This window comes from Anser cygnoides, chromosome 1 (assembly GCF_040182565.1).
Source record: "Anser cygnoides isolate HZ-2024a breed goose chromosome 1, Taihu_goose_T2T_genome, whole genome shotgun sequence".
Taxonomy (NCBI): domain Eukaryota; kingdom Metazoa; phylum Chordata; class Aves; order Anseriformes; family Anatidae; genus Anser; species Anser cygnoides.
Genome location: NC_089873.1, coordinates 149,153,805 through 149,285,000, shown reverse-complemented (window position 1 = coordinate 149,285,000; position 131,196 = coordinate 149,153,805). Strand labels below are relative to the sequence as shown.

At 41.3% G+C, this 131,196-nt stretch overlaps 1 protein-coding gene and 1 long non-coding RNA gene across 9 annotated transcripts; one reads left to right on the top strand and one right to left on the bottom strand.

Annotated features, from left to right (window-relative positions):
* Positions 1-19,174: 19,174 nt before the first annotated feature.
* On the bottom strand, positions 19,175-49,510 carry LOC106044456 (uncharacterized). Of its 7 annotated transcripts, none has more exons than XR_010827029.1 (6): positions 48,607-49,510; positions 42,333-42,794; positions 41,918-42,076; positions 27,355-27,476; positions 21,472-21,576; positions 19,175-20,420 (listed from the first exon to the last, which is right to left on the bottom strand). It is a non-coding gene; the product is annotated as an uncharacterized lncRNA (long non-coding RNA). The 7 variants fall into 7 exon arrangements; XR_010827032.1 differs by having other exon boundaries at positions 41,918-42,794; positions 48,607-48,757; positions 49,113-49,510; XR_007168658.2 differs by having other exon boundaries at positions 41,918-42,794.
* A 328-nt stretch (positions 49,511-49,838) lies between these two features.
* IRS2 (insulin receptor substrate 2) lies at positions 49,839-80,445 on the top strand. 2 transcript variants are annotated; one of them, XR_010827027.1, is made up of 3 exons: positions 49,839-53,688; positions 55,053-61,614; positions 78,035-80,445. XR_010827027.1 is itself a non-coding variant. In XM_013194489.3 (2 exons), the coding sequence occupies exons 1-2, from the start codon at positions 50,169-50,171 to the stop codon at positions 78,037-78,039; spliced, it is 3,525 nt and encodes a 1,174-aa protein (XP_013049943.3). In that variant the 5' UTR covers positions 49,839-50,168; the 3' UTR covers positions 78,040-80,445. The 2 variants fall into 2 exon arrangements, 1 of the variants encoding a protein (XP_013049943.3); XM_013194489.3 differs by lacking the exon at positions 55,053-61,614.
* The last annotated feature ends 50,751 nt before the right edge of the window (positions 80,446-131,196 follow it).

Sequence of the window (131,196 nt, the reverse complement as noted above, 5' to 3'; positions counted from 1 at the left end):
CAAGCCTGAGCCTTTTTGTTGTAAATTTATTCCACCAAAGCTGGAGGTGTTCATGTATCTATCTAGAAGCTCTATTCAAGGAGATCATGAGTTCTCAGACAAGCAAGTAAACAAGTCCCAATAAGACTGACAGTATATTTCAAAGGCCTAATTATTACAATCTTTGCATAAAAGATGCAGATGTCAAAAAATCAAAATTAAGAAAAATAAAATAAAATTAGGGCAGTGAAAGCTTTGACAACAGTTGATCTTTCCAGTGACTCAGGCATTTCTCCTAGTCCTCTTATTCTTTTCATGGGGAGTCCTGTTAAGGCTGTAAGATAGCAGCTTTGGGCTATGCCCTTTCAAATCACACCTACCACTCATTCCTTCCTTACTTATTCACTGCCTCATCACTCATCTGCTCCCATCTATCCGTTTGCTAACGTCATTCACTACCTCCTCCAAAACTACCTCCCCATCCACTTTCTGAACGAGGGATTCAGATAGCTCACAGAGTTTTGTTATTTGTTTTATTTTCCTACACTCCAGAGGGTTTCCTCTCAGAGGGGCAGCTGCAGAAACCTGTGGAGCTCTGGAGGAATTTGCTGCCAGCACACTCTTCAATTTCCAGAAATACTCTAGGGTACAGAGCTGTTGACCCTCTCTGTTTCCTCCCTGTGGCCATTGGATATCGGAACTCCATAGCAGCAGGATGAGCTTTCCTGCTCCCATGAGATTTTTCACTCACCACACTTACAAAGCATGTGCTTGGCTCTGAAATACTCCAGACTGAATTACTAAGGTTAGTTGCATAAAGAAATTGTAACATTTTTAAACAGTCGTAATGTTTGAGCTCAAACATTTTCTGCAGTATGCTCCCTTTCAGAATTATTTTATAGAGAAAATGCCAAACCTTAAAAATTAAACCTTTTGAGCTTAAAACTCCAACATCAGCATTTTTTGTGCCAAAGTGTCAAAATTATCTCTTAGCACAAAGCATTTTCAAGTATTGAACTTAGTCCACAATTCCAAAATTTTAGATAATACTTAGGATTACAAAGCTTCCCAACATTGTGCTCTTATTTAAACACTGTTTCCCTTAGCTATAGAATATTCTCAGTTTTTTATAGTTTTATAGCCATCATTATTATATAGACTTTAAAAAAAGCTTAAAAACAGATATAAATACAATGAACTCCAAATCTATCACATATAAAATGTGATGTTTAAGCCAATTTCATATATTTTGGCTTGACTTGTGATTCTTGAATGCTGTGATTGGCAACAGTAAATAAAAACTCATTAATATTCACCTTTTTCCTACTACTCTGAATTATTTTCCTTTTTGTATTTCAAACTACAAGAATCCTTTCAGGGTTGTGAAAATCTCAGCTGTAGCCCACCCCTCTCCGTCTTATTTCTTAGCCGGTTTTAAAATGATTTTTCATTTCCGGCTTCCAAAGGACGTACCTGAATAAAATAAAAAAAGATAGTAAAAATATCACCTGGCAGCATTTTTGAACTTTAGAGAAAATTTCCTGAACACTGAAGAAAAAGAGAGCAAATATCAAATTTGAATGAAACAAAAGAGAGGGTGCTAATTATGGACTTGCTGCCACCATTTCATCTTCCACTTGCAAAATGCAAATATAATTCCCACTGAGTTGTTTAAAAGATCACACGTCTGAATTACAAAACGGCATGTGCCATAGCCTTCTGAATAATCATGTTTGCTTAGGATCAATGTATTGAGTGACTGAAGGAGATACGTCCGTCAGTGTGAATGTTATGATACACTGTGCATCTGTTGACAGAAAGCACTCATGTTTACAGAGCTGAGCCCTGGTTGCTTTGTATCTCCGAGTATAATGTATAGCTATGTTTGCAGTTGCTTCAGGTCAGGAATATGCTAATGAATCACGTTCTGTGACCACAGGTAATGTTTAAGATGACTTACAGGTAGATAAAAACGCAGTTTTTCCAAAATGCCCTGAGAAAGGAAAAAGTAGATTTCATGTATTCCTTTCTGTTAGTGTGGTGGCTGGAACTGGGCTCTGGTCAGCAGGCCCTTGCGTGCTGTGGAAGTTTCCTAGCTGGTACTACCTCATACACATCATATAGCCGCCTTGGGTGGCCTAAGGGCAGAGAACAAGCTAGTCTTTACCAGCTTCAACTCCCAGGCTCAATGGAAGGCCTCTTCTCCTCCATTTATTTTCCCCGATTCCCCTCTGACCTCACGGCAACTGTGGTACAACGCTGTGTGCTCCCCCTCCGCAGCCCGCTGCCCACATGTGGGTGAGCACAGCCAAGCCCGTGTCCAGCAGCTCCCTCTCCCTTGTGAAGAAATGAAGTTATGCCTGTATCCAGTAGCTCCCTCACTGAAGAAACGAAGCCCCAGCAAGCTGACCAGATGAATCGACCCACAACACGGGGCTGAGCCTCCTCCTTGTGCCACCACTGCCTCTCTACATCTGCTGCTGCTTTGCAGGGGGGAGGGTCACAATTTACCCTAGGACAACAGCTGTTCTGCATAGAGAAACCAAAATCTGATGGATTTTTAAGATTTTGGTAGGTGGTTTTTTTGGTTTGTTTTTTTTTTTTTTGGTTTTGTTTTCCTGGTACAATAGCAGGAGGAGACGCGTTCCTGATAACTTTATTTTGCTTTACCTATCAGGTCTGCAGTAGTACGCCGAAAGCTTGTAAATCATAGGCCGGAACTGTGAGGTAGTGTAAACTTCTGAGTGAAACCTGTGAGACTTTGCCAACGAGCCCCCAGCCGACCATGCGTACTCCAGCAGCCAGAGGAAGCACTTGGTGGGACGTGCGGGCGGCGGCGTCCATCTGAACTACGCGGCGCTCGGCCCCCGCCTGGGCCCAGCCAGCAGGTAGGGAGGACATTTTTAGCTCACCGAGGGGAGCTGCCGCTTCTGGCTTCTGGGGAGAGCCCGAGCGGGAGCCTTGGCTGCGCTCCCTGGCTGGACTCGCACACAATGAGCCCATAAGGGCTCTGCCAGCTCCCCACTGCTGGCTGGCTGCTGGCTGGCAGATGTAAACGGCTCCTTAGCTGGAGGGTGACCCTGGTATTCAAAGCCAACACACAGACACACACAATGAATATTTTTATTCCCTCGTATAAATTGTTAGACGTTTGCTGGCAATTATTTGCTAGAAGTTAAGGCCTGGAAGCCTTCTGCAATATTTTTCTAGATCCTTTTTTTTTTTTTTTTTTTTTTTTTTTTTTCTCCCCCAAAATGCAGCATTAATCTTGTTTTGGCTGTGAGTGTTTTGCATTTTATTGTTTTTGTTTAAGGTGATATCTGGCTGCTGCTACTTTGTTTATACGGCAGGAAGAAAATTTGTTTTCCCAGGCAAATGTTTTACCTCTTACATATATGTTGTCCTGTTAGCAAAAGAGGACCTGATCCCCCCAGGAGCTCAGGTGCTCAGGCCTACTGCTATGGGGGCCCCAGAATGAGAGTGGTTGACATTTTGGCATGACCAGGACCCCGGTCTGTGTTGAGTACTACAGGAATAGGCAAATGTTTGACCAAAAAATGCAGACAGCAATCCTGTCCTTCTTTGGCACCTCTTTTGAGTCTTAAGGGCATGAAGTGTTATATGAAAAATAAAGTTTTGTCTAATATTCTGCTGCCTGTAAAATCAGCCATTGGTGTGGATAGACATTTGACTCTCTGTTTCCACTTCTTAAAGAAAACAGGGAAGAAGAGAATAAATCTTTAATTTAAGGAGATAATTCTCACTATTGCAGGCATCATGACTGTTGTCCTCTTTGCTTTGCTAAAAGAATCTCTCAAACCCAGTACTCCAAGTACCTTTCCCTTTCTCTCTAAAACCTAAGTTATAGTGTTTTGAGAGAGTTTTTATGTATTTCAGAAATTCATTGGCTTCATGTTGTTCCTTTTCTTCTCGGCTGTCTTGTATGATGACAATTACAGAGTCCTCTTAAGTTTTATTTTCCTCACTAACATTGCTGTCAACATACAGGATGAGGACAGCAAGCTTTACAAAGTATACTTAGTCTTTTAATACACAAAGTATGTATTTTTGAATCCCCAAGTAACTTGTAATTTCATACAAACAGTATCTTCAGGGTCTGCAGAATTTATTTCAGCTCACATTTATTGCTTTATTTTTTCTTTCTGCTGAGATAGAAGGTGGCCTTCTAAATTTATAACGCTACTACCACTGCGAATTTACTACCAGCCAAGTACTTACAATTAAAACAATACACAAAACATGTACACAAAGCTCACTGCAGGGAAAGTATTTGATTCCAAGTCTGTGCAGACAAGGAGAAAAGAAGGGACTGAAACTGCCGAGTAACTCAGTGTTGTGGAATACCGCTGTAGAGAGGCGCACTCCCTAAATGCAGCCTTCTGACGAAGGGTTCTGCAGTCAGCAGTCCAAGGGTATATTTTCTCGAAGCAACATCATACTCGGTTTGCATTAAGGACTTTGGACAATTTTATTTAACCTTTGTCACCTCATAGAGTCCTTATACATAATACTTATTGCCAAAATGATCCTACATATATCCATACCCGTAGCTCCCAACAATTCCTGATTTCTAAGCAATGTCACTCATTTTAAACATGATGAAACACATAGTATGCAAGCTCAGTGTCTGCTGAATTTTGCTGCTGAAAGCTGTTCACTACAGAAACAAGGAACTCCATGAATTCACTGTGGAAAGGGTGGGGGACACTTTGTTAATAAAGGGAATTAATCCCCTTAATAGTTTAAGCTTGTATATCAGCGTGCTGTGCCTTTTATACTGCTTGGGCTTTTGCTGCCAACCACATCTCCACTCTAAGCTTTGAAACATCAAAAGGGATGTCAGTAACTTCAGTTGCTACTCTCAGTTTCTGCTGGTATGAGAGGAATGCTGGCCCTGCACTAGAAACCACATCTCTCCTTTTTAACCCCTACTGATAAAGCAGTTCATGAAAGTCATGGATAGATCTCTTACTTAAACACATTTGGTTTGTTTGAACTGGAAACTATCACAGCTCACTGACCTTTTAATAGTTTACCAACAAAAATGTAAATAGTGGCATTTGTGAGCAGATGCACATCAGAAATAGCACATCTTGGTACAAAATGCATCCTAGAAACTTGTCTTTGCATTCTCTTGTGTGTTTAAAGGAAATAAATAACTTAACTTCTGTTTCATCTTTTCACCAGCTGGCTTTCAAAGCACCTCCATATTTAAATGTGAACTCTAGATCTTTAACTGAAATATAAAATTCTGGGCTACAATAGCAAGAAATAAAAGGAAATATACTCCAGATTGCTGATAAATGCTATGTAAATTCATACACATTCTGCGTATACTGGGTTACTATTTGGTTGTGACTAATTACTTACAAGGATTCATACATAAAACTCAGCTTCCAGTGATTTCAGTAAGGCTTCCCTTATTTAGGAAGGCATTGACCAGGTATTTGGTCATTGATCAGGTATTGACAAGATTTGTTCACATAATACCTTTGGTATTTGCTTATTTTCTGCATACATATATGCATGAGGTCGTAGAATAAAGCTTTTCTTGGAATAAACACGGAGAGACCCTGCTTACAAATGTAAAGCAGCAATGTGTGACAAATAAGTGTGTCACAAATGCATTACACAAATGAAGTTCACATGTAAAATACTTTTTTTAATGTTTATAGAGTTCTTTTTACTATTTGTGGTACATCCCTATTAACGGCTGGCACAACGCAGAGGGGAAGCAGTGGGGTTTGACTTGCTGAGATGTATTACAGTTCTAGCACCATATGTTTACGTTGCATCTTTACCAACAGCGATGTTCATGCCAATGGTTGGGCCTTGGCACACACAGTGTGTGCATGGCAGGTGACTGCTGGAGGACTTTGAGCCCATGCTGCAGGTGAGGTGTTTAGGGTGGTGTTCCTCTGCGTTACTCCAACCTTGGTTCCCTCAGGAGCAAAACTGCTCTGAACACCAATGATGTGCTTGGTTGTATCTCTAGGTATAAAAGGAAGGCAAATGCATACCAAACCCAACCTCCTCCAGCACACTGAGTCACTAATATAGATGTACAGAGTGCTTTTTTGTGTTCCATTATCAGCCTTACAAGTGTGTCTATACATGTGATATAGTCCAGTAATTTTCCAGGGTATATCAATGATGATATTACAATATAAGCCTTAAAAAGATATAATATCATACAGAACCAACATATATGCACTTAGCTATTTGTGCATAGTAAAGTGCTTGGCATGACCAAATCTTCTACAATTAGTACTGAGAAGTAGTGTTTCTAAAGTCGTATTTTTACTGTGTCCAGTGGGACTAGTGGTAAGTAACATTGAAAAGCAGCCCACTGACATCTTTCTATTTATGATAGGAATATAGGATAGGCATTGTTTTGTAAATTATGGAATTTATTGCTCTTCAGTGATTGTCCAAAATCAAGATGTAGAATATATTATACCTAAGTATTGGTAAGATCTATGATTTCAAAAAATAAATAGCCCTGTTTGTTGGAGATTAAGAAGCAGATTGCATGATTTAAAAATGGCAATATTCAATAATTTATGACTTCGTAAGGTGATTTTGTTTCAGAGTTCAGACTCTCTTATTGTATGCCAAAAGTCTTTCAAGATCATGATATGTTCAGAAGACTCTTAAATATCTGTATATTTCCAGGGGGCAGATGTGTCGATTTCCAGAAGAAGAAATAATAAATTATTATCGTTATTATTATTACTATGCCACAGTTTAATACAAACCATATAAGGCAACTAAGAGTCAACAGATTTGCATGTACTCTGGTTAATGAAAGTATTATATTAAAAAAAAATAGCTATTCTAACAAGAGTAGGAAAAAATCTATAGGCAAGGAACGATCTGTAATGTAGTAAGTAATTGACTTGCTATCAAATGATTCATGTCTCAGCTATATGTGAAGAACAGATAGTAGATATTCCAGAGCACAGCACACACTGTTCCCTGGACTGTAAAATAGCAAAAGTCCTTAGGCCAGAAAGAGCTTATGAGATAGACACAAATGCTTTAAGTGCTGTTATGAACGGGGGAGGACAACCATTCCGGATTTAAGCTTGCTGTAACCGTAGCCCCCATGCTCCATGGAAACTGATGCCTCTCATGTGACAAAGGGTAACCTTCAAGACGCTGACACATGCCAGGCAACTAGATGCAGAATGTAAAGTGTCCCCTACCAGATTCTCTGTGTGGTGTGACGCTGGTACCCTTTAATTGAATTTCAGTGACTTATGTTGTTTTGTCATTTCTAAAATCCATGCATTTTTCTCTTCGAAAATCCACCTCAGAGTGACTAAATGAAGGATACATAATTAGTTTTTCTACCAAACGTGATGAGAAATATTGATATCACAAAATGGAAATGCTCATCAGAACTCACTCTCTCTCTAAATAATAATTTTGTCAGATTTAAGCAAAGAAGCAAAAACTGATAAAGCTTTCCCTGATGGACTCATCTGACAGACACCTATAACACATTTTAAAGAACAGTTGAGTGAAGCACCATTTAAAATTATTACAAATGAAAAGGCAATAGTGTTAAAATAGTTGCTCAGCTCCAAAAATGGCAAATGAATTTCCTGGTATGTTACCTACAAACTCATTAGTGTCTGGGGGAAGGGAGATTAGAAAGGCCTTTCTAGGCTTCCTTGTAGTGACAGTCCTTCTCAAGTAAAACATTACTCGAGGCTTTGACCTTAAGCCATCACTGCAATTTTATTTCAGGACAATTGAAAGTAGTCCAATAAGCTCTCAATAAAACAAAACATATTTAGACAATAATCAGCAGAAGTTGAAAATTTTGCTATCCCCAAGTTGAGTAATGAATGGCCGAGGTGACTTGTCCACATCTGGCCCTCAGAAACATTTAAACTGCTCGCCATGTACCTTAATTACAAGAAGGCATGGGGAGGTCTGCAAATAAAATTAAAGGGTTAGCAGCTGATATCTCTGATCATTAAAAGTTTGGGACCACTGTTCTCTGATTCTTTTCCTTACCGATTTCTTTATTTCCCCAGATGCTAGTTTGCAAGCACAAAATGGGAGCACTTGCCTGTGTCTCTCAGCTGAAGTTGCTGACTTCACTACCCCTGCTCCTGAGGCCCTTCTGAGGTGCTCCTCTCAAGCAAGATTGCTGGAAACATCTGTATTTTCAAATACATTAATTCCTTGGCAGTTCAGCCTATCCTTCTCATTACTCTGTATGACAAGCTATTTCAGACATGAAGCTGGTCTTATTTTTACCAGCCTCCATATTCCTACAGGATGTACCGGAGAGGAATTAGTTGTTGGTGACATACATAGGCACCATCTCCTTTCAGATATATTTGCAAAAGGATGGAAAAACTATTTGCAGTAGTGCTTGCCACGGTGTTTATCCAGAATTATGGCTTTGTCAGTCTGGTACCTTTCAGAAGACAGTTCATTGTCCATGGGGAAGCAAGCACGGTTGTTTGGTTTCTGAGGGCTCCTACGTGTTCTGCAGCAAGGACATTCATGCTGTCAGGGGATCCTAGCCAAAGCGCTCCCTTTCAGAAAGAAACTGCCAAGCTCCTACTGCAAGACTGGAAAAATATTCTCAATAGTTAAGTCCTCAAGTGCAGCAAAACATGGGAACTAAAATTCCTTTCGCAAAGTTCCAGGTCGCTGATTTTAGATAATTTATGGCCTTGTTTTCCCCACTCCTGCTCACATTGGGTTGGTTCAGAACATGCAGGTTGTTGTGAGTGAGAAGGGATGGGATGAACAGAAATCTGTAGGTAGACCCTCAGGGGAAAAATAAATTCACTAAGCTGTTGTCCACACCTGTAGACTTACAGCCTTCACTCTATCTGAAGGTACAGGTTAATACACATTCTTTGAAATCTGGGATCTGTTCTGTTTTACACCAGTCAAGAATCTTGTCCTTGAGAAATCCATTTTCTTTGTTCTACAGGATCATTGTTAGTATCTGGCTTTTAATAAATTTCAGTGATAAGCAGTCATCTATGTATTAAATGTATCATCATAACTTTTAGCAAAACAAGCCCTAATTTTTCAGTTACAGGCAACCCTTAATACTTACTGAAGCTGTTGGGAGCAAACAGCATAGCATTTCATAAAATGGTCCTAAGTTTTAGTAACTAAAATGACCCATTGTATGCCATTCCATACTTATTGAAAACCGTCTTACATAACTGCCTACTCAGCATCATGACTCAGCGCTGGGGAAACTGAGAATACTATTCCTAAACATTAATAGAACAGTGTCGAGCTTTTCACTGATACCTGAACAGGAGCTATGGTGATCCCTGTTCAGTTTGCTGAAGTTTTTAAACTTAGCTTTTAATCCGAATCTAAACGAGTAGCGTTACTTTACAGCTAAATTTTGAAGCAGAATATATTTATTTGGACAGTCTTGCTGATTTTTTTTTTCTAGTTATAAATTTGGAAACACAGGACATCTTATGTTTTTATAAATCATTAGTTTTGAGGTTGCTGGAAAACTGGCTTAAATCCATGGCTTCTAGGTATTTTAGAAATAGTTCTCATTCTGTTTTTCCATGGGTAAGGGAATATATTTTCTGCCAGCTATCTCCACAAAACAATTAATTTATTTCATGGTAACTTCATTTGCTGTCTGCAATGACTCTAAAAACTATCTGGTCATGCTTGCCAGTAATGTTTTGTAGGTTTTAATTAATTATTTCTCTTTTATTTATGGAACATACTGCTTTCTTACAGAGTTTCATAATGTATACAAGAGGAAACTGATCTTTGTACATCAGAAAAGTTGCCTGAGACAGACTAAAATCCATAAAGACCAATCTTTGCTGTCTTACCTTACCTTTAGGAATTACATAAACAACACCTAGAGCTAAATATACTCTTTTTTTTTTTTGAGGACTAATGAATTTTGATGTGTCAGTCTTTAACAGTTTATTCCCAACTGGTATTCCATGGTCCTTGTTTTTTGGAAGAACTTGTGATTTCTGGTCTTTTGATTTGTCTAATATATCCGAAAATTAGTAGGTTCAAGATGTAGTTTCATGGTATACAGATCTCAGCGTGAACACTGGCTTTAGATATTCTACTCCTTTTCTCCTCCTGCTGCATGTGGCATGTGGCTGAGGGCAGACCCTCAGCTCTGCTGAGAAGTTATTTGTGGCACCACACCTTGAAGTTGAACATGACACTGAAAATCTTGTAGATAGACTCTTTGTAGTGTGAAACCATAGCTCAGAAATCACCTGTCACTCTAGACACTGCCGGTCTTCCTGTTCAAGAATTTCAAAAATCATCCTCCTCTGTTTTTCCATTTTTAATGATTTTTCTTAACAGGATAAAGACAGCCATGATCAGAAGGAGGATCCACATAGTCGCATTGCTCTGTAATACAGGAGGCAAAAGCTTACGCATCATGGCATTCTGTTCTTCCATGGTAAATTCAAGCCTGATTGAATATTTCTAGGGGGTCACTCAGTGTCAAATGTTCCATATGGGAGCCACAGCACATGGTGAATTACATAGCAGTCTTGGCTAAAGATAACACACAGGGCACTAATTGGTCTATGACAGTGACAATCATAACCTTGTCAAAAAATAACCTTTGCTTAAGCAGAATTAAATAAGAATATTTGAATATTTCTGCCCACAAACTCTACCCACTGCCCTATCAACAGTGTTCACAGTCATGTCATTCAGAAAAATCATAAATATTTACTTCTTTTTCTCCATCAGAATGACTTTGATATGTTAACTTAGCTATTGCATTTGGTTGTATTCTAGCATTGCATCTTAGCACAGAACAGGATAGATTAAGAATCACAACCATTTGTGGGGCTACAGCCTGTAAAAGAATAATTACTAGAAAATTAGAAAACACTAATTTGTTGGTGCTGATTTGCTTCCCAAGAGGACATAAGATCATATCTTTTTCTATTAACCTGAGTCACTGTGCTTCTAGCCATAATCCCAAGGGTGTTTTGATAACAAAAGTCTATGTTCTCACTGATACATGTTAGCAAATTACTTAGGCTTTTTATTTATGTGGATTGATAGGGCTTCTGGGAAATAATTGCTCATTAGGAGAAAGCTGACATAAATGTATGAAATAATATTTTAAGGTATGACAAAAGCATTATGCAAGCTCTTGACATTAACAATGACTCTAGCAGCTATTTGATTAATCTATGGCAAATGAGCTAGCGTATTTAATTACAATTTTATGTGCTGTTGATACTTTTGCTATAAATAAGGGAATTACATGTGGGTCACTCCGGTGTTTAGTTATGGAATTGTTTACTTGACATACTGATGTCATTAAATGATTATTCCAGATCACTGGGTAATCATGGTGACTTTTTACAAGAAGGAATCAACTTTTTATTGAGTCAGATTCTAATTCAGTCCCTGAATTCCTTTAGTTCCAGATCTATTTTAAGTAAAATATACAGAGGGGGTGCAAGTGTATTTGTGTCGCTTGCATCTCTTTGTGCAAAATTCAAGTATGAACACTTTGTTTTGGCATTGCAGCTTCTGGATCCTGACCTGAAGCCTGCTGAAAGCTAAGGGAGGGCACTCAGGTCTCTTTCTATTGCTTAACAAAAGTAGGATAGGAATCAGCACCTGGCTTGAAGCCCCACATGTCACTGCTGACCCGTGCGCACACTGTTTCAGATTTGTCCTCGTTAGATAAGAATTGCCTGAAGAGAGCAAGATGTGACACTCTGGTGCAGAGGCTTGGAGTGAACCAACAACTCAGCTGTGGGAATGGTTAAGACCAGGACTAGAGCCCACTCTGTGGCTCTTGGTTATGTAGCATGGTGTACCTTCGCTGACCTCTATGAGGTTTGGTTTAGACATTTACAGCAGTGTTTTGCTGCTGACTCACCTGGTATAATATGAACATTACATGGATCGGATGCAGTCTTGACTGACATTTCATTAGCTCGTCATGGAATTTATCCCCTTGTTTGCATTAAATGTAAGGGAATGAGAGCTTGATGTGTTTAATTTGACTAATACTAGGTGAAAAGCGTGGCTGTTCTAGCTGAAAGGTGAGTAAATTCACTCTTACAATAGCTCCTCTTCAGTGGTAAGACCAGTTTAATGAACTCCCATCCTTTCTCCTCCCCTCATCTCTGTCAGCCCTCTTCTGCCCCCCATTGCTCATTCCCACACCCTGGCCCCTCCAAAGCAAATGTTATTTTTAATCCAAATCAGTTCAGTGATCCAGTTTAGATTGCAGTTCCACAAGCAGTTGTGTTGACACAACTGTGGAGGTGGTACAATATGGGGAGGCAGAAATAAGTGGTTAGGGACAGCATATTGTGAAATGACAGCTTGGAAGTGACACCTGGAAATGAAAGGCTTTTTATATTAGACCTATGGAATATAGCACAGCTACGGAATTATAGCATAATTATACACCAACAAATTGGAACATAAAGCTCAGTAGAGAAACTTCAACAAAATAAATCACCTTAACTCCATATAAACTCTAAAGTTGGGGAGTTCTGGTAATCTGCCTTTTCTTGGCTTTAGTTCTGTCAAACTAAAGCACTAGCTGAAATGCTCAAGACTGTCCTGAATTATAAAATGGGTTGCATATGTTGTTGTTTTCCTCCCCTCCTCTCCACTCCCAAATGAGTTTATCTTTCATTTTGAATGTTTATGTCGAACTCTCTGTCATTCTACTGCCCATCTAATTCCTCATTCAGTTTTATAGTCAAGCAATAATTAGAAACTATCACTAGGGAAAAAGCATATTTTAGTTATTTGATGTGATACAGCCTCATATAAAATATAAGTTCTCCAAAAGTAGCAGTAAGAGAATTGCAGAGGACCCATCATTACCTCAGTTTCAAAATAAAATGCTAAACCCTGTAGCTTGACAAGTGCTTCTTCTCATAACCATCTCCAAACAAAGTACAGCAGCATTCAAAATGGAGAAAGGGAAGATTATGTTTCTTTTCTTAAAGAATTTGAGTGAAAGAAACTCAACAGAAAGCACAATAAAGTGGGCAGCTGTATAACGAGTATGACAGATCCTTCCTAGATCTCAGTGCTTCTACAGACCAAGCCCTGCAGTTTAGTTGTTTGTTGATGGACACATTCGTCATGGACAAGTTGACGTAACAGTGCAAATAGGTTTCTCCGGTTCCTCAGTCTCCTTCACCACAGAGACACCAAAACACGGGTGGGATGAGTAGGGAAGGGGTTGGGGTGTGTGTGTGGGGGGGGAGGCATTCCTGCCTGAATGTCCAGCCACTGCCTTTGTGAAGCCCACCGCCTGTCTCTATGCTGCGAGTGATGGAAATAGTTTTCCATCCTTCAGAAAATCTTCCAGTAAAAATGAGATCCTATTTTTTAAAGGTGGAATAAAACCAAGCTGATTAGCTCCCTATTTATTTATTTGTTCTTTCATTTGTGTTTTTTTTTCTTGTTTATTTTTTTTAAACAGCTTTACCTATTCATAAAATAAAGCAGAAGGAAGCAAATGATTTATTTTCCCCTTGGGTGCTAATAGCCCACAGAGACCCACAAGATAAGAGAGAAAGGCAAGCAGTGAGAGTTACACATCAAACCCTGTTCTTTTTTTAACCAGGAATGTAGTGGGAGCAGGAAGGAGGCAGGATCACTAAGCTTGAACAGAAACATATTTGCAAGACCTTTTGTCTCTAGAATCTTTTCTGTGACCTTTTTTTAACAATAGCTCAGATTCCCCTCCTCTTACATGCACGGTAAGACTAGACCTTAAAATTTGACTTCGCATTTCTGTTTCCATTGTGGTATGTTTATTGGTTGCAGTAACATTGTGATTGCTTTTCATTGACTTAGAGGAGCAGAATATGTTTTATTGCTACATCGATATTGTAACAAATGGTGTTCAGCAAACTGTTAAATCTTCTAGGTTTTTTTCACTGTAGTTCTTCACCTAACCCATGGCAAAATGAGTTCTGGCAGAGTTATTTTACATTATCCTCCCTCACCTCGTCACTCCTTGATGTGATTCTCAGCCTGTCATGGCGCTGAGGGCGCTGAGGGCCTCCTTGTCCCTGCCCACCCCTGGGGCTTCCTCATACTGCCTAAACCTAGGACCCAATGTCAGCCCTGCGGCTCTCAGCCCCAGCCCCAGCAAGGCCCCAGCAGGGCCGGGCTCCAGCTCCACACAACCCTGTCCTGCCCGGCCATGGGACACAAAGGGCTGGGCCCAGCCATGGGCCCGCGTTGGCCTTGGCCTGTCCCTGCCCATGGCCCTGCTCTGCTGTTCCCTCAAGGGGCCTGATCCTGAACACCACTTGCAGGCCAGCATCCTGGCTTTGCATGTCCTTGGCCTTGCTTTCCGCTTTATTCTTTCTCACGTAATGCTTTACCTAAAAAAGTCTATTTTTTACCGTTTCCTTAAATGATTTTACAGAACCTCTGCTCTTCCTCGGGGACTGTGGGCTATACATTCACCAGTTTATCTTGAATTACCCAGATATTTCTTTGTAAAGGAGCCACTACCAAAGCTGTCCACGTTTAAATGTGAGCCAAAAAATGTTACCACTCAAAGTAGGAAAGTACGCACTACATGCCCATTCTCCGTACCTAAAGGCCAGGTGTTTCCAGGATTTTCATTGCTTATTGGGGTCCCAGCCATAGACCAAACAATCTGTTTTTGACTGTTACTGTGTAATGTGTACATAAATACCATTTCACAAATTTCGTGAATTGTATATTCAAGCTTTTGTCTGTTCTGTGTCAATTATCTCACACTCCCAGACGGACAAGAAGCTAGGCAACAAAAGGTTGTTCACAATGGTGAGCAAAACCTTCTTCTGAAGCAAAAGAATAGTTTTTTCAAGTGAAAAGTTCAAAGTCAGCTCTTACAAAGCTGCAAATTCAGTAGGCATGGAGAAAACTGAATATGCAGTAGAATTAGGAACCAAATAACAAATTTTCTTGACGAATAAAAATACCCAAGTATTCAGTGGATTTTTAGAGCACTCTAATATGTGTGGGCTTCATAGTTATTGCTAAATTTGTTCTCAAGGTTTCTTTGCACTTCTGGGTTTCTGCATCATAGAAAAGTAGAGCTCCAGTTCTCCAGAGGAGGAACTAAAACATACAGCATCTAAGGATGAAGGTCCATGAACAAGCTTCCTTCTGACAAAGTTTTCCTCTCTAGCTGCTTGCTTCTATTCCTGTGTTCATCTTTATCACTTCAGTTCTGCCAGTGCAGTCATTGATAAGATTTTACTCAATAGGATCAGCAAAATGTTCTAAGTTAAAAAAATCCTCCAGAAAAAAAAAAAAAGTCTTTTCAACCTAGATTATTTTACTAATCTAATTTAGAGCATGGCACTGAACAAGTATTGTCCCTGAATGCAGGCACTGCTCAGGAGGTGATAAATTGTGCTACAAGGGAGGGGATGAGCAACTGGGGTGAGAAAGGATGAAAATCTATTAAATTAGTTTTGCCACCAGAGAAAATGAAGTCTGGAACTATGCTATGGCCCTTCTCTGAGTAGGGCTGGACAACATGAAGATTGAAAAAGCACTTATAGCTGCTAAGGGCTCATCTATATGAACATCCTGCTGCTGCAGGAGCTGTGAAACAGCCCAGAATTTAAATAAAGAAACCAAGTGCCATGAAGACAAGGCTCCAAGGGTTAAGCATTTTTGGTTATGAAATTAAAATCAGTTTGCTCCACAACAGCAAATCATCTGTTTGTTTTTCTAATGAGAAACCAAAACAGGTGTTTTTAGAGAAGATTTTCAGGTGTGTGAATCATATTAGTGCATCTAGGCTGGCCTTGCAAGAAACTTGTGAGAAAATCACAAAGGGATAAGAATTGAGACAGAGTTTGGAACTTAATGGGGAAAATGTTGGCTTACGGAGCTAGAGGAGGAAGAATTTTGGTATGTGTAGGTGGGTGCTTTAAAGTATTAGCCGACTCCTGTAAGCCCACGGTGTTGTCAGTGTAGGTGCTGATTAAGAGCTTAAACTTATGATTACTTTATCAACAGTCACGGCAGTTTAAGATGTTTACACCTGACACGGGGTTAGCTGGTGGAACCATCCTCTGACACAGGTGTTTTAGGGATCTTGGACTGATCTGGTTACTGTCTACGTGGGGGCCTGTGGCAAGGCAGGGGGAAACACGCTCCTGGGCTATCCCTGATGTCAGCTGAGCTCCAGGGAGAAGAATTTTCCACTGAGGATTAGTAACAAAGCGCAGAGCGGCTAATTTTAAGCCACAGTTAGATCCAGAAATGACCACCTCTGGCACCTTACAAACCAAATAAGCTGTGCTGCCTCCTGGTCTCTTCCTGCCTCAGTTGCACTGAAGTGAAACACAGAAGGGTCTGACTCTCATCAGGGTTTAGGAAATTAGCCTACTGAATGCTAGGCTTGAACTCAGAAACTTCCAATTGTGTCTGCAATGATAATATGTAAACCAGAAAAAAATCCGTGAAATAATAGTAATGCTATTATTGGCTTTGCCACTGGTAAAGTGTATTCATTTATCAGTGCTTACACTGAGCAGCCACAGCCTCTAACAGACTGCAAAATTGTCGACTGCTAGTTGAAAAGGAGCTTAAAATGCATACTGATTTGCAGTAATTTATTATTGGTCTCATTCTAGGAAATAGCATGGAATCAGCTGAATACTTCTGTCATTAATAAAGTTATAGCAAAATGGGATTCCATGGGATTCTGCTATCGTTCAAATAATATTAAACATGCTCTTAATAACCTTGCAGTGCTAATAACCTTTTACTGTTAATCTCTGTATAATGTGAAACTATGAATTAAGAAGTCTTTTCATGTACAGGGGCAGAACTTCATTTAAAGACATTGATGGTGCAAGAAGCAGACTGAAATAAATCCATATTGCAAACAGTCAGCTAATGGATGCAGAGATAAAGAAGGACTTGTGAAGATAGAAGCAGAGCAATGTCAAATCTATTTTTTGCACAATTTCCTATGCAAAATATTCCCATTAAAAGCAGGAATGTAGCAGCAAATGAGTGGTTTGTTCAAGGTAAAAAATGTAAATGGTAAAAAATGATCGATGAGGCTGATAAAATAAAATTTCTTTATATTTAGTCAGACAGAGAATGAAGATTAATAGATTCTGATTAATCCCATATTTAACTTTGGAAATCCACTCACTTGGCAATATTGAATATCCTATTCACTTTTTATTTTAATATCAAATTACAAGGCAAACCTTACACTAATTTTATAAACGCTGTTTGTGCTTATCTTAATTTACCGTTTATGCTTATCTTAATTCAATGTTGATTACGTTAAAACCAAACCATGGTATTGATGACTTTTATTCTAAATTTTCCTATAACTTTTTTCTTTTTTTTTCCTTAAGTGCAGCAGTCTGTTTTATTTTAATAGAGTAATTGAAATTCACTGAAATAAAAAGGCTTATTCAGCTAACCTATCCAGTTAGTGTACCCCTGCCACACAGCCTGGACAGATCTCAGCATTGGCAAAAACATTTTTCTGGCAGCAATCCTTTCAGAAAAAAAAAAAAAAGCTTTCTTTTGTTATTTTTTGGGTGGGTGGGGTTGTTTAACACAGAAAAAATAGTCTTATTTTTTAGAATACGTGCTTGTGGGGCGAGGTGGTTTATGGGGCAAGGTGATTTTAAAACTATTTGTTATTATTTTACGCTTAACAAAAAAAATTTTCTCCCTACAGACCCTACTGCTCACGTGTTCTTAGCCCATCCCAGCTACAACATTACTACCACTGTTTTCATAACAAAGTAGTGGAAGAGCACGTACTGTTCAACGCGTTTGTTTCACGCCTGACGCTAGGCAGGCAGATCTGCGGAAAGAGGAGGGTCACACCCTTCAGACAAATATTGGCAGGTCATCCTGTCCCGCATGGGGACCTGCTCTGACCACACAGCCCAGGAGGAGTGCTTCTGCTGAAGAAGAGGACCGAGGACCAACTCCTGCTGCTGGAACCAAGGGGCATCCTTCAGCAGGATAGGTACCCACGCCGTGAAATGTTGCCCTGTGAAGGCCGCTGAGGTCTGAGGACATAATTACCCTGTTCAAGTGGGAATTTCTTTTGGTTTTAAAAGTATAAAGTAGTGCAAAAGTTGTGTTGCCATCCACTAGACTGAAGCAGCCTCCTCCATTTTGCATTTTAAGAGTGTTGCCATCACCTGGACAGTGCCCCAGGCATTACTTATGCAGAGATCCAGCTGGAGCTGGCCAGGGAAGGGCGAGCCAGCAGTGTCAGGGATGAGATGTCTGGAGCTCAGGTTTGGCTTATGGGCCTCTTTTATTTAGCCTGGAGGTGGGCCCGTGCTGAGTAGAGAAGTATAAATGTACCACTCAGTCTAGGCACGGTCTATCAGAGCTTGTTCATGTTGGCAGGGTACCTGGGGAATGGCTCAGGTTGTACCTGTTGGTGTTTGAGATACATGAAGCATCTAGCAGCAAGCAGCCCCAGAAGCCAAGGCTCTTCAAGCCAGGAAAGGAGGCACAGGAATTGCATTCATGCAGGGAATGAGTCAAAGCTGGATAGTGAAAACAGCCCATATCAGTTTGGCGGCAAATGTTGTGAAGTGTGTCATGAATATGGCAGAGAACATCAAATAGAGGCCTTTGGGTCCTTATGTTTTCTTCATTTTCTGGGTATCCACCTTAAAAGACCCGAGAGCCTACTCAGCTGAATGCTAAGCAACAATAATCACAGCAGAAGTGAACAGGAACAGTACTTTGACCTTATGAAGGCCTAAACATTGCTAAGTACTCTGAAAAAGCCAGCTGGAAAGCATGTTATGTGAGGGAAACAAAATTAGAGGACAGTTTTCACTTTCCAGTGTCTCCACTCACAACACATAAGAGGAGGATAATAATACCACCAGGGTGTTGGGAAGATAAATTCATTAATATCTGTGGAGAAATAGAGTACTACAATGAGAGCATCATTGAAAAGCCCATGAGAAAATGAGTGATTTTCTATTCAGTGCAGCATTCAGATGGTGTGCAGTAAATAATGGATGGGGCGCACATTGAAAGATGAGTCTAAAAAGAAATATTGAACAACTACCCACACTGAGCTCTCTTCATCCTTTCCCCATTCTACTATCTGCACCTCCTATGAAGTATGTAAAAGGAAAATGAATGCTGTCTGACTTTGGAGCAGCTGGATAGCCTTAATCTCACCTAATTTTAGCCTATAAAATAAGATGTCTAGTCTGTGCTTCCTCTGCAGTCAGTGAAAAGCGATGGGTACCTTAGGAAGCCGTTCATCACACCACTTCTGACATTCGTGTTAGGATGGGGTGATCACTGTCTCGTGGTGTCCATCTCTTTTCCTGGACACACACTGAGGGAGTGCGGAGAAACAATTTGGCTTCGGCCTCTAGTGTTGAGATAACTTCAGTGTTTAGATTAATCCTGCCCTAAATCTCAGTCTGGATGGTAGAGTGTGCCATCCCAAAGCAAGTAGATCATTTTAACTGCCTTGTTTTCCTTCTAGTTTTCTGTGAATCATGATCTGTTTTGCACTGCTAAGTAAAGGTGCTGAAATTTGCATTAGACTGTCACTGACAAGATGCTTCAAAGATGCCATGTGTGTGGCAGCTGGAGAGTGATGGAGTGATGCCTGATTAGATGTGGAACAGCTGCTTGTGGTGACTGGTATTGACTGATCGGAGAAGGATCCTTCCCTCTCCCTATCTCGCTGTGTGTACAAGGTTCCTTTTTTAACATAGCACTTGCAATCGTTTGAGAAAAGTACATGATTTAGAAAGATCCTATTTTGCATTAGGAGACAAGTACCCTTTTTTATCCTGGGCAAATTATTTGAATCATTCTTATTACAAATCTGACCTTTGTATTATGTTAGGATGAGAAATCAGACGTATTGCACAAGTCTGTCAGCAAATAATGCAGAACTCATGAAGAAATTTTATTTTGTGATTAATCTTATATTTTATTTTAAATCCAAGATGAAGCAGAGAAATAAAAGCTCATAGGAAACAAAGTTGGTTGCATTTAGATAGGAGAAAAAAAGATTCTTTCAGGGATGGATTTCTTTTTAATATATTTTTTGTTTGTTTGTTTTGTTTTGTTTTTGTTTTTAATTAAAATAGAGCTGTGAGAGCTTACTTCTCTATTATGAGGACCAATTCCTTATCAGCTTCTGAGGACTGGGCTTCTAGCTTTGAAATGGCAAGTAACTAGCCTGGACCTTTTTTTTTTTTTTTTTTTTTCCAGTGAAACCATTTCGGAGTTCAAATCCAGTTCTATTATATTTGCCATTCATTCTTTTCTTTTTCCTGTGTTTTTATTACCAGAGTATCCTTGTGAATGAAGCTCGTGTTCATATTTTTTGATGGTTAAGCTGGAAAACTTGCTTTCAAAGGACAGTTCAGATTCTGTAGGAAAATGTAGAATAAAGAGGTTAATTAACAGAATGCTCAACAATCAATCATCTTCAATTAAAATTTAGTTATACTTAATGCAGTCACAAGTCTATGTCAGTCTCTGTGCTCTAGGGACAAGTCAAATACATAATGCAAATCCACCCTACTTCTCTTCATAACATTAATATTCATTCTATAAAATTTTCATGGTAGGTGAAATTCTGCATTCTATTTTCTAACAGCAGCTCAAGATAGCAGTTTTATGCAGTTCCTTGCAATTGTTTTCTTCATTCACTGAACGCTTAGGTTTCTCGTGTCCCTGATCCGGCAAATACTTTGCCACCCGCTTATACTATGTAGGTCTGTTGAATCCTTTAACAGTGTTGGGAACTAATAAATGAGACAGCTGACCAAAAGAGATGTTATCAAAGATAAATCCTTGGTGCTCAGCATTCACCGTGGCTTTAGAGGCCCCCTTAATAAAAGGCAAGGTGGGTTCCAATTGTCACATCTGGTGTCCCTCAGAGCAGAGGTGGAACTGGCAAGGGTGTACATTAAGTTCCATACTTTTAGCTATAGCTAAAACTTTGCTGATCTTACACTTCTGCAGTGACCTGCAGGAAGTGATCATTTATAGACAGGATAACCAGTAGTGAATTTCAATGGACTGATTTTAAAAAGTTGTCAACTTTAAGTTGTCAAAAAGCTTCTTTTGGAGGTTAGTGTTCGGAGATACTAGAACTGATCACATGAATACACCTCATCTGCTCCAGTGAAAAACTGGTTTAAGCTAGCTTGAATGTCTTTATGCTGGAGTGGATGAAAAATAGACAGTTTGCTCTGCCATAGACGTGATACCTCATAGAGACGTGATGTTAAGCAGCTAGAAAGTGAAAAAAAATGTTAAGTCCATGTGTTCTGCAGTGAATGCCTGTCCATGTTCAAGTGCCTCCAAACACATCAAACGATGTGCTAAAGAAACACTTTCTAAGTGCTGGAATTGGTTTTATATCTTTCTGTGTGTCTCTGAGGTGATGTCCTGTGCAATGTCCAAAATACGTACCAGCAGCCCCTATGTTCCATACATGATCTGAGGAAGGATCACCTTGTGCCAGAACAGCTGCCTGAACAGCTATCTGTGGCTGCAGAACAGTTTAACGCAGAAAGGCTGCAAGAAAATAAGGCATTATCATAAATGTTGGTAACTGACAATATTAATTTGGATTCAAGAAGCTATCAATACCTGATAGCTTCCAGAACAGTTAATGGTCAATCACCTCACTCGCCATCAGTAAGCAAGTAGCTGGATAGCTACTTGTGAACATGAGGCAAAGCTTAGAGTTTTATAATGTGGGTTTGTTGTTGTTGATTTTTAACTTGCCTTTCTTAAATGTGTTTTTGGTCATCTCATTTTTTATTTCAGCTTTTGAAAGTGGAACAATTAACCAACTGGTTAACTCATAGACTTAGGAAATAGATTATACAGATAAATTTTAATACATTATGATTACTCATCAGTCCTAAGTTACCTAATACTCCCTTTCTGAAAACTTGTTTTGAAAATCAGATATTTTCATTTACTGGCAAGGTCTGGACTGGGGAAAAATGTTGTCTTATGCGGTGAACTGTAACTGAAATTATCGATGCAGTGGCTATAAATCAAAACTCAGTAAACAATTTTGTTTAGTGTGTAGACATTTTTCGCCATGCTTCAGGGCCTTAATACTGATTTCTTTTATGTTGACCTTTGCTCCTGTCAATTGACTCTTCTGTTACTATCTGCCAGTTTTCCATAACTGTTTATGCCCCATACGCTGTCCTTGCTGCTTTATTTTCCAGCTACTCCACAAAGTGTCCTTCTTTCTCCTCAACTCTCCTCCTTGAATGCCTTGAGGAGACATCTGAATAAGACCCCAGCTAAGGATAAGTGAACTCCACCCTTTCTTTTTTCTTTTCTTTTCTTTTCCTTTTCTTTTCTTTTCTTTTCTTTTCTTTTCTTTTCTTTTCTTTTCTTTTCTTTTCTTTTCTTTTCTCTTTCTTTTCTTTTCTTTTCTTTTCTTTTCTTTCTTTCTTTTCTTTTCTTTTCTTTTCTTTTCTTTTCTTTTCTTTTCTTTTCTTTTCTTTTCTTTTTCTTTTCTTTTCTTTTCTTTTCTTTTCTTTCTTTTCTTTTCTTTTCTTTTCTTTTTTTTTCTTTTCTTTTCTTTTCTTTTCTTTTCTTTTCTTTTCTTTTCTTTTCTTTTCTTTTCTTTTCTTTTCTTTTCTTTTCTTTTCTTTTCTTTTCTTTTCTTTTCTTTTCTTTTCTTTTCTTTTCCTTTCTTTTCCTTTCTTTTCCTTTCTTTTCCTTTCTTTTCCTTTCTTTTCCTTTCTTTTCCTTTTTTCTTCTTTTCTTTTTTCTTTTTTCTTTTCTTTTCTTTTCTTTTCTTTTCTTTTCTTTTCTTTTCTTTTCTTTTCTTTTCTTTTCTTTTCTTTTCTTTTCTTTTCTTTTTCTTTTCTTTTCTTTTCTTTTCTTTTCTTTTCTTTTCTTTTCTTTTCTTTCTTTTCTTTTCTTTTCTTTTCTTTTCTTTTCTTTTCTTTTCTTTTCTTTTCTTTTCTTTTCTTTTCTTTTCTTTTCTTTTCTTTTCTTTTCTTTTCTTTTCTTTTCTTTTCTTTTCTTTTCTTTTCTTTTCTTTTCTTTTCTTTTCTTTTCTTTTCTTTTCTTTTCTTTTCTTTTCTTTTCTTTTCTTTTCTTTTCTTTTTCTGAAAAGACTTAGAGATCTTATAGAGTGTTCATTCAACTTGCTTCTTTCTCTTTTCTGCTCTTTCTTTCCCTCTTCTTTTTTCTGCATTACTTTTTTTTTTTTTTCTCAGTGAGTTAAACCTTGGGGAGGATATGTTGAGGAATTTAGGAAATCTGGACTGAATTTTGTGCCTAGATGAATTATGGTTTTTGAGTGAAAACAGGGTGAAAGACAGCAGCCTTATTTAATTAGATATGGATTTATCCTGAAACAATAAGAAAATGTTCCTGTTTTTGCCATGCTTCCAAACAGAATTATGTGAAATACACTTTCTTTTCCTGTTTTGAATCAAAGTACATTCTGAGTTGCCAAACAGGAGAATCAGCATACAACTAATGTTATTCCAAAGTAGATTTCTGAGTGACATTTTGAATTATGTATTCCCACTATTGTGTCTAACCCCCTTCCAGTCTCTAATTGTGGGTCCCTTTTCATGCATGTTAAGTAGTTTTTCATCTTGACTGAATTCTAATTTTATCTGAACCTTTGCAAGTATGTATGCTAATTGCAGAAAAAAATATTTTGCATTCATTTTGAAACTAGAACATATTTTCAACAAAATATTTCCGTTTCATAAACGTGAAAATGCAACTACTCCCAGCTTTGTCACTCAAAAAGATTTTAAATATTATACTTTCAAATATATTTGAGATACACGTTAAATTTATCATTTATTTTCTGTAGTTTATAGCAGTGACAAGAAACACTTAAAGACAAGAAACACTTAAAACATACATATGTTTATATTTCTAACACAAGATACAGAATAAAGTACAAGACAGGTGAATATAAGGGTTTGGTTTTTTTTTTTTTAAAGGCAATATTCTGGAGTGACTTTAAGGAATCGTGCAAAAATAGTCAGAATTCCTTTTATTAATTTATTGGAGCTATCAAATATAATTCAATTTAATTTTATATATTTAAAATGATCCCACTCTACTTCTGATTACACACATAATAATAGGTATTATTTTAAAATGAAAAGAGCCGCAAAGAAGATAGCCTTCTAATTATTTCCTACCTGGTACTGAAAAGGAAGGACAATGAAATACAAATGATCACTTGAAGATTTAAGTGCTTAGATATTAAATGATTGGAAGTATAAAGGAAGTAACTAATTTTAAAGTTGATTTGAAATGTAATTGCCCATTATGCCATCAGTGATCTAGGCATACTATGATTTACCAATGAAAAATTCAGCCTTGTATTAAGAAAGAGAAGGAATGTCATTAGTTGCTACACCTTATTTGCATAGGTTTTCAGCAGAGATAAAATGACGCAAGCTGGATGCAGTGCATTGTTTTGAACAATTCACAAGTTGTTTAGCGTTATTACAGAGCTTTAACAGTAAAAAAATAAATAAATCTGTTGCCATATGCGTTATCTTTTGACTTAAGCAAATTTAGGTCCTGCTATTACCACGGTTCTTTCATAACTAAACTTCACCTGAAATTCTCTGGTGACTAGAAGTCATAGTGTTCATAAATATGAAAATACAGATACTCTAATGTCTTCCCAGTGAAATGTTTCACCATTTCATGAAATCAAACGCTTAACAGGAAAAATAAGGCTCTGGAACAATATTTTAATATATATAAGAGGGATTCATAACTTAAACTCTTTTATAAGTAAGAATGCCAATGTAACACTGGTGACGGTGTTACCTGAGTATTGTGATGAGGTTTTAGTGGTGGCAGAGGATCCTGACAAGAAGATGGAGGCAGGTTGTCTGTTTCCATATGTCTATACTGCCAGTTTCTATAGTTGGGAAAATTAACTCAAACATATATACTCAAGTAGACTGCATGTTATAAAAGTTTCCAAGCCACAGTATTGAGTACACAGTGATTAATAGATGAGAATGTGAATGCTATTCAGACAGTTAAATAGTAATTATAACCTATTTAAACTTCTTCCTTGTGAACTAACAGGTACCTTTGAGCAAATTTTTTTAGTTTTATTTTTATTTTTTTTTAGATTTAACATATTTTTGACCAACCCTATTCAGGGCCAAAAGGACAAGCCTAACTCCTTAACTGGCTATTCCTATCATGAAATTCTGATCTATCAGTTTTAAAGATTTACTTTTCTGGGACCAGATATGTGAGACAGTATTTTGAATTGTACAATTAACATAAAGTCAGCATAAAATCATAAAAGTCAGCCTGAACACCTTTTTTTTTCTTTTCTGAGTTATTCAAGAGTTACGATCCTGGACCCATGACTGATTCAACTAACATTGCTTTCACTGGGTGATATAATAACAAGAAGCTATATGATTTATGATTGTGCAACCTCATAAATATTCCAAGATTTAGAATATTTAGAATTCCAGAAATTTTTGGAAAAAATCTGAATTTCTAGAACTGTTGTACTAGAAACTGTGGGGCTTATAAACAGCAACTTGGATACATACAGTCTTTTAAAAAAGAATGTTCAAAGGAACTTTTAAGCATAGGCAGACCAGATTTCTTGAATACCAAGTCACTGATCAATCGTTATGTTGGGGTGGTGATCTGAGACTGCACTGTTCACAAAAGTGGTGATTTTGTCCTGACAATGCATTCACTTCTCCTCTGATCCAGCTGAAAAACAACCTTTTATTTTTGGTAAGATCAGTATTTACTGAGATCAACAAACTGATCACCTGTGTGCCAGCATGGGAGGGATGGCAGGCACATGTGGCCAAGGGTGAGAAGGAAGAACTTGACCCATCAGTGGCAGTGACTTTTCAAATTGGCTTAAACTGACTATGATACTGTGACTCTGATGTGGTGGCAGCACCTTTCCCTGATTGTGTGAGATTCAAACTGAGCTTTGATGCATCAGTGAGCCCTTCTCCTGAAAGTAATAGGACTTCTGCCAGCAGGGTCTGTTATTCTCCTTCATAGACTGCCAATCCACTGCACTGAATTGAAAGAAATTAATTGATTAATACTAAGCTGATAGGTTTAAGAAGTTTTTTTCTTTGTTTCTTTATTATTATTTTTTTTGTCTGCCTGCTTTTTAAGGAATGTTGCCAGTGATTTCTCTGAAGCAACACTTGGTAAAGACCCCTACCTAAAAAATTCCCCCTCTCTTAAGTGTGGAGAGAAGTAACATGTGATGTTCCTGTCCAGGGAACTAAGGGGCAACATTATGTCTGAATAGTAAAAAAGAGAGAAACCACCTGAAACTCAAATGTTAAATAGTTCAGCTCAGAAGTGGCCCCTGTCTAGACAACAGAGTAACCATGGAGGTCTACACAAATGTTTGTTTTTTTTTGTTTGTTTGTTTGTTTTCACAGCAGTGCTCATTTCCCTAGTGTTTCCCAGTCAAAACATGTTGTGTAATGGAAAGAAGGCACACTGTACTTAACATTGTATTGACTGATTTCTTGGGAGGAAGGTATTAATGTGAGCTGTTAGTGAAGACATAGCCTGTGTCTGTGTTTCAGACTGCACAGCTCCACATCGCTATATTTACGATGATGGTAGAGTACCAGACCCACCTTCTGGCCTCGTATGGCCACGCAAAGCACCATGTTGGTAGCTGTGTTTGCATAGTACTGCTTGGAAAAGGTAAGTGACATCAACCAACAGCGCAAAATGCCAGCAAATAAAAGAATGCTTTAAAACGAACACAGTTAGGGCAACTTAGAAAAGTATATTGCTCCTGTTGGCTGCTCTGCTTCTCGGAAAGAAATTTTCACTCCTTTGTCACCTGACAGAACAGGAACTATGCCTGCCCTTCAGCTGCCACAGTCTCACACTTGGTGTACTGCCGTAAATGTCCATCAGTTCCAGTTAAATGTAATGTGCTGGGCCGTGGGCTGGTGCGGCTGAGCAGCAAGCACCCTGGTTGTGCTGTAGGCATGGTAACCTCCCCAGAGAGCTGCAGCAGAGGGCTGGGGGCACTACTTTCTGAAATCACGCCAGCATGAATCACCACGTTTCCTGGTGGTACCCTACTTCAAGGCATGCTTAGGAAGTTGGCTTGCTGTTGCTCACAAGTAAAACAACCTTTTGCTCAACTCTCTTCCAGAGATTTAAGTTAGCATTAAAGAGCCTGTGGCTTGGTCTCCAGCATTTCATGTGGCAAACAAATGGTATGTGTGGTGACCTGGACAATCAAATTGCCTTCACATGGTAGGCGACTCATGCCTCCAGAGATCACATGTATTTTCTTACCCACTCTGTCTTTCTTTTTCTGGGCCTTACTAGGAAAATAGCTCTAATGAATCCTTCTTCTGAGAAGGTTGGCAGGTTCTCATAAGACCAGTGTTGTAAAAGGTCTATTTCTTGGTAAATTGCTGAAAAATAAGAGGCAGAACAAAATTAAAACTGACATTTTCTGAAGGCTTTCATCTAGTTCCTCTTCATTGGCAATTTAATCCATCCTGTTCATATATTACCTTTCCCATTAGGATGTTCTCCCTGAGTTGCCAATTTACACATAATTTTAGACTACGAATCCATTTTGGCTTGTCTAAAGTTACAGTTAGAGCCAAATAGTATACCTGTTAAGCTTGGCAAAATATTCCCTCTTTGTTTCAGTGGGTGTCAACACTTAGGCCAAGATTATTCAAACTGGTTTATCTGCACCAGTGTAGGTACAACCTGAAACCCTAAAGCAAAGGTGGAGAGTGGATCTTGCACACCAGCTGTGTAATGGGATTTAGGACCTCTGCACAGTCATGTCATGTCCATTTGGTCCTGTTCTTGCCACTAAATATTTAGAGGGATGACAAGTGAACTGTAATATTAAAAAAAGTTATCACCTGTAGCTATTTGGTCCTTCACCTTTCATTTTCTCTCTGACCAAGATGATAACCTGCTCAGGAGAATGGCAGTACAGAACACCCAGACGCTTTGCAGCAGAGTCAAGTATCTTAGTGTCAGTTTTTGATACAGGTGAGCTTAAAATAAACTGTCAGGTTTGGGACTTGACATGGTAACATGTGGAGTTGTATTTGATCCACTTAACTCTTGTCTAGGAGGTGGTTTTCTGTCTGAGCAGTTGTAGCACAGGTCATGACACTGCTTTTAATGGACTTTGTTTTGCAAACAGCAGCACACTGATAATGTTTTAATCTCCTAGATCCTCAGTATCCTTTCAGGAGAGGCACCTCTCTGTTTTCACCCATTCTCCTTTAATCTTTCTTAGGTAAAACTGGCTTGGTTAACATATCCTGCCAATGCATGGCTATGGATGATATTTCTGACACCACAGACAGACTTGGAAGAGGAGACGTTCACAAACTAAGGTCTTTAACTGGGGAGCAAGGGTGACCAACCTTGGGCAAGATGGAACAATTCCCAGCTACAGTTCTCCTTTCCCACCTTTACTGCGGGGATTGCTAAATTCTGAATGATGTTGCTAATGGCTATGAATTAAAGACCAGGTATCAGTGCTGGGTTATTTTGACAGGTCAAAAACCTTTGTTTGCATGGCTGCTTCCCAAAAGGTCTAGCCCTTTTTGCAGTGGAGATAGTAAACTTGAAAGAGAGGAGAAAGCTAGACCAAAATAGATGACTGTGAGCAGGAAGCATTACAGCCATGCCAGCTTAAGCCATTCCTGCTCCTGAGTCAGAGTCCTGTGTGAGCATGAGTCAAATCCCTTAATTGTTGCAGCACAACCACAGAAGATTTCTAGCTATAGCACCTTACTAAGGCTGCTAAGCAAAGCCTAATACAGGGGGAAAAATATCTGTATTTAAAAATTAAACAGTTGACAGCATTGAACTTTTTTAAACTGGAGTCAAACCACTTTAACATCTTGAAAAACTGCAAACTTCGTTCAGCTACTTACTGAGGAAAAATATCTGAAGATATATGTTTAAAAACAGTCACCTTCCTATATGTAACTTTTTTTTTAAAACTTTCCCATGCTTCATGCTGCTGGAACATTCTTAAAGTTCTTTAAAAAAATGCATCCAAATATGCCTGGATGCTGGCTTGTCACTATGATAGCATTCATTTCAGACATACACACACAGAGAGAAAGAGAATTGCATGTATAAAATCCGCTTGAACTAGTAGGATGAGTAGAAAACCGAAAACGAGTGGTGTGAAAAAAAAAAAAACGGACAGAAGGAATGTAGTGATTTTAGTAGGCATGCACTGACTGTCTATTTTCTGTAAAGTATGAAGGGGTAATCAGGCATTTTTTGGTGACTTGAGGTCACCTAAACTTGAGTGAGTTTTTCATATTCTCATGATTCTGTTTTCCATATGCAAAACCGAGAGTTCTTGAAATGTGTGTAAACAAGTGTTATGTACAAAGACGGTCCAGCCATAGATGTAATGAATCCAAATAGATTTAGCCTTAGCTCAGTTCAGTGTTATTTTCCAAGCTCCTCTCTTCACATGCAAGAGTCATGCATTTAGAGCAGGCTGCCTGAGGTCATAGACAGGATTTAACGAGTGCAAGCCTGCTTAAGGAGGCCGATTTGAACTGAGTGGATACAGAGCCTTATTTATGACACAAACATAATCTGAATGAAATTGGTTTATGTCTTGTTCATGTTTAAGAGTACTGTGCTACCCTTATGCAATATTTGCATTGGAAAATAAGAGATTTGCATGGGAGTGAATCACTAAAATTATTCACAAGGCATTACAGGGCTTTACAGTGGATCTTTCATAAGTGAATCAGGGATAGATACTGTGGCACTGATTTCAAAATAAAATTTGTGTGCTCTCTGTGAACTTTTGTTAATTTCTTTTAGTAAAAAGACTATCACATTGAACTGAAAATACAAATTCTCTTATCTTTTGCATAATAACTTTTGCACCAGAAAGCTTGCAACCTATCTGCCTACATCACAGTGTCAGTGCAAGCTCTGAACATGAAGAAATGATTTAAGCAGAATGAGAAAGCAACGTTTGGAGCACATAAGGTCATCCCTTGAATAGTAGGATTTTCTGCTAGCAGCTGGCACTGCTGAATCTGACCAGTGACTAGAAGGCATTGTGCCAGGAGCTAGGACTTAAAAAGATCTTCAGTCTGGGGAGCACAAAATTGAAATGGAGAGGAGCTGATCAGCTTTCTTCTAGTTTTAAGGATAGGTCAGGGAGGTGAGTGAGGCAATGCTTGATGGGGTTGGTACTTCTGGGTTTGTCTGTGGGGGAAAGCTGCTCTGAGGTAAATTTAATTAGCTTTGAAGCCACTGTAGTCACTGTAGTCACTGTCTGTGTTTTGTACCTTCCTGCTATAGGAGGGTGTTTATCATTTTTAACCTGTCAGTAATATATTCAAGATAAATCAGAAAAATCATTCTTACAGTGTCATAGGAGCATATACATGAAAGTTTCCACTGGTTAAAAATCAGAGCCAAATCCACACCAGGAAGGATTTGCCAGAATAGCCTTCCCAGTGAGCTCTCTTAAGACAGGGATAGTCTGTATAAGCAAGTAAAATGCTTTCCCTATGTAACATACACGGGCAAAAGTACAAAATAGTCTGTCCCACTTTCGTGCCGTAATAAGTGGGTTTCCCCTTAGGCTTCCATTGGTATAAGAAGGATGCAAGAGAAAGCACCTCACTGGTCATCTGTATGACTGCCAAGGTTACTTGTTACGCCAGCCTCTGTCTGTTTAAAATATTACAGCTCATTTTATACTGTCACTATCAAGACTAGTCCTACATACAGCTACCACCAGCCACACGACTGTAATGTTGTGTCCATAGGGTGGCTACTGATCATATTCTAGTGCACAGTTAGCACACAGAAGAAAATAGGTAACCCATGGTTTTGCAGAGATACCCTAATGGAGAGGGGCCTATTGATTTGGACTTTTCTCCACCACTAAAAAGATTAACTCATTTATTTTTTTCAACCTCAGAGAAACCAACGTGCGTCAGCTCTCCTGTGGTAAAACCACAGTCAAGATAAGGTGCTTTAATTTTGTACCGAGGTCAATTTTCCAAGGTCAATCCCAGGCAAGAGGACAGGGCTGACCTTGCTGAATGAACCTTGTGGCAAAATTAAAGTATCCAGCATTTGGCTGTATTTCCAGTTTAGCATATCTATCAGTGATTTAAATGCAAAAATATCATATCTTTTTATTAGCAAAGACTTAGTCTTTAAAATCTGCTTTTCCATTCCCTCAGAAGCAATTCTGTAGCTCATCCTCCGCATAATGCAGAGCACAAGGTTTATCAAAAGGACCTAAATTCTACATGCAATTGAAATTCTCTGTGGACATCTGTATCTACGATAAGTCCTCTGAAACAGGGAGCAGTGTGTCCAGAGGGTTTCGTTATCCTCGGTGATGCAATTTGCGTTTGGAATAGTCATGTCTACACAGTGCTCTGGAATAGCTGTGTCTCCACTGCTGTTACAACACTGCTGCTTTGCATTCTTGGAAGATTCCACAGTTTATTGCTTTGCCCTTCTGTTTTTTTCCATGCTGCTCATTGTGAAAGATCCCACCAGAAGGCAATGGAGTATTTCCCACGATTTCTCTCATTTCATCGCAATGCTAGAAGTGAGCTGCATTTGCATTTTGCTTGCATTTGTTGGGCACTGGGCAAGAAGCGCTGAAGACCACTAGGATGTTCCTGGTGCTATTTGTATATCTTTAGGGACAGGGACACGTGCATAGCTGAAACTGAGCAGAGACATCTGACTAAACTAATGCATGAAATGGTGAGGCTCAATAGTGATGCAGAGCAGGGACAGCCAGCTATTTCAACAGGGTTTGAGGATATTAACTTTCAAGAGCCTTAAATGGAGAAATTGCCCTACAACTCTAAGAGTGGAACATGTCATAAGAATTTCTCTTGGCACAGTGAAATATAATCATCCATTTTCATCTGAAGTCTCACCATTCTCATTTGGTAATCATTTCTGTGGAGATAAATCCACAAGAAAAAAAATGGTCAGGATTACTGTGAAGGAGTTATGTGCAACAACTAAGAAATTATCTGGCTTATATGAGTTGGCAATGCACAGGCATTTATTGATGAATGTCAACATTTGGAATTAGCTAATTATGTTTAGGACATTAATATGACCACTATGGCTATTCTCACTTCAGATCATACCTAACAGAAGGCAGGATTTTTCTATAATGTCGCTAAGACAGATGATCACCGCAGGAGACTTGCTAATATTAGAACGATGTGATGGATATGTCCAAGAAACCTACATTTTTAGAAGCACTGGGCTACTTAATGCCTTTTTTTTTTCTTTTTTTTTTTTTTTTTTTCCCCTTTAAGGGCAAATATAGAAATTGGAAGTGCTGTGATTATTCTTGTCTATCTGATAGACTTAGCATACCCATAGTCCCATCTTTCCCCCGTTTATGAAGCCTTTCACTGGATGCTGAACTAAAGAAAGGCTCAATTATTTGAAACCTACTGTAGACTGTGCATTAACAACACTGAAAAACTTGATCTGGGATTGGCCATGTTTGCTTCACATGAGAACTATTTCCTTTATGTTATGCAGATTTTTTTTTAGAGCAAAGTGAACAGGAAAACACCGAGACATTCTGAATAGTAGAAAAAGTAGTGACAGTGCACTTCTCCATCTGGTCAGGAAGGCAACAGCCAGAGATGCCCTACAATTCAAATATGAAATGAAAGCAGAGTTTTGAATAAAATGCATACCCTCTTGGGGCAGAAGTCAGGACATTTGTATATAGAAAGGGTTTTAATATATCACATAGGGATTTTATTGAGTTCTGCAAAGCTTTTTATGTCGTAGAGCTGTGGTATGAAAATCATTTCAGAAGTTGTAAGGTAGTTAGGGCAAGAGAAAAGGGAGAAATATTCCATGGAACTATAGAAAGAACCTATCTCTGTGAGTAGATAAGTGATCTTATGGTATCTCACACTATGCACAATTTATTTGTTGCTTTGCAATGTGGAATGTGAAAGGACAAACTTGTACCTGCAAACTGGTGTAAAAAGCTGCCATCTCAGATATCTACAGGTTGCCCAGGACCGTGCCCAGGCAGCTTTCGAAGATCTTCAAGGAGGGAGACCCCACAGCCTCTCTGGGCAACCTGTTCCAGTGCTCCATCAGAAGTGCTGCCTGGTGTTCAGAGGGAGCCTCCAGTGTACCAGGTTGCGCCCCTTGCCTCTTGTCCTGGCACTGCGCACCTTTTGAAAAAGCCTGGCTCTGTCTCCTCTGTACCCTTCCTTCAGGTATTTACAGATATTGATGGGATTCTACCTGAGCCTCTTCTTCTCCAGGCCGAACAGTCCTACCTATCTTGGCCTTTCCTCACAGGAGAGGTGCTCTAGTGCCTTTATCATATTGTTGGACCTTCACTGGACTCTTTCCAGTATGTCCATGCATTGCTTTTACTGGGGAGCCCAGAACTGGACCTAGTACTGCAGGTGCGGCCTCGCCAACACTGAGTAGAGGGGGAGGATCACCTCTTTTGACTTGAAGGCAACACTTTGGCTATTGCAGCCCGGGAAGCTGTTGACTTTTTTTTGCGATGAGGGCACATAGCTAGCTGATGTTATCCAAAAGGATCCCAAGTTGATCCTTTTCAGCAGAGCTGCTTTCCAGCTGGGTGGCCTCTAGCATGTCCTGGTGCCTGGGGTTGTTCCTCCCCAGGTGCAGGACTCTGCCCTTCCCCTTGTTGAACTTTGTGAGGTTCCTTCAGCTCACTGCAGTAGATGCATTGTTAGAGAAAGGCTGACCGACACAGAAAGTGGTGGTTAGCCTTTGAAAAAAAAGTGCATTTAGACAGTGCTCTGTCTCTTGCAAAGACTGTTTCTGAAGTCCACAGCCACTTTTCTTCTCCTCTCTCCTCTTAACCATGCTAAATTTAACTTTCTTCCACTTCTCCATCTTTTTATCACTGTTGAGTTGTATACATAAAATCAGTGAACATGCCATCCCTTGATTTCCTTTCCTTCTTGCATAGATTGGACAGGTGTTCATCCAGTGCGGGCATCTGTGGCCACAGTTGCTGCAATGCATGGGTGGGAAAGATGAAAAGGAACAGGTTGTCATTGCCCAAGAAATATCCTCTGTGCCAAGAATAATAAAATATTGCTTGTTCCTTAATTGCTCAATATCCATTCCAAAATAGAGTATTATCTTCGCCGGAAGATTTCTTTTCTAATACCTGTAGGTCAGTATAGTCATCTGCTAAATAAACAGGATTCTGTATTCACCAAAGGTAAAAATTACTTAAAATCTCTGTATGTATTAAAATGTTTGTGTAGTCAAGAGTTGGGTGGTTTACTTTATGATAACTCAGTCCAAAGCTGAAGCATAATGAAAACGAGACAGGAAATTTATTCCGTCATTTTTTTCTGTCATGTACCTGCTGTTAGAATAAACTTACATTCTACTCATTAGGCCATGCAAGAGTTGCCACATTGGGTATGTATGAATCTGAAGTAAACAGTGGAATGGGATATAAAACAACAATGATGAAGAGCTGTTCGGCAGATTTCATCTGAGGGTTGTTTTACATTTACAAGAAGTGGGACCAAGGGAATGCTCACCTCCCTGGTCCTGCTGGCTACACTATTTCTGATGCAAGCCAGGATGCCGTTGGCCTTCTTGGCCACATGGGCACACTGCCAGCTCGTGTTCAATAGTGATGTTAGAAACTGGCCATTCAAGGAGGATGACATTACTATGGAGGCTGTATACACTACAAAGTCAGAGATGGATGGGCGTCTAGCCGTCCATCAGGAGACACAAATAAAAGTGCTGCTTTTACTTTGTGGTGAAAGCTACCCACAGTCAATTTAGTTAGGAATATGTCATTTGGGTCAAAAAAACAGAAACGACCAGACACCATAGCTGCACATAGCAGCTGTTTGAATGATCCTACCTACAAAAGGTAGGACATCAAGCAAGCCGTTCTCAGCAAAAGAGGCAGCGTGACCATAACCAGGTGAGCACATGAAGGCTGCAACATAAGTACAGCCGATACTGAGAATCAGGAATCAGCTGCTAGCTACATAAATGGAAGAATTCTGTACTTTATAATTGCATCAACAAACTCTATTAGTCTTGAGATCTACACCACTTTGATAGGTGAGGAGCCCTTGGCATTATGCTATGTGCTTCAGAGGAATTCAAGCATTTGACATGGTTGCATAATTTGTAGTAAACGATATGTGTCTCATGGCTTGTTTCCTTCAAGTCCTTGGTTATCAGAGAGACACTCACATCAAGAACCTCTGATGTGCACGATGAAGTCTTTGGGGCATATGCCTGAAGGCCTGCATGCCAGGATTTCCTATCCACAGTGATATGTAGTGAAGAAAAAAGTTTGGGCTGGTTGACAGGTTTTGTTGGTGTAGCTTGCATAAATAGAGAGGAACTGGTCAACATTGCAAATGCCTCACACATAAACTATTTTGTTTGAATGGTTTCTCAGTCCCTTAGAGAATACAAGTACTTAACATCAACAACAGGAAAGATATTTTCTAACATTGGATTTTCACTTACATAGAGTTTATTTGTAATGTATTTGTATTTCTAGAGGTCTCCTACCTGATGACCCAATAACTTTGTTCAAATTACAGGGTTAATAACTATATTGATGATTATCAAAAGTATCTTGGAGAACCCAAGAGTGAATTTAAAAAACTTGAGATACAAAAGCCAGTTTCTTTCAAGGATTTCCTGTCTCTTTCATCACTAGAGCAGAATTGTCAAATGCAAAAGAAATTCTTCGCCCACTAGCCAAAGCCTTTTGAAGTGATCTGTGTGCCCAACTCACTATTGCACACTCTCAGAATGCTGAAATCTTTTGCCAAATGGATTGATAGGCTAGACAAGAGTTGTTTGAAATCAGCTTCGATACCTCCCATCCCTTCAGATAGCTCTCTTACAGATTATTCACGTCACTATGGTTTCTTTGTAGAAGAAAAGAAATCCACTTTTTACTTTAAATTTTAAACACATTTTAGAACCTAAAAAACTGTAAAAAATCAAAGCGTAGTAAAAGTAATATTTAAGTAAAGCAAATAAAAATTGAATGAATTTAATTGTTATTTGAAATAGAGAATGCTTTCTTAATTTGTTCAGTATTTTTTTTTAAATACAGTAACTTTAAAGATCAGTAGTATGTATTTATAATCATTACTTAAGTGCAAAGCTGTTTAGTTAAGAACTTTAAGTTCTTTCATAAAATTTAACTAAAATAATAAAAAACTCACAATCCTAGTCCACTTTGTAATTTTTGTAAAGAAAAACAATGGTTTTAAGTAATTTTTGGTAGCTTGAATATGCACAGGTGCAGTTGCTTGTTCCAATTTTCCTCGTGATTATATAACAATTTTTTTTTTTCAGTGAGGAAAAAAAAAACAAAACTGCAGTACGGATGATCAAATGTATATGTGTGCAGTTCAAAGAACGAAATCAGAACTAATCATCCTGGTCCCCCTTTATTTTTTTTATTTTTTTGGGGGGGGGGGCAGGGGGAGAAGGCACTTTAAGGCATGATTCATTCCATTCTAATGTAAGCATCCAAAATAGGTCAGATTAATTGAGCTCTAAAATGTCTGTTTTTCTCTATGGACAGAGACGTGGTCACCCTAGGGAATGACTAGTTTAGGTGTGGTTATTTAGTTATCAAGTAAGGTGAGATGATTTCCACCCCATGTAACTGTTGTAATCAAGAACAAATATCTATAAAGAAAGAAATGTTGCCTCTACAAAAAGGTTTCTAATATAATAATATGTGCTAAAGCTCTTGTTCCACATTCCCTACAGTGCCCTAGATATTGTAAAACTTGTAACTTGAAATTTTTGTCACAAAGAAAAACATGTTGTAATACTGCATTATCCTTCATTCTGACTTACAAAAGCAATTGGACACTAAACTTGAAACTAGCACTTGCCAAGAAGTACATGGCAGTGATCTGATTAAAGATGTGCACACAGAATTCAGTGTTGATTCATATGTGTACGATAATTACTGCACAGAACAGCACAGTAGTGTGTGTATATATATATGCATGTACATGTATGTATTTACAATAGAATGGTTGAAAGGCAATTATAGGTAACAACTGTAGTTAAGGAAGCAACTGAAAGCCAGCAGACCCATAAATTAATAAATGTCATACATTAATAAATGCAGTATAGCATTATGTGAACTATATCTACGCAAATGTAGGGATAAAGATAAGAACGTCTGTGCTTCATGTAGGACTATTCAGGACAAAAGAAATCCTAGTGATGACACAGTTCCATTGCTAGCTGTGAAAAAGAAAGACACATTCAGTGAATATTTCTGATTTGTACTTAGAAATGAAAATAGAATCTGTATGGCTGAAATGACATCTATTCTGACATTCCTTTAAGTGGATGGTAAAGAGCATCTATTAACTTTTTGAATTGGCAGGCCTGGATAACTTGATTTAAAGCTTTTAAAAGGAATCTTGTATTGGTGCTTTCTGGCAAAAAGTCTTGGCATACTGGAGAAGTCCAAGGGGCCTAGAATATCTAATGCTATGCAGATATTTCAAAAGTGTAAACAGGGTAAATGTAGATGAGTTAACTTGACCTTGGTTCCGTGTGGAAGAATGGAACAGCTGATATGGGACTCTATCCATAAGGAAACAAGACATGGTAACATAATCACTGCCAGTCAGCATGACTTTATGCAAAACAGGTTAAGTTAAACAAATGGAATAGTATTTTTATGAGGTCAGAATTTTGATTATTTGATTTGTTTAATAAAGGTAAATATGTTGACAAAATAATGGCTTTCAGACTCATGTGAAGCATTGATATTGAATAACATCCTGATTAAAATATTAACATCTGAGCAAAATCAAGAAGATATTTATTAAATGAGATTAAACTGTATAACTTGGACATTCAACATGTAATTTTTAACTAAAACCTACCAAGTATCACCAGTGCAGGGACCAAAAGAGAAATGATGAGGAGAGATTACAAGCAGGAAGTAATATGAGATGACTTTCCAGCTAAGCAGAAACAATACGGATACTAATATTGCCAATTAAAGGCCATATATTTTGGGAGGAGGACATACAGATTGCACTTGCAGGTCTGAGGAGTGTAATGTCTTTGAAAAAAATGGGAGGGCAATGGTTGATAGTCAACTTTTTAGTGTAAAATGACATGGAGTTGGCTAATGTGATTACTCCGGAAGGGGTCAGAGATGTTCTTCTAATGGGATGATGGTCAGACCAAATTAAGCTCTCCGTAGAGAAAGGCAGAAACAATGAAAGCTACCACTCAACAGCCACATTTTACTCTGCTTTGAAATATGTGAACGGAGCAGTTTATTTGGGATACACTGCAAACACAGTGGAAGAAGAAATGGTTAACAGGGCTTATGTACATCTGCATTAGCAAGTCACCAAACAGGAGGGAGTATTTCTTTGCTGTGTTTGGGGAAAGGAGACTTTGGCTACATTATTTGTAAATAACATTGCACAGCTTTGCTGCCTTTTATGGTGACTTTTTTTTTTTTGCTTGCTTGCTTGTCTGTTTTAAAGCTTTTTGATATTTAGTAAGCATAAAGCAAGTCTCAGAGGGAATCAATAAGCTCTAGACAGTGCTGAAAGTTTTGAGATATTTAATGGGAGACATGACAATTTCCTGTTCATTTTCCTGTCTCCTGGTCCCCAGAGTTTTGCTGCATGGAGGTGGAACAGTCCCCTGGTCCCTTCCGGGGCAGTCATTGTTGTCATGAGAAGACAGAGCCACCTGTCCACCCTGTCTCCCTTTTCCAGGAGCATCAGAGAAATGATTTCTCTGCTTTCGGCCTTCGTGGAACACTTTTGAAAGGGAAAGACGTTAAAGAATCGCTCTAAGTCTCACCCACTTTTTAGTTTGGAAAGGAGAAAGCACATAAAAAAGCAGTTTGATGCTAACTTGTGAAGATATGTCACGCATTTGCCAGAATGCATGCAGCTGGTCGAGGACCCTCATCTCTCAATATTGTCCAGTCTCTACAGGGTTTCAGATGGAAACCAGAGAGCAGGAAAAGTGGCCGCTCAATATTTAGGTCTCATTTCTATGTGGAGCCAAACCTGAAGTCGCAGCTTGGGATGCTGAAGGTCCCTGGGATTTGCCAATCTGGTAGTATTAGGTAGGCTACTGTAGGGAAGCAGAAGTGAAGCTGAGGAGAAATAAGTGGGGAGATGCATATCTGTTGGTATTCCTCAGTGCCAGTGGATAAAATAGTAGCGATGTCTGGTAATGTGATGGGGAATCAGAATGGTGCATTGGGTGATGTTAAGAGCCCTCATGCTGCTCTGCAACAGGAACATATACCCCATATGCCTGAGGGTGAAAAGTCACTCACTGCATTATGTTTCTGCAGCCTTTCCTCTCTGACCTGACACGTGATCCTGTATCTGATCAGTAAAATAAGGGGGTTTTCAATCAGTTGCGTCTAGCACATCAATTCATGGAGCAGAGGAGTGTGCAGCAAATCTGTGTGAGATGTGGGCCAAATGGAGACAGGGGTCAGGCAAGAGCAAATGTAGAAATCCCATGGTTAATGCGTGAGACAGACTGGGAACAGAGAGGCAAGTATGGGACAGGACTAATATCAGGGCTGGGAGGCAACAGGAGTCAAAAATCACCTGTAATAATCACCAACATTCCTATGATTCCATAGGAATGAAGATCAGTATAGACAAAAATGGACACAAATGGACAGGTTACGTCTGAATAAAGCACCAATGAACCTATGGCTGGAATACCATGCCTGCCCCTCAGCATCTTACCACTGTACTAAAGACAATTCTGGCTTCTGTTTTTAATCCCCTCCTCTAAACAGCCTGTAATTCTGCCCTTTCTAAAACAATGACCCAACAGTTGGTGCCTTCCTTCTTTCTCTATCATCAACAAACAGTTTGTGAGAAGGGAGAGGGAAAAAACGAAATGTCTTCATTTTGCTCCTCTCTGGCTTCCCTTGCTGGCTAAGCATCTGTCCCACAGCTGTTGCACAGCACTCAGAGAGCAATGAACAACTTTAAAGTACAGATGTCTTCCAGTTTTCTGATTTTCAGCAAAATTGTTAGGGTTTGGCCTCGTAATGCCTAAAATGTTTCCTGAAGTTTTCAGTTTTGTTTCTGATAAATTCCGAACCGGTCACCTTGTATCCATCCATGCAGGCAAGCAAACAAATGTACGTATTTCTCTTAGCCATCTAAAGGGTAGGGGGCACGTGTAAGTTAGTTCTCCAGAGTCCCTTTACAGCCAGCAGAGAGAGACATTTATTTTCTGATGGAAATATGTCATGCCCATTTCAGGCTGTCAGTTTGTGATCATTAATACCAGAGCCGTACACAAATGGACACAAGCAATATAAAGCATATCTTGAACGTTTCTTTTAACATACGTTGAATGCGTTTGTTAAATGAGCAGAGCAGAGTATTGAGTCCACAATGGCATGAGGGTGTCAAGCTACTTATAGAATCACTGAAGATGCCCAGCCTGGCATAGAGATGAGTGCTGAGAGTGGATGGTATCTGATTAGGCATAAACTTCCTGGTACAAAGTCAGTGTCATAACTCTTTGCAAAATAAGATAAATTAGTAGTTGCAATTGTACAACCAATACCTACATTACATAGCTACATATTATATCCTCCAATATTAACAGGAATATAAATCCAGACTCGCTATACTGTGAATATACTCACTGTAAGGCTTCAGATCTACCAGTAGAATGGATGAATGACTCTCCATCACTTTTTGAGGAAGTCTAGAGGTTAAAATGCATTAGCTATCCAACTTTTAGATAGCTGAGATGAATTTGACCTCACCAGACATTCAGGAGGATTCAGTCCAGCTGAGCTTATAGCATCTCTTCACTTATGGATATAACATAATGGCCACTTAAGGTCTGCATAGGAAGACTTAAATATTATGCTGTAGTTCAATGACAAGTTGTTTGTGCCATGGAGGACATCAGATCACCGAACCCCCAACAGTTTGCTTTAAAACCCATGTTGCTATAACAGATACAACTTGAATTATGAATATCTATTTATAACTGACTCGTGAGACCTAAGGAGAAAGTATAAAATTTGTTCAAGAAAACCAATGTGCTTGTTGAAAGAAAAGAGGTCGTGTGGACTGTGATGGTTTTCAACAGCTGTAACATCACTTGTGGACATGCAGAGCAGAGCTGCTTCATTTATGTAAAGTACCCCCAGACTGTACAGCACTAAAAAGTGTGAGCTCCTGAGCCTATTCATAAAAAGGGACAGAAATTAATTTACTGGAGCTAATTAACTTGAGACAAAATATTGTCAGTCCTGTTGGCTTGTTTTCAAAAAGAAGGGAACCTCATCAATTGTGTGTTCCTGAGTCCTACTGAAACAATTAAAAGGGAATGCTTTAAGATTTTTTAAAATTACTGAGTCCAACTGGAGGCAAGATATTTCTTTAAAGTAATATGTAAATTTGATGTGTGTGTGCAGCGTAGTTACAAAGTTGAACCTGCACATGGAAAGAGCAAATCAAAATTAATTATTATTATTATTAAAGACAGCGTTCAGAAGTGAGAAACTCGACAATCTGCTTTTTCCTAACTGAAAGTAAAAAAGTAACTAAAATCAACATGTCATTAAATTGGGTTGCAAAATTATTTCAGTATTATCCGTCTAAAGGATTAGTAATGTAAGGATGTCTGAGTGTGAATGTTTTGGGGATTGCGATTTTCAACTTGCTGGTATTTCTTTAAATGTAGCCAAGGCAGGAGAGTGGCAGACAACTGTTGTTTTTAAACTTGATAATCCTGCAAGAGTATCTAGATCACTTACCCACAGGCATTTTTCAGCAAATGTTCAATTAACAACTTGACAGCCATCCACTGACTTTAAAACTATCTGATCTTTTCACAATCGATACCTCGCGTCTGTGTAATTTATACCACTGCGATGCAGTTAGATGTTTAGCACATTTGCTGTTCTGACGCGTTTCTAAACAAAGAAAAAAGGTCCCGTCGTTACCAAGAGGGACACCACCCCAGGGCAGCGTTACAGAGGAAACTAGGGGGCAGATACATCAGCTGGGAAAGGTAAAACAAAGGCCAAGCTGCAGCACCATCCAAGGACCTTCCGTCAGGTCCGAGTCAGTTGGGACAAAAGAAGTTTTTGTTAGCAAACAAACCCAGAACGCTTTGTACCAGAAATGAAAGGCCCTTTCAGCTCGCTGGAAGGGGTGAGAAAAAGATACCTGGGAGGCTGCGTTTCCGAGGCTTCTGCCAGGTCCTTATACAGCTCCAGCTGTAGGAAGAGTTTTCTTTGCTGGGGTCGCTAGGAGGTGGTGCACCGGGTCTTGGCTGAATGATCCACATCCATGACAGCTGCTTTTTAGAGACTGCAACATCTGGCTTTGGAGTTATTCACCTTTAAAAAATCTACTTCCGTAGCCTTGAAAGATTTCACAAAGTCAGCAATTCCTTAGCCAAAAAATGATTACAGTTCCCATCGTGTCACAGAAATAAGTGAATTTCTAAACTCAGATGTATCTTGAACTTCCTATATGCAGCTTACCTCTCCTCATTAGATGATCTGAATAGACGGAAGAGTAATCAAATGGACATTTCCCATTCCCTGTGGGTTTGGGGGAAAATATTCCAAACCTCCTTTACTGATGTAAGACACTTGGAAGAAAATAACACAGCGAGGAATAGAACTGAAAGACAAAAACAGAAAAAAACGGAAGCATGTAGGAATGCAGTGGGGCACCCAGAAATATTCTCTTATTGTATGATTAAATACAAGAGATGAAATTAAAAACATGTTCATTTGCTGTGATTACCTCATACTCTCCTGTTATTAATGCTGTCTAACGTTCCTTTGCAAAATCAGCAGTTTAACTGAAAGCACATTCTTTACTTGTATTTGATTTTGCGGTCTCCCACTTCACTAATGAAAATATAATGTTCACATGAATATTTTATTATCATAAAGTGACCATTTTGTTCTGTGTCCATGAGCACTCAACAGACCACGCATGACATCTTTTTTTTTTTTTTTTGGAAATTACTTGACACCAATTACTGTAGCAACTTATTATTATTTAGACATATAAATTGCGCCCAAGCATGGCAGTGCTTGCTGCTACAAGGATCTTGGAGATACCCACTTCTCTTTGTCCTGCCCCACCATCCAGCCATCCATGACAGAGTCTGTAACAGCGGCTGGGGTATTCAAGCCATCAAGCCCACTGACTGGGAGAAGGTTTTATTCAACCTCTAGTGTAGGCACAGGAAACTGCATACATTTCTAGTGTCAATAGTTTCGTACTTGTTTTGTTCGGGTGCTTAATCTTTCTGAAATTAATATCTGCCTCTCAACTGCATAGCTGAGAAAATATGGGAAAAAAGTGATTGAAAAAGATATTCCACCTCTTCCTTCAGCACACGTGCTGCCTTTTGTGCTTTCTTCATGCATCTGAGCACACCAAAATTTGTAAGGTTGGCGCTTTTCAGTTCTTCTTTAAACCCTGAGCATGCCTGCAGCGTCCATCAGTTAGGCAACTGGCAGGCTGAAGCTTCTCCTTGTCAGCCATACCGTTTATGGGGCTGCAGAATCGCCTTTCCCATTTGACTCCCCACGTCGGCAATCTTCCTCAATTCATTGTATACATACAATATATACATTAAACAAAACAGAAGGAGGCCCACCATTAATTACTCATCTACACAATGTCTAACACAATGGGAGCCTGGGGCTCCAGTGAGTTTCCCAGAGCTGTCTAAATAATGCAGATAGATGATAACACTCCTTGAAAGCAGCCAGTCCATTCCGAGGGCAAGCCTTCCTCATTTTATTCACATAAAACTTCCACTGAAGGGGTACACTGAAAGAAGCAGGCAAGATTTTGTAGTGACAAAATGTCTCTGCAAATGTCTCTTTATCTCCCTGGCGCTCGTGTGTGCACAAATTAAGCCAGCAAATGCTCTGCATGAGTAAGAATTGCATCGATAGCATATTCCAAACAGTAAGGGTAAGGGGACAATTCATAATCACAATAACTCATAGTTTTATGCTCTTTATTTTGCACCATCAAATAAGTAGGCAGAAAAAAAAAAAACATACAAAAAAGAGAGAAGGCTGTTTTTTCCCTTTTAGCAGTAATAAACCTGGGGCTATTTATAAGGTGTATATATCATAGAAATCCAATAAAACAGGACTGGGAGTAAACATGAGATCATCTAGACTATCACACTGCCCTGAGTCAGGACAACTGTACTTGTGTCACTCCCGATAAATATTTGCGTAGCTTAAAATGCTCCAGTGATGGGGACTCTATAAAAATCCCTTGACAATCTACCCCAGGACTGCATTACCCCTGCTGCTAGGAAAATTATCCTCGTGTTAAGATAAATGACTGAGGAAGTTAGGCTCCCTTCTGAAGTTAAAAGCAAATCAACAAAAAAAAAAAAAAAGAGGAAAAAAGAGTTACTACCTAAAGCAGATGCAAAGGCCATCTGAAACAAAGACAAATAGCCAACTGAATTGTAGGGCAGAGGGGAAAGCTGAATGCCTGGGATTGTTTTGCTGGGGAACAGCCTCCCGAAGCTGTAGGAAACAAACAGACAGAGGCCAGAGTAACCTGCCTTGGGAAGGAAGCAAATGAACGGACTTTCAAACAGAAGCTACCTAGAAAGAAAGAGTTTGAAAAAGCAGACCAGAAACCAAACCAAACCGAACCAAACAAAAACTATTCTGCTGGAGTCCCATTGTGTTTGAGTGAATTTTCTGTAAATAGTGCATGAAGGAAATATTGAATTCTATGATCAGGCTCTTCTCGAACAGAAATACCTTGAAAGACCCTAGATCCTAGCTATCCCTGCAGCTCAGGAGAGTACACAGAAAATCTCTTGGGAAAAAAAAAAAAAGAAAAAGAAAAAAAAAAGGGCACTGTTTCCAATGAATTTTAGATATGTGTACGTTCTTCTCCTGTGCAAGAGTGGTATAGGCTTCAACTACTGTTTGCAAATATTTGCTTCTATTGCTTCACATATGCTCTTCCTAAAACATGATTGGTGATATTCTATCAAGCTTTTTTCTTAAATAATAATAATAATAATAACAAAACAGCATTGTTTAGACTCCAGGTAGCTCCAGAAGGCAGGCAGGCAGCATTCCCCCCCCGGAGCATCTCCTCCACCGGCGGGGTGCCCGCCCCGCAGCCCCGCCGCAGCCAGCGGGGGGCAGCACGCACCCACGGCGGGCCCCGGCCCCCCCCCCCCCCCCCGGTCCCGGGACACCGCCGGGAGCCCCCCCGGGACCCGCCGGTGAAGCGGTGGGTGCTCCCTGAGAGGCCTTTTTTGGGTGCACCTGTCGCGGGAAGAAGAACGGTCTCCGTGCTCGCAGCACCGGGACCTCGCTCGCTGCTTGCTCGGAAACACGGCTGCTCCGGACTTTCCGCTGGCAACACGAGCGTTGAGATGGGAGAGATCTACGCGCGGGAGAACACCCAACGCTGCACTTGTCGAAAAGTAATAAACTGGAAATAAGGCGTGCTCCGGATTCCCCTCCGTTTTCTTTTTTTCCCCTCCCATGCTAGAATGGACGAGCAAACATTTACGTTGTTTCAGTGTGTATTTAATACAATTAACACAAGTCTCGGTATTACTGAATATGCACAAAGTTGTGTAACCGTAAGCCCGATTTATTTAACCTGGAATTGTCTGGAAATCTGCTGGCACAATATTCACTCAGACGAGTAATCCATGCTCAAGAAAGAACCGTTTTCAGACCCTACGGTTGCTGACTCTCTCCGCCTCATGTGCAAAGCCACCCGTAACCGTTTTCATAGGAAAAAGAAACAAGAAAAAAAAAATTGGCAGCCCCAATCTCAGGGGGTGGATCCCTCAGAGCTGCTCTTGCTACAGAGGCGTAACACACGCCGGTAGCTGCTGCTAGTGAATGCGTAGCATCAACAAACAGATTTATAAAACTGCCCGGAGAGATGGCCTCTCCTCCTGGCCAAGTAACACAGGCTTCACAACTGGGTAGTAGCTCGGTCATGGTACATTAGCCCTCAAAGGAGCTGAGAAAGGTTAGAGAGAAAGACGTTGATGGGAGTTCATGTCCTCTCACAGTAAGGTTATGAAATGTATAACCAGAATGACACTGTATCAGAAGTATGCAAACAAATGTACAAGGGAATAAACTGACTTCACCTGTTTATGTAGAAGTTCAAGGACATCAAAATATAAATCACTCTATTTTGTTGGAACAGATAACTGTACTCCAGATAGCACAAGAAAGTGTTGCTGACGCACATAATCTTTCTCTACACTTTTCCCATGGCTTGACTACCATCAGCTTTGTGATCCTGGCAACAGGTAGGAGGCAAGAGCCAAGCCAAACATCGAGCACATCCCTTTCAACTCTTGCTCCTTATCCTCAAACGGAAAGATATTTCAAAATGAGATTTAGACTAAGAACAAACAAAAATGAAGCACAGGACAAATTCTGGAATTCAACCGACTCCTGCATCCTGCCTCTCAGAAGGTTTTGAGTAACCTGGCTGCGATCTGGAGCAATATTTAAATATACCTACATATTCATAGCGCCCGGTGCTCACAAAAAATGGATCCTGCATGTGCTGGGCTTGTAGAATCAAGCTTCCCCATGTACCTAAAAACAGCTGCACGTCCCTAGAGGTAATACTTTTATCTGACCAGGTGCAGGCAACATTTAACTACTGTTCCAGCAAACAGCCTGCCCAAGCAAAATTCACTCACAGCTTGCGAAGTTCATTGCCTGCAAATCACAGTTGCTGGCCACTGTTTATCATCTGTCCATATAGTTTAGTAACCAAAACACAGTCTAAACACATTTATAAATAAATTAAATGATCACCTGTCTTCTTTTGACATATAAGGACCCCAGATACTCAAGGAGTGGAAGCATGACATCAGTAGGGCTCCGTGCTGGCAAAACTGTATTTGGTATATCTAAAGACAGCTTCATAAGTAAGGTTGGTGTAGCCCTTTCTTGGCATGTCCCTGCCAGTTGAGGGTGGAAGGAGTAACATGTTATGACTGACATAACTGTGAGCAAATGCCCCTAACACAGATAGTCCATTTTGATAAGTCTGACCATTACCTAACACAGCTTATTTTTCTTGGAGGAAAAAAAAAGAGATGGCTGGAACACGGTATGCTGGCAAAAGCACAGTTTAGCAGGCATGAAAGTTGTTAATATGAGCACTATTTTGTTGGTCTACTTCATATATTGGCAAAGCATTCCCAGAAGAGACTTCAAGCTAGAAGATAAATGTGTTGAAACAGAGATGGGGCAGGGTGATATGACAGAAGAAAAGGAATGGGAGAGGTAAAAGAAAATTGTTTTTTCTTTCATCATGATGGAATTATTCTTTGGAGATGATCTAAGCAAACATCCTCTGGCAAATCTACTGCAGTTACTGAAGATGCTGCTGTCCCTATTTGCCCACCCCTGTGTTCTTCCTGAGATGGCTCAGTGGAACAAGAGAACAAGTGCTATGCTTCAGCCACCCAGATTCATAGCCTGCCTCATTGAAAGCCCGCAGAAATTAAAGCTAGTATGCTACACGACACATGGAAATAGCTGAAGTATAAGACATGCCAGCCTGTAGGAACAGTGAACTGTGGCCGAGAGGTGGGATGGAGCAGTGGTGCTAGTCCGTTTGTTTCAATTAAATGCCCCTGTAATTACACTGAAATGACTGGGAAAATTTTCCAGAAGGGGATATAGTTTTGAAAAACAATTCAGAGGAGTTCAAACTCTGAATGAGGAAGACCACCTATGTAAACTAGGGTCATTCATTCAAGAGGGTCGGTCATGCAACAATAGTTGTGTTTTTGTTGTTGTTGTTGTTGTTGTTGTTTTTTACCTGAAGTTTATGCACACCTGAGAACCACTTCCTGTGCTTTGTACCAGTTATACACGAAAAACAAAAGAAAACCAACCAAACAAAATAGGGGAAAAAAAGCTTGTTATGCATCAGCCACTGCTAAAATTAAATGATACAGATACTCTTTATATCAATGTCAATATAGAAATCAATCCTGAATGCTAGTCTATCTCAATGCCTGTCATACAAATTGTTTGCTTAGTTCTGCAGCTAGTCATTACATCAAAACGTTTATTGAACGCGTTGTAATGACTTACATATATGTAAATACCATTTAGAGAAATGAATATTCATCTTCTTTAGCATGTCAGATGTAAGAATGCGTGCGTAAGGTCACCGCGTGTATTTCATAAACGTCTGGAAAAATCTTTCCAAATTTGCAAGGGGTTTCCAGACAAATGACTCCTGACAGTGTTTACGGGCCCAGATTGCTCGGAGCGGCAAGAAATGGTTCACCTAACTCCCCTGAAGCCTGCAGCTGACAGCCTGTCGGTAGCACAGCCACTACGCCTGCTTTTCCATACGAAACCTTCCGCGTTGAGGTCTGCTGTGCCATCACGACGCGTCATCTAAATTTACAATTCCCTACCTCTTCCATGCATTTTCCAGACACAGGAGCCGGCGCCCGTTGCCAGGACAGCAAACAGGGTCAGGACGGCTTGCTTTCGGCTGGGGCGCGGGGAGGCGGCGAGGACCTTGCCCAGGGTGACCCGGTGAATCAGCAGCGCACGGCGGGCGCCCTGGGGAGAGAGGTCAGGGCCTCACACCTCCACCGCCTGCCTTTCTCCCCCTGCTTCCCCTTCCCCAAGAAACAACCCAAACCCCGCCACCTCCCAGCCAAGACCCAGCGTCTCCCGGTGAGGCGGCGGGAGAGGCCCTCCTTCAGCAGCCGCTTCATGGCAGCCTCCCAGCATGACGAACCACCACGGTGGTCTTCCCCAGCCTCTCCCCCTCCTTCCCTCAGCTGCTCATTTCCAAAGGAGGCTGCGGGCGGCCCCGCATCGCTTTCTCTCCCCCTCCATCCCCTTTATTCTTTCTTTTTTTTTTATATTTGCGCGACCGCAGCCTCACTTTTCTCCCCCCTGGGGTGCGTACAAGAGGCAGGGGCACCCCCACCCGGGGAACGGGGGTGCTCGGCGTGAGCCCCGCGGCGTAAAAACGGATTTATCGCATTAAACAGTCCCCGCTCCAGGCGGCGTTTCCCCGCCGCACGCAGATAACGGCGGAGGAGGGAAGGAGAAACTGGGGGGGGGGTGGGGGGGCGTGAGGTGGGCGCCGCTCTGCGTGCGTGCGTGGGGAGGGCTGACGCACACACACGCGTGTGAGTGTGTGAGCGCGTGCGGAGCCAGGAGGAGGGGCGGTGGGCACACGCACACGCCCGGAAGCTCGGCTCCGGGGGCCCGCGGCGGGCGGGGCGCCGCCACCTGACGGCAGCCCCCCGGGACGGCGAAGGGGTGCGGAGGGGCGGCCGGCGAGCCCACGGGCACCGTGCCCCTCGCCCCGCCGCCGCCGCCGGCTCCTCCGCCGCGCTCCCCGCGTCCCGCCAACGGTCGCAACGGTCCCTGAGGCGGGCACGCTCCGGGGGCGGGGCGCGGCCGGGTCCCGCCGCCGCGGGCGGCGCCTGAGGGGAGCCGGGGGCCGTGGGCGGGAAGGGGCCCGCCGCCGGGGGCGGGGGGAGGCGAGGCGCCGGGCGGCCAATGGCAGCGCGCCGCCTCTCCGCTTAGCGCCCGCCCCGCCGCGCGATTGGCCGCGGCGGCCGCCGCTCGCGCGGCGCGGCGGCCAATGCGGGGCGGCGGCGGCGGCGGCGGGGTCCCGCCCCGTCTCGGTGTGTGAGCGCCTCGGTAACTCGGCGGTCACGTGTTGTTTTGCTCTTTAGTTGGGGCACTCGGTGCGCGATGCGTTACTCACTGCCACGCTCCCGCCGGCGCAGGCAGCAGCGGCAGCGCGAGCAGCACCGGCAGCAGCCCGGCGCGGTGGGAAGCGCTCGCAGCGGCAGCGGCAGCAGCAGGAGCAGGAGGAGCGCCGCCGCCGGCAGCCCAGCCGGGGAAGCCGGGGCAGCACCAGCCGCCGCTGCCGCCTCCTAGCGCGGTGTCCCCGCTGCGGGCGCCCATCCCGGCCCGGCGCGGGCAGCGAGCCGCCTCGGGGCCGGGGATGGCGAGCCCCGCCGTGCTGGGTCCGCCGGGCTCCCCGCCCGGCCCCAACCTGAACAACAACAACAACAACAACCAGGGCGTGAGGAAGTGCGGCTACCTGCGCAAGCAGAAGCACGGCCACAAGCGCTTCTTCGTGCTGCGGGGCCCGGGCGGCGGGGAGGAGGCGGGGGGCGCCCGGCTGGAGTACTACGAGAGCGAGAAGAAATGGAGGAACAAGTCCGGGGCGCCCAAGCGGGTGATCGCCCTGGACTCGTGCCTCAACATCAACAAGCGCGCCGACGCCAAGCACAAGTACCTCATCGCCCTCTACACCAAGGACGAGTACTTCGCCGTGGCGGCCGAGAACGAGCAGGAGCAGGAGGGCTGGTACCGGGCGCTCACCGACCTGCTCAACGAGGGCAAGGCGGCCGGGCAGGGCTCGCCGCGCCGCCACCTCCCGTCGCCCTTCGCCGCCTCCTGCAGCGCCGCCGCCGCCTCCTCCCTGGCGGCCGCCGGCGAGGAGCTCAACTACGGGCTGGTCACGCCGGCCGCCGCCGCCTACCGGGAGGTCTGGCAGGTGACGCTGAAGCCCAAGGGCTTGGGGCAGAGCAAGAACCTCACCGGCGTGCACCGGCTGTGCCTCTCGGCCCGCACCATCGGCTTCGTGCGCCTCAACTGCGAGCTGCCGTCGGTCACGCTGCAGCTGATGAACATCCGCCGCTGCGGCCACTCGGACAGCTTCTTCTTCATCGAGGTGGGGCGCTCGGCCGCCACCGGGCCCGGCGAGCTGTGGATGCAGGCGGACGACTCGGTGGTGGCGCAGAACATCCACGAGACCATCCTGGAGGCCATGAAGGCGCTCAAGGAGCTGTCCGAGTTCCGGCCCCGCAGCAAGAGCCAGTCCTCGTCCTCCTCCTCCTCCGGCGGGGCGGGCGGCGGCGGCGGGGCCGGCGGCTCCTCGGCCACCCACCCCATCACGGTGCCCGGCCGCCGGCACCACCACCTGGTCAACCTGCCCCCCAGCCAGACGGGGCTGCTGCGCCGCTCCCGCACCGACAGCCTGGCCGCCGGCCCCAAGTGCGCGCCGTGCCGGGTGCGGACGGCCAGCGAGGGCGACGGCTGCCGGGTGGGCTCCGCCGCCGGCAGCCCCATGAGCCCCGGCCCCGTGCGGACCCCGCTCAGCCGCTCGCACACGCTGAGCGGCGGCGGCGGAGCCCGGCCGGCGGGGAAGCTGCTGCCGGTGCTGGCCGGGGGCGGGCTGCAGGGCAGCCGCTCCATGTCCATGCCCGCCTCGCACTCGCCCCCCTCCGCCACCAGCCCCGTCAGCCTGTCCTCCAGCAGCGGGCTGGGCTCCGAGCCGCCGCACCCGCACCACCCGCAGCGCCCGTCCAGCGGCAGCGCCTCCGTCTCCGGCTCGCCCAGCGACGCGGGCTTCATGTCCTTCGACGAGTACGGCTCCAGCCCCGGCGGCGACCCGCGGCCCTTCTCCTCCTCCTCCACCGCCAGCAACCGCAGCAACACGCCCGAGTCGGTGGCCGAGACCCCCCCGGCGCGGGACCCCGGCGGCGGCACCGACCTCTACGGCTACATGGCGATGGAGCGGCCCCCGAGCGGCCGCCTCTGCTACCGGCCCTGCCCCGACCCGGCGGCCGACCGGGGCCACCGCAAGCGGACCTACTCGCTGACCACCCCGTGCCGGCAGAGGCCCCCCCCGCCGCAGCTCTCCTCCGCCTCCCTCGACGAGTACACGCTGATGCGCGCCACCTTCGCCGGCAGCGCCGGCCGCCTCTTCCCCTCCTTCCCTGCCGCGGCGTCCCCCAAAGTGACCTACACCCCCTACCCCGAGGACTACGGGGACATCGAGATCGGCTCGCACCGCAGCTCCGGCAGCAGCAGCACCAACCTGGGGCCGCCGGCAGGGGGGGGAGGAGGAGGAGGAGGAGGAGGAGGCGGCGGTGGGGGAGACGATGATGGCTACATGCCCATGACCCCCGGCGTGGCCGCGGCCCTCGGGCGGGGGGGCCGGGGAGGCGATGACTACATGCCCATGAGCCCCACCAGCGTGTCCGCCCCCAAGCAGATCCTGCAGCCCCGGCCCGGGGTGGGCGGCGGGTCCCCCGGGAACGGGAGCAGCTACAAGACCAGCTCGCCCGGGGAGAGCTCCCCTGACGACAGCGGCTACATGAGGATGTGGTGTGGCTCCAAGCTGTCCGTGGAGAGCTCGGACGGGAGGCTGAGCAACGGTGACTACATCAATATGTCCCCTCGGGACCCACACCATGGGCCCCAGGCTCCCTCCCTCACCCCCCCAGACTTCTTCTTCGCCCCTGCGGGGCACGGGGCCGGCGAGCCCCCCAAACCCGGCTGCTATTCGTACAGCTCCTTACCCCGCTCCTACAAGAGTCAGGGCCTGGCTAAGGACAGCGACCAGTACGTCTTCATGAACTCCCCGGGGAGGATGATCCCGGAGGAGGCGGTGTGCGGCACGGGTCCCTCCCCGGCCGGCACCTTCGCCCCCTCCAGCCACACGGTGCCTTCGCCCCTGCGGCACAGCCGGACCGAGAGCTTCCTGAGCCAGCGGTGCCAGCGGGCGGTCCGGCCCAGCCGCCTCTCTCTGGAGACCTTGCGGACGATGCTGCCCAGCATGAACGAGCACCCCCTGCCTCCCGAGCCCAAGAGCCCCGGGGAATACATAAACATCGACTTCGGGGATGCCGCTGTCTATTCGCCCCCCTCGCTGCCCGCCGACAGCCCAGCCTCCTCCCTGGGCTCGGGCACGGGGCAGAGGCGCTCCCCCCTCTCTGACTACATGAACATTGACTTCGGTTCGCAGTCGCCCTCGCAGTCGGGCACGGTCTCGGTGGGCTCCTTGGAAGCGCTCTCACCGGGCTCTTCCTCCAGCACCAGCCAGCCCGACGGGCGCTACCTGAAAGCGGCTGTGGGGGTGACTTGTTTGTCCAGCCCGTCCGACGGCGGGGATTACACCGAGATGACCTTTGGCATGGCCACCACCCCGCCCCAACCCATCGTTCAGAAGCCAGAAAGTGCCCGGGTCACCAGCCCCACGGCTGGGGTGAAGAGGCTCACCCTCTCTGGGGTGGAGGCTTTCATTCTTGCCAGCCCGCCCCCGGACCCCAACCGCGGGGCCAAGGTCATCCGGGCCGACCCCCAGGGGCGCAGGAGGCACAGTTCGGAAACTTTCTCCTCCACCACCACTGTGACCCCCGTGTCCCCCTCCTTTGCACACAACCCCAAAAGGCACAACTCGGCCTCGGTGGAGAACGTGTCCCTCAGGAAAAGCGAAGGCCTGGAGGAGGAGCAGGGCAGCAGCCCCATGTGCCGGGAGACCTCGGCTGGCTTCCAGAACGGCCTCAACTACATCGCCATCGACGTGGTGGACGGGACCCTGGCAAACTGTGACAAAGCCAGGTCGAAAGCCAGGCACGTCCTGAAAGGAGGTATCAACGGAGTGGAGACGAGCGCCTATGCCAGCATAGACTTTCTGTCTCACAACCTGAAAGAAGCAAGTGCTGTGAAAGGTGAGTAGCGACGTCTGACGGTGCCTGCCACGTGTGTGGCTTTGCTTAAATGTGTTTGTTCCTCACGGGTGGACCCTGTTTTGTCACGGAGGGCATTCCCCCGGGGCCTCCTGCCTTCAAAATCTCTTTTCCCAAACCCATCCTGAAATCGATGGTCCTGGAGGAACTGGCTTTCTTTTTGTATGAGGAAGAAGTTTAATTGGGGGATATTCCTTCACGTTTAAGTTCTGCTGTGCTGTTACGAGTGTGTACTCCTGGGTACCTCAATAGAAGCTGATGTTTACACTGTTACCATGGTTGGGTTATACTTCAGAGTTTTCTTATGTAAGGTTTTCAGAAAGTGTTTGGAATCTGTGACCAAAATAGTTTATGTTAATGCAGCTTCTACATACCGTTTAAAAATGTAAAACGATTGAGTTAAAAACCAGAATTGTTGCAGTGAGACCATCAGATTACAAAAAAAAAAAAAAAGAAAAAAAATCCTTGGCACTCTAGCTGGGAAGGTCAATCGCAACAAAACGAGGAGGGTTATTTTAATATCTTGATTTTGAAATCTCTTATCTCTTGCAAAAGTTTAACAGTAAATCATGGTGAGCGTGGAATGTGAAATGGTTTTTTTTTTTTCTTAAAAAAAAAAAAAACCTTTCCAGAAGACGCCGTACGCCTGAGCTGTTCCATGTCGCGTTGCACATTTTGCTCCGAGGCCGACCCTACGGTGGTGGCGTGCAGCCGGGCCCCGCTGGGAATCACCGGCTGGGTGGCGGGCTTGGGAGTGGGTCGAAAAAACGCTGGCTGCTCGAAGACAAAAGCAAGCCTAAGAAACCCGAAACTGGGGGCCGAGGGAGAATTTCTGTTTTAATTATGTAGCTGTTCCTTTGTTGAGGTGCTGGTTTTCCTGCTTTTTGCTTTTTTTTTTTTTTCTTTAGGAAAGAACAAAGAGCACACACACCCCCCCCCCCCTTCAAATAGCAACCCGCCTCCTCTTAACAAGCGAGAATTCGCACACAAGTGAGCGCGAGTTGGGGAGGGCCCAGAGCAGCCAATCTGTCAAGGATTAAAAGTTAATGATGAGGCACCGTAGGGATCCTCTTTGCTGTTGCATTTATGCAAGACATGGTACTTTAAACCTGTATGCATATATAGCTGTAATAGATGTTTATGGGTCCAGCGGGGTGAAATGACATACCGTGCAGAAGCAGTTGCTTGGAGGTAAATAGGTATTGCTTCTGCATTCATAGTGCTGACAGAGGTCGTCAATCATACTCAGAAAGTGACAGCTTGTAGAGCTACACTCACGTTTTTTGCCTTCTGTTTTCTAACTAGCTAGCTGATTTTGAAGAAGAAAATATTTTCTCTTTTGATAGGAAGTACAGGAAGATGGAAAAGATGAGAGATCCGCCGCTGGCAGAGCGAGCTTTGAACCTAATTAAGACGAGAGGATTGTTGAATGAAATGGCAAAGTTTTAAAGGATGAACGCTTACTCTGAATGACTCGGGGGGTTGGGGGCAGAGTGTTCCTTGTCAGTTGCTTTTATTTTTGCTGGAGTCATTTTCGGGATTCGTGTGTCTTGACCTGAAGCGGTGTGGATGCTGCTGGTGGCGTTGCCATCTGAAAGGCCAGCTTTGGGACCGCAGCCCAGGACGCTGGCAAACGACCGTGCGTGTTTATTTGCAAAAAACCTGATTTTTCACAGATACAAGGGGTTTGTCTTAAGCCACCTACGGCCCCAACTGCAAGCCGGGGGGTGCTGGGAAGGAGAGATTTCCACAACAGTCTCCAAACTGCTGACCCCAAGGCAGAGGGGGAGCAGGGGGAGGGGAGCGGGAGCCAGTGACAGAGAAAACCTGGCGTGGATGGCGGCGTTTCCATCACCCAGGCGGAAAGCAGGAGCAGAGCAGCCGATCAGTCAGATAAGCTGGGGGAATTGACTGCTGTCCTTCTGACAAAGTAAACAAAAGGGTAATGCAATAAACGCAGCCACGTTAATTTGGTACACGGTGTACAGTGCAGAGGGATTAATTGTGTATTTATCCACGGGTGGTTATAGACTTGCATTAATATGTAATCTGCATGTGTATTTATTTCCCCCGTTTCCTTTAAGCTTATAAATGTCGACCGCATCCAGAAGCGTTCTGGGTAAACTCGTCGAGGTTTAATCTCCACGTAGGAGGCAAAGCTCTCCTTCCCATCCTTCTGTTTCCCTGAAAAATGTGTCCGCCTGCTGCGCATCGGTGCAGTCTCGCTCTGCTCGGGGGTTGCTGTAGCCAATATCAGGCCAGGGCGGTAAGAAAAAACTTGCACAAGCATCCCTCAGCAGCGGTCTGGGTTATATGTCAAATGCAGGGTTTCATGCCAGTTGCGTTTGTGGCAGACTGACTGGGAGAGTCATAGCATGGGAAAGTAGGAATATATCACAAAGAATCTGAGGAGCGTACGTAGGATCGACTTCTGCAAATTTCTGAGTTTCTCTTTTGGTTTTTGTTAGGACTACAAACTGAAGTTTGTTTACAGAGCTGCTTCTGCCACTGTTAAAAAGATGATTTAGTGTTGTGCCAGTGTATTTAAATATCAAAAGTTGTGGCTTGGGAAATTACTAAGACTTTCGTATTCTGCAGAGAAATGCATAGACAATTTAAAGAAAACCGTATTTGAGCATAAGGAAGAGTAAACTTACTTTAACACAGAAGTAATTCTGATAGATTTGAGAGAAACTAATATAGTAAATTAATGGTTTGTACAAGAGATTGCTTATATTGCATATAGTCAGCATTGTTTACTTAGCTCTTTGCACTTTTTTCAGATGTTGTTTTTGAATATATTATCAAAGTGGGAAGCTTTACTTCTTCAAAACTAGAGGGAGCTTTCTAGGGAGTTTTTTTTTTTTTTAAAACAACGGAGGATCCATATATGTTTAGTAGTTGGAACAGGGGAGCATCTCAGATACAGGATATACGGACAATCTCGTTGTAATTCAGTGTAAAATACATTTAAAAAAAATGAAAAAAAATCAATTTGAATGCTTCCTAGAGGTCTGTAGCAATCAACATGTTTTCATGTGGATAAGTATTTGAATGGAAATTATCTGTACCATTTGGAGGTGGTTGATTTTCACGTGTAGCTTGTCTCCTCTGCCAGTACCTGACCTCTACTGTAGCAGTGCTGTGCTTCTGGGATTCTCTCCTGTCGCGACAAGAGCAAGCTCCTGCCACCACAATTGCAGTCAAAACAGAAAAATCAAAAGGTTGCTCGAAATTATCAGCTCGTTTAGTTTTACTGTACTCTGAAAGTGTGCAAATGCTTAAGAATCCGAGAAACGCTTGCCTTTGTCCAACATGTAAATAAAATAATACTGTTACTGGTCAGTTAAAACTCTTGTTACATGCTGATAATTAGCTAGCCTTTGTTCTTAAATGATGATCGCTTTTTTGCTTTAAAAAAGTATGAACTGTGTATGGTTTTCATTATTTATGGAGACGTTTACGGTTATTTTCTCATATAGTGTAAATTATTTATTCCACTGTATTTATGACAGGTCACACCCAACAATGAGCTGAGTTTTTATGGAGGATCTTAGCTCCATTGAAGTCAAGTGGGAGCTTTGTCTCGATTTTGGTGGGGTTAAGATTTTACCCTTTGTGTGTAATCCTGGAATTCCTAAGTAAAATTCCCATTAAATTTAGTGGGTGTGTAATAGGGAATTTTGCTTGACTGAAAACACCATACTTGGGTGTGTTATCTTTAATTCTGTTTTCTATTAACAAAATGCTCTGTAACTTTTAAATGCTTCTAGTAGTTCGTCTAATTTTCCAAAACTGAACAGATATTATGTATAATGATGCAAAAAACCTGAGGGTGGTTTCCTCCTGTGTTAGTTTCCTTTGTCTTGATTTATTTAAAATAGTCATCATCTGTAATGCATCTACTTAAGATCGTAATAAGGTGATTTTTGATAATAATGAACCTCCCCCTTGTCAATTAGCTCTTACTTTTGTGAGGGTTTTATGATTGCGCCTAAACAATAAAAAGCCTATCTTAAGAAATCTCTTCCTGTGTCTTTCTAATGGCATTTCAGATTATTTAATACATAACCCTTGTTTCCTTTTTCTTTTAGATTACTTTGCACAATGAATTATTAAGATCTTTTCCCTTCTACTGTGCCAAATGCCATAAAGTTTTGGTTCTCAGAGCGACATGAGAATGTTTAATTGTCTCGTTTCCAAAACTTGCATTCATGTCTAAATGACTCCTTAAAAGAATTGAAAGAACTATATGCTGTGTTAGAAATCTGTACGTGTTTTAAGATCTTCTTTGAATAAAGTAGTTGTAAGCATAGTATTTTCTCTTACTGACAACTTCCTTGAGAACATTGTAATTAACACCCGAAAGAACTGAACTACTCTTAATAGCTTACGTAGTTGGATTTCACCTCTTGAACTAAGAATTAAAAATCTGAGGTTGTCTTTTACGGCCTCTATGAATGCACTTCTTGTCTGTAAAATTGCATTTTACAGGTGACCACACCAAAATGGCTAGGTCTGAACCGAGCAGAGCCATTCATTGAACAAAATGTAAACTGAGTTTATCTAAGATGAAATGAAGCCTTTGATATTTTAAATGATGTTGATTATACGGACGTCAGCTTTTTACAAGCAGACAGAATATTAAAACTTGTAACACGTTTTAGACTTCTATTTTGCTTTATACTCTAAATTATGTTTAGCTATACTGTTCATAAAAAGAATGTCATGGTTGCTTTGAGTCATTTAAGATAAATTGTTATAGACAGAGTTGAATGGTGGGTTTGTTCTAAAATGAACCGGTACAGTCATTGCTCAAGGCAGAGGAAATGCTTAGGTTGATGATTGCTTCTGATTACTTGATTTCTTTCAAGATAGCTACAGAGACTAACGTTCACTTGTGAGTAAAATGGATGAAGGAATGTTTGAACAGAGGGACTATTAGGACATGTTTTATATGGTGGTGTTTGCTTCTTTTTTTGTTTTGTTTTTGTAATAAGGGGAGAATAACATGGGTTTCTTTACACTCACTTTACTGTTAGTTTTAAATAGCGATAATTATGCCGGGATGCTGAAGTGGTTTAAAAGTTTAAACACTGCAAGCATCCACAGAAAAATTGTGCTGTCCTCGGTGTACGTAATGTAACTTTCCTCCCTATTCAGTGGCAGCATAGATACATTCAGGTATTTTCTGGTTATATCAAATTTTCTCTAAAGCACTGAGAAAGCATCAATAATACGCTTCTTTTTGAAGTACTGAACATGTAAATAAATGGCTGTATCTTTTTTTTTCCCCCTAATTTGTTGAGATGTTGTATGGGCTACAGTGGTTGTCCACTTGTTCCCTTTGTGTCTAGGTGTCAAAGTGTGTGCAATAACAGTATAGCGTGAGCAGCTTATTTGATGAATTGGCGTGTGCAAATCTGTGGGTTTCACAACTCTGTTTTTTTGTTGTTTCTTATAGTGTTTGCTTAGAAGTGAGCTGTGTGCGCATGGAAATCAGTAGCATCCATTCACTTTTAAAAGATGGTGCGCTGACCCCAGAGTTCAGTCGTGTTTTGCTTGTGTGCGCATTGTCTGGTACGCAGTTATTTTTAAAGTTTTTGTGTGTATGTATGTAGGGGGTCAAGAGTGGCAGCCTTGAAAAGCCAAGTTCAGCTGAGTAGTTCCTTGCTGCCAACTGCTGAAAAGACTGGTTTTCCTCCTGGAGCCTGTCCAAAGGGCAACTTTTGTTGTTTTTTTTTTTTTGCTTTCACACTGGTATTTGTCTCTGCTGCCTGACCGTGTGCATCTCCCAGTAGTGCTCTAGGCACTTGCTACAATCAGCAGGAGTAAACAGAGCCACCAAGGCTCCTCCCACCTACTTTAAATTCCTACTAGAAAGCAGCATGAATTTTCCCCTCAGCTTGACTGCATCCCTGTCAGCTCTGGAAGAAACCTGGGTGACTGGTTTAGGCGATACGTGCAGTTTACACGCTCATTTACACAGGATGAGTCCCTTAGTTGCAAGGCTGTGTTTGTGTTTGAGGTTTAGGCATTGTTGGCATGACTGAAAACTTAGAAAAAGCAACGTAAGGATTACTCGCACCTTTACGGAGGAGAACTTAAAAAATACACTTTGAGTGTAGGGTGCTAACAGATTAACCTGTGAGGCCCACTTGGGGAGAGCAGTGGTGTGCTTTCTCCCCTGTGTTGGACACGAAGCAGTAATGCTCCTGAAGTCATTACCGTGACTGCTCCGGTAAGTGCCTCTGCATGGAGAAGTGCTGCTGCCTGGCCACTGCGATGGAAAATGGACCACCGGCACCAGTCAGAGCAAAACTAGCAGAATTTAGAATAAATAGCTTGGTCTAATCGTGAGAGTTGGAAAATTATTAATAAAGACCAGAGACAATGCTCTAAGTTGTTACCTATCCAGTTTTTCTTATTTTCAAATTTCGCATTTTTTTCAAAACAAATTCTTTTTTTTTTATCAGTGATGGCAGCCCAAAATTGTTTATAGGTGTATCAAAAATATTAAAAAAAAAAAAAAAAAAAAAGTGTTTTTTGCACACAGTGAAGGGCAATGCAGGATGTAAAGAAGCCCATCAGAAGCTGAAAGCAGAGAAGTAATTTCTGAAATATGTGTCTCTGGTACTAGGGTGGTTTGTTTGCTGTCAAATCCAGATTTGCTTGTCTCAGTTAACGTAAAAAATATTTCAGAGTGCATTATTAGCTTAGTAAGCCAATCGCAAAAATAGTTAACAGGAAAAAAAACAAGCCCCAGACTGAAGCCCCTGGCTCTGATCGTACCGTCCACGTTGCGGAAGAGCGACGTAATAGCTTGATTCCATAGATTAGGAATGATTCAGTGTTTTGTTTACATTTTGTCAATCTCTTCAGCATCCTAGAGGAGAACACTTCCTTCCTGGCAGATGGCAGCCCCAGGGCCATGCACCTGCCACGACAGGCGCTGCGCTAGTAATCTACCCCGGCATCGCTGCTGACAAAAGGCTAATGATGGGAGGCTGTCTGCCTGACAGCCTCAACAAAACAGGATCGCGTTTGTCCTTCAGCCAGGGTCTGGAAGATCTGAGGAAGGATGGTCAGGACGGTATGCGCGAGAATTACCGTGGAATTTAATTTGGGCTTCTTCGGAAGCGCTTGCGGTGGGTGGGAGGCGCTTCTGAGATAATTACGTTGCAGAAAGTGAAGGGTGCCTCGAAGAAGGGATTTTCCCTTTCCCTGCCGGAGCGACATCCAATTTCCTACCTCGTAGCTCTGTGCGGATGGCAGGAGAACGTGCATGATTTACCTGTCAGCCATCCCCAGGGGAGTCTGAAGTACTGGCGAGGGGCTCAGTCCCACGCTGCCCGGTGGGTCCGAGGCTGCGTTAAAAGGGACATCTCTTTATCTGCACGTGGTTGGAGTGCTTGGTGGTTGCGTAACGCGTTCATTCTCCAGGCGTCTGATTTGTAGTATTCCAGGTTTCTATTATGTCACTAGGCCGGGGGGGGGGGTCTTACTTTGTCTTTCGTAATTTTTTCTTCTGCGTTCCTGCTCGTTTGCTTCTCTTGTTTGAAATGCGTGTGGGTGACGTTTCTAGCGGATGCTACCCAAGGCGAGGGTGTCTTTGAAGTAGGCCAGGATGTTCTTTGCTAAATTTAAAAACTACCCAAATATTGCCCAGAGTTTGTAGAGTATTAAGCGGGATTACATGACGCACGGATTAGACATTGTTGAGCAGCTTGTTTTTGTTTGAAGGGGTCAGAAATGGAGGCACTGGGGCTTTAGTGTAATGCCAAACCGGTGAACTTGCTGGTACCAGAAACGGCAGAAGTTTCTCAGAACCAGCAGGACACAGCAGCAAGTCTTCGAAGCTTTTCCAAGTGATGCTTTAAAAAAAGCTGCTGTGCTGATGAGTGCAAGGTATGAAACTCACTGTTCAGTTTGGTCTTGATTTCAAAGCTGTTTCTCAGACAACTTGAAGTAGATGAAGAATAATGCTGTGAGACTTGAGGCAGGGGACTTAGCTTCTCTGAAGTCAAAGACAAATCAATACATCTTTGCAGTAGCAGTTGGAAAATCATGTCAATGAAATTAGAGCTAGACAGTTTTAGTTTTGCCTGTTGCCCTGTGTCCTCCCTGTCAGTATATTATTTTAAAAACAAGTGTTTATGATGGTCCTTTATGTCCAGTTTAACCCTTCATTAAATTGGGTAACATTTCCGAATTCTCATTCTGTACATTAGTTTGACAGACTTTTCTTTTGGATCTAGGCTTTTGCTCACAGCAAAGATGATTGAACAAGATGTTCCTATGAACATTTTTTGAGGGGAGAGGTAGGCTTAGCTCTTCCATGGGATGCAGGCTGCAGAAGGCGACTTGAAGAGTAGCTCAAGGACAAGAAAACAGTAATAAAGGTGGCTTTGTCTGCCTTCAGGGATGGAAGTAACTGGCACTATGGGAAGTTTTTCTCAGTGACTGATAGTGCTATGTTTTAGCATTATTGTAAAGAAGAAGAGGTTGACATGGGGATGCAAATCTATTTTCTGTTTAGTTAGTACCAAACTCCTTTACATCACCAAGCTGACTGCTTCAACTACTGTGCTCTCTCCAGTGCTTGAATTACTAAGAGGTTGCAATGAGATTTTCTTTGGTTTTCTTTTTACCAGTTTCTCTGATACTGACTTTCTTTCCAAAACTCCTGTGATTGTTTTTGGTTTACTTTAAAAGGCAGACCAAATCTCAGATGAAGCCTCTAACCAAAATTTTCCCTGATATCAGAAAAATACTTCTTTGCAAGGGGGTTATGAGATTTGGATCTGGAAGGTAGAGGTAAAATTCAACTGTAAAGTAGTTGTGCTCAATTGTGTTGTAGTATCATTGGCTTTTACAACACAAACATTTGGAAATATTTGTAGGAGGCTGGACTTGCATCTTTCGCAACAGGTTTCAGTCCTGAGCAATTATTTCTGCCAAAATTAATGGAGTATTAACTATTATAGTATAATAATGTTGTCTGTTTAACATAAGAAGAAAAGTTATGCTCCTATTGTAGCGATCTTGTACAAAAAGTACTGATAAAATTTGATAAATACTTAAGTTTGTGAATTTTGAGGAGTCACTTTATAATATTATTTACAGCTAATGAGTCTTTACTATGAAACTGTAAACATATTTAGACTTAGAATCAAACTTGTTAAACAACACAAGGGAACGTAGTTCATTCAATGCTGGTCACAGAATTAGCGCTCATGACTTTAACAATAGTTACAGAGAAGTGGGTATGCAGAGAGGGGTATTAGGAATAAACATACATGATCCTGAGGCACATAATAATTCAGGGAGTTGGCTATAAACTTGAAATGGGAGTACTTACCACTTTATAATCCCCATAGTGCAGCAGTTCCTCTCAAACAGATATCAGACAGATTCTTGTGTGTACAAAGGTGCTGCTGCTTTCTTTTGGAGATCTACAAAAATATATCATTGCACTGCTCTGTTTAAATCTTTAAATGTTAAATGAAAGTCCTACCAAGGTAAACTTTTAACACTAGCTGGTGTATTCTAAATAAATAGTAGATTGCGTGGGTTCTAAATAAATAAATTGGTCGTAATCAATTGTTAAATGTTAGCCAAAACGATTATTTCCAAATATAAATGCACCTATGTATGTCAGTACTGTAAGTGATTTTTAGACCAGGTCCTTTTTAATTTTTTTCACATTAGTACAAACGTTTTAAGTGACAGTAAGCTAAAAGCTGTGTGAGAACTGATAACATTAGAAAACAAACTTTTTTGTTGTTGTTGTTTTTTAAACAAATAAATGCCAGAACGTGGTGGTAGTGAAACAGCTGTGTGTTTTGTTTTTGTTCCTGATCTTTAGTAGAACTAGAATTTGGCCCTGAAGAAATAAATTGATGGACTGTTATTTTTAATAGCTGTATACTCGCCTATGCTAGGGAGCGTAAACAACAGCCTTAGATCTTGCAGCTTGAATGAGCCTGGTTAAACTGGTGTGCTTTAATGCAGAAGGAGCTGCCCCGCGCTGTGAATGAGCTGTGTAAGTTGTTTAGGTAGAATGCTGCTGTTTGATGTAGTGGTTTCAGAAGGTCACTTAAAGAGTGGTCTGCAAGTGAAATTATTCCCCAAGTCTGCTGCATCTGTCAAGAACATGGCGAGTTTTGACTTGCCTTACTGGCCACGTGGATGCTCCCTATATTAAAAGAAAATACTGTAACATCATACTCTGCGCACTCCTGGGTAAATGTCTTTCTTTGTACTCATAAATTAGCTCGTGTAGGTTTACAAGGTGATAACACTTCAACTATAATACTTTAAAAACACTTCCAGAGTTATTTACATGACACTTTTTGTCTTTAGACTCAGCCTTGTATTCTGCTTATTTTTACTTTGCCAGTGGATATACTTACACTGTTTTTTTACTAATAATTTCCTTACAATTATAGTGTAGCTTGCTCTGTTTCCTTAAATTAAGCATAGGTGGGACTTTAAGAGCTGTATGTAGGACTCGGGCTCCCAGCAGATGGGAGGCATGGGACTGAGCATGAGTAGATGGGGAAAGGCTGGTCCTTCAACTTTCTCTACTTGCTGAGTTTAGAAAGGAAAATAGTAAGCTCTTTTGAGGATTGGTGCATAGGAGACAGGTTTAGACTCTCCATCCCAAGTGGAACGAAGTACATATGTATTGTCGTGAGGTATCTTAACTCAAGATGCGAGCATTAAGAAACGTTTCCTTGTTTAGGATTTCATGCTAGTCTATTTTGGATCCCATCCCCTTTATCAAGCACTGATTTTTGGCTTGTTTTTCTGAGGTGTTTTTCCCAAGCACTTTATAGAGGGCTACCTGAGCAGACAACTCTTCTGTCCACTTCGTAGGCAAACTCCTAGGGAGCTCTGCTGAGGGTGGTAGAGCAGTAGGCAAATAAATCCTTTATGAAAACTGTTAAATTCTTCTTTGCAATCCTTTATTTTTTTAACCACGTGAAACCATAGCTTCACTGAATATTCAAGTGGTTTTATGATGAAGTGGCTTTATCTTACTCAAATTAGTGTAGCTGTGGGTGTGTGTACTTGAGCAAGGTCTTCAGTTTGCTTCTGTAGTCTAAGAAACAGCTCACATTTTGGTATGTGTCAAAAAGATATTTACTCGTTATTTGCATCATATACAAGCAAAGCTAATTCTTACCAGGAAGCAGGAAATACAGTATATTTGCTACATGGAAAACTGTTGTCTCATAGGTTTCTCACAAAGAAACAGCACAGTGCTAAAAAGAACTACATTCGGTAATTGTCAGTTAATCCAGGAGCAGGAAACACATGTCCAAATCCTGTGGTTTAGTTGAGGAAAAGCACTGGAAATACACAGTACCCAGAACAGTACAGGATATAGCACTGTGGGCTATCACTGTAACTCAGAATGAACGGCATTGCCATGTGTCTTCTAAGTCTGAATTCCCGTTTCTTCATTCGATCAGATGTTATTGGAGTTTTTCTTGTGTATTTGGAGCATGTGTATTGGTCCTGAAGTATACGGTGGCACCTATTTTTAACCATATCCTCTGCTTCTATAATGTGGTAACTTTTGATCTTATTTTGACATAGGTTTCCAAGATCATCTGTAGCAGCTATCAGATATTAATGGAAAAGCTTGCAACCATTTCTCTTCTTTCTCCTGAATTGTCTTAGATCCCTTTTTATCCCATTTGTAGGCATGTAATATCTTTCTGGAATCACAATAATTAACTACATCAGTTAAATCTTTCCAATGTACTTTAATTCAAAATAGCTGCTGGAAATAAGGACCTTCAATACAGTATAAGCTACCAGCTCTGAAGTAGTCCATGGACTGCAATTTCTAAAGCTCCGGTGTCGAGGAACGCCTCATTTACAGGCTGTTCATGTTGGGTTTGTTTTATATGTGTTTTACGGAGATGTTTTTCTCACCTAAGTGGTTTTATCCAAGTCTTGTATCTGCTGTTTGGGAAAGTGTGTTCCTGTGGTCTCCCATGTCAAGTATCAATTGAATCTGTTTTTTTTACTTAGAGACATTTTGATGACTGTTGGGAAGGCTGAGGCACCGAACTGGAAAACACTGGCAGAGTTGTGCCTTTTATTAGTGCCTCACGTTGGTTGGTTTGTTTTTCCTGCTTGTGAACAGACATCTTGTGACTGCTGTGGACGAGTTTGATTGATTGTTTAGCATTGGCTGGGTAAGATATTTGCAGGGCGAGGGAGCATATTCCAGAGGAGGCAATTAAGCCGTGTTTTCCTAACAAGTTTTGTGGGATTTAGCTGTGCTGGGCTCTTGTTTTGGTCAGATGGACAAAAGAGTGTAATTAATAGGCAGAAATATCTTTTTCTGAGGCCACAGGATGACCATAGGACTTCATATCCTTCACAACGGTGGTAGGAACTGGAGGCGCTGGCACAGGTTTCCCAGAGAAGCTGTGGCTGCCCCATCCCTGGAGGTGTTCAAGGCCAGGCTGGATGGGGCTTTGGGCAGCCTGGTCTGGTGGGAGGTGTCCCTGCCCATGGCAGGGGGTTGGAACTGGGTGGTCTTTAAGGTCCCCTCCAACCCAAACCATTCTGTGATTGAAATCATTCCTTGACTCTAATTCTGTGGTAAAATCTTAGGGGACCTTAGTACAGGTGTTCTGAATGAAGCTGCTCAGTTCCACCAGTGTTGTAAGTTTAGAGTGAGTGTCTTCAGTAGGTCCTATGTGTCAGTATTCCTCTTGTAGGTTTCTCTATATATGGTGCTTTCTTTCATCTAGCCAGTGTTTTTTCTCTGTATGTAGATCTAAGAGGTTTTGGCCCAATCTGTAGACACCTTGTTTGCACCTTAACAGGATCCTAATGAAACAGTCCTCTAAATATGAGGATCTAACTTGCATAGGTAGTCACTGGAAAGATATAGGTGTCTGCAGAGTATTGAAGAGGCAGGTCAAAGCCAGTCTTCATGGCTGATACAAGCCTTTTGTTTTCCCTAACTATAGAGGGAGCCTACACACTTAGCATAGAGATGGGACATCTATTAGAAAGCTGCGGTTTGGTGAGGTCAAATGTGCTGTGTTAAAGGCTATTTTAAACAAAATGACTAGAAAAACAAGACTGGTATTCATATATGTATCAGCTGGTATAGTGAAGCATTCCTGCCTGGCCTGGCCTGTTCTCTCCGTGATAGTTTATGGTGTATTGTGCATGGTCAGTAAATGTGAAATTGAAAGGCATTTGCATATTCTCTAACTGTGCAGCTGCTGCAATGTTCACTAAACACTTTTCAGTGTATTTCCTGATCTCAGTTACAATACATGAAATATGCAACGATATCACCTCCTTAAAACTTGGAAGCAAACTTGTTCTTTAAAGCTACAGACATGCCAGGGAAAATACTTGCATTTTGCAAAGTATTTCTTCTGCAATTCCTTTTCTGTTTTTCACAGAGTATTTCTACAGCATCTTAGTTTTTATGAGGTCTCATCTACTGCACAGCATCCTAGCTGTAGTTCTGAATGTGACATCCTCACGTGTTCACAACACCTGCTTGAGATGTCCTAAACAGCTTCAGAAAGTTGGGATGGTGGCAGTAAATACCTGCAGCTCTTTCTGTACTGGAAATTCCCACTGAAGTCTAGGGGAATTCTCTGCTAGACACTGGTGGGACTAGAGCCAAACTCTCAGGTGTTGCGTCTGAAGTGAAAAAGATGTTGTTTTTTTTTAGTCTGATTGTTTTATTGAAAGAGTCCTAGCAATTTCAAAAAGATTCCAGTCTCGGTTATATCAGATATATTGTTCTAAGTAGAATGTATTTTTTAAAATGCTATCTGAGGTACTGTTGAACATTTTTAAGGAAATTAAGCATCAACGGTTGCTTATAAACATATTTACACAGCAACAAATCAGGTGAGCCATTAAACAAAAGAAGGCAAAGATGCGTGTGTGAGAGCACCTGTGAGATGAGGAAAAAAACAGAACTCTTGAAACAGTCAAGTACAGCTTTGTTTGTACAAATGTGTACTGAGAGCTTTTGTAATCACAAGAGAGTGCATCGTGCTCTGGAGTTAGCAATATTGGACATGATTTATACCAATTTTTTGTCTTCATTTTAAGTCTGAAGTTTGGAGAAGAGTGCTCTGAAAGCACACTGTGCTTTGAGGGCATAGTATTTCTTGTGTTTAAACAAATGTTCTTTTCTTGAGGGAAGTAACGTTTTGTACTGCAGGTCTCACTGCAGAAAAACAGCCAAATACATGCTGTTTTCTAAGCTGAGATTCATCACCTGTCTCATTCCTACTTGTTCCTTAGGGCAGATGAAACTTGGCATTTTGCATTCACCTTCTTTAGCTACCCTTCTCCAAAGTGAAGCTTCTGCATCTGTTTGGTCTTGCTGAGCTAATGAATGTGCACTTGCTTCACTTTATATCTGCAGGAAACTCCTAGGAAAGATTCCAGGCGCATGCAGTAGAGCTGGGAACAATCTCATTTATTCAGTATAATCTGTGTTTTGGGGGTGAGAACGTAAAATATGAGTAAGAGGAGGATATTATTCTATATACTTGCTGCTATCGTGAGTTATTTTATGACTAACTTCCAGTTTTTAAACTGGTGTTCTCGGAAGATAAATTTTAAACAAGAATCGCTTCTCTAAACAGTTTGCTGAGCTCTTTGCCTCTGCTTTTGAACAGAGTAGCAGTTAGCCTCCAGGTGCGATATGTGGATGGTATTTATGAGGCTCATGTGACAAAGATACATCCTCTCCCTTCACCTTGTAACGTAATACTCACTTCCGTATGCAATACGATCCATATCAGCCTCAGAAATAAATGCTAATTCATCTAGAGATTAACTTCAGAACAACGCATTGTAAAGGAAGTTACAGGTTCCCCTGTTTGTTTTAAATGTTTGTTTTATAAGTGAACATGAAAGTGACTTATTTTTTCTAACATTTCTCAGAAATGTGGTTTTCTGAGGGAGAATACAGTCTAGTTTGTAAAGAAATCTAGAGGATGAAGGTATTGAAACCAATGGGGACTGGCAACCCATGAAATCTGTGACTTTAAGATAGTAACCACTCTGCCATGGGTGGGTGTTGGTTGCAAGCCTACAGTCCAAACATGTTAATGAGAGCTCAGCTTGTTGCCATTAACGAAGTAGCTCGGACTACCTACCTTCTATAAACGTTCTCCTGAAATATGATCATAGCCCCTGTGTGTACTTGAGAAAAGGGTGAGATGCTTTGATCATTCTCTGTGGGGGTATTATGAAGTATTTGCTTAAATTGGATTGTTCTAGTTCTGGGCAGGATCTGTCTCCCAAATCCCATGTCCCTTGTCAACAACAACAACAACTACAACCAAAAAAAAATGGTTTGCATCATCTGCCAACCCCCATCCTGCCTCTTGATACCCATCTGGGGGAAAACCCAGCTATGGGGGCAGAGAGGGAGTCCCTGAGCAGTGCAGTGGGTTCCCTGGTTGGTAGTCATCTTTCTCGCAGCTCAGGACTTGAGGGCTGTCAGGGGATCTCCCCTGCCTTGTTTCAGGTGTAGGCACAGACATTTCTGAGTATCTTAAATTGTGGCTGCTTTTTGTCAACGTAAATCTGAGACTGAGTTTATAAATTTTAATTTTGTGTTGTGTAGACTATGCTTAACAGGTGCCGCAGTGGTAAGGAGTGTAGCTGAACACAGTAAGATGCACAGATTATAAAATAGCAACCGTAATATCGTAATGCACAGAAATAGATCTAAAAAAGTTATTGACCAGCAATAAACTAAGCTTGTGCTTCAGACAGCCAGAAATCATTTTCCTGCAGAAATATTTCAGAGGCTTGAAAAATGTAAAGGCTCATTCACAGGAATATGTATTTTCCTCACGTCCGTGTTGTCGTGTCACTGATAGCATATTGAATCTGGCCATCACTGGTGGCTGGCTGCCACAAGCAAAGTACTGAGATCTGTTGCAAGTGCAGTTTACCTTTTCACTACATTTCGTTTGTGTCTTTTTCTCACAAATTTAGTCGTTAGAATCCTTTTCACAGTACTCCAAGTACTTTTTTTGAGAGTTTTCTTTTCAGTTCCTCTTTTATATGTTGATAGCACAAATATTTCATTACTAACAGGAGCAATACATTCAATAAAAAGCCATAATCACACATCTATTCAGATAATTTCCTGTGATTAGTAGAGAAATATATCGTGCCTTCATGCATATGCAGTGCCTAGCACTATAGGCTCCATTAATAGAGGTTTCTAAGCACAACATAAATACAAACCCCACAAAGTTTGCAGAATAAAAAAAGCCTTTAAAATAAGGAGACTTTGGATAATGGAAATATGTTACTTTTTTTATCTGAACTTTTGTATATAGATGCTTGAATTATTGTTTAGGTAGAACTAATAAAGGAAAAAGGTTAAGTGCTTAACCTGGTTTGTGCTACTGTATTAACAACTCTGGGCTACTAGAGACATATTCTTAAAAGGAGTAATATTATATACATTAATAGCTGAATTGAATTATGTGGCTATTTAATGGTTCTCAGTAATGATATTTCAGAAGATAAGAAACTGAGAAAGCAAACTTCCTACTTTTTTTCAAAGCAGCATTCCGTAAAACAGTGGCTCATTCTTCTTTTAGTGTGAAGGAAGGATTCTACACTGGTTTCATGGGAAAAACAAACAAACTAACTAAAAAACCTCTTTAAACTCATAGACAAAAGAAATTACAAAAAAAAAAAAAAAGGAAAAAATACCTTTGTGTAAACCTACGAGGAGAAGCATGGTTGAACACACAATAAGTTATAGGAGCTCTCTGTGTATCAAATATTGAGAACCCATTAGGAAATCATGTAAAAAGGGAATACTACTTCTGCTCCACTTTTTTTTTTTTTTTTTTTTTGTCCTAAAGAGCAGATAGTAGATGGGCAAAATAAAGTAGTGAGCTCAGCACTGGACATCTGTGGATACTTTTTTCTCTTCTCATAGGGAATCTCCCTTCCCTTCCTCTCCCCCAGTCTGTGTATGCTGTGTAATTTATTTTCAATCAAAGCGTTAGAAACTTTTTCAGGTAACGTGCAGCACAGCTTTTCTTCTCCTAAAAATCCTGAAGAAAGTGTTTGTCAGCCATGTAGAACTTTTCATCCCAGTTTTGCAGGACTGTATAGAAATTCCGGGGCACTGTTTTTGAGCCTCTCCATTGTGCTCTCAGGTTGAGTGCAGGAAACGCCCATATGGGGGAATTGCAGTTCTACCTGTTTCATGTCTCAATATATGAAGTAAAGACACCGTGGGATGGTATATGGGACTCTTGATTGTACATGGGAACTAAAACTCCAGCTTTATTGGAGCCATTAAATTCACATGTGGCAGGTTGTGAACAAACGAAAGGATATCATTCTTCTCACACCCTGTAGTTGACGTGTGAAACTCCAGACTACAGGTACTGAAAGTTTCCATGAAGGGAGGCTAGGCGCAGGAGTTGTGTTGTATTGCTCATTTCAGTTCCTGTTTTTGGGGAGGTTCTGTCTATTTGCAAGGCAGGCAGTTGATTGTGAAAGATGAATAGAGCTTTGTCTTTTAAAACATGGCACTCTCTGGAAGATAAATGTCTTCCTCTAGGGTGGAGGAATGAATGCTCAAGTCTCCATACAGACTTTGTAAATCTGAAATCTCTTCATTCTAGGTGCCTAAGCCCTTTTGTCAATGATGAAGGAAGGGATCAATCTTTCAAAGAGTGCCTGGAAGAGGTATTTCTCTTCCCCTAGCCACAATGCTTAAGTGGCTAGAGCACTCACCCAGTACTGACCTGCATCCAGTACCTTTCTAGCTGAAAAAAAAGTCAATTCTTTTCCCCAGTGCCCTAGTCCCTAGCACATCTTAGCCATATATTCTTTGGTAGAGTGCTCTCATTCTTTCTTACTGAAGCTGTTTTCATGGAATAATTAGATATCTGTTCTAGTGGAAAGAGAGAGTGAACATGACTTCCCACAACTTACATGAGTCCTTATTCCTGTTCCCATGAATATTTAAATATTTAATATGAATAATTCGTCAATTTAATCACTGGAAAAGATTGCTTTTTCTCCCAAGCGAGAGAGAAAAGGCATGCTTTTCAACTCTTTGAGTGCACTCTACTATTGTATTGTTTAGTCACATGTACGGAGGTAACCCAGTGGCTTAGAAGAAGCCATCAGTCTTTGGTATTGGCCATTGGTGTCCAATGGCCAATAGACATTGGTAGACAACTAAGTCTACCAATATACTGATGGCATTTCAGTCTTCGTTGTGTGAGAATATCACGCTCTAGTTACAAGAGGTCTTCTTTCTTGTCATTGTTGCCCTTGCTAATGGCTACTGCTAAGGATTAGAGGGGGGACAAATATACCTTCAAATTGCAAGCTGAGCAAACTTTCAGCAGCTGTAAAGGTGTGTAAGATGATTTGGTCTGTGCTCCTGAGAGGAATACGAAGTTGTACACCTCACAGACTTGGAGATTTTTTGTTTCTGTTATTCATCTGAGCCTTGTGTGAAATAGGGCAGATGAGTTGTTGCTTAGAAGTGCCTGTTTCTTCCCCTAGACTATACAGAGTTTAGTCATTCTAGCTCCTCATAAGGTGAGTGGGTCAGAGACGTAGAGGTACACGCAAGGGATACCAGAATTGTGCTGAGATGAATATTACCTAATGTACGCTCTAAGGGGTAGACATGCAAATATACGTGGTTTTGTTGTGTCTCTGAAGATGGGGATGGCAGGTAGTTCGCTGTATTAGTCACCAATCCCTTCCTCCCTCGCCCTTCAACACTTGTAAAGCGAGCGCGTTGTTTTGCAAAGATTGTCTCTAATAAGAAACTTCCTGTCTCGCAATATATGCAAAGAGGTGTCGCTAGAATTTGCTCATTGCCATCAGTCTTTCCCGGGGAAGAGCTGCACTCTCTCATTGACATGACCAAAGGAGTTATAAAAAAAAATCAAGCCAACAGGCTAATTGAGGCTACATTTCCAGTGTTCTGGTTTTGCATCCACATTGATAAAGGAATAGTTTGATGGTTTGTAAGGTGGGAGGCAATTACAGTTGCATGGTAATGGGCATCAACCAAGAAGATGAATCCTTTTTCCATGATGGTTAAATCCTATACTTGTGAACTGCAGAGTGGCTCTTTGGCTGCCCGCCACAGACTAATCTTTTCAGTAGTACATTTCCTATATAGTTGCCACATCTGCTTCTTTGTGTGTGTTTTTGTCCCTCTTACAAACTCCCAGTGGAAGGCCAAAAGGACTAGACATCTTTTTTTCTTTTTCTCCTGCTCAGAGAAAGAAGCTTGATTTTTTGCTTAATTTTATTTAACATTTTTAAACAGTTGTATAGCCAACTTGCAAGAGAGAGGATAATTGAACAAAGTTCAGATAGTACTATGTTGAGTTTTTTGTCTAATTTTTTTTACCCCTAATCATGGGATTAAATCACATCTATACAAACTTGTTTAATAGTATACAATGGCTGTAGCTCTGAAATTAAGAGATATGATTGCAAATGTATTAAATTAATCCTGGAAAAATGAGCATGTCTAGTTTCTTAATTTTAAATTTGAAGTGTCTATTTTATTATAATTTATATGGGAAATGTGTTTCTGGACCAGCACTTTAGCTATAAATTCATTATAATGGCATTTGTGAGTTTAATCCTTTATTTTCCACATAATTACATTTTAATGTTTTAGTTATTCATATTACAAAATCTATAAAAACCTTGACAAAATGATATGAAACACAAATTATATCAAATTCTGAAATCAACTAAGCGTAGCCCCCATTGTCATCTGCACTTCAAGTGTAGATTCAGCTGCTAGTGAAAAATTGCAGGTAAAATGTTTGTTATCCATGTAAATAGGTGGTATCAAATACAGATGCCTTTGATTTTATTAGTACCTTTGGATAAAAGTTGACACTCAGAATAAATTGTGGGGATTTGTCCATAGATCAGATGAACACATCAGCCTTCTGTGTGTATGCTAGGGGAAAGAAACAGTACTCACAACTGCTGACATGTAGTATCTTTTTCCAGACAACCTAGCGCTTTGTTTCCTGCTTTAGAAGATAGTATCTTTCTCCATGTTTATCATAATGCAACTCAAAGTGTTACGATTTTTAACTATTTGACTAAAGAGAGAAGAGTACTACAAAGCTCATGTCAATAGAGGTGACTGTGGCCACACCGTCCTTGCTTTACTACCTGAAAGAAATTCAGTAGTTTTCATAATCGGTCATGAATAATCTGTATTGACCCAATGCTCACTTTTCTAAACTCATACAACAAAAATGTATCCAAGTAACATCGTGTACTGTTCCTTAGCGGACTTACGTACCAAAAGGGGGTAGTTACTTGGGGCAGCATGTCTCCAGATGTTATCAACCATGACTTGTTTAAAAAAAAAATACTTAAAATGTGGCTTTTTAATTTCATGATTTAACTTGTTTTTCACATCAAATCTGGAGACATTTCACTTTGGATTGCTATTATTCTTGGACTTTGTAAATTGCTAGAGCATACTACTTTATGTTTTCCTGTGAAGTGCTGTTAAGGCAAATGTTTAAGCTCCGACGGAAACGTTTTCTTGTGACAATGGCCAAGCTCTGCTTTATTTGGTAGCAGCATTCTCGCTGAATTCCCTGGAATTACTGGTGGAGACCCACAGCTAAACACAAAAGCTGTTCTGTTATCTTTAGCAGGGTTACCTCTGTGCTTTTTATTAAGTATATTGCTCCTTAAATTGCTTAATGAGAGTCAGAGCTAGGTCAGGATTTGGCTCCTGCCCTGTATTTTGCAGGTGGGATCCAGGTCCTTGGGCCGTGCTGTCTAATGGCTTGGCCTGCAGCCTGCAAACATCCCCGTTGTTAACCTTGGGATTCGGTCATATCAATAGGATTGCTCTTCCAGGAAAAGTTAGTTAGCGGGATCAGAGCCTTAATTGATTTGGCAGGCAATGTGGGGAGGGGAGACAAAGGGACAAAGCCAGGGAGCCATTCGCCTGGAGTCAGGGCACAAGCCCGCAGCAGCGCTGGGGGCTCTCTGACCCGCGCTTTATCCGCTCTGACGGTCGCACTGCCACTTGAACAAATTGACTGGTGATGAATAACCAGCACCGTGTTGTGCCACGAGACACATGAGTGGCAGTTTCTGTCTTTTGTGCTTGTTAGCAGAAGAGAATTATTTTTAGGGATTATGAAAATTTTTGCTAATTAGTTACTGACTTTGAAAATTAATAAAAAGATGAGATCTTCTTTAATCAATTAACCACTGTATTCTCTTGACAGTATATTTAGAAAATCTTTGAGCATTTGGTCATTTCTGAGCAATTTTTGTGTATTTTATTATCTGATTTATTCCCCAGGAAGCACTGGTGGAATCAGCTGACATGAGGTAGTTGTGGAAACCCAGCAGCTAGCGTGGAGGTTTTTTGTAACAAGACTCAAAACCAAGAGGGAACTTAAGCATCGAAACAGTGCTGCTCTTTGTATTGTGATTTGTGTGTACCCAGGGGGAATAAGGTTATCAAATAATATATTCATGTCCTTTGGGAATTCTGTTTAGTCCCAGGGTAAAGGTGATGTTCACTGGTTTGACTTGCAGTGATAGATTAATCTAAGAGCAGTGTTGACCTGGGACTTGAAATAAGTATAAGATATTAATGGCTGAAGTAAAATAAATAAATAATAGCAATAATAGTAGTGATATTGATGTAAATATCCATGTAAAGCTCTGTGAACCAAGTTTGGGAGTGCTCTAACACAGACCACCCCACCTGCTCCAATTGAATTCTGGCTGGAAAGCACCTGTTGTATTGCAAGAGCAATCGAGAGCAATCGCAGATTTATTCAGTAGCTAACGATCAGTCCTTCCTGGTGGCCACCCTAGGCAGGCATACTTCTCGAAACATTTTTGCCTGTTGTCTTTGCACGTACAAAAGTTTCCTTCTCTGATTTCCCTATCTGAATAAATTATTTTTAAATTTATCTATTAAAAAAAAAAAATTGGACTTTAGCTATCACTCTGATGCAATGGTAACTTAAACTTAGCTGTTGTGTTAGTTTACATTTGAAGGAAAGCAATTGCACAGAATCAGTGCATATCTTTAAGCACTTACATGTATGCCTACATTTAAAGGTTTGACCAGAAATCTTAGAGGTTTTTTCCAGCCTAAATGATTCTGTGGTGAGCATGCATCCTGCTTCCCCGAATAAAAGTCAGAACAAAGAGGATTGCTAGGCAACTCTTCCTCAAACAAGGGATCTCTGCTCCCTCCTGAGAGCCACCCATACTGCCCTTGTTCTCCTTCATAGCCTTGCTGGAATAGATGATGACTGCCAGGCCAGTTGCTTTCTTTTAGTTCCCAACTCCAGATTCAAAGTTTACAAAACCCTCTAGGGTATGGTTTCATTTTATGGGATCTTCGGTATCCGTAGCAGCTGGATTTACAGCTCACAACCAGCAAAAATGACAAACCTTGCTGTTTTTCCAGGCTTTCCATGTCCTCTTTCCATCTCAGCTTCCCTTCTACTCCCTCAGCTCCTATTTCATCCAATGTATCTGAGTGCTACTTCTAATTCTGTCTTACTGGCAGTTTTGGGGCTTCCTTAATTGTATCGTAAGCCAATTCAGGTTATTAGCTTGGGGATGGGGAAAAAAAAAAGCTCTTCTTCTGAAGTTTGAATGGCTAGAATTGACTTAGTGTCAGATCAGAAAAGTGGTACCAAATAAATGGCAGTGGTTGCGGGCAATGAGATACTTTCTTTTTGGTCTTGGCAAGCTATTAATTCATCTCAGGCTGTGTCAGTAAACTAAATCCTAAGTAACATCCTAAGTAACTGATCATACAGCTGTTCCAATTGACTTCGACAGTACTTATTCCTTAAGTAAACCTTAGCTCTGAGCGATTCAATAGCAATTTAGTAATTCTCACATATGTGCCAAGATATGTCAACCTGTGTTTTTTGTATAGACTTGAAGAACAGCCTTTGTACTGGTTTATTAGAAGCTCGTGTGTAGTGAAACTTGCACAGATAAGCACTTTGACATCCAGGGGTCATATATAATTCATAGTGGTCCCAAAGCAAATACTGACTGTATACATACAGTCAAAATTAAAGGGCTATGGCTTTTCTAGGTAACAGTGTTAGTTCCCAGAGTGAAAATCCTAGACGCTTCAGCTTCTAAGAAAACTTTTGACATACGTCTTCAAACTAGAGTTTTCATCTAACTTGTAAACTTGGATACAGCAACATACAACAACAAAATTGCTTTAAACAACTAGATAAACTAGATGATATTAATAGTACTTAAGAGGAATGTGATGTTGCAGCCTGGGATTGTATTGGGCTATACCACTTAGCACCTTTCAAAATAAGGTGTCAGTGTTCTTTCGTGTAAAATTTACAGTCTTGGTGTTTTGATTACTACTGTTTTTACATTGCTGCTTTATAAAAATTGTAGCAAATTGGAAAACTATCAATAAACAACAAATTGAGGAAATTTGATTTTTAATGACCATGTTAACAAATGACCTTTAATGTTGTGGGTTAATCAATATATCTATTTATGGCGGTGGCATATCTTCTCCATTCATTCTTTGCAGTAAAAAAAGAGAGGAGTCAGCTGGGTTCTTTAAAATAGGATGGGTTACTTCATAATCAGTTTCTATGTTACTGCGTAATTCACCTTCGATGTTTAAAGCAGTTCTGTAGACAGTAATCTGAAGAGGATTCCATCCATTTGCCAACATACTCATTTTTTTAATTGTGGAATAATATTAAATCAAATAACTAAATTAGAACAAGGGCCTGTCTTTGCTTACGTTTTTGGAAGTCTCTTTCCCTAAAGTTAAAACAGTCTCAAGAAACTCTTGTTTTTAATGTCTGGAACTGGACAGCTTTTGATAACAGCCAGACGGTTAAAACAACACTTGAATTTGTACCTACTTTATGCAATACCTTTTCTTACTATTGATACAAAACAGCGAGGGTCACAAATTGAGCTGGGGGGATTTCATGACATGTTTTCTAGCTGGTTCTGCCTCCTGTGTTTTGCTGGTTTGAGGAGCTGCAGCAGGGAAGTCCTACACAAGGAACGTGGCGTGGGGTTGGAAAGAGCTCCTTTTGTTACCTCCATAATGCTTTATGACATATGCAAATAGAATAGCAGTTATTACGTACCTTTTTTTCCATGAAACACTCTTCTGAATAATCTCTATATGGTATTTTTTGTGTTGTATTAATCATCAATATGATTTTTGTTGCAGCTGTTATTGACTCTCTTTCGTTTTTCTTTTCAGAGTGAAGGAGTTAGTTTTATCACCATGACCTCAAACAACAGAGTACAACATTCAAAGAAGCTGCTCAGCATACATGGTTTTTTGTTTTGTTTTGTTTTGTTGTTGTTGTTTGTTTTTTAACTGAAGCTGCTTAAGGTTTACTTTTTGTTGTTGTCATTGTTGGTCCGGACGGTTACTTAACTTTCAAACTGTTGTGGACTAAACCGTACAGCGAATCAGCGAGGAAGGGAAAGCAACCCGCCCAACTCACGTCCTGTCAATGGCATCTACACTATCATTTTGCTGCTGTTTTGGCAGGAGTTGGAGATGTTCTTTAGACAGTAGGAACTTTTCTGCCGGCCTCTTTAACTAACGGCCAATGCCTTCATTTCCTTTTTCTGCAAAGACAAACTGTGTTTATCCTTTGGCATATTAGGGGATTCTGTGGCACCTGCTGAAGCAGTCAGATCTGGTATTTACTGGCATAATTTCAAGCCTATCACAGTACTACCTACCTCAGTTCAAAGTAAAGCCGGATTTGCGGTGTTTGGTGTACGACAGGACCTCCTTTATCTCTATGCTGAGTCTCTCTCAAGAGCAGTCGCCAGCCTTACTGAACTTGTAACGCATACAGCTGCTGCCTGCTTCTCCATCGCCAGCTGCAGAGCTTGCTTCTCAGACGGAGCCTGGTGAGGGCACTGGAAAGTCTAAGACGGGATGAAACTCTGTGCATCGGACTTGGACGGAGGATTTAGAGTAGTTGAAAAATAAAAATGTGTAACTGAAGTGACATAAGTTAAAAACATCAAACTATTGGGGGTATCTCTCTTTACCTTCGACACACTTGTTTAATCCTCTCTATGTAGGTGTTGATGTAGGTACTTCAGATTGCAAAAGCCTTTTCTCCTATCTACAAGCTCACTTTTGTCAGTTTAACCCTGTTCTTAGCTGCGTTTCTTGTAACCAAAAATCTACGTAGGCATGCTAGGAATGCAGGGATGATAGTGGGTATCGGACAGGTTCAAGCGCTAATATTAACACAGTATTATTTTGCCATCTAGGAAGTCCTAATATTTGCCTTCTACCAGAAAAGCATCATTGCAGCTACAGGCATTATTACAGGGAAAGAAGAAACATTGCAGTCGCTTATCCAGAGTTATTTTCAAGACTACTTGTGCATCGCGTTTCAAGTAGTCTGAAAATACAAGTGATGTGGCGGCTATGGTCACACGTCATATACAGCTGATGCTCCAGACTAGCAGAATGTCATGCCACCTTGTTTCTCCTTTGATAAACTTGTTGAAGAGTTCATATACGTTTTAATGGTACCTCCCCAGTGCCTGCTCTGATAGACATGTAAGTATTACTAAGTTATTTGAGTTATGTGAGACTTATTTTTTTGAAAATCATTGTGCTAGGTGGGACCTGTACATCACTATTAACAACGCATTATCATTTTGGATTTTTTTTTCTGAGGAAGACGAGAGTCAATGTCTTACAAATGAATGACAATGTGGTCTTCCTGCTTACATGCTGAATTTTTAGAACTGAGGATTGTATTACAAGACAAAGATGAATGTAAACTAAGTCCTTCCCTACCCCTTGAAACACTTTATTTTTCAGTGTAATTTTGGGGGTCTTAAATCACAGCAATGCATAGGTTAATACAATATTAGATCTAAAATCAATTTAAATATCTAATCTATCTGAGTTTTTTTTTTTCAATAATAATAATACTATAAATGGTTCGAAAACATTCTAAAATGCTGCTTGTTCAATTCTGGAACCGAAAAAGCAAATACCGTTGTTGACATTTTCTGTCTGAACCTCCCCATAGCACTGAGCGTGGTACCTGCTGAATACAATATTTTGAACTTCTATTTTGAAGGAGCCCTCTGTACTGATTAGGAAATCATGCCACTAAAATAAATGGCTAAAATGCATACAGCAACTTCAAAACAAAAACTTGACAATATAGTCAATTCTTCTCTATCCTGTATATTTCGCAAAGGCATATGCAATACTTACATTCTTAATTTAGTTTACAGAATGGAACCAAAATGTATAAATGTTATGTTTGCTAAAAATTCACAATGTATATTGGGTCTTTGTACATTTTGCCTGACTTACCTTAAATTTAAAATATTTTTTGCTATATAACCTTAACAGTTATTAAGCAGTGTTTTCTTTTTGGGTACGTATTGTTTCTGGATATCAAGATGTTAAATATATTTCTTGCTATTGTGATATGACAAGAGACTTAACTTATCTTGCTGTGTCTTCCAATGTACACGCTGTATATAAGGATAAATGTGATGCTGCTGGAGACCAGAATAAATGGAACTAGAGTAGTGTATTGTATTTAGTCTGTATTGATCATGGATGCTCTCCTTAATAGCCATATGCAATAAAATACATTATTTATGAAAGGAGTAAAGTATTTGTGTGCCTTTTTTCTCTAGGAGTGGTGTGTTGTGTTTTTTTTTTGGGGGGGGGGGAGGTTGTTTATAGAATAACCATTTCTTCTCTTTTAAAGTGAAAAACATTCTCTGAATAATTCTTACTGCTCTGTGCATACTTACTTTCTTTTAACACATACAACATGCAAAAAATCATGAAATCATTTTAAATCTTTTTTTTCTTAGTAATAAATCTGTGTTACAAAGGCAAAGTTTATATTTTTTAATGGCAGTTTAGAAAGCTCTCATCCCAACAGATGACTAAGCAAGTCTCTCTGGCAGTTTATTTAGAGGGAACACGCTTGCCCTATACATACGGTATAGTCACTTACACCGGTACAAGGTGAATAGGAGGAGCCTAATGCGCTGTGCAGGTTTCTTCATCTTCTGGCTTCTGTGCAGGGGCTTTGGGGCACAGTCAGGGATGCCATGGGGTCACTGTAGCCAAATTTGCTCTGTATTATTTGTCAGTAGTAGGGTTCATTAACCTATGATTCTTTTTCAGCGTTCCTTGCATTCACGTAAATGCCCGGTGGTGTGATGCTCACTGACTGACGACAAGGATTGTGGTGACAAGGGGACGACAGTACACTGATAAAAAGCCTGATCTCTCTTTCACAGCTGAGATCTCCTTCACTTAAACTGAGGAGTGTCTGAATGACACACCTTTGTTGATCACACAGAGAAGACATCATCTCCCAATGCACCACATTTAAAGTCAATTGGAATGAAATTCAGTCAGAAAGTTATGTATGTTATATATATGCTACATTATATATGGAAACATCTACCACTAAATGGGCTGGTATTTTCATGGTTACCTTGCGTTTGGGGCATATTTGGAGGACCATATTAATACAACCTTGTTTTAAAAGGACAAAAACCCTAGCTCGCTGTGGCAAACTCAGGTTCTTTCTCTGAAAGTGTCTCGAATGGAAAGAGCAATGCTGTCTGTTGCTGCGGTAAAATCATCATGTGGCTGCTGGAGCATCCATATAAGTCACAGAATGCAGACATAAATCACTGATAATGTGTGTGCTGCCCGAGAGAGAACATTTAGTTCCTTGTTATCTGTCACGACTGCCTCTGCTGTAGGCTTAGCTAGAGGAGACAGAATAGGGGGACCTTGTGGATCTTACAGTACCTACACCCTTCAAGAGAAAGAGCAATTGCTTTAGTCTACAACATAGCTCTGGAGAAACACAGCTATCCAAAACTATCTTCTTCTCTGCTGGACAGTACTATGAAAGGCATCGCCTTGCAACAGCCTTTAAATAACAAACACACATCGCACAAGTTGCCTTCTTCAACTTATGTCTCTACTGTTCCACTTTTTTTCCTGTTCATGGGAAAGAAGGAAGGGTTCAGGTCTTAGCTGTATGAATTCTGTACTCATTTGTGATTATTCTGAGTGCGGAAATGCATTTCAGCCTCTGCTCTGTGAAGAACCATTGCCGAATAGCACAAAGTGAATAGACTTGGCCAAAGATGCAAGCCTTCCTGCTCTCTGGGATGCAAACAACCTACCAAATCTTTCAGTGTATTAGCACTTCTTCAGTCATTCCCAGACAGCTTTCCATCTTGAGGATCTTCAGTTAGCTCTTGCACAGACACCAAGATACACTGTAAGAACCACCTTTGCACCTGACATTTTCTGGGTGACAGGAGTCTCTGAAAGGGTATGCAAACAGAAGTTATGCTTAATGAATGGGTGATTGGTTTTCTAGGAACCCTAAATATTTAACTTACAGTTGATGATAGGTATTTCTTATTTAAGGGTACAATTTGTGACATTTAGTTGGAACTGACTTCTGAAAACAGGCTTCTTTGAAGTATCCCAACAGCCTACCAAAATAATAGGGACAGAAAATATCACCATCCACTTCTGAAAATACAGATCCCTGTTGTTTTGTTGTTGTTATTACATGTTTAATCTATATATCAGACTAAACGTGTTTTATACTGTTTAAAACAGGGATGGGATAACTGGCCTGTGGGATGGATATGACACATAATGTTGCTACATATGAGCTATGGCCTCATCATTTTTTTCATATAATTAGGCAACACTGTCACATGTTGAATGTGTGGCTTTCAAAAGTTTTTGAAATGTTTACTTGATCCTGGGTATTTCTTCACAGGTTATCTTCACATCTTCTCTTTCCCCCTGCTGAAAGTGAGTAATGCAAATAATCATAAAATGCATCAGTAAGTGCTAAAGTGAATGTAGAAGGTATGTCTAGTAGATGATGAGCCCTACTGCCAAAATACTAGCTCTTACACAAGGTAGAAGAAATAAACATCAGGCTGTGTTTACATATTGTAAGTGGAGGAGGCAGAGGATGGAATTAGACACACCTTGAAACATCCATTACTGTGAATATCATTGGATCTAGATAAAGGAACAGGATTCTCCTACTTGTAATCATGCTCACTGCAGATGGACTGGTAAAATTAAACTCCCACATTTGACAGGAATTAACGTTAAAATACTATTCTGTGTCAACCTTTGAAATTTATGCTGCTGCTTCTAAAAGTAGTTTTCCTTCTCATTAAGAAGGGATCCTGTCTGAAAATGTGGGTGTATCCAACAGTACAGTTATTATTTCCCCATTCATTCGTTCGCCTGAGTAAACTTTATTATGGAGGTGAGTGTCCAGGATTACCACTTTACTTTAGACAACTCCAACATTAGAAATTTTGCCTAAGCAAGAAGGTCCAGACTTAGATCTTATTACATTGATTTTCTTAAAATGAAGGACTTACAGTGTACCCTTATTCAAGATAAAGGGATGAATTCGCTACATCTGAAATCATTATATTTTTGTTTGAAATGTCTGACCTAAAGCAGCAGAGTTACTATTAGTCTATTAGTCATGTCCCAATGCTCCTAGTTCCTTTAAAAAATTTCCTCTCACCCAGGCATAATGCCATTTTGTACAAAACTGTGCACTACATGGCTGTGGAAAGGTCTCCCAGGTGTTCCCCGTGAGGGCTTCACAGGTACAGTCTAAATAGGCAGTGCTACAACACATGATGATACTAGTTGGCAGAACAGTTACTACTAGGAAAAAAAAAATGATCTGTAACATCAGCCTTTTACTGGCAATTGACCTGATTTAGAGACAGGTGTTGAAGAGAAAGGAACTGGTGAGGCTGGTTACTCTCAATACAAACTCAGATCATTTGCTCAAGAGTGCTCTTATCCAGCAGCAGATGAAACTCCTCATTCAACATCATAATTTTATCCAAAACAAAACAAAACAGAAACAACAACAACAAAAAACGGAGCAACACTGTGACTGACTTCTCTCAGAGTTGTGGGCAATATCTTTTTGTATCCAGAGACACCAATACTTCCAGGAAGATGTACCTTCCTGCCTGTTACAGAAGACTGACAATTCCCGTTTGCCAAGAGTATTGGGTTTACATGGCAAGGTTTTGGTAGCAGGGGGCTGCAGGGGTGGCCTCTGAGAAGAATCCAGAAGCTGCCCCCTGTCAGATAAGGTCCAGTTTCAGCTGTCTCCAAAGGGACCGGTCGCTGGCTAGAGCTGAGCCAATAAGCGATGTTTATTGTGCCTCTGTGAGAGCAGATTTAAGAAAGGGGGGAAAAACCTGCTATGCAACAGCAGCTGGGAGAGAGGAGTGAGAAGCAGCCCTGCAGCCCCCAAGGTCAGTGCAGGAGCAGGGCAGGAGGTGCCCCAGGCAGGCAGCAGCAGTTCCCCTGTGGCCTGTGCAGAGGCCCCTGGTGGAGCAGGCTGTCCCCCTGCACCCATGGGTCCCACACGGAGCAGATCTCCACGCTGCAGCCCGTGGAGGAGCCCCCGGTGGAGCAGGTGGATGTGGCCTGGAGGAGGCTGCGGCCCATGGAGAGCCCCCGCAGGAGCAGGCCCCGGGCCGGAGCTGCAGCCCGTGGAGAGGAGCCCACGCAGGAGCAGGGGGTCTGGGGGGAGCTGCCGCCCACCCGTGGGGGACCCGTGCTGGAGCAGTTTGCTCCTGGGGGATGGATGGACCCCGTGGTACGGAGCCGTGTGGGAGCAGTGCTTGAAGAGCTGCTGCCTGTGGGCAGCCCCCGCAGGCTCAGTTCAGAAGGACGGCATCCCGTGGGAGGGACCCCGCGTGGAGCAGGGGCAGAGAGGGACCGTGAAGGAGCAGCGGAGACGAAGCGTCAGGGATTGACCACAGCCCCCATTCCCCGTTTCCCTGCGCCACTCGGGGGAAGGAGGTGGAAGAGGGTGGTGGGAGGAAGGTGTTTTATTTATTTATTTATTTTATATTGTTTCTCACTGTTCTAGCTTGTTAGTAATAGGTAATAAATTTTATTTATCTCCCTATGTTGAGTCTGTTTTGCCTGTGACGATAATTGTTGAGTGATCTTCCTGTCCTTATCTCAACCCTTGAACCCTTTTCATATTTTCTCCCCCTTTTCCTTTGAGGACGGGGAGGGCTAGTGAGCTATGGTGGAGCTCAGCTGCCCAGCTGAGTAAAACTGCCACACCAAGGATGCTCTGGGGCAGAGCAGGGCTCCCCATGCTCCTCAGGCATAAGGGTTGAAGCTGGTCAGCATGACAAAGCAGCCTGTTCTCATCAAACCTTTCCGACAAGTGTTGTCATCCTGCAAAAGGACCGGAAAATGTGAGATGGTGTATTACGTCGTTACTTCAGCTGCATGATAAACCTACATGAACCTGTCGTGGTTCAAATGAATGTGGATATACTTAAACAAACTACGGAGATAAAGGGAGGAAGGAGTAAGAGATACAGCAACTGTACCGCCATATTTACCATTTTACTTAATCTTACCCGTGATAGCTGTGAGGTGTTTACCCCTTCCCTGTGGAGCAGTGATTACCTCAAATTACCTTGCACTTGCCATGGGATCAGAGTTTTAACACTAAGGCTGGGAAATAAATTTGCACTGAGCTCACCCGTAGTAGGATCCCCCGGGTCACCTACAACATACCCAATACCCACCCATTGTCCTTTTAGTGCTGCCAATTTTCAGGCTAAATATTACAAGCTGTTGCACAAAGATAAACCCCGGGGCCACGGTCTGGGTGACCGCAGATTAGGAATATGCCACCGTTGCTTTCATGGTGATTTACTGTACGTGAAGCTCTGACTCAGAGGTGAGAGGTTATTTACGTGTTTTTGATATTTTTTTTAAACCTTATGTCCTGTGAAGGATTTTCTATGTTTGTCTTGCCCTTAAGCAGTACTTCAAGTAGTGTAATTGTAGTCAGTTATTTATCACGTCTATCAAGTTGTTCTATATAAGTATCTTGATTCTTAAGTGGGATACAAGAACTTTTTTTTTTTTTTTTTGCTAGAATGGCAAACCCCACAATGACTGTCCATTTTCTCAAGGCTAAACTGCTTTTAAATGACTTTTGTTGTTGTTGTTGTTCCTGTTCAATGTGTGAATGTGAGCAGAGAGGAATTTCCAGGGCCAGCCTGTGTCTTTAGCCAATGAATCAATAAAGCAATCCAATATTAATTTCAGATGCAGGTAACTGAATGTTTCTCTAAGGGTTTCAGAAGAGTAAAGGTTAAAATTTCATCTTATTTATCTAAAGAACAAATATTGAAGTGTTTCTACTTTGAGGAGAGTCTTTCCTTAGCAATAGACTTGACAAAAGAGGAATAATGTTTTTCTTCTCTGCCTTCAATGCAGTGTGATTAATACGCCAGTGCTGGATTCTATATTATTTTTATCAAATAATGGCTCTACTGTTTTGAAGGAAATACTTTTATAATATAAACATTTAATTACTTTATTGACTTTGTATTTCTGTGAAGGTAACAAACCCCATGATTTCCCTGTTCTAAAGTAAGAAAGACAATGAGATTTCTAATTGAGCAGCTATAGTCTAATGCCTTCAAAAACAGAAAAACTGCACTGCAAAGATATTCAGGACACCATAATTTTCAGTTTGCAAACCTGCAGTCTTCTTGGTTACCATACCAAGCACATTTCTTATGTGATATACCTGGAGGATCCATCGCTGGGTTATATCTGTGATCTTTGCTCTTCATTTACAGAAATACAGCTTAGGAGAAACATCCAGGAGGCATAGTTAGAAGAACCTCAGTTATGTTTGGACTTGCCTTTAGACTGTCCAGCCACTGTACTACTTGTTCTACTGCAAATCAGAAGCTCCAGCAATTCTGTTGTTTCACACTGCAGTGTTCCTCGATTTTATGTATAAAGTAGCTACGTACCTTCTCAGTGTGTGGGGTGTGTTGTTGCTCTGTGGGTAGAGTTCTTCCATGCTGTTCATCTAAACCCTCCAGTTCTTATCTTCTGCAGAAGCAGCATTGGATTTTTATCAGTGGATACTGTTCTAGGGGCCTAATTATACTTGATGCTACACAAGAAATCACAAGTTGTGTGTGCAGTCAAATATAGCTTGACAGATGTCAGTGTACAGATTACCATGGATTTGGGGAGGTTGTTTGCTTTTATTTTGCTGATGAGTAGGCAACTATTTCATTTGTCCTTTAGAACAGAAGCTCGACAAGGAGAATATCTACTGTCCTGTGAACGCAAACAGAAGTTTCAGACCAGCCTCTAACTTTTGCCAGCTGCTAGAGACTTCATCTTCCTCCCTCAGAACTGGGACTGCTGGTTGTGCGCCTGCCTCTATTAGTGCATGCATTTAAATCACTACATTAATCCCTGTGACTGAGATTTAGTGAGGGAGAGCGCTCTGCAAAGCTCTTTTTGAACCACTGTCTTAATGCATTAATCTGCAAGGTGGCTCTGGAACGTGACTGACTTGAGCAAGAGAAGAGGAAGACTTTCCATGTTCCCTTTCCCATTTGAGGATCTTCAGGAGCCTTTCAAGGGGAGAACTAAAACCTTCCAGATAAGAACGGAGCAGCGTGCATCGCTCTTCAAGAAACCCCATAGCCTTTACATAGGTGGGTGCAGGAGCAGTGTGCAAACAGATGCTGGCCTCCACAGCCACTGGGGCCTGGAGAGCTAATGGGATGCATCACCTGCTGGGCTCAGCTCAAGCTGCTCCCTCTCAACCGAGTGGCAGCAAGTGGGGAATGTCATGAAGCATCAGACTCAGCCTTGTCCGATTCCTTCTGCCTTTGTGCTCTCCCCATTGAAAGGACAAGAATGGCATCCTTGAGGTATTTCGGTGCATCCCTTTGAGGATGCTGCTGGAGGAAGTGGCCTCCTGCAGCCCCCATGGTCAGGAATGAGGGCCCACATGTGCCCCTGCAGCTGCTGGGCGAGCTGATCGCTTCCGTTCGCGTGCATGGCACAGTGATTGCTCAGATTGCATCTGCCTCATGTGCAGCACTAAAGAGGCTTCATCAGCTGCTTTGATGCGCTTTCTGGGATCCCCTGCTTGATGTCGATGTATTCCTCCCTGGCAAGGAGCCAGCATTTTGTTTACCTCTTAGAAGAAGATTCATTAATGTGTTTTTCCTGTTCTAGTTTGTTTGTGTCATTTACCCTGAGCAGGCAATTTTGCTTTCCTCCTACTTTCCTCTTTTCTTTTCTTTCTTTTCTTTTCTTTTCTTTTCTTTTCTTTTCTTTTCTTTTCTTTTCTTTTCTTTTCTTTTCTTTTCTTTTCTTTTCTTTTCTTTTCTTTTCTTTTCTTTTCTTTTTTTCTTTTCTTTTCTTTTCTTTTCTTTTCTTTTCTTTTCTTTTCTTTTCTTTTCTTTTCTTTTCTTTTCTTTTCTTTTCTTTTCTTTTCTTTTCTTTTCTTTTCTTTTCTTTTCTTTTCTTTTCTTTTCTTTTCTTTTCTTTCTTTTCTTTTCTTTTCTTTTCTTTTCTTTTCTTTTCTTTTCTTTTCTTTTCTTTTCTTTTCCTTTTTCTAGGAATTTGTTTCCTTTTCTTTCCTTTTCCCTTTTCTTTCCTTTTCTTTCCTTTTCTTTCCTTTTCTTTCCTTTTCTTTCCTTTTCTTTCCTTTTCCTTTTTCCCTTCCCTTCCCTTCCCTTCCCTTCCCTTCCCTTCCCTTCCCTTCCCTTCCCTTCCCTTCCCTTCCCTTCCCTTCCCTTCCCTTCCCTTCCCTTCCCTTCCCTTCCCTTCCCTTCCCTTCCCTTCCCTTCCCTTCCCTTCCCTTCCCTTCCCTTCCCTTCCCTTCCCTTCCCTTCCCTTCCCTTCCCTTCCCTTCCCTTCCCTTCCCTTCCCTTCCCTTCCCTTCCCTTCCCTTCCCTTCCCTTCCCTTCCCTTCCCTTCCCTTCCCTTCCCTTCCCTTCCCCCTTCCCTTCCCTTCCCTTCCCTTCCCTTCCCTTCCCTTCCCTTCCCTTCCCTTCCCTTCCCTTCCCTTCCCTTCCCTTCCCTTCCCTTCCCTTCCCTTCCCTTCCCTTCCATTTTGTCTTCTTTTATTTAGGACTGGGGGAGGTTTGTTTTCATCATTGATATATTGGTGAGTAAAGTAGTTGTTTGCAAAATGAATCACCATATACTGTTCGTGGTTTGAAGATTTCTTTCTCTCTTTCTCTCTTTTTCTCTCTCTCTCTTTCTTCTTTCTCTCTTTCTCTCTTCTTTCTCTCTTTCTCTTTCTCTCCTTCTCTCCTTCTCTCTCTCTCCCTCTTTCTCTTTCTCTGCTTCTCCCTCTCTCTCCTTCTTTCTCTCTTTCCCTCTTCCTTCTGTTTCCAAGCTAAGTTTTACTAGCAGCTATTTTTATGCAGCCCCATCAGTCAGTAGAATAGCTTTAACTAAGCTTTAGTAGAATAGCTTTAGTAGAATAAGCTTTAGTAGAATAGCTTTAACTAATAGTTTTAACTAAGCATGCAATCAAGCCCAGTCATTGCTCCTTCAAGCTTTCTCTCCAGCCTTGTTTAAAAGGGTGTATTTACATGATAAATCCAACACTGCCCGCACTGATGACCCTGCAACAGGAGTACATGCAGTGTGACCATTAGTAAATGAAGCCTGGTATTTCTAAACTGTTAGGATACGAAAATTTAAAAGAAACAATTACTGAAGATCTTGATCTGCATTAATATTACACTGCTGCCAAAAGTGATGGTGCTATTTTAGCAAAGAAATAAGATTCAGATTTTTGACGGTGTAGATAAGGCCTGACAGGCTGATCAAATAAAGTGGTGAGAAAGTAATAATTTCACAACTTTCACTGCACTATCCTACAGAAGGTGTAACTTTTGTATTTTTAAATGACGAGATGACAACGAAGCTAGCTGAGTTCCTTCCCTTTGTGTTACATGCACCAAGCAATTTTTCAATCTCTCCGTGGCCAGTTTATGTATTGTAGAGGGGCTGTGAAATGAGATGCTAAAGAGCGATTCTGCGTTCAACTGTGCGTGGAGCTGCTCCGAGGGAGGGCAGTGATGGCTGGGGCAGCGTGGGCAGTGAGCAGCCACCTACCACTGCCCGGGCTTGGAGAGCCGGTCAGGTGGAGAGGAATCAGTGAGGCCAGATGCCCAGCAATGCCTCTCACGTGGTTATTTAAGAATAGGAGTTCATACAAAGCAAGAAGAGTAGCACACACTTTTCAGTTCTTCAGCCCCAGGCTTAATTAATTTTGTCCTACAAATTGTAATTTTGGAAGAAAATAATTTCAATCATTTAATCAAAGAAGTTCAAGATCAGGTTGAGAGAAAGAATTAATGAATAAATTTTGCAAGAAAGATACTTCCAGTTCAGTGCCTCTCTGTCAGGGAATGGTGGTGATCAATTTCCTCTTCCCATAAAGCTAGAGCACTGGGACTTGAAAGATTTATGTTAAAAAAAAAAAATCTCATTTCAGGACAGAAAAAATGTGATTGATCGGTTCCCTCAAAGAAAGGAAGTCCTTGCCTAATTAACACCTGTATTTGCTCTCTTTTAATCAGGAGGCAATGGGCAATGCTGTGCACTGACCTTTCCTTACGTATTCTGTTTCCTCTTTTGCTAGACCAGGGAGCCAGGGTCAGCAATGCAGCAACATTTTCCACTGGCCCCGTTACCAAACCGAGGCTGATTTTAGAAGCAAAATTCTACGTTCCCTGATCTGAAAAGAGATGCGTTCCAAAAAAAGTACAAAATCTCTTTGTCTTCCCGACTACCTATGTTTCAAGTTTAAAACCCGTTTCCTTGGTAACTGGGCTCGCTAGGCTGGTCTGCTCACATGATACGCGCAGAGGTCACCACGTATTGTCCAAAGGTTATCGAGCCGTTTAGCTGAAACGTAACGTATGAGATTTTCGTCCTTGTTTCAAAGGGAATAACAGGACAAATGACAAACTTTCTCTGCTGCTCGCCTTGTCCTACATAAAATATCCTGTAAAGTCTGGTGACGGGGGGTGGTGACAGTCACTCTTCCTCTTGGCTCTTCTCTCCACCACACTCCTTCCCGGATACCTCAGGAGCTCCGTCAGCCGTGGCACCCTTTTACCATCCTTCTTCTGTCTCCGAAGGGGGCTGTTACGAAAGACATTCAGACTTGGCTCTTCAGGGCCTATCTCTGCGCTGTCGTCACAGGGCTGAGTGGCGGGCGGCGATTTGGATTTTCCTGACTGTCAGCTTGAGTCCCCACACCCAGACAACGCGCATTCGCAGCGTCCTTGGTCGCCTGCCACCAGGCCCATCTGTTGGGCTGATTCTTTGCCCGTGTAAAAGTCAGTCAGACAGGGCTGTGGGTGCCAAGAAATTGTGAACTGAGAAGGGGAGCCTGCACGACGCTGCCGGCAGAGCGTCTCCGGTGAGGGCCTCCTCCTCTGTGGCCGCCGTCGCTGCCAGCTGCCTCCCTGCCGCAGGTTACAGCCGCTGGCGTTCGCACGCTGCGGAAAGGACACACGGAAGCAGAGAAGAGGAGGGGAGAGATTTCGGGGTAGCCTTGGCAACTTGCTAAGCAAGCTGTGCTGCTGCTGCAGGTACTGGGCTCGCAGCACAACTAAGAGACGTGTGGAGCTTGTGGTGTATTTACACGTTACTCGGTAGGAAGGAAACGCACGGTCAGTGTACCAGGGTGAACCTGGGGGAGCCCATTACACTTGAGAAGAGAACCACTGACCAAACTGGCATAATTTCAAGAGGCCAATGAAGGTATTTCTTCTCCTCTTCCACACAGGAGATCTGCAAAAGGTTGTTATCTTTGCCTGTGGAGTGCTCCTGAATGCAGGGTGGAGATTCAAAGACAAGATCCCTTAAGATAGATCATCTCTCTCTCAGCCACGATCGGGTTGTGCAGTGAAGAAGATTAACTCATCTGTGTGTAACCATTATAATCCAAATCTGGAGAGTGTCAGGCACATGGACCCTTGCAATCCCGTCCGTAAATGTGTCTTTCACTTTAAGTCTGTCTGGCCAGGACTATTATATATGTGAGGCCAACCTATATATCTGTTTTCTTTGCTTGGACATCTCTTCACTTCTGCTGAGTAGGCACTACTGCTGCTACCCTTGATACCAGGGGAACACGTAACCTGTCCATCATCACTATACTCGAATATAAGGAGAGAAATACCTTCAGAGCTGGTCAGCGGGAATTTGCCGTATCATTGGCTAAGGATCAACAGTATATAGCAGCCTAACTAGTTTTTCATTAATTATATACTTTGCTGCTCAAACTTAAAGCCCAAATAGACATGGGGGTCAGTCTGAACTCCAGAATGCTTTAAATACTTCTTTATATACTGAAGAAGACAATCATCCCAAAGTGGGTAAATAGCTCTGTGTGATCTGAAATATTTCATTATTTTTCCACAGCTACCAGGAGCCTGTAACAGATGCATAGATGAAGAGCAGCACAATGCTGCATAGGCTCAGCAGCTCAGTCTGGACGTAAAATATGGTGGTTAACACAGAAACAGGGAGGTTGTGGACTCTCCATCCTTGGAGACAGAGGTAAAAGGGAAAAGAAAATACCTGGAAAAGACTGGGAAAAACGGAAAGATGAAAACATACTTTTAAAAACCTAAACATTTCAAAGAGGATGGCATGTAAAACGTAAGAGGCCAAGAGTGGAGCACATCAGCAGGAAAAAGATTTGGACAGGTGGGGAGATGAAAGGAACCACTCCCCATTGCCCAATCTGTGCTGCAGTCATTGAACAGCAACATGCAGTTGTGTCCAGCATCAGAAGCACCACAGAAAGGATTATTCCTGGGATAGAGTAGAAGAACAGCAGGAAAGGTGTGCAAAGACTGAATGAAAAATTAAAAGAAGGAACAGAAATGAAGAAAATGGAAGTTGGCAGTTTTCCTCACTATATATATACATAGGTACAGGAAAGGAATCAGTCTCTAACTCCTGCTAGTCCTGTTACAATGCAAGCAGGTGTATAGTTTGGGGTTTTCTTTCTTTTTTGTTTGTTTCTGTTTTTTGTTTTGTTTTGTTTCTGTTTTGTCTCTCTCTTCTCATGAGCCTGAGGAAAGTGTTTGTGAGAGGCACTGAAAGCAAAGAACTGCCCAGTCATGTCTCTGAGCGCCTGCTGTGGGGAAAAGATGAGCTTACAGATACAGAGCAAGATTATTTTTGTGATTTTCCAGCTCCTGTTATTTTCTCTTTCTGATATTTTGGCCAATGTCAAATCCCAAGCAAAGAACCCCAACTTCCAGTAGTCTGGGGTAATAGTGCTAAAGAAGGGATGCACCACAAGTGATGTGTGATGATGTGCTTTGCTTTCCCTGATGGCTGCAAGTAATGCTGAGGAATCCTGTGCTCAAGATGCTGTCTCTGAGCCAAGAGTTAGGGACCACTGCCTGAGGGGACAAGGAACAGATGTAGAGAATTATTTACTTGCTCACTACCAGTGAAAATTAAAAATAAATAAATAAATAAATAAAAAGAAGACAAGTAAAAATACCAAACAATAGCAACAATTCTCCCCTCTCCCCTTTTGCTACAAGTGCCGGACAGCATGCTTCAGCTCTAAGCACACCTGGTATCAAGAAGTACCAAAATTATTAGGTGCTGATGCTTGTATAGCCTTGCAACACCAGTCAGCTGCTCTGCAGTGTGTCAGCCACATGGCTTGGGGACTCTCCCCTACCCTTATCCCCTCCTGTCTTGCATCTTCAAATCTGTAAGATGCATAGCACAGTCCTCTGCCTCACCAGCTTCATGGGGATCACCTGGACATAGGTACTAGCCTTCTCTCTACCTTGTTTGACCCCACCCCTCCAGGAGGGTCTCATGAGGTCTGGGATGAGTCTTGGGGGGACAAGGATGTAGGATCAAAGGGACTGGTGTGGGTGAGGTGGGTCATTGTTCCAGAAGAAGAAAAACTGCAGGAAGCCAGCTTGGAAGAGCGGAGTTCAGTAGGTCATGCACTGAGAGACAGGGAGAAAGAAAAGGAAAAGAGAAGGAAACATGAAGAAGAAGAAGAGAAAGTGTTGGAGGTGCAGGTCTCATGATGCTACTTTCCTGCAGTCTCTACTCCAGAGTGAAGTCTGCCAGGAAAGTCACATTGTCTGGAAAACAGAGGTGTTAATGAGGAGAAACCAACCCCCTGATCTCACTGACAGCCTCCTGCAACATGGCATTTGGTGGTATCAGTATCATCAAAGATTCAAATGGCAATGTGTAAGTGCATTGGTCATCAGCAGATCAGGCCTTCTTAGGCAGAGGAAGAAGCACAAAAGAGTGAACAATGTCACAGAGGAAATATTTAATATGTAGTCTGACCAGTACTTGAGAATACCAAAGTTCTGAGAACTGCATTAAAAAAAAATAAAAAATAAATAAAAAAAAAGTCAAATACTCTCCTGGTGTTAATGTGCTGCAGCCCAGTGAGCAAAGTTCTGGTCAATGAAAGCAGCCTTTTAAAATAGCACAGCCCAGTTCCTCTCTTTTCTTCCGTGTACTCTATGGGGATTCATGCCAGCAGCTGAACTGCTGCTTTTTGGTCCCAGAAAAATACTGGTTTTTTTTTTCTTTTTTTCTTTTTTTTTTTTCCTTTTTTTTTTTCCTTATTAAAGAGTATCCAGAATTTAGCTGAGAAAAAAAAAATCTTTATTTAAACTTCTTGTAAAATCAGGTTAATTATTTTGGAATGTATTTTTCACCAGAGCTTTTTCAACAGTGGCTCTGCTGTACCTATTGGTAGTGATAGATTATGGGAGAACTAAATGATCAGGTCTTACCTAGGTCCATTCCCCATTCTGGCTTACAATTTTTTATGCCAGTGCTTGGAAAATACAGCCTTCTGAGTTCCAGATTTGGATATTTAGCATTACCATAGTTAAATCCATGTATAACACCATGAAGTATGTATGCTGCCTACTCTCTGAACGTTCTGTATATTTTCTTTGCATAAGCTCTATGCAGTGACTTCAATAAATATCCTGTATTAGTAACATCCTCTTACCTATTTACAGAAAGGCACTGTGGAGGATATAGTTCCAAAACAAGTCAGTGAGTTTGGAGGCTGCTGCAAGAAAGAATGACTCTGATGCCCCAGAGTCATTTATGACCAAGTTAAACGAGCAGACAGCACTGCCACCGAAATAAGCAGTCCTGCTTCCTCCTTGGTCGGTGACTATTTCCCCCTCGACCCTGTGCCATGCTGTCCTTTGTGCTGCTGCAGGGTTTCATGCAGGGGAACCAGGCCAGGAGAAAGCTGTGCTGGAAAAAAGGTCCTGGCTGGCTTTAGTATGGTCCACTGCATGGACCCACACTTTCTGATGCCAGAACAAGGGAGAGGGCAACGTCCAGTCACAAAAAAAATAAAATTAAAAAAAAAAAAAAAAATCAGGGCAGTGGGAGAATGGGACTGCTTCTTTTGGCCTCAGTGCTGGACTCAAGTGTTTGTGGAACCAAAGCCTCCCAGAGCCAGGTCTGGATCTCTTGTATTAACATTGTTAAATCATGAATAAAATCTTGTTCTGGCAGAGAATTTTCTCTGGCCTATGGTAAACAACAGCCATTGCTTATTCAGTCAGGTTCCTGGAATACAGGCAATAAATACGCTTCTTTTTTATTGTTTTTGGGGAAGTTTGGATAATAATGCTGGACGGCAGCTAGTCTTTTCCAGTCTGAGTCAGGCTGCACTCCCTTTCCTCGCACTCCAAAAAGAGATATTACGGACTGCCACGTATGCTTTGGCATATATTTGGGAACCTTCGTTTTCCCCATAAATCAGTGGTGCCACGCAGTGATCACTGCTGGGGTTTGGGGTATTTCCTGGCTTGAAGCACAGTGTGCTTGCATGCGTGTGGTGGGCAGGAGATGACCAGAGAGGGACAGCAATGACTGCTCTTCTGCAAGGTACTCTGACTGCTGCCCTTTGCTCTGTCCCAGAAGCTGATGGCATAGGAAGGGGTGGCTAGGCATCTTTCTGCTAAAAAAGGCTTCTGCAAGATGTGGTCCAGCACCAGCTCTGCCAGCCCCATCCCTGGCCGGGGGCCTCCATGCAGGGCCGCATCCCTTCCTACGTGGCCAGCAAGGCTGCGCTCAGCTTTTGGAGTGGTTCTTTCCATGTTCTTGCACTCTAAAAGCACAAACGAGGATAGCGTAAGGGTTTGCAGTATCGAACATTTTGTCAGGTTGCACAACGCGTCCACGAGTGAGGTAAACGTGTGTGAGGCAAGGTACAGGATGGCCAGTCCTCGGGAAAAATACGCACAGTTCGGCACAAAAATGACAGCCTTCCAAACATTACACAATCACTTGCTCAGAGTCCTAAATAATTAAAAAAGAAACAAACCAACATCCATTCAGAGGCTCTACATGTAGGGAGAAGCCATGTGTTTTAGGGACTGGGTAAATGTTTAAAAAAGTAACAAAAAGAATGGAGTCCCTGTTCAAAAGAGCCCATGTAGGGTCCGTGCCAGAGGGTCCTGGACAGACAGACAGAGATAGGCAGAAGAGACAGAAGTGAGCAGACAGATAACAGACCTCTGGTGTGCAGGGAGGATGTGTGACAGTTTTCTTCAGTAAGACAAGCTTGTGGATCTCTTAGGTTGGAGGAAAACACTTCTATTGATATGTAAACCAGCAGCAGTAGGATGAAAATAGATTTTCTCGTACAAACCACACCAGCCAGAGCTGGGGTTGCGAAACATTGAGAATATAGATGTACCTCTCAAACGTCAGGAACTAAAGTGCTTTTACATCTTCACAGGCACTGCCAGCCCTCTAAAAACCTCTTTCTTTTTGTTTTCTTGTACGAGCCACACATTCCCCCCTTTCTTCTCCTGACCTTTTGTTTTACTATATCTGAGTTGGAAAACATCTCCTTTGATTGTCAGAGTGTTGCTTTCATTTGCAATTCTACTTTGTTTTGCAAAATCATTCAGGAATTCCTCTTGATCCAAAGGCAGTTGTTTGAAAGCATTTCAGTAAAGCCTGTAGGAAGACAGACATCTATTTATTTGTCTGGTATTTGCTTTCTCCATCATTCTTTCCTTGACTTTGCTGATGACCACTAATTTGTGCATTTAGAATCCAAGGAAAAGCCTGCTTTTATATCTTCAGAAAAAGCTAGTGTTATTTTCTATCCTTTGCAAGATGCAATATGTGCAATTTTCTTCTTGCCTCGAGGTCTGAAATCACCACAACAATGCCTTCTGCCATCAAGGTCTCAGAGGCTCCTTTACAGCAAAACACTTGAACAAACGCTTAAAGTTAAATCTCTGCATATCCTTATGGAAGGTGGTGAAGTATGAATATACCTTGAAATGCACAGGGTTTTTGTGCAAATGTACTGAAGATTTGTATTCAGAAAGGAACTGATGAAATTTTTGCACTAAAAGTTGCTTTTAACTTGAAATGGCTTCTAAGTTGATAGCAAAAATTTCACATTATTCAACATTCCACAAGAAGAAAAAAAAAATAAACTCAAAGCCAAGCTTCCAACTGCAAACTATGTATGTACATATATTTCATTCTTACAAAGTTCGAAAAATTAAGAAAATTGCAATGCCATTATCTCTAGGTCTAAATTTAAAAATGACGTAGGGAAAATAAATCTGTTGTTTGTTTTTCCTGCTTTGTGCTATGTAAAAGAGCCTGAAAGGTTTGGAGATGAGACACAGTCACCTCTGAGGCAGAGTCCAGTTCCCCAAGTTCGCAGTGGTTGAGCTGGCTATTCCTAAACTTTCAGGCTTCTTCAGACTGTTCTCCTCTTTGGAAGGACAATTTGCAATGCTGCTTTCTGTAGCTGTAAATGACTACATAAGCTTTAGAGTACTGGAAAATTGCCCTGAAACGCTGTTCCTTTTACTTTAGCATAATCAGATGTGTTTCAGGGACTGATTTGCATCCCTAGAGGTGTCTCCAGGATCACCGTGTGGGCATGGTACCGTAAAACCAGCTACGATGCCCAAGGGCTGGAAGTGCCCAGCGAAGAACTGTAAATATTTGCATCAGACAAATGCACTTAGGGATAGATTAGTAACCTGTTTCTGACGGGGAATCCATCAGGAAGTCTTCACACAAATAATCTGAACGATCAGACCCGGTGTCATTTGGATTAAGATGTCACTATGCTGTTATTTGGGATGAAGTGTAGGATTTGTATAAACATCTTTCTCTTGCTGAGAATCAGCCAATTCAAACAACTCGTGTAAGTGGTTTCCATGCTAAAGAGGACTGTGTTTACATCTTGAGCAGCTGTTGCTGTATTGCGGACCTGCATGTGGAATAATAATAAATAAAAAAAAAAACTATTTAATTTCACATTTATTACCCTGTTTCCAGTCCTCTTGGACATAGTGGCCGCTTTGTTCATCTGGCAGCAAAAAAACAGGCAATTTGGCCAGAAGAAGGAATATTCCTGCTTCGTGGGATCCCCAGGTTTTGTGAAGTGCTGTTGTGATTCCTCTGCCACTCCCTTCCAGAGATGAGAAAGGAAAGAAAAGACAGAGGGGGAAGGGAAGAGAGATGTTTTTCTGCTAGACTGGCTTTACGTGAGCCGTATAGAGACATCTTCTGTTGATGTCTAACTTAGTCACTGCAGTTCATTTTCTGCCTCTCTCAGTAATACAGGGGAAGGATCTGGCAGCCTGGGATAGCGGGGCTCTGGACTGATCATTGCTCTCTTGATATTAAATGCTGCAGCAGCTGTCACACCTGCATTAGGCACCTCCAGTGTGATGCCTTAGAGAATGCCTTTGAGACCCAGGGCTGAAGGTTCGTAACAGATGGTTTAAAACCAGCTTCTGGGCACTCTGATCACCTGCACTGAGTTTTCCTGAGGGAGGATCAGCATCCTTATTTCTCCCTTAAGAACGAAATGTTAAGTCCTGTTCTTTGGTGTTTATTCTTTCCAGATAAAAATATAAGAAATCCCACCTTGTGCAAATCTGTTTGCAGCCTGAGCACCTCAAACAGACAGAAGCATAAGGAAGAATGTAGCCCTTTAAATCTTACTCATTCTGCAATTTGTATGTCCCTGCCTGACAAGAATTCTTTCTTTAAAATTTGGAACCTGTGTGTTAATGAATCTCACCTTTCCTAGCTAGTCCAAGTTAGGTCTGATGAAAGCCACCTTTGATTTTTTTTCTTTGTTTGTTTGTTTGCATTAAATGTCTTTTTGAACTCTGGTGTGGGTGGCTGACCTTTAGAATAAAAAGCCATCCTGGTGCAATGCAGCTAGAAGCACTGAACAAGTGCACTGACAGTTAAATGAAAAGTGACTGGCTGGGCTGAGGTACACCTGTCACATCAATGCTGCCAGGGGAACTTGGTGCTCACATGCTTGTTTGTTATGTGTTTTGTTTTTTTTCCCCCCTATAAATCTTAGTTCTATAAATTTGCTAGGGAGATTTACATCTACAACTCTGGCTCCAGAGGCACCCTGCATGATATTTAGAGGAACTCTGGTTCCTTTTCTCTGGAATGTGGGATGAAGTGAGGGCTTACACATTAAAAATGAAAAACTAAATCAAACAGCAGTGGCTTATTCTTTAAAGTAAACAGAGCAAAGGCTATCAGTGTCAGCCACAGCAGCAGTCAGGTGCGTGCTGACAAAGGAAAGAGTGGGGAAAAAAAATCCTATCAGAGGAAGCTATTGGGGTTCGCTTACCTTTTTCTAGAGAAAGTAATATTTTTAAAGAATGCAGGTAGATTTACACTATAATAACAACAACAACAGCAACCCCCCAGAAGGCAGACTTGTTCGCAGTAAAACCGTTGAACTTTATCTAGCTTATGACCCTGCTTGGAAAAGTGCTGAGCACCCTAAGGTTCAGGGAGGTCATTAGAAAATTAGGTGATGCTCTCAGAGTTAAATGCAACGTCAGGATGAGGCAATGTTTAAGGAAATGACTCCCAGATTTACCGTTAAGCTGTAGGTGAGGAACTCTAGACCCATTTTGCCAACAGGTAAAGCTATTTTGCCCAGTAATACCAAAGGATGCAGCAATTCACTGACCCTGCTGCTGTTTACCTTGCTTCTTGGGTAGGGAGGGGGAGAGGAGGATAAAAGAAAAAAAAAAAAAAAGTGTTTCATTTTCATTTCCCAGGCTGCCTGGATTCTGTTATCTCTTCTGGGTTTCTTAACATCATGCTAAATTATTATGTGTTTGACTATTGTTTGCTCTATCAGGGGTTAACTTCAGTGCAATGCAGTACAAAATTAGAGCATGACAATAAAAATAAAAAAGTCTCTTCTATGAAAATGGCAAAAATCAAGAATAACCATATTTCCATATAATGGCAGGTATGTATCAGAGAGGAACATTAGTATCTTGTCAATGATAACGTCTTAGCACTGAGAAGTCAGTGATTTCAGACTTCTTATTCCTTTTTTTCTTATGCAAAGCTGTTACTAGTGGCTGATCTATCTTTATTCTGAATTATGCGGATATAATGCAAAGGAGACGAACCTGCCTGAACAGCAGCATTGCAGTGACTTTTGGCAATGGCATTTTGCTATGTACTCTTGCACCAGAGCCATATCCAACAGATACTCCTGGGCTAAACGAAGGTTAGGAGGAGCAGAAGGCAATGCAGGTTGTATGCTGGAAAGTGCTGGAAGGAAATCCCAGAAAGATGGCTCACTGTGATAAAGTTGTCTTCTAGACAGATTTAAAAATCATGTCAGACAATGGAGATGCTTACAGCTGCTTTGCTTCCTATGCTCCAAAGTCCAGCCTAGCCAGGCTGGGCTGCAGCCCTTTGTCACTACCTGCTGAAGTGCCAGCAGTGCGAGCGCTCACGTCCCTGAAAATAACATCATGCAGAGGAGATTTGCTGAGTAATAACAATCCATTTCTGTCCTCAAAACAAGAAGTCTGACTGCATGTGAATAATTTTTATCGGTTGCAATAGTTAGATTTTTATTAGTGCTGCTATTTTTTCTAATAGTAATGGCAAATTTTCATGACACATCCAAGACAGATTAGTAAGTGCTACCCCTGAAGGGCAGATCTTATTTTACCCTTTTCCTTTTCTACTTCCTTATTCTCCTGCCCCAACTCTTTCCCCCACCACTCATCTAAGAAAAAAGACCAAAAAAAAAAACCCTACTTTTTATTATTCCGCTGAGTTTGAATATCATTTTAGTGAACTGAATTCACTAAACCCCTTAGTTGTCCCTCCACACCACTGGAGGAACACCACAGCTAGCACAAGCTGTAGGCGTAGGTGTCTAGACATGGTGAGGGAGCACTGGTTTCCTCTTTTTCTGCAGTGGAACAACTATTTGGCTCCCCCTGCCTTACAAAGCCATGCCCCTAGCACTTCACCCCAGTAACATTTTCCCCATCAGCAAAGACAGTTTAAGAGGTTATTATTTTTCCTGTTTCTCTACCTGTTTCCACTGCCTGCCATATGTCTCCCGTGTGCCATGAGCTATGATATTGACCAGATCTCTGAAATGATCCAAATCTCTCTTCAGAAGTAGTTCTTAAGTAAATAGAAATAAACAAACAAACAAATAAATAAATAAATAAATAAATAAATAAATAAATAGGTCCCTCTGATCCTCCTGGTGGCTGTGACCAGAGCACAGCCCAAAGCAGCCCTGCGGCCCTCTCAGCCAGCACAGCTGAGGGCACTGAAGTGCAGTTGTGAGCCAGGTGAGTCTGCAAAGCAGGGAGCTGAGCATCCAGGGACAGGGAGCGATGAGCTATTTTACACTGCTTTGCCAACAGAGAAGATGAATGTCTAAGTTACATGGATTTCATGTTTGTTTTCAGTAAGGACTGCAGCAAACACGACGTGGTAATGTTCAGCAACAGACGAACCAGAAATTCTAACCACTGATGTAAGTATGAGTTTCTACAGTGACGAACAAAAGGCTAAGGACTTCAAGGTGGCAGCTGTGTTTTTGGCTTTGATCAAAGAAATTGAGAATTGGTGCCAGCTGGGAACCATTCAGCCTTTCCTGGGACTGACGGCAACAAAGAACCAATTTTGCTCTAGGGGCTTGTGGGCCTTATTTGTTACACCTGACCGACCTGTGCTATATTTATTACCTGTAGGTAAAATACAGATTGTTTTCTAGGTTTGGAATGGAAAAAGTGCTCATCATCATCGTGGCTGCTTGGCATCAGTGACTGTGAAGTACTGTATGCTCTTCTCTGAAGTCTAGATTAGAGAAACCCCAAACCTAGTATCTCTTCATAGTTCCTCATCGAGGGTTATGCCCACCCTCAATCAACAACACATAATGAGCCCCATCATGCTGTAATTTATGTGCTTGTATGAAATACAATTGCCAGTTTAGATGTTTACATGGGATACAGATTTTTGTTTGTAAGGAATATATGTACTGAGAGCTGAATTCTTTGAACACCAGGCAGAAGGGAACATTGTCTTCCCCAGTGAGTTAACGACTTGTTTATATTAAATACAGAAATAGTCCTTAACAAGTTTCTGTTTACCAGGAAATAGCTCCACCTTACTGTCTGAAAGGGGCATTGATAAGTTTCAAAGTTAGATGGAGGGGGCCGTTAACACTTCAGGAGAAGTGTCAAAATTATCACTCTGATGACACTGCAGATCATAGGTATCCATGATGGGGTAAGGGTTTGAGTCTGAATATAACCTCAACAAGAGCCTAAGCACTCATGCTCCTAGCCTTCAAGAAGGTTTTCTTCTGAGTGAAAGATAAGAGTTTCATCCTAAGCATACCATGTATGGGAGCATCTTGGCAGTATTTGGAGAAAAGAAGAAATGTCTTAGAGTGGATCTAAAGTACATATCATTATTCTCCTTTTTTATGTTAAATTTGAATTTAAACCAAGTAATGAGCTATTCAAACCACAATAAATAATTAGTTATTAAAACTGTGTCTATATCTACTTCTGTAAGTATTTCCCATTATCCATCTTGTGTTAAAAGCAATTTGAGGGTAATCCAAACATCAAAACATGTATTTGTCTGGATGTGGTGACCCTTAAAGTTTGGGTTGTTAATCACTTTTCTGTGTTATCACTCCAGTGAACATGTTTTGGAGAACTGAAGTGTAAGTGTTCCTTCTTTAATCTATTTAACTGGTTTGAAATATAGAGCATCACTGCAAATAAAATATTTTTCAGTAAGCAGCATTAGCCAGAGACTCCGAGTCTTGCACTGGTACAGGAAAATGCTTGTGTTGAAACACAGATATAACTGGAAACAAAGATGCTGCAAAGAACCAGTCTTACAGGAACCATATCATTACAGTATGAGAATCTCGCTTAAAATATCAGGCACGTGATTAAATAAGCAGATTAAAAGCAGCGCAGTGGAGATAACTTATTATCACATATAACAAGAACATGAAAAATATTCAGTCTGCAGTTGCGTGAATAATAAATAAAAAGGAAAAATATTTATTCTAGAAATTGCTTCAGGTATGTGACATTTAGGACAAATGCTACCTAACTTAACCTCAGTTCAGCACCTGAGTTTCAAGAAGGTTTTAGAGCATTTACAGATGGGAATCTAATGAGGAATACAGGCTCAGTGCCAGAGGGGACAGAACTTTTGTTTGTTTACAGTCAGATCTGCTTTCTGACCTTCAGCCACTGAAAGCTCCCACTCAGCTTTAAAATTGTGGATGTTCTCACTACCAATGCTTTCTAGACATCTTGTTTCTTAGTACCATGACTACAGCTCAGCTAGGCACACACTGTTTACAATTGTTCATCTTTGCTAAGCTGCTCTTGATAACGTTATCTCAAACTGTTTCTAACGCTATCTTACACTATTCAGTATACTAAGGTCTCTTAAAGGAGTTAAGATTAAACTTTTGATCTGTACCTGAACCTTAGGAAAAACCTTTGGGAAAGCTTCTGTGGAGTTTAGCATTCATTTTTTTTCTTTCCGTTAGAAGAGGTCTGTCTAGCTCTTTCTTGTATAATGTGAGAACATCCAAGGAGTCATAGTAGGGTTTGTAATTTTTTTGAATAATAGAACTACAGTAGTGACATTAGAAAGGATAAAAAAGATCAAAGACACACACCCTAATGTTTTAGGATCCATGTTATCTAGGTGGAATTCAGAAAAGACAGTGTGTGCAAGGTTATTTCATCTATCTTAAAAGTTCTTAGAAGAATTTCTCTTTCTGTTTCCAAAGATATGTATGGTCTGCTGCTTTGAACTATTGTGGGCATTCTTGGGCTATGAAGACTTATTTTTCAAGCACCAAGAAATATGCAAGTCGTCACCAAAAGCTAGCAAAGATATAAAGTATGTGCTATCAAAACTTCAAAGTGAAGAGAAAAAAAAAGCAGCTACCATTGTGTGGTTCACAGAAGATATATTTCCCTAATGCAACCGATTTGACAAGGACAGCGCTCAGATGCTTGCAATGATGGGAAATAGCGTAAAACACTAAGGCTGTCACCACTATCAGAAGGGGACGTTTTTACCACGGTATTACCTGGTCACGTTAGCCACCTCATGCAGAAATGTATTAGAATCAACTTTTTGCCGTAAGACAAGCGAGATGTTAACCATAGAGGGGCACGTGGATGGTTACTTTGGGTGATAACCTACTTCCCTATAGGATTTTAGCGAGCTCTGTAACTAGAGGTAATTTTGTAGAGGTGGAATTGCTATAAAGCCTTTCTAGTTGTGACTAGGAGAGAAATTTTGCTGTGTTTTATAGGTGACTAGTCAAAACAGGTTCTGCTACTGCTTTCTAGTTCCTTCTAACTCAAATCTTCCTGCCTTTGTAAATATTCCATGTTAGATACCTTGTTATAACAGAAACCTTCTGTGTTTGGGAAGATAAATCCCCAAATGAAATTAGGATAGAAAGATCTATCAAATAGAGATAAGTCTGAACATTCAGAAAATAAGAGCAGACAAAGACATGAGAAGAGGAACACAGAGAAATTGTACTCTGGCCATCTTCTTGAAGAAGCTGTTCAAGAGAGAGCAGGAAATGACAATATTACTAGGATTTTTTTTTAAACCTGTCCAAAAAAAAAAAAAAAATCAGATTTTGAAACTAGGTTTTGTATGGTTTTGAATTAACTTCTATAGAACCCTACAGTCTAAATCCAGAGATGTAAACAATGGATGAAATTGATCCATCACATTTCTCCTTTAAATAAAAAAATAAAAAGCATGATTTCCTTTGCTTGCATAATATATATATTTTTCCCCTCACAGGGTCTATAATGCTGTATTTGAAACTCTTTCCTGTTTCTAGGACTTTCCTTTTTCCCTTTTCTGTAACTCACAATTGACCCTGAATCTTGTTCCAAGAACAATTGGGACTGTTTTAAGAAATCAATAGGAACTTTTTATTGCTTGCTGTTCCTTGCAGGGCTCCTTTATTTCCTTGTTCCTAACTGTGCTGCTGTCCTATGATATATATATATATATATATATATATTTTTTTTTTTAAATTAGCAGACTAGTAACCAACCATGTAAATTGTCTTGTTGGTTCCTTTTCCATTTGGTCAAAGGAAAATTCAAACAGAAGTGCTTAAGAAAATTGCTTTGTGCAGGGAACAAAAAGAGCTTCTGTCAGTATTCTAGGGTGGAGGAGGATGGATGGAAGAAATGAGTGTAGGGGATTTTCCTTCCTTCGAGGCTTTGTTCCTATCTCTGGTTACCTAAACCATACCCTGATAAGCAAGACAGGCTTTACTGCTAGTTTATAAAGAATCTGTTCTCACATGTACAGAGCATCTCCTCTTCTATTACGTATGAAGAAACATATCAGATATGCCTGAGCTGAAATCAAGTCCTAACTCTGGCAGTCACTGAGAATAGTCATTACTTCTGGGTGTTTATCATCTTACAAAACTGAGTTCAAAGATACTTACAATGAGATAAAGAGAAATCTTGGCCTTTTAAAGTCTATGGGAGTTTTGCCACTGATTTGGCTGGAATCAGGATTTCACCTTGAATATTTAGCTTGTTGAATGTCCTAAACTGCACTATAGAGCAGATGCTTTCCAGTCTTTAGTGGCTAATGTCCCCAGCTCTTGTAGATCCCTGCAAGACTTTAATTCCCGATCTCTGCTTGTCACATGTCCTATAAGCTACTTTCTTTGAAAACTACTTTAGAAACAGGTGTGTACCCTGCACAGGTGTTAGACTGATGCAGAGTCTAAGTTGGCAGTCAGTTGGTCTTCTTGTGAGAGGTATTATTTATTTATTACTGATTAAATCAAACATCAGGCCTGACAGTGAAGTCTACTTATGATTTTAGCCTCCAGAAAAGAAGCCGGAGTTTAATTTTATTATGAGTTTGCCTTAGAATCGTTTCATTCAGATTCATGACCCTGCACTCATGTATTGATATTCAAGAGATTAATCTTATTTTAAATGACGGGTGAAAGTCTTCAGATCAGGCACATGGTACATATCTATCTGTGCAGCAAGTCTCCAAACGGATTCTTCCTAGATAATTAACAGATTTCAAGGCACTGACACAGTGATAATAATTCATCCCAGAGTTCAGATACATACTTGATTGACTTTAATTTAAATATGTTAAGGTAATAATAATAATAAATTCTGTAATTCAGGCATTGTAAGAGCTTAAAGGCAAGTGTCAGTTTGTGCTGCACCTCCCAGCAGATTAGTTTTCTAATATATCTGTTTTATAATGAAATTGAAGTGGCGAAGCTGTAATTTGGGTTATCTGCCAAATGTTCTTATGCCTATTTACATTATAAGCTTCAGCTGAAACTGACACATATTAGAAATTTCCCAAATACACACCAGATTCATAAAGCACACAGAGAGAATGAGACATTTTTAATTCAAGATGGAGACTCCTGCTCATCATAAGTCCATCTCAGTCATTTCGTCCCAATAAGCTTCTTTTAATAAGCACTAATAACTGTACTGATTGTACAGATTGCATTCTCAGGACCTGAGAATACCAAATCTCCTGCCACAAGGCTGAGTGGTCTAACTGCTTGGCTATTAACAAAACCTGGGGGCCATCATTTCTTCCTCTGAATAGTCAAGGAAGGTCGTGCCAGGGTGTTGGTCATGTTAAATTGGATCCCAGAGAAGACTTTGGTGCTTGGTCAAGTGATCTCCAGCCTTTGAGAGGGTGCCAGTCACTTTTTAAGGCTGGCCATAGAGAAGAGCCCTTTAGACATACAGGATACACCTTTAGAGAAATTAAACAGCAAGCTGCTCTGTTACTACGTCTCTAGCTTATCTCTTACCATTCCTTTGCCCTATACCCACTCCTACTTACTGGTTCCAGAGCAGCCTTTACTCACAGGCATGTCCTCTGCTTGCATGGTGGGCACCCTTTGATAAATCTGAGGGCTTACATACAAATGCCCTACAGGGCCTTTCGGAAAGTGTTTTGGTTGTTAACAAGAGTAAAGGGCAGATAGACAGTCGAGGTGGGGAAAGAAAACAACACCTCAGGACACAATTTTTGATAAAGGGAGAGAACTGTGTCAAAAATTTTGATACTTGCATTTTTCAGACCTTATGAATTTAGAAAATCTGAATAGTCAACACCTTACAGTAGGAAAGAAATCTGAATTGTTCGCATTAATAACGGGAAATTATATGTTTCTTCTGTATGTTTCAGGATTTCATTTGCAGCTCCCTGTATGACCCTAAATATTTCAGGAAGGAAGTTTGGTCACAACGAAATCACTAAAATAAGGATTTTTCTGCCATTATAAAAAGCCAGGTATTTTCCTCAGAACGCTGGATGAATGGCAGTTTCTGATCTTACTGATGCTAGGCTGAATGTGAAGAAATTATAGTGAAAGCACTGAATTATATTTACATTCATGCAAAACCAAGGGGAGATCAGAATCAGCAATAATATAGCTTTTTTATTTTAGAAAAGATCACCAGTATTGTCAATATCTACTACAGTCATAGTTCTTAAGGAACTGTACCCTGCTCTCCTATTTCTACTGATTAGTCCAATGAGCTCAATTAAAGCAAAGAAAGTTGTTTAGCATTAAGTTTGCTAAAAATAGGCCTGAGGCCTTATGGCCTTAGACAGATTAAGCTATTTCTCAGGTGGTGAAAGGACAAACTTCTCTACCATTATGTCATTATTGAGCTATATCTCTCTGAAGCTAAACTTACGTGTTTAAAAAAATAAAATTATAATACTCAGCACCTTAAAAGAAATCACTATTGTCACCTACCTGTGTTTTCCTATCTTTTTGTCCTACCTGCCTACAATGTGGAAAGTATTAGAAGTGAACATTCGTTATTTCCCAGACTTATAAATAAATCATACACTTTTGTTCTGTCTGCTTTTCTTCTGATTGCACATCAGCGAGTGATTGCAATTGCTTCAGCATAGATATATTTTTGTAGAGTACATCCCACAGTCAAATAAGCAACTTTCACATTTCTGTTAAGAAAAACCTCTGTGTAATTTTATTCCTGTTTCACATTTCTAGAAATCCTTCCCCTAACCTTTTCTGAAAAGCATCAGTGTCTATAATGCTAGAGTTAAAAGCATCAGCTTTCTCACTGTGGCGATTAAGCTGCTCTGTGATTAGCAGTGGGTTATGCAATAGACTAGGAGACATTGCATCTATCCCTCTGCTTTTTCTCCAAGGGCTAGTAAAGTAACTTTTTATGCTATCAAGGACAGAAGCACCCTGAAAACCCATATAGATCTATGGTCGTGGAGAAAATACAACTGCCATAAATGCCTTTTTTTTTTTTTTTTTTTTCAGTAACTAATGTGTATGTAGCTTGTACCTCGGTCCAAAACTTTTGAAAGTGAAAATCTTTTTCACCGGAAAACATTAGTCATGAATTTGGTACTGTGCAGGTACTGTAATGAGTACAAAGGAAATGCAATAAATGAATATTAACATAAAATTTTTACTTCGACAGGTTTATTTCTTCAGTAGTTATTTATTCTTTAGCAGTTTCATCATACATCATAGCCTGGCACAATATCTTAGTAGGATACAGCTTTTACACCAGGCTAGATACATTTGTACCAACATTTCTTATTTTTTGAGGGGTTTTATAGCTTTGTTGTCAGGCTTTCCCTTGGACTAAGCCTTGGGTGAAGCAAACTTCAATGCAGGAACAGCATTTAATTGTTAAAAAACATTCTTAAAAACCTGGATCTCTCCTTTCTTTTAGATCAAATTGTGGCAAGGTGACATCAATGACATCAGTCTGCTTACCGGAGCAACATCTCTCCTGCTGTGTTACTTTCTCATTCCTACTCTGACAACCCCTCTCCTCCTCCCGCCACCCCCTGGTCTGTCCCTCTGGCTAGATGTTTACAGGTTAGGGAATGAATGAGGACGCATTTGCTCTCTAACACTTTGTGATCTGATTCCACAAATAGTTTCCCAGGCACAGAGTCCAGCTAAGATCAATGAGATCATTCACATAAGCAAATAAAGATTTGCAGGATCAGGCCCTTGATCGCCTCCTCTCTTCTCCTGGGACTAATATCCTTTCCCAGCACCACCATAACAACACACTTTGGCATCTCTTACTGTTTTCCTGCCAGTTTGACCATTCAATATTTTTTCCATCCCTTAACTTCCTTGGAAGTTCCATTTGCCCTTTGCTTTCCCAAAGTTTGTTTGGGAAAATTGAAAACTCAGGTAAAATTAATTTAAATGGTTGTTTCCTCTTATGTTTAATTACTGGAGCATGATTTCTTCTCTGAATCCTGAAGTGTTAGTACATGCTTCCTCCGGAGGCTTTCTATCCTGCAGTGGTTCAGCTCCCATGCTCACTATGCCACAGAGAATTATCATTATTACTGAAAAATTATTTCTTTACATCTATGCACATCAAGAGCATCATTTTTACAGTGGGTTGCATCATGTGATGTCAGAGGTTTAAAGAAAACAATTTCTTAGTGGGAAAAATAGAGTAACCACCAAAGAGCCCAGGGCTGCTTCATTTGAAATCAACAGAGATTTGGACATGGAGTTCAGTGGGAACAGAATTAGCTCCCAACACTGTAAGACCACACAGCCCCAGAGAGCCTGATTTACACAAACACTTCTTTCTAAAAGAAATAATATATTCCCCGAAGCAGTAAGGAGAAGAGCCTGTAAATGCTTGAGTGCTTCCTCCTGTGCCACCAGTACCTTGTTGCCCCCACCCGGTCTTTTTTATGGTGGGCTAGAAAGGGAAAAGGAGAGACTTTCAGCTCCCAGAAAATCTCTCTCTGATAAGAGGTGTTTTCAGATGGGGTTCTTGTGAGATCAGTGACGAGAGAGGGCTTATGGGGAAGGGAAGCATTTTCCCCATTTCCTTATGGGGAAGGAAAAGGTGTGCAGCAAGAGGCTGTGGGAAGGGACACAGAGGAGCAGTGCTACAGTGCTTCCTTTCCATTTTGATATTCTGATATTTAAAAATTTGATATTCTGATATTTAAAAATTAGGGCTTGTCCTACATTTGTTGCTTTGGTAGAAGCCTGCAAATTATACTCAGCTGTCACGTGGGCACCTGTAAGTGTACAGAATTGCTAGCAATGGATGTACAAGGACCCTGACAACCTCCCAGCGTTCATCCAGAAGTCTTCTGATGGAGATGGGACTCTTTGGCAAAGACTGGGTGTTTTGCTGAGAGGCAGGAGGGTCATGAGCAGGCTCCCCTTCCATCATGCCATGGCTGCATGTGGCCTGTGTGGGTGGTTAAGGGCTGAGGGGGGTGTTTGAACTACCATGTCAGCTGTCTGAACCTGCCAGTGTGGTCAACAGACTTGACTCCGTACAGCTACAGGTACAAAAATCCAGCAAGTCTCTCTGTAGACGTGCCTTACAGATAGTGTTGTAGACAGGCCATAGAAGTGCTATATTCATCCTGAGATCCATTATATTGAAAAATAAGAAGAGTTCCCTACCTGAACAGCCCCTCAGCCTTTCAGGACAGTGACCCATCCTTGCTCTTATTATTACCTGTGACATCTCCCCTGAGATGTCTTTGTCCCTTATGAATGGAGATGGGATGCCAATCCAATGGGGCAGCTAGAGAGAAAATCAGCAGACATAAGTCACAAGCTTTGGAAAGTTACCCAAATGTAGACCTGCCATTTACCTTAATGTATTATATTTTATTCTGTTGCATTATCCTTGAATGCCTAAGTAAGCCTGTATTATGGCATTATTTGTTACCGGCAAGTTATTGGCTATGCGGCTGTATTTCAGTACAGAGAAATAATAAAAAAAAAAAAAAGTGTACAAATTGTGTAGTGGCTGTTCCTGGGCTTACAACCATTATATTCCCAGTGGACATGTTGACAAAGATTTTAACGGTTGTGAACCAGCTATTTCTGTGCTCGTGGCTATTAGAAAGTCTCCACCGAGAAGCCAAAGGAGTTTATAATGGTCATGAACCAGCTATTTCTGAGTTAATGGCTATTACAGATTCCTGAGAAATACCAGTGAAGTTTATCATGTTCACAAACTGAGTGTTTCTGTCTCACAGTAACTATAAACTCTACTGAGAAAGTGAAAGAGTTTGTAGTGGTCACACATGAGCTATTTCTAGGCTCAGTGCTATTACTAACTCAGATAAGAAGCCAAAAGTTCACAAAGTGGTATTTCTTTCGCCCCTGGCAAACTTCATGTAGAAACTGATAAAGCTACTAATGTTTCTCAGAAAACCACACTCTAATTCACAATAACACCTCTCAGAGTACTACAGTGGCACAAAATCTCTGCTCTGCTTAGAGCCACTGTGGCAACTTGCCAGGAGCCTGAGGGCTGCAACTCATTTATATATGCATTTACATAAATTTACATGAATTTTGTGTCAATTTGTATTCCATCAATGTTGCAATGAAACCTATACTGAAGTGAATAAACAACATATAGTTAACTGACTAATACTAACACCATTTTTCTATTTTTCATTGTATTTCCTTTCAAGCTCATTTCCTTTTCAGCTTTCTAATGTCTATTCCTTAGCCAGATTGACTTCCAATCTTGGACACAGTCTGTTTTGTAGGGTAAAGAAAAACGCTGTTTCATCTATGTATGATGGCAGGGAAGCATGGGGTTGTGGCTTCAGCAAATTGCTGATGCTGTACACTTAGCAATCTCCCCAACCACCAGCAACTAATATACATATTAAAGAGGGCAGTGCTAGCACAGTCCCTTGCTGACCTCCAAATGTGAAGCCCTCAGAATATTCATGAGATTTTAAATATACACATTAAAAAATCCTGAATATCAGAAGTAGTAGGTCTTTTTGAATGAAAATGACTGTAAAAGTAGAGTTTTCGAGACAAAAATATCTCAGTGGACTGAATTAATCATTTAATAGCAAAGGTCTCCTTTGTGACAGGATCTATTAGGAATTAATGGACTTTGATGCCATTATGTACATTTGCCTTCTATTTAGGATGCACAGTTTATATAGTGCTTCATTATTCTTCAGTGCAGTTTTCAACAAAGGCCACTATGACTTCAGATAATTATCTGTATAAACCACAACCTCATATTCCACTTTCTGCTATCCTCACAAAACCACTGGCTTCGAGATGAGAAGAATTCCTCACTTGTTGCTTAAGGGTGTGACAATATTTTAAAGTGGAGATGGATTTAAATCTTTTGTGGGTTTGCCCTGGTCAGGTATCAAGAAAATAGCTTTAAAGACTGAAGATTCCTCCGCAATTATAAAGCACTCAGATGGCTGATAACACTTCCTTGAGAAACCTTGCTAGGTTAGAAGTGATGGAAGAGGCTACAGCTAACCACTGTTAACTTCAGTGTTTTTAAATGCTGCAAGTACAGTTTACTTTGGCTAAAACCTATTTTTAAAATGTTTTTCAATTTCTACTCTTACAGTCCAGTTAGCATGTAACTTGTGTTGGTGAACAGCTACAGTAATGAAAGCATTTTTAACAGCATGGTCCTGGGCCAGGACCACAGAAGCAGGAAGATTAGGCTGTATCACTGAGGATGAGGCAGGCAGAAACTGGTCTTACATGTCTTTGTGCAAAGTGCAAGCCATAATAGAGTCTTTTACTGCAGTAGATTCAAGAGGAGAATGAGGAGGCACTAAGAGCTCTCTCCCAGTACCTCTCCTCCCAAACCCCAGAAAGTTTTGTAGGCTATTAAGGTACAGAGGCAACATAACTTCTGTGCTGCTGCTGTAGCAGTCTGCAGGACATTGTGCCCACTTTAGATGCAGTGCCCTACAGAGCTCCAGTTACATCACTTAGGATATCTGTCAGTCTTGTATTCTAAGAGAATGGTCTTTTTTCCTGACGTTGGCCCTTCAGGGAAATAATCTTCCCCTGTTTTAAAAGATGTCCCTCATTTCAGTGTTGCACAGGCAAAGAGACCAAAGACTGACCAGTCAGTCAAACCATCGGACATTCACAGTGCAATGCTAAGCAATATAAATGTTGATTAAGTCTTGTTTTAAGTGCAAAATCCACCCTGGAGAAATCCTTTAACAAAAAGTAACTACCAAGCTCAGAAGAAATAAGGTTCTCCTTTCTGTGTTGTCTGGAGATTACACTGAATTGAAGGCTTTGTAAAAATAAAAATAAAAAAATAAAAAATCATGGATTTGCCTTCATGTTTTAGATCGCTGCTTAAAGCACAATATTGCTTCACAGTTCTGCTTGGTAATACCAACAAGCAATTTAATGGAAGCAAAAAAACTTAAAAAAAAAATTAATAGCTATGTAAAAAGCAAACGGTTGACATTCACAGGCAGCAGACGGTTGTGAAGTGACTGAACACTGTGTGCAAGGTAGAGTTTTGATATGTGGTATCCAGACAACTTCTTGTGATGCAACCAGGATGTTTTTAGAGAGAATCATTACTACAGCTCTCTGGAAATCTCCACCTGGCTCAGTAGCTCATGACTGGAGAAGTGCAGTTCCTTTGGGGTTCGCAGCTCCAGGTGCAGCTGGGGAGAAACAGGTTCCCCTGGAAGTCCAGGCAATGACATGGGGAGGGTGGCAGAGGACAAGAGTAAAATATTTGTGGAAGAAAATGGGTTTGGAGTCTTTCCATTTCTGTGCCAACACACTGCTTGAAGGAAGATGAACCTAGCTAGAGTGAGGTAGGGACCTGGGGGCAAGCCAGGGAGGTGCTAGGAGTGCTCACTCAGAGCAACATCTTAGTGGTTTGATCTAATCTTTGTTGAAAGCTGTTTAATATATCAAAGCATTATGGCTTGAAATCAAGGTCTATACACTCAATCACAGCCAACAGCAGTTTAGAATCATAGAATATCCTAAGCTGGAAGGGCGCCACAAGGATCATCAAGTCCAACTGTTGGCTCCACACAGGACCACCAAAAAATCAGACCCAGTGTCTGAGAACGCTGTCCAAACGCTCCTTGAACTCTGGCAGGCTCGGTGCCGTGACCATTTCCCTGGGGAGCCTGTCCCAGTGCCCGACCACCCTTTTGGTGAATAAACTTTTCCTAACACCCTAACGCCTGACCCTCCCCTGTCCCAGCTCCATGCCATTCCCTCGGGTCCTGTCGCTGTCCCCAGAGAGCAGAGCTCAGCGCCTGCCCCTCCGCTCCCCTCGTGAGGGAGCTGCAGGCCGCCATGAGGCCTCCCCTCGGCCTGCTCTGCTCGGGGCTGAGCAAACCAAGGGACCTCAGCTGCTCCTCATATATCTTGTCCGCTAGACACTTCACCATCTTCATAGCCCGACTTTGTATGTTCTCTAATAGTTTTATGTCTTTTTTATATTGTGATGCCCAAAACCGCCTGCAGTACTTGAGGTGAAGCTGCAAAAGCGCAGAGCAGAGCAGGACAATCCCTTCCCTCAGCCAGCTAGCAGTGCCGTGCTTGATGCACCCCAGGGTATGATTGGCCCTTTTGGTTGCCAGGGCACATTGTCCTTTCGAGTCCTGCATCCAAGTCATTTATAAAAATATTGAAGAGAACTGGCCCTAAGATGGAGCTCTGTAGAACCCCACTAGTGACTGGCCACCATCCTGATGTAACCCCACCTAGTGCAACCCTTTGAGCCTGACTTGTCAGCCAATTGTTCACACAATGTATTATGTATTTGTCTAGCTGTATGCTGGACATTTTGTCCAGAGTTTACATTTTATGTAAGTAATCTTTTGTAGAAGAAGTGCAACTAGATTCCATTCTATGCTCAACTTCTTCTGGCATATGGAGATTACCTCATTCCATGCATCTAACACAGGCTGAATATTTTCTATACGGGAACAATACTTAATCCTTGTTGTATATATAGTGTCTGATATATATTGGTCCTGTACAACATAAAGCAGTCTGAAGTGACAGGGGTCTGTGATTGGGTTAAGGCACAACTTCTGTATTTTCACTTGGCTGACTTCTTGTGGATTATGACCGACCAGTGACTCAGTGGCCACATTCTGACAGCAAGTTGGCATATACCCACTCAAAGGCAGAAACTGTCACTTTCTGCAAGGAATAAAGAAATGATTTCACATGGATCAGATCACAGTGATTACCATAAGACATATCACAATATATACAGAAGTGTCTCAGTTACAGCAGACTCTCAGATGTAGGCCTGCATACAAATGGAGCAGATGATTAAAATAAGTCTAATGTAACTCCAAAAGAAGAATGCTGAGAAAAAAAAATATAATGAGTAATGTGAAAATACAGTAAATAACTTTTTCTTTTTTTTCTGCAATGGCAACAAAAATATTTTCATCTGCTGTCATGTCAGTAGATCACTTGATTGTGATAAGAAGTGCTAGCTTCCTAGCTTCATGCATAGCTAAAATGATAAATATCTTTGTGAAGAAGCTTTAGGTATAGCAAACACAATATTAGTGTTCTTTCAATTAAAGTTAAAGATATAAAAATTGACTTGAGAGAGTGTTTTCTCTTTGACCATGGATGCCTTAAGCCATGGAAATTCATGACTACTACTGGTAGTTTTCATCCCTCCACTGCTGATACAAGACTTTGCAGCACCATGTTGCAGAAACAGTTGTGTAGGCACAACTAGGGGAATAATGAGCTTTAGTACAAGGATGGGAGCTACGGATTGGGACACAGAAGATGGGAACTGTTTAAGCAAGTTTTAGCAAGGCAGGAAGATTTCAGTAGTTATTTCAATTTGTTGTCACTATTGCACAGAAAAAAAAATAAATTGAAATCTTCAGGCTTGTACTTACAAGACAATTATCTCTATGCTGCAGCAGGATCTCTCTCTCTCTCTCTCTCTCTCTCTCTCTGTCTCTCTTTGCAGGATCTAAAAAATATTTTCCATTTCAGTCTTTTGATCCTTAGAAGAGAATTACCAAATTGCAAGTTCTGTGCTCTTTATGAATGATGTAAAGGAAAAATTTAACTGCTCCTTCTATTCATTTCACAAAATGCTCGAAATTATTATAACTTTAAATTGGGACAACATGCTTTGTATGTGCCAAAATCTATGACAGGAAGCATAAGTTTAAGTAAAGAATTGTTGATAAATTATTTGGTAAGAAAGGTTGCTTTTATTTGAAGAAATACGATGACAAAGCAGAACAAATGGAGAGGGATTTCTCTCCTGCATGTATTTTAACTCTTAAGTTCCTGATTTCACATTTGATTACAGCAAAAATTATATTATGCAGTCTTGATCATGTTCTTTGAAAGGTTTATCAGGAAACCGTGAGCATTACTGAAGTATTACAAAATAGCAGAGGACTTGGTATGGATTTTTGGATCTCAAGATGAACGTTTGACATTGAGGAATTCCACAAACTGTGTGTAAATACTTTAGATACAAGTCCGATGTTCTACCTTTGAATACCATTCACTTAATGGAATTCCATTCACACTGCTGGAATGTTTACTCCAACTTCTGCAGCAGAACAAATAATTTTTTGTTGAGGTTCTTAGAGTCAGACCTACTAAATATGGTAAAGCTTGAATCCAGATTAGAGCAAACCTCTTCCACATTATTATTATTATTATTTTATGAATCAGTTACAATGAGGTATTGAAATGTATTCATACTGACTGTAACTCCCATTGGAAATAACATACTGAAACCTAGGGTAATTGAATTATATATATGAAGTTAACAGAAATGTACACTAAAAATAGTGTTAGAAAAGATAGTTTTTCTGAAATGTTTTTTGAAATTAAGCCTGGTTTTGGTTGGAGATTTTCAATTCATGTTTTTGTTCTTTAGTTATATTTCATAAATATGATTACCAAAGTCCTTTATTTTTATTTATCTATTTATTTATTTTTATTACAGATAGTTTTCTTTTTCCTCCCCTCGAAAATACTTTATGTCCTTTATAACAAACATTTATGGTGTTCAGTATTTTACAAGATAGAGCCCCATTAGCACAGTACAGAGAACAGGATAGTTCTCTACAGTTCATTACTGATAGTGCAATGAAGTGCTCTGTTTATTTTAGACCTCACATCACACTTGTCCCCAAAGTATCTTAGCAGCTCAGTTCTTGAACTTATCTTCCTGTGAAAAACAAGATTGCTTCTTCTTATGCATGTGCTAGTGCCTTATCCAGTGTAGCTTGTGATGTGTCAAGATATGAAATTTCCGCTGCTTCCCTTAGGAGGCTGTTTTACCTTAGTAGATCTCCCTGGCAAGTAGCTTTAGCCAGAGATGCGAGTTAATTTCGAGCTGATAGTCTGAATTTTTCCTTCGCTATTAGAAAGCTTTCTGGAAACCTCCAGTATGCACCAAGAATGCAAACATTCATTTATTGGGATGAGAAAAAATCTTGAAAGCATCTTCTGCTGAATGCTGATGCTGCCCCATCAACACCACTAGGTCACGAGAGTATGGAAATTCAATGAGTGGTGACTCATGTGCCTCTGAGCTCCCATTCTGTCAGCAGTTTCCATTCTTCTGCTTCACTGATGTAAACAACAATGAATCTGTGCTGATTTACCAAAGGAGAACTAAGCAGTGCAGTGTCCTTGTTTTGCTAAATTTAATATTAATTTTTGTTTGTTTTCTTCCCTTTGTGCATCTTTTCTTTGTTGTGGCTAAGATAAGATCCAGGATACAGCTACCTAACAGTAACTTCCAGGCAGGACAGCAGCTGATTTACTTATTGTGAGACACAGAAACACAAGCAATATTGGAAAGACTGGCAAGGCATCACCGAGTAGCATTTCCCACACATTGTTAACCAAGAAAAGGAAACAAAGGGATGTGGGGTCACATTGGCAGCTGAGGACCTGAGTCTCCATGAGCTCTGGGTTCCCTCTCCCCCTGTCCCAGGTAGCTCTGAAGCAGCCACCCAGTTTGTCTCATGCCTGTGGAAAGTCAAAAGTAGAAAATGCTATTTTCTGAACTGGCCTGTGACTCTGGTCATAAGGAAATCAGAGCTGAAAAGTGGTAAGTATGCTGCATTATTCCTATGATTGCATGTCTGAGCATATTCAAACAAGTGTATCACTGCCCTGGCATCACTGCTAAGAAGAGATCAGAGGGGATTATGAAGTATTTTGACATAATAATAGTTAATCAGCTGGGCAGACTCAGACTGCCCTGATCAGTAGAAAAGGTAATGGGATTACTATCAACAATTAAATAAGTAAATGGAGAGAGCACGCTACTCACTGTGCACACAAAAGCAGACACGATGGTTTGGGAACATATGTAACCTCACACAGATTGTTTTTTAAAGATTTCACCAGCTAATTCACTGTAAAATCTGTGGAATATGGGAATCAAGCTTGTAAAATACTGGGGAACCACGAATGTACACTTGTGACTAAATAAATCCAGTGATGAAAGAGAACCATATAGCAAATTGGTTCCAGTCTTTCCTCTTGGTGCAAAGCAGGAGGTGCAAGTGTTAAATATTTGGTATTGATCACTGAGACTCAATCTGATGAAAGTAATCTGAGGACCCAGTCTAAGTGGTGCCTATATTGCCTGCCATTTGGCAATGCTGCTGGCAGATGAGGGTGTTATTGACTGTAGTTCATGTTGTTTATACATTTCTCTGAAACAGTTAATTTTAGCACAGTGGGAATGAATGTCTTGCTACAAGTGGGACAGTCAGAATGAATGGCTTCATGGGACTTTTAATTACTTTCTTTTGTGCTGTCATCAATTAATAAATGCAGGAGCAGTTTTGCTACTGTCAGAAGACACTTTCAGTGTTGTTTGAAGAGGGTAACTACAAAAAGCCAATTAAAATGAATACTTCTGTGAAGAAGGTTCTTTTCATGATAGTGTACACATTTTTTTCTTCTTGCTCTTCAACAGGGAATGAAATCTCTTTAATGGTGCACTGCATGAAATATTACCTTTGTGATCTGAATGCACTGCAGCCTCTTAGAAATACGTTCCTGCCTCCTTGTACAAGCAACACCGTGCTGATGCTTTTCATGACAGTACCAAGAAGCCCTAAGCTGACAGTATTTCTGTTCTCAATTACTTTTACAAGGCCTGATGTGTCTATTGTCAAAATGGAAAAAAGTATCTTTTTTTTTTTTTTTGATACCTCTATTGCTATTGCATTTGAGGACCTTATAATCTGCATTACCTGGAGGTTCAAAATGCTTCAGTGAAGTACCGTGATCCCTCACAGGGACCTCCCTGTGTCTTTATGAGTAGTCTGGAGCTTGCTTGTCCTGGTGAATTGCTAGGGTGATTCCTGCTCCGGTTCTGACCTAAATCAACTACTACTCTCCTGCTCCCTGGGAAGTACTTGGGAGCTTTATGGGGATGGGATCATTTCCCACAGGCGGGCTGGAATGTGGGCAAACTCTTCTAGAGGCAGAGAGCATTGAGAACACGATCAGTGGTAAGCCAATTGGATTCAGTGCCAGAGTACAGCTCATGGCATGTTTAATTCTCTAGTAAAGGAATTAAATAGTGCCCTGTTTAATTTATTGGACACCCCCCCCCCCCACACACACACACACAAAGGTTTGAGTTGCTACTGATGTAAAAGAGTGCTTGGGTAAGTAAAAACTACTTTAAAGCCCCAACTACTGTCATAAATAGGGAGATAACTATTGACACCTATAACAATGACAAGTGCCACAATGGTGTACATGGAATATAGAATTATATACTCTACAGAAACCACATAAAAGTAATGGAACACTATTACTAATATAAAGTCACCTAGGTTACAAAAACTCATTACTAAACTTCTTGCATTTCTAAGGAAGTGCAAATAAATGACTTTGCACTTACTGAGTTACCTAAAGACAGTGCAGGCTAGGGCAATAGAGATGAGTGACAGACACATTTCAATAATGTCTTTGTTCATGCATATGATTCTACCTAAGAAGAGTGGCGATAAATGCCTTCTAAAGCAAATTTGAAACCAAGAGGGCCAGGTTGCTGTGCTTTAGTATGTTTCCTCCAAAACAGAGACTTTCTGAAGCTTCTGCGAAGTATCATTTAGACTACTAAGCTCTCGGGTGGCAATTTGTGGTGGGGGCTTAGCCTGTGTTCATAAAAGTGATTAAGTGGAATGGAAGATATCAGTGGTATAGTACAAACCTCTTGTGAATAAGATCCAATAAAGCATTTTAGTCCTACTGTGCTGATTTAGCTCGGAAGTCCAATATTATTCACAGGGTTTAGTCCTCATAAACTCCCTGTCCTCCGTACAAAGGTTCATTAAAGATGAATAGCATTAGCACTCTGTTTTGCAGCTGATCCACATAAATAAAATGTAAACAAAGTACAACTAGCCAGAGCTTATTTTCTCAGCTGTTTTCTGATGCTTTTTAATTTCAGAGGAAATTGAGCTGAACATGGAAATTGCTAAGCTATTTTTTATGTGAAATCTTTCAAAGTATTTATTTGGACAACATAAAATGCATACTCTTTTCTAAAATTCTGAACTCTTTCTTAGTTATTTTGCGCTTGCATGAAGCTTCTTTCAATGCTATGAAAAACAATAAATCTTAAAATTATTTACAACAGATATAAACTGACAGAGTGTTATCACAGTGACGTGTAACAATTCTTTCATTTTTGCAGATGGGGTAATTGATGAGGATAGCAGTTAAATGGACCTAAATTAGCCTACATTTTGGTGATAAATTACATGTTCTTAAGATTTTGTCCTGCTTTTTAGTTATAGTAGTATTGATACAGAGTGAAAATATACTAATTCAATAAATTGAACTTTCCAACTCACCGAAAGGGATTCGTTAATAAAATGGCTTAGAAGCACTTTTTCCTACTGCAAAATCTCAAAGTCCCATCAAATAAATACCTTTCTCAAAATGCAGTTCCATGGCTGCTCTCCATATTCTTTCACTTGCTTTGTGACTACTTCTGTGACTACATCACCTCCTGTCTTCTCATTCTCAGGCGCATCTGGTACACAGATATGTACTGAATATATGTTGTATATACAGACATTTCCCAGGATCAGGCAGGGCAACTCGTTGACTTTCTGATGTGGGAGCCAAAGAACTAGCATTTTAGATATAACCATGCCTCCTGGTCATTTACTGTGCAGGCAGCAGGCAGCCTTTGTTGATACAGGCACTGGCTCCTGCACTGTAAATATAGTCAGCTCAGGGTTGAAAGGAACAACCAGCACTGAGGAAGAGCACAGGGGCCTGATAGCCTCCCCTGTTCTATCTCTCACACAGACCAGTAACTGATGATGAGGGGACGGTATGAGAACAAGCAGAACATAATGAATGCTCCTTAAATAAACTTTTCATCAGCTGTCGGCTAGGGTCTACCTAGCACAAAGGTGCTATCTTGCCTTGTAGTAGCTCACAATAGATTTCCTTCTGGGAGTCTGCAAAACTAGCTTTAAATCTTTTTTTTTTTTTTTTTTTTTTTGGCTTTCTACCACTCTGCAGCAGCCAGAAGTCCCATAGTTTAATTACATACCACATGAAAAAAAATCAAAAAAAAACAAACTCATGGACTAGAATTGCATGGAGCTTCCAAAATGCAGTGGCATAGTGGATTTATTCTACTGAGCATGGAGGACGTACATCTTTTTTTTTTTTTTTTGGTGGAGATCAACTAGCAGGTTGACGTGCCTATAAACCCTTTCTTTTCTCTTATTACCCGTCCCTCTGTTGTAGCACTTTCAGATGTGGCATTTGCTTTCTTGCAAATAATATGGATGTCAAATAATATGGGTGCTTCCTTAGAGTGGACAACAAATCAAAGCAACAGATATCTGAATCTGGCCCCAGTAGGGTTCATTCGATAGTTTATGTACGCATTTCCTAAAACTAATTGCTAAGGACTAATTGCTCCTGCTGAAGAACCAGGTCAAAGAAGCTTTCCATTAAAATAGCATGACCTCAGTAAAGATGTCACTTCACCCCGTTTTTTACCTCTCAACAGGGTGGAATTTATTTTTTTTCCCCAAGCCCTCAAAACCAAAGCCAAAACAGGAGATTATAAAGGACAAATAAGGGAACAGAGACAATGGTCTACCTGAGAAGAGACCTATTTTCCTTATCTAAGAAAGTCTACTATGCACTGAGAAGAAATAAGCCATGCAGGGAAGTTGTATGCAAAGGTGTTCCAGCTCCCAGAATCACAGATAATGCTCTTGCAGCATTCATATGCCTCATAGCTTTTCCTGAAACCTGGTAGAACTGGGATTAACTAGTTTTTTCCATATTGCATCAGCTGACATTGTTAGCCTGTAGTATGTTTCTAAACACGTGTCCGTGAAATGTCTCAGAGGGGTTATAATGTCTCACAAATTCAGCACTTTCTGAGGAAGTTTTTTATTTTTTCTCTTCCTCCTGGGAATCATTTTTGCAGTGGGTGATCAAGAAGCATGAAAAGCTGAAAATAAAAGGCAGAAAGAAATATGCAATTGCAGATCACATTATTTTATTAATTTCCTGAGAAAGTGCTCTAACGTAACTGTGTAGTGTTTAATTGCACTTACTGATATTTTCTGAGATGTATTTGTTATTCTAAAGGCTTTAATAATACAGATGCAACATTCTGTGAATGAGAAATAAAAAGGTGATATATATGACAGAAAACACAAAAGCTGACAAAAATACCATACAAATCACTTTTTACTTTATTGTGATATACAAAGCAAACATACAAGATGCTTTACTACAGATGCTGAACAGCTTCATTCAGCATTTTGATGTGTTCAGGCTAATACGCTATTCTGCTCTACTAATCTGATGTTATTTCAGGAGAATAGTGTTCTCTCAGTTAAATAATACAAGTGAATATGAATAGTAGTTTTTTTTTCCTGCTGGAAAAATAATAATGTTACTGGAATGATGTTACTAGAAATAGGTTTGTCTGCAGGCTGAGGGAAAATAGCAAGTACCTGGAAAAACAACATAAAGGTAAAAATGCAGCCAGGAGCTAAATCTCTCTGCAGGATATTTCTGTGGCATCTACCATTCCTGCTTCCTCCCTGACAAGAGCTTTGAAATTCTCAGCAATTTCCAGCTCTCAGTGTAAGTAGCATAAAGCTATTAACATATGCTCTGATAAGAGGACCAAAACAATTGTACCAGAGAAATAACACAGCATGCCTTCTGGAGTGCAGAATAAGTGCTACCTTCACACATCGGATTCATCGGGACACAGTGAGGTATCTAATAGCAACACATTCCTGCTCTTTGTCTCTCTTATGTGCCTATTCTCATACACAAATACCTACAAAAGACTCCTCAAAGTTCCCATTGATCAGTCAGTGTGTTTGAGCACGAAGCATGGCTCTCTGTAGTATTTTTAGGGGCTGGTTTGCTGAACAGTCCTCTTAAGAGCAGGAGAGAACAGCTTTATTGCTACTGAAATCAGGTGTAGATCTGGCTTTTTATTTAAATATACATCTGTGGCATTACATCCATAGAACAATGTGTTGGGAAAAAAAGAAAAGAAAAAAAAAAGAAAAAAAAAGAAAAAAAAAGAAAAAAGGTGGGGCACAGGAAGTTAGAGGAAAATAATAGATTCAAAGACAGGAGACCATAGTCCTTTTCCCTATACCATTCTCATCTCCTCCTCATCCCTTTTACTGGACTTACGTGACTAGTCTTAACTGGGACAAGAGGTTTTCTTTCTCCCCTTCTGCCAGTCTTCTTCTCTTTCAAATATTCCTAAATATCTCTTTCAATCAATATCTTTCCTGTACCTTTCATTTTCTTTCCTTGGACATTTTGCTTTGGCTGTTACATATTATTTTCAGGGCTACAAGATGCATTCCACTGAGCATCCTCTTTCTCATGAGCTGGGAGAATTTATGCATTCCTTGATCAGGAAAAATGGAATGACAGTAATTGTACTGCAGTTTTCTGGGTGTTTTCCATCTCCAGGAAGATGACCTTAGTATGGCTGTTCTGCTCTTAAGCCAGGTAACATTATGGACATCAGCTGCAAAAACACCTGTGGCAGCACGAAGCAATATATCTGACTGATAGAGCTTTGATGGGAAAAGCCAAAAAGCCTCTGTATAAGCACAACGATCCTGGCTAAACTTGCTCTGACCTCAGCTCTGGGGTTTAGCTATACTCTTGCAATGTAAGGCTTGCTACTGCGTCAGGATTTACAGTAAGTGTATACTGAGGTAACATATTGGTCTCCATCTTCCAATGGTGCTTGGTACTTTGGTTCACGTACTTTGGTTTGGGGGTAAAAATTAGGTATATCCACTTCTAATTGGCAGGCTGGCTGACAAGGAAGAGGTAAAAATCTCTCAAGCCTGATTGGCTCTGGGGAGACCTTATTGCAGCCTTTCAATACTTAAAAGGGGGCCTATAAGAGAGATGGAGAGAGACTTTTTAAAAGGGCATGAAGTGATAGACAAGAGATAATGGTTTTAAATTAAAAGTGGGTAGATTTAGATTAGATATAAGGAAGAAATTATTTACCATGAGGCACTGGCACAGGCTGCCCAGAGAAGCTGTGGCTGCCCCATCCCTGGAGGTGTTCAAGGCCAGGCTGGATGGGGCTTTGGGCAACCTGGTCTGGTGGGAGGTGTCCCTGCCCATGGCAGGGGGGTGGAACTGGATAATCTTTAAAGGTCCCTTCCAACCCAAACCATTTTGTGATTCTGTGATCTTGGGTGTTGATTTGGACCCCACCTGTATGGCTCAGACCCTTATTTTCTGGGGCAGCGAGACTGTCTTTTTATGCAGAGTGTGCATAGCTATGCATGATGGACATCATGCAGAACAGTTTAACCAGACATCTAATCTCGCCTGGAGGGAAGAATGTTTTTTACAGTGTGTGTATTCATTCTTTTATTCATTTAGCTCCGTGTTTCTGCACTAGTGGGTAGGAATAAATCTTTACATTGTATTCTTTGAATACTACTAGAAATGCTGTCATCTAAGTTTATCATGCATCTTATTATGCTGTAAACATAGGGAATTTCAAAACCAGACATGCAACTTGTAACAATTCAGGAATACATGTGCAAACAGGTAACTGAACACACACTACACTCTGGAAGCTAATTTTGTATTTATATGCTGTTTTTTTAATGTTTTCTTATATATATATATGTTCCCTCCCATGGAACTATGACAACCAACAACAGATAGTACGTATATTTCTCATACACATATGATGCCTGAAATGATCCCTATATCCAAGTGCCTCACCCCCTAATATGTGTGCCACAGTAGTGCTAACAAAATCCTCCAGATGTAAATCTTCAGCCTAGTGGTAGACTAAGCAAGAGAAGTGGCTATACTCTCTTTTTCCAGACTGAGTGCCTCTGGAACAGCTCTCCTGGCTCAGGATTTGTGGAAAGGTTGATCAGCTCCACAACATGTGGAGATACCCCATGGTGTGAAAAACATAACTTTCCCGGCTGCCTGCAAACTCCAGCTGCAATCTCTGCATCCAGATCCAAACTTGCTCAGCATTTGTGCAGCTGGGATAAGGCCTGGGGCTTGTTTCTGTTTTAGATTTTGTAGTTTTTCATGCTTTTCTTTGAACTCTGCTGACCCTGTCAGTTCAAAGTGGACACTGTGAACATGAAGACCTACAAATTCTAATTAAACTAACTGGCAAAGGAATGTGAACAATCTTAGAAAGACTGTGGGGCAGAGACTGATAAAACTTGGATTTGGTTTATAATTTAAAATGCAGATTGTGTTAGGATTAAAACTTGAATAGAATTCTTACATCCCCAGAGCTTGTGTTTCCACTTCACTTCGTAAGGACCCAGATAACCAGAAGCAGCAGAAAGGAAGCTTTGTGCATTGTAAGGAATGAACACATTCAGGTGAACACAAACCCATTCCTGCCTAACTTACTTGCTCAGCATCATGTCAGGGGCTGTTCATAATTACTGGACCATCCTGGAGACCTGGAGTCTTTTGTGACTCTTCCCTCTGAAAGAGGCAGATTTTTAACAACTCCTCTCACCCAAACAGGTAATTGCTTTATTGCACACTGTGACTCAGGGAGACCTGCCTTACTTCCTGCAGTATACCAGCTCAGCTACATTGTTCAGCCTTACCCAGATAAAATCAGATCTTAAATTCTACATGTCTTAGTGGGCCTTTAAGGCAGGGTTTCAAGATGCAACATCACTTCCTTCTGGGAGAAAATGGGGAAGAAAGGAGCCACCTGCTCACTCCCATTCTGCACCAAGGAACCCAGCTGGGGGGGAAGGAGAGGAGCAGGTAGAGGTGCCCGCCCTCCTGCCTTCTAGGGCAGCAACTTGCCATCAGCCACACTGCTCTGCCTGACAAATGAGTGATTGCATTTATTTTACTGGAGAACCTCAGTTAGTAGGACTAGGGAAGTAAGTAAGGCTTTCTGGCTCAGGACCAGCACTTGAAAAACACTCTTCAATATTCCTACCAGTGTAACCCACAGGAAAATGAAAGCCATCTCTGATTTCTTGACTGCCCTCTCTTACCAAAACCCCAGATCTACTAAGCATTAAAAATGTAACCCAAAAAATCACTTCCAATGAAACCTTCTTCATATGTTGTGACTCACTGAAGATCTTACAGAAGGCATTGAACATCCCAGGAACCAAATCCAGATCATCAGGTAGTGTGAACCAGCATTAGTGAATAATCTTAAATCACAATCGGTGAATTTGCTTCTGAACTACGGTAACTGTGTGCCACCAAACAGTATTTCTCTCTCTCTCTTTTTTTTTTTTTTTTTTCCTCTCGAGATGACTGGGACAAGGAAAAGCTGCATTCTGCTGAAGGCTGCAGTCTTTGGATCCTGAACTAAGGCAGTTGCCTCTTCCCTGCAAGAAACCCTGGGTGGCCGGTGCTTTTGGTCTGCGGAGCAGTTTGAAACCCTGGGTCAGTGTTTGGTTCTGACACCATTACATTTAATCTCTGGTTTCACAGCATGATAACGTTAAGGGCACAGCATTTGCCTCTGCTGACTGCAGATAATAGAGGCTGAGCACTGAAGTCTTATGTGCTGCAAATTGCTCCAGCCCTATCTGATGCTGTACATTACACTTCTGACTCTCAAAAGAGTCTGCATTTGTCTTCCCTGCCTTTTTTAGAGGTGGCTTGAGACATTTCAGAAAACTGCATTTTAGGTGACTTATTTTCACAGATTCGCATTCTACTCTGGCTCTGATTCATTTGCCACAAGAGATCAGCAAATCTGAAACTGCCATGCTAAGTCTTCACAACTAAATCACACAGGATGGACACGCAAAGTGCTCGAGGCATGGCTGGGGCTTCAGGGCTGCGGCTGCCCAGGACTGTAAGGGCTGGAGGGAGAGATCAATAAACAAGAAGGCATCTGAGATTGTAGCCACAGAAATGCTCCTTGGCGAGAAAGGAAGCCCTGGGTCCTTGCCCCTGCTTTTGATGCTGTTCATCTGATGACACAAATTAGGAAATGCATAAGCAGTGCCAGGAACAGTGCCTTGTTTACTCTCTTACTGCCCCCAGTCCCAGGCTTGCACCAGACAGATGGAAAACAACCACACCCCTGCCTTGCCCCTGTGGGAATTGGCGGGCTGTGGGGAAGGGGAACATGCCGGATGCCACCCTGGGCCTGGCCCAGCAGGCAGCGTGACTCAGAGCGCTGTAGGTGAGGCATGGAGGCCTCACCACCAAACCTCAGCAGCTGCGAGCAGGGAGTGTCTCTGGAGGGCTGGTGGGGCTCCTAAGGGTGAACACAGATTTACTTCCTTGGCTCTACCACAGTTCACATCAAAGTCCTATTTCTGTGGTTGTTTAGAGTGATGTGGCTTCCACCTGCCTTTCCTTTCCCTCAGTGAAGGCTGCTGTTACTACAAGATGAGCTTTGTTTGGATATGGGATCACGGCACAGTCATGGCATGCCCTTGGGCCTGGGCATGCAGAAGGCCTTCTGCATCTGGCTGGACGTTAGATCAATAAGGCTGTATCTTCATGTTAAAGGAAGACTATGTGCTTTCATCATGCTGCAGGTAGTCAGCCTACAAGAAGTATGTTTAAACAGGACAGAGAATTTTGTGCCTTTACTCTACTGCAGTTCATGGTACTAACTGTTTTCCTCAAAGTAGGCACCAACAGAAAAGCAGACAGCAGCATAAAGCACTGAAGTCTCAGCTTTCCTCAGCCAGGCCAGGAAATGTTTCATACTCCCAGAAAAACGTCTTTTTTTTTTTTTTTTTTTTTTTTCCCCTGCATTATTTTGACATTAATGTCCAGAAAGCAGAGGATATCATCCTGGCATTACCCTTTGCCACTGAAATTCAGCCTTATGGTCACCTGTTCTGCTGTGGATCTCACTTCCTTGTCTACATTGTGTCCCAAATTTCCAATCCCAAAGATGAATCAGTGTTCTCTAAGTCCTGTTACAGCATCTTGCTGAGATGTAGGAACCCAAAACAGGGAAGGCTGTCTCCCACAGCGATGAAGAGTATACTGAGTACAGTAACCTATCTATTGCTTTCATTTAGTACTCCAGATATGCCCTGTTTTTCCATCCTTCACCCTTAACTGACTTGCTTGAATTTGATGAGTAGTGAGCTTCTGAAGAAGATGGTGAACTGTTTAGATGTTTCTGTCTAGAAAGAGGCAGAGAAAACACTCGCTTTTGAAAACTGACTTTGGGTGTTTGGTCTCAAACATGCAGTGCCTCAGGAGACCTTTCAGAATAATCATCTGATGCAAGATCAATTGGACAGGATCACCAGGGCACAGAAAAACTGGATCTCATTTTAGGCATGTAAGCAGCCATTTCTTGACTTTCAATTTAAAAAGCAATTGGTGCCTCTGGCCACTATGAAGCTGGTCAGTGCAAACCAACATCTCTCAAAACTATTCTGTTGTTAGCAGATGTCAAGTTGGCAGTTGACTCTTGATGGTCCTGATCCTGCCTTTCCACATGTATTTAAACCATGTGTAATAAGTTCCTGAATGCATTCTCAGCATTACACTTGCTGGTCCTTCCTTGGCTATATGGAAGGTTTAAGTTCCTGTGTACTCCTGCCCAAAGATCAGGTGAAACAATGCTTGGTGAGGAGCACAGGTTAGATGTGTCGGGCAAGACTGCTGCTGGAAAGTGCCTGCAATAATGTGCCTGAAGGTTCCAGTCTAAATCTTTCCCCTAGGAAACGAATGATGTGAACGGGTGCCTCATATACTTCAAAGCAATTCAAAGTAAGTTGGGCACTTAACTACTATGACTACCTAACATATTTAGGAGCTTTAAAAAATCCAGTTAATCAATTTAAGTACTTGGAATTTCTCACTGCTAATCTGGCATAAATTCATTGTACAGATATTACAACAGAGTTCAAAATCCCTCTTTTTATCCAGTTTTCCACTTGCATGAGTGTGTGTGTGTGAGTGTGTGCACGCATGCGTGTGTGTGTGTGTGTGTGTGTTCAGATTCTGGAGAAAATTAAGACCAAATGGACCCCATTTATCTGCTGCTTGAAGAGTAGACTTAGTTTTTCTAAAATGGTGGTACTGTCCATTTACAGTCTGTGTAAAGGAAGGCACCAATAAGTTCAATTTACATCATATATTATTCCTCAGGAACATCACAGTGTTATTATCATCTTCAAATACTGTCTTTTGTCCCCAGATTATTATTTTTTTTTCTTGAACTTCAATTAAAAAATGTTTTTTTAGGCTAAAGTCTCAGTTTCATTAGCAACAGCAATCTCTGCCAAATATAAAATTTGATACTAGTGCTCATGGCACACATGAAATATTATGGGGTCATCTTTACCATCATGTTCTTCCTGCAGTTGTGACAGAACATAATTGATGCAGTTGCCTGCACAGCACAAGATCTGTATATTTAGTAGTTTTTTAACAGGCATTCTAACCCTGCTAAATTCCTTAAATATGAACATCCAGACTAGGTTTTGTGTTAAAGCTTTTATTGCTTTTTCTCTGTGCAGATTTTGCAGGCTGGAAGTGCAGGAGTTAACCAATTTAAATTTTGCATGAAGCCTAATAAGTGATCCGACTTAAAGTAAACAACAGTCCGAGCTGCATAGTTTTCTTTTTATTAGCTGACCTTGCAAGCTAATAAATTCATCCTGTATTTTTCTGCTACTGCCAATTTGCAGCATACAGGAAACTAATCTTGTACAATAACTACCTTCCTGTACTCAGTTCTTAAATGGAGCCAAATGGATTGGTGGCGGAAGAGCTCCCCAGCAGTTCCTGTGAAACAGTGCTGAGCGCAGCAAGACCTGACAGAGGCTGGTTGCTATTATTGACTTTGACAATGTAATTATGTTCTCATTTACCTCCCTAGCACTTAAGAAAAAAAAAAAAATCCCCCCAGTACAACGACTACAACAATTCTAATGTCAAATTAGATGTGAGATATGTATATGTAACATGCTAAATATATGGCAATAGCTCTGATTTTTGAGAAGTAAAACACACAAGCAGTAGCCATTATAGCACAATGGTCTTTCATGTGGATCTGGCTTCCGCAGCAACACTTCACTCCAGACAAAGGATCATGCTCAGCAGTGAGCTAATAAAGGATCTGTATTCAGATTAGAAACTCATATGTGGTTTTTAGCATTAAAGACAGACTACTGCTATCAGAGGGTACTGCAGTATACTACAGATGAATCTAGGGTCATTTATTTATGGGCTAGGCTCTTTCTATCAAGTTGAGTATGGGTATTTTGCATACTTATGAGTGGTTTCTAATTGCACATAGTGAAATCAGTTGCAAGAGCTACCCAAACTTCATTTTTGCAAGGACAAATGCATGCAGTAATCCCCAGTGTGCTGTAGCACTGTGGACATGTGCAGGTGGAGTGCATGTATTTGTGCAAGCTTTTATTCTCACTTTGCCCTGTGTGGGGAACAGTCCTTTGAAAGGGAGGTCCCTGATTCAGTTGAGTGAGGTAACTGTCTGGTCAATATGGAAAGGAATGTGGAAAAGCTTTATTTTTTTGGATCTGTCATGAAGCATTTTTACAGCTAGCTTCCCTCTCTCCAAAATTAAAAAAAAAATCAAACCAAAAAAAAAAGAAAAAAAGAAAAAAAGTCTTGAAACAAAACAGAACAAACTCTTTGAATGACATTTTTGAAAAACACGTTTGATTATATAGCTTCCCCGCTCTGGTTCTTG

Excerpts from the sequence above, each read along its gene's own strand:
- IRS2 (XM_013194489.3), top strand. The coding sequence starts at position 50,169 with ATGGCGAGCCCCGCCGTGCTGGGTCCGCCGGGCTCCCCGCCCGGCCCC.